General features: G+C 43.3%; 2 protein-coding genes and 1 pseudogene across 6 annotated transcripts; all 3 read left to right on the top strand.

Moving 5' to 3' along the window:
- Window positions 1–53,912: 53,912 nt before the first annotated feature.
- Window positions 53,913–71,227, top strand: SRGN (serglycin). 2 transcript variants are annotated; one of them, XM_005565677.4, is made up of 3 exons: window positions 53,913–54,046; window positions 62,939–63,077; window positions 70,300–71,227. In XM_005565677.4, exons 1-3 carry the CDS (start codon window positions 53,968–53,970, stop codon window positions 70,541–70,543), a joined length of 462 nt encoding a protein of 153 aa, XP_005565734.1. In that variant the 5' UTR covers window positions 53,913–53,967; the 3' UTR covers window positions 70,544–71,227. The 2 variants fall into 2 exon arrangements, with proteins under 2 accessions (XP_005565734.1, XP_045217050.1); XM_045361115.2 differs by lacking the exon at window positions 62,939–63,077.
- A 6,726-nt stretch (window positions 71,228–77,953) lies between these two features.
- LOC141407626 (histone-lysine N-methyltransferase SETMAR-like) lies at window positions 77,954–82,247 on the top strand (annotated as a pseudogene).
- An 8,415-nt stretch (window positions 82,248–90,662) lies between these two features.
- On the top strand, window positions 90,663–143,384 carry VPS26A (VPS26 retromer complex component A). 4 transcript variants are annotated; one of them, XM_065520987.1, is made up of 10 exons: window positions 90,663–90,770; window positions 97,810–97,879; window positions 97,954–98,103; window positions 125,996–126,071; window positions 127,183–127,339; window positions 128,218–128,382; window positions 132,555–132,661; window positions 136,169–136,237; window positions 138,868–139,010; window positions 141,715–143,384. In XM_065520987.1, the coding sequence occupies exons 3-10, from the start codon at window positions 98,026–98,028 to the stop codon at window positions 141,826–141,828; spliced, it is 909 nt and encodes a 302-aa protein (XP_065377059.1). In that variant the 5' UTR covers window positions 90,663–90,770; window positions 97,810–97,879; window positions 97,954–98,025; the 3' UTR covers window positions 141,829–143,384. The 4 variants fall into 4 exon arrangements, with proteins under 4 accessions (XP_065377059.1, XP_045217047.1, XP_045217048.1 ...); XM_045361112.2 differs by lacking the exon at window positions 97,810–97,879; XM_045361113.2 differs by lacking the exons at window positions 97,810–97,879; window positions 97,954–98,103.
- The last annotated feature ends 795 nt before the right edge of the window (window positions 143,385–144,179 follow it).

Raw genomic sequence — 144,179 nt, 5'->3', positions numbered from 1 at the left:
AGGCTGAACATGGCGGCTCACGCCTGTAATCCCAGCACTTTGGGAGGCCGAGGCAGGAGGATTGCTTGAGACCAGGAGTTCGAGACCAACGTGGGCAACATAGGGAGACTCCTGTCTCTACAAATAAAAATCAAGAAAAATTTATTGGAGGCCACAATGTCTATTACTATTTTAAAATTATTTTTTATTATTAGGCTTTGAAAAAAAGTCTAGGATGGGAAAACAAAATTCAAGAAAGCAACCAGGAACTATGTGTCAAGGAGAAATCTCAAAGAAAGTATAGCTTTCTTTAAGCCTCACCCATATAACTCATAATCCAACCAGGGTCTTTTTTTTTTTTTTTTTTTTTGAGATAGAGTCTCGCCCTGTCACCCAGACTGGAATGCAGTGGCATGATCTTGGCTCACTGCAACCTCTGCCTCCCACGTTCAAACAATTCTCCTGTCTCAGCCTCTGGAGTAGCTGGGACTGCAGGTGCCTGCAATCACGCCTGGCTAATTTTTGTACTTTTAGTACAGACAGGGATTTCACTGTGTTGGCCAGGCTAGTCGAGAACTCCCGACCTCAGGTGATCCTCCAGCCTTGGCCTCCCAAAGTGCTGGGATTACAGGCAAAAGCCATCTCGCCTGGCCCCAACCAGACTCTTTAAGCCAGTAACCTCTTTCTCAGGAAGGTCATGACCCCATATTAATTTTTCATCTACAGGAAGTGACAAGAGGGCTTTATGCATGTGCTGTGTAAAAATGGGGTTCAAAATGTAGTTAATAGAAACAGACCTGAGAATGTGCTAGATGATTATGAGTCGCCAAATCCGACATGACCTGCAGCAGCCACGTACCAACTCTATCAGTACAGAGCTCTGTCTTCACACTTCCTTCTGAGTTATCTCACCCACTTTTTCTCCACTGGTTATCTTAATCATTTTGCCTTTCCTGTTACCACTCTAAGTCAGGTTTTGTTATCAGAAGAACTCATCACCCTTTAGCTATCTATACTTTTGTGTGGATGATTTTTATGCTTTAAATTTACCCAAAATCTATTGCTTGGACACTAAGAAAATGGAACAAACATGCAAGAAATGTTAACAATGAAAACAGAATAATTTCCAATCTGCTCCACTGATTGTGCAAAACTGTAGGATGACTTTATGTCAAAATCATTGCCCTTTTAGACTCAAGAGTTTTGAACTCTGCTTCCAAAGAGTTAATCCTTCATCCGTGTTTTCTGTGCGCGGAGCCCATAAAATCTAATTACATTCCACTTATATATAAGGAGAAATGACTCCCAAATTCGTCTGGAAAAGTAGCTTTTTTTGTTGTTGTTGTTTTGAGACAGAGTCTTGCTCTGCTGCCGAGGCTAGAGTGCAGTGGTGTGATCTTGGCTCACTGCAGCCTCTACCTCCCAGGTTCAAGCGATTCTCCTGCTTTGGCTGAGTAGCTGGGACTACAGGTGTGCACCACTGCATCTATCTAATTTTTAAATTTTTAGTAGAGATGGGATTTCACCATGTTGGCCAGGCTGGTCTCAAACCCCTGACCTCAAGTGATCTAACTGCCTTGGCCTCCCAAAGTGCTGGGATTATAGGCATGAGCCACTGAGCCCGGCCAAGTTTTGTTCACTGAGGATGTGGCAGTGTCCCAAGTTGTAAAAAGTTAATTCCATAGGCTTGCTTCTTGCCTTCCTAGTTCAAAAATCATATATATCTTATCGTAGGAATACACTAAGGTGTGGATACTAAATATAGAAAGTATGTTTGGGATGATCTGACTTGAAATATGGTTGTTATAAATGGAAATCACTTTGTGTTACATTGGGGTGCATAGAGAACTAGGCCGAACTCTCAGAGCAGCTGATAAGGTGCTAGAGAAGCGGGGTGCGGTGGCTCACGCCTGTAGCCCCAGCACACTAGGAGGCCGAGGCAGGTGGATCACTTAAGATCAGGAGTTCGAGACCAGCCTTGCCAACATGGTGAAACCCCATCTCTATTAAAAACACAAAAATTAGCCAGGCGTGGTTGTGGGCACCTGTAATCCCAGCTACTCGGGAGGCTGAGGCAGGAAAATTGCTTGAACCTGGGAGGCAGAGGTTTCAGTGAGCCGAGATTGTGCCACTGTACTTCAGCCTGGGTGACAGAGCAAGACTCCGTCTCAAAAAAAAAAAAAAAAAAAAAGAAAGTGCAAGAGGCCAAGATGCTACTAAGCTGACACAGACAGAAAACAAATAGGTCTCAGCTATGAGCTCCAAATTTAAGTATTGATTGCTAATTAATCTGCTTCTCACATGGGCAACTCTGTGTTCCCGGGTAAGCAGCAGGGATTTGTTTGTATCATTCAATTATTTAATGATACTTACAAATTTAACTTAATAGGGCAGGGTGCGGTGGCTCATGCCTGTAATCCCAGCACTTTGAGAGGCCAAGGTGAGTGGATCACAAGGTCAGGGGTTCCAGACCAGCCCGACTAACATGGTGAAACCACGTCTCTACTAAAAATACAAAAATTAGCTGGGCGTGGTGGCGGTTGCCTGTAGTCTCAGCTACTCAGGATGCTGAGGCAGGAGAATTGCTTGAACCCGGGAGGCGGAGGTTGCAGTGAGCTGAGATAGCACCACTGACTCCAGCCTGGGTGACAGAGCGAGACTCCATCTTAAAAAAAAAAAAAAAAAAAAAAAAAAAAGGCCGGGCGAGGTGGCTCAAGCCTGTAATCCCAGCACCTTGGGAGGCCGAGACGGGCGGATCACAAAGTCAGGAGATCAAGACCATCCTGGCTAACACGGTGAAACCCTGTCTCTACTAAAAAATACAAAAAACTAGCTGGGTGTGGTGGTGGGCGCCTGTAGTCCCAGCTACTGGGGAGGCTGAGGCAGGAGAATGGCATAAACCCAGGAGGCGGAGCTTGCAGTGAGCTGAGATCCGGCCACTGAACTCCAGCCTGGGTGACAGTGAGACTCCGTCTCAAAAAAAAAAAAAAAAACCCCAAAAAAACCAAATTTAACTTCATAATAATATATAATGATATGCTGAACAATGGGGATAAGTTTACTTAACATCATAATTTTAATATAGATTGTATCCACATTCAATGTAAGGCATTATTTCTTAGAGTCAAGTCCCAAGACTATGTGCATCAGAAACATTTAGTGATACCTATTAAAATGCAGATTCCTAGGCTCTGGCCCAGACCTAATCAGAAACTCTGGGGAGTGACGTCCAGGAATCTATGCTTTAGCAGAACCCCATGTGATATTTATGTACATTAAGGTGCTAGAACTGCATGCTTCTGGAGTTAAGGAAACTCAAGCTACAGAGTATTGGAAAAGCTTTTACAGGGAGAAGCATCTGAACCAGAAAGTTATTCCCAAAGGGAACCCAGCCGGGGACAGAGGGACACAATAAATGTCCCCAGCTGCCTTAGGAGCCTAGGAGCTGCAACCCTCTCCTTCCCTGGAGCTCCCTGTACTGGGAGGAGAATTCTGTGTGCATCCCAACTGGGGGCTGAGCCTGGTAACCACAGCACTGGGTCTCTCAGGGACCTAAGGGGAGGTCTCTGAGATGAAAGGTAGGCTCTCTCTATGACCTTTAAGAATATTCTAGATTGCTTCAAGGAAGGTGAGAAAAGAAAAAGAGAGATTGTTTGACTAGGATTACAGGCTGGGCAGGAGTCATTCCTGGGGCATTTGAATGGAATTACCCAAATGGTTGTCCCAGGGCTGTGGTAATTAACTATTTCCTCAGCAATCTAGAGCTAGGACCATCTCTCAGGAACTCTGCAAGTCTGGAGTAGAGCAAATACTCCAGGATTCCCCCACTTTTGTTACCGGACCAAACTGAGGGTCGGGCTGCTATTTCTCATGGCCCAGTAATAAGACCCAGATGAACTGGGGAGGAAGAGAGTTTTTATTTCTGCAACCAGTGACAGGGAGAAGGTGGAGAAATTATCGCCAGACCAACTCAAAACTACAAAGTTTTCCAGAGCTTATATACCTTCTAAGCTATCTGTCTACGTGTAAGTGTGCATTCATCTGAAGACTTAAGTGATTAATTTCTTTTAATCTGTAACTAAGGTGAGTCCTGAAGACCTTCCTCTGGAGCCTCAGTAAATTTATTTAGTCTAAATGAGTCCAGGTGCTGGAGTGATTAACTTTATCTTGTCTCCTGCTAAATCACAGAGGTTTAGGGAGTTCCTTCAGACCCCCAGGAGACTTGTTTGTGGACATCTGGGGATTTCCTTCAGATCCAAAATAAAACTTGTTTAATCCTAAATGGGTCCTGTTAAGAATTCCTTCATTATTTTGTCATGCTTTAAGGCCCAGGAAAGGCCTAGGCAAAACTCTTTTTGGGCTTTTGTTACATCCCAGCCTTTGTCTAAGAAAACCGGCTTCTAATATTCACCTTAACCAGTCAGTCAGCACTGAAAAAGTTGTTATGGAGGCCTGCGTGAGTGAGGCCTGGCCTGCCACACTTTAACACCCCAAGAAGGGTTATGTTCCGGTGATGTCCGGTTAAAATAAAAGCTGAGGCCGGGCGCGGTGGCTCAAGCCTGTAATCCCAGCACTTTGGGAGGCCGAGACGGGCGGATCACTAGGTCAAGAGATCGAGACCATCCTGGCGAACACGGTGAAACCCCGTCTCTACTAAAAAATACAAAAAACGAGCTGGGCGAGGTGGCGGGCGCCTGTAGTCCCAGCTACTCGGGAGGCTGAGGCAGGAGAATGGCGTAAACCCGGGAGGCGGAGCTTGCAGTGAGCTGAGATCCGGCCACTGCACTCCAGCCCGGGCGACAGAGCGAGACTCCGTCTCAAAAAAAAAAAAATTAAAAAAAAGAATAAATAAATAAAAGCTGAATGCCTGCTTATAGAGAAGCAATCTTTCCTCCTATAGCACACAGAGCATGCCTTCCCCGAAGAAATCCGCATCTGCCAGAAGGGGACATATTGTATCTAAAACCGACCGTTAGTGCTATCTTCCTTTGTTTTTTGTTGTTCGTTTGGTTTTCTTTTGAGACAGAGTTTCACTCAACCACCCAGGCTGGAGTGCAATGCCTGGATCTTGCCTCACTGCAACCTGTGCTTCCTGGGTTCAAGTGATTCTCATGCCTCAACTTCCTGAGTAGCTGGAATTGCAAATGCGTGCCATCATGCCTGGCTAAGTTTTGTATTTTTAGTAGAGACAGGGTTTTGCCATATTGGCCAGGCTAGTCTCAAACTCCTAACTTCAAGTAATCTGCCTGCCTTGGCCTCCCAAAGTTCTGGGATTACAGGCGTGAGCCACCAAGCCCAGCCAGTGCTATCTTCCTTTGAAGGGGATGAGAGTCACATGCCAGGTGGATGAGAGCTTGGAACTTGGTGAATGAGAAAAATGCAGTTCCCTCCTCATATCTCTGCAGCCAGGCAGCCCAATTTATTAATATATGCACATACAGTGCATACAACACATAGTGGACTTAGCCATTGACTGGAGGTCCAGGGACCTCCTTGCTGCTGTCCTAATGCTAACTTTCCAGTCCTCACAATTCCCGACCTCTTGGTAGGATGGCATTTAACTGACTGACTGCTTCCTCCTTTTTTTTTTTCTTTCTTTTGAGACAGAGTTTCGCTCTTGTTGCCCAGATCTCCGCTCACTGCAACCTCCACCTCCTGGGTTCAAGCAATTCTTCTGCCTCAGTCTCCCAAGTAGCTAGAATTATAGGCACCTGCCACCATGCTTGGCTAATTTTTTTGCATTTTTAGTAGAGACAGGGTTTCACCATGTTGGCCAGGCTGGTTTTGAACTCCTGACTTCAAGTGATCCACTTGCTTTGGCCTCCCAAAATGCTAGGGTTACAGGCGCGAGCCACTGCACCTGGCTGACTGTTTCCTCCTTGAAGCTCCTTCCTCCTTTTCTGTCTACAACACTGCACTTTTCTATTCTTCTGTCTTACCAGCCTTTCCTTATGTTTCCTGTAACGGCCTTTTCAATCTATCACTTGCCTATAATGATCCTTAGGATTGTGATGTAGGCTTCTAATCTCTCCAGGCACTGTTCATTCTTTTTTTCTTCTTTTTCTTTTGAGACAGGGTATCACTCTGTCATCTAGGCTGGAGTGCAGTGGTGCGAACTTGGCTCACTGTAGCTTTGACCTCCCAGGCTTAAGCGATTTTCCCACCTCAGCTTCCAGAATAGCTGAGACTACAGGTGCATGCCACAATGCTTGGCTAATTTTGTTCACTTTTTTTCTTTTTTTTTTGAGACGGAGTCTCGCTCTATCGCCCAGGCTGGAGTGCAGTGGCACAATCTCGGCTCACAGCAAACTCTGCCTCCCAGGTTCATGCAATTCTCCTGCCTCAGCTTCCCGAGTAGCTGGGACTACAGGTGCCTGCCACCATGCCTGGCTAATTTTTTGTATTTTTAGTAGAGACGGGGTTTCACCGTGTTAGCCAGGATGGTCTCAATCTCTTGACCTTGTGATCCACCCGCCTCGGCCTCCCCAAGTGCTGGGATTACAGACATGAGCTCCCTCGCCTGACCTCATACTTAAGACATATTACTTACCATCTATATCTAATTCTTCATCTTAAAAAAATTGTTTTAGAGATGGGAGTCTCACTATATTACCCTGGATTCCAATCCCAGCTACTTGGGATCCTGGGGAGGGAGGATTGCTGGGCTCAAGCAATCCTCCCTCCCCAGGATCCCAAGTAGCTGGGATTATATTTTCAAGCCATTGTGACTGGCTTTTATTTTTATTTTTTTCATTAGTTCTTCTGTTTAGCTTACTTATCCTTAAATTAGAATTTATTGAATACTACTGTCTCTCTCTCTCTCACACACATGCACACATACATATACTTTAATTCATTTCCTTTTTAAAGTTATTTTATTATAAATAAGTATATATATACTTAATTTTTAAATTTATTGTTATTATTATTCTGAGTTGGAGTCTCACTCTGTCACCCAGACTGGAGTGCAATGGCACGATCTCAGCTCACTGCAACCTCCGCACCACAGGTTCAAGCGATTCTCCTGCCTCAGCCTCCCAAGTAGCTGGGACTACAGGTGCGTGCCACCACACCTGGCTAATTTTTTGTATTTTTAGTAGAGACAGTGTTTCACTGTGTTAGCCAGGATGGTCTTGATCTCCTCACCTCGTGATCCACCCACCTCAGCCTCCCAAAGTGCTGAGATTACAGGTGTGAGCCACTGCACCTGACCAAGATCCATCTCTTAAAAAAAATAATAATAAATTTAAGAAACACCCCAAATTTGGCTGGGTGTGGTGGCTCACACCTGTAATCCCAGCACTTTGGGAGGCCGAGGAGGGTGGATCACCTGAGGTCAGGAGTTCGAGACCAGCCTGGCCAACATGGTGAAACCTCATCTCTACTAAAAATACAAAAATTAGCCAGGCATGGTGGCATGCGCCTATAATCCCAGCTACTTAGGAGGCTGAGGCAGGAGAAACACTTGAACCCAGGACCGGGAGATTGCAGTGAGCAGAGATTGCGCCATCACGCTCCAGCCTGGGGGATAAGATCAAGACTCTGTCTCAAAAAAAAAAAAAAAAAAAAGGAAAAAAAAAAGAAAACACTCCAATTTTAAAATAATAGTTGCAAGGAGTTTAAAATGAAAGTGCCAGTCCCAGTCCCTAGTACTATCATTCCCTACTCATTCCCTAGTACTATCGTTCCCAACTCATTCCCCTCCACCCCTCCCATGAGAAAATCTGTTTAACGGTCTTTTGGTGGTTACCTCGACATGTTGTAATAACATTCACATCACTATTTCTTGATTTAGCAATTTAAAACATCTGTTGATTTCTTCAATGATAGCAAATGATTTAATTCACTTACAACACCCCACTTCCCCTCCTCACTTCTTTCAATATATCTCCCAATATAGTTTAACACCTTTTTGTTAAACCATATATGTAATATATATACATATATCTACTTGCATATGTATAATACATATAGTAAATTTGTAGATATAGGTATGTGTTGTTCTATTTCTTGACTACCCACTAAGATAAGGATACTAGTGCCCCTACCCTTCAAACTTCCCTTTCTTCATCAACCTCACCAATCCTCTCTATTCTCATGTATACATTGTCAGGGGTAAGCATACATTCTATTACATAGTCATAATTGTTAGTGTATCTCTTAGCCGGGCATTGTGGTGGGCACCTGTAATCCCAGCTACTCGGGACGCTGAGGCAGGAGAATCGTGTGAACCTGGGAGGTGGATGTTGCAGTGAGCCGAGATCATGCCGCTGCACTCCAGCCTGGGCGACTGAGTGAGACTCCTTCTCAAGGAAAAAAAAAAAAAAAAATTATTACAATATCTCTGTCTTTAGGGAGATCCTGAAGGTTAGTAATCAATCAACAAATATTATCTACATTATAACTACATATATATATATATATGTTGCCCACTGCAGAATCAAGTAAAATATATGTCATCATTATTGTTGTTATTGTTGTTGTTTTGAGACAGAGTCTCTCTCTGTTGCCCAGGCTGAAGTGCAAGTGAGGTGGTCATGGCTCACTGTAGCCTCAACCTCCCAGGCTCAAGTGATCTTCCCACCTCAGTCTCAGTCTCCAAGATAGCTGAGACTATAGGCCTGCACCACCACACCCGGCTAATTTATTTTTATTTTCTAGAGATAAAGGTCTCCCTATGTTGCACAGGCTGGACTCCAACTCCGGGGCTCAGGCAATCCTCCCACCTTGGCCTCCCAAAGTGCTGGGATTACAGGCATGAGTCACTGTGCCCAGCCTGAAATATACTTTGATTATATATATTCCGTTCCTGCACAGATTTGTATTCTTCCTGGAGTTCCTAACTTTGCTCTTTTTCCCTTCAGTATTTGCCCTTAATATCTTCAGACTGTCAAACTCACCATCATCATAACCAACTCTACAGAGTTATTTTCTCTCCCAAAGACCTCCCTCCAGGAGCTCCCCTTCCTACTCCAGTCCAGGCTGATTGTTCTCTGACTGCCGCTCAGCTACCACCTTGAGACGTGCAGGTGGAGTTGAGGTACTTCTTTAAGAAGATGAGCTGGGGCTGGGCGAGGTGGCTCATGCCTGTAATCCCAGAACTTCGGGAGGCCGAGGTGGGCATATCACTTGAGGTCAGGAGTTCCAGACCAGCCTGGCCAACATTTGTATCTATAAAAATACAAAAATTAGCGGGGCATGGTGGCAGGTACCTGTAGTCCCTGTTACTTGGGAGGCTGAGGCACAAGAATCGCTTGAACCTGGGAGGTGGAGTTTGCAGTGAGGTGAGATCACACCAGCCTGGGTGACAGAACGAGACTCTGTCTCAAAAAAAAAAAAAAAAAAAAAAAAAAAATGAGCTGGGAGGTGAGGTGCATAGTTTGGAAAGGAGGCGAGCCCTCTTGGATCTGCGAGCCAGCAGGCTCACCCAAAATGAGTCTTGTGTGTCAACACTGAGGAATGAAGTTCACCTGGCAGAGCTGGGCTGAAGGAAGAGACAGGTGCAGTTACAATACGCAGAGGAAGCATGGCATGTTTTGTGGGGGAAGAGATGGAAAGAAGACTTGGGTTAGTTTTAGCACCAAAGGCTCAGAGAGAAAAAAGAGGAGATCAAACCTGGCTGAAGACACTGAAAGAAGTACTGATCAAGACGCGAGGCCTGGCTTGGTGCGGTGGCTGACACCTGTCATCCCAGCATTTTGAGAGACTGAGGCAGGAGGATCATTTGAGCATAGAAGTTCAAGACCAGCCTGGGCAACATAGGGAGACCCTCATCTCGGCAAAAAAAAAAAAAAAAAAAATTAATAAATTAGCCAGATATGTTGGCACATGCCTGTGGACCCAGCTACTCAGGAGGTTGAAGTGGGAGGATTGCTTGAGCCTGGGAGATTGCACTATGAGGCTGGAGAGTAGATTGGGGCCAGACAGAGCAGCCCATGAAGGACCTGAATTCCAGGTGAGGCGTGTGGGCTTGTCCTGCAGGCAGGCATGTGGAGTCACTGGCTATGCTTTAACAGAGGTGTGTTATGAACCAACTGGTGAAATACTGGATGTTTTAGTTTTCCATTTGCTGTAACAAATTACCACAAACTTGGTGGTTAAAACTACATGAATTTATTATTTTACAGTTCTGTAGGTCTGTCTCCTCTTACCCTCCTCCTTATTCTCAATAGACTTATGGCAAATTTCAGCAAGTTGATGAGAAAAATAGAGGGAAAATAAAGATATAAACATAACATGGAGCCAGTAGAGACTAATACAGAAAGTACGTCCTTACTTTAGTGGGTCACAGGATTGGCTCTGAGCTTCCTAGCACCCAATGAGATAAAAGAAACTGAATTAGTTACATAATGTAACACTGTTGTCCATGAAATAAAACAAGCGAATATCTCAGGAGAAATACACCTGGGCAGCATTCTTTTTTTCCTTCTTACTTCCTTCTTGACCTCGTGATTCATTCTGCTGAAGGGAAGACCATTTGTGGGAAAGTGTTTCTGAATGTGATGGGAGTCCTGGCCCTTGGTAGAGGCCCACCCCTCCCTGTCTTCAGCTGATCTGTTAGTAATAGAGAAGATCTAGTTCCTGGTCCAGAGAACTAATCTTGCAATAGGGCTGTGTTTTTGAAACCAAAAGCGTCATACAGATAACAAAGGAGATGTGTCTCACTGTGGTTAGGCTATTTTGTAGCAACACTTGTTTCCTCTCTTTTGCAATTTCAGGTTCCGTCTGACTTGATCTAAACAAGAATGTGCAAGTCCAGTGCTCAGGCTGATATAACCACTGTCTGGGCCCTGAGTTGATTTGAATTTCCACTTCCAGTCTGTGGTGCAACGTATGTAACATAGCAATCAGTAAGGCTTTATCCAGCACTTTCTTTGTGCAAGGCCCCTGTCCCAGGCCCTCCCTGGGAACCCTGCTTCCAGCTGGCAGTAATGGGGGTCAAGAAGGAGGGGCAGGTAACCCTGGTTTTGAGAACTCAGGAGGGAGCTTGCAAACTCAGGAAGCTAGAGAGGCCTGGAAACTTCATGGTGGAGGTAGGACTTGAAGGATGAGTGGGATAGGAAGGAGAAGAGGCTGCACATGATGACAAGGACTCCAGCTGGCACGGTCCAGTGGTGTTCAGACACCAGAAGAGCCTGACTTGCTTGGAGTGGAGGGGAGGAGGGAGGGAGGGTGTGGACGTCAGGATGTCCTGGAGCCCAAGGCTGCTACAGCTGCTCCCTGCTCCCCACATCAGCTACCTGACATGGGAGTCGGGGAAGTCCTTGCTCCTCCTGTTGCCCCCCCTCAGGGGATCCTTGGGAAGAATCCAATATGAGACTCTTTTTTTTTTTTTTTTTTTTTTTTTTTTGTGAGACGGAGTCTCGCCCTGTTACCCAGGCTGGAGTGCAATGGCACGGTCTTGGCTCACTGCAACCTCTGCCTCCTGAGTTCAAGTGATTCTCCTGCCTCAGCCTCCTGAGTAGCTGGGATTACAGGCATGAGCCACCTCGCCCGCCTAATTTTTGTATTTTTAGTAGAGATGGGATTTCATCATGTTGGCCAGGCTGGTCTCGAACTCCTGACCTCAAGTGTTCCACCCACCTTGGCCTCCCAAAGTGCTGGGATTCCAAGTGTGAGCCAATGTGCCCAGCCCAACATGGGACTCTTTGAAACAATTTGCTACTTACGGATTTATGAACTTTTAAATATATATCATCTGGCCAGGTGTGGTGGTTCACATGTGTAATCCCAGCACTTTTGGAGCTAAGACGGGAGGATCACTTGAGCCCAGGAGTTCAGGCTCAGCCTGGGCAATAGCTGCTAAGTATGGTGAAATGACATCTCTGCAAAAAATACAAAAATTAGACAGGTGTGGTAGTGCATGCCTGTAGACCCAGCTTCTCAAGAGGCTAAGATAGGAGGATCGCTTAAGCCTGGGAGGCAGAGGTTGCAGTGAGCCACAATTGTACCACTGCACTCCATCCTGGGTGACAGCGAGACTCTGCCTCAAAAAAAAAATCATCTCTAAGTGAGTGTGGCTCGTGGTCAACATTCACATTTCTGTCCAATGGAAATTACTAGATCCCAGCTGCTGGCTTTGTAGAAAACCTGCAGGTCAGCATTGCATTCCAGGTTTGCTGGTAGAACTAGACCATGACCTTCACTTGGGATCATGTCAAGATTCTAAAACTGGTTGCAGAAATATTTCTTTTTCCATCCATTGAAGAAAATAACTCTACTGTGGTTATCTTTATTTTGGCATCTTGGGAGAAACTTAAGGAAGAATGTTGACCCAAAATGTGCTGGTATCTGAAACATTTGGTTACTCTTCAAACCACTAGACCACATGTCCGCGATAGATGGTGCGGCCACTGAGGAGGAGGCTGGGGGCAAGGGGAACAGAGGGTGGGCCTGGAGGGCCGCCATCTGTGAGGACAAGAGCAGGACTCTTGCATCTGTGAATTGTTTAATCTCATCTCTCTATTCTGCATATAAGGGGATGGAGACTCAAGAATTTAAAATTTACCCAAGGTCACAGAGCTAGAAAGTGGCAGGAGTCTGGCTTCAAAATTCAGATGACTGCAAAGCCCAGTTCCCCCTCAGCCAGTTCACCTTCCTTAGAGAACAACCAAACCCACACCCAAAGGTGAACACAAGCTGAATCACCAGGACTCAGCAGCAGCAGAGGCTTCCTGGGTCCTTTCCCTAGAGATTCAGGTTAGTGACTCTAGGGCCCAGGCACCTGGAGTTTCCACCCTCTCCCCTCTCCCCAGGTGATTCGCAGGACCAGCCAGATCCTGGGACCACCTTGTAAAGAGCCTTCACTCTAGGTCCCTAGAGACCTAGATGGAGCTTCACTCTTGTTGCCCAAGCTGGAGTGCACTGGTGTGATCTTGGCTCACTGCACCCTCCGTGTCCCAGGTTCAAGTGTCTCCGTGTCCCATGCCTCAGCCTCTCAAACAATTGGGATTACAGGTGCCCAGCACTACACCTGGCTACTTTTGTATTTTTAGTAGAGACGAGGCTTCTCCATGTTCGTCGGACTGCTCTCAAACTCCTGACCTCAGGTGATCCACCTGCCTCAGCCTTCCAAAATGCTGGGATTACAGGCATGAGCCCTAGCACTCGGCCTGGGATAAAGGATTTCTCCTGGGAGCCTCTCTCTGAGTGGCAGGGTGGAGTCTCGGGCCAATGGTAGAGTCAGATGGGGAAGAGCAAACAAGAGGAAGTTGTGTCCTTTCTGTGGAAACTTCTTTGAGAACTGAGTAGACGGCAGCATGTGTCACTCTCGTAGGTGCAAGAAGCTGTGGAAACTGCTGCTTGCTGACTTCAGCTCCCCCACACCCTCCGCCCTCCAGCTGCTGATGTCAACAAAGAACCTTAAGGCCAGGCACGGTGGTTCATGCCTGTAATCCCAGCACTTTGGGAGGCTGAGGCGGGCAGATCACTTGAGGTCAGGAGTTTGAGACCAGCCTGGCCAACATGGCGAAACCCCGTCTCTACTAAAAATACAAAAATCAGCCAGACATGGTGGCACACGCCTATAATTCCAGCTGCTTGGAAGGCTGAGGCAGGAGAATTGCTTGAACCTGGGAGATGGGGGTTGCAGTGAGCCGACATCGTGCCACTGCACTCAGCCTGGCGACACAACAAGACCCTGTCTCAAAAAAGAAAAAAAAAAAAAAAGAATTTTAGCTGCCCTCCAGGGCTGGGGACAGTGAAGGGACCTGATTGAGTCCTGAGCAGGGGGCTTCAAATACAAGCTGTGCCTCGAAGCAACTGTGATCCCTTGAGTAAGACACCCTGCCCCTCCCCGGTCCACAGGCTCCTGTACTGAAAAAAATGAAGGAGCTGGAAGCAGTCTTCAGCGCATAAATCTGTACCCGCCGCAGGGGTCCTGAACGTTTTGTGGGGGGGGGCAGACCCCTTTGAAAATCTAATAAAATGATCAATCCTCTCCTGGAGAGAAGATGCAGACATCCAAATTTTGGCTGACAATTTCAGGGAAATGAATGGATTTCCCCAAGCTCATTCAGGAAGCTCTGGGGGTCACTGGCGTATGTTAAGCACTGCTGGTCTGTCCAGAAGCCTCTATGACTGCACCTTTCCGTGCTGCAGCCTCTCGTCACATGAGGCCCTGAGCATGTGCAGTGCGGCAGGTGTGCACTGAGAGGTGCTATAGACATGAAGTGCACACTGGATTTTGAAGACTTAATAGGAAAGAAGAACATAAAATATCTCATGACTAATTTTTATACTAATTATATATTAAAAGATAAGTTGGGGCTGGGTACAGTGGCTCATGCCTGTAATCTCAGCACTTTGGGAGGCTGAGGTGGGCGGATCGCGAGGTCAAGAGTTCAACACCAGCCTGACCAACATGGTGAAACCCTTTCTCTACTAAAAATACAAAAATTAGCTGGGCATGGTGGCACGCGCCTGTAATCCCAACTACTCAGAAGGCTGAGGCAGGAGAATAGCTTGAACCTGGGAGGCAGAGGTTGCAGTGAGCCGAGATCACACCACTGCACTCCAGCCTGGGTGACAGAGAGAGACTTAGTCTCAAAAAAAAAAAAAAAAAAGAAAAAGATAAGTTGGATATTTGAGGTCAAATAAAATATTACTAAAATTAATTTCACCTGTTTCTCTTTACCTTTTAAAAGTGTGGCTAGAACATTTGAAATGCAGTATGTGACTGGCATTATGTAGGGACTGGACCCTGCTGCTCTGTGGTGACACCCTGGAGGCGTGGCCTCACTGCCGGACCTCTCAAGTCAGTGTAGGCCCTTCATGGAAAGCCCAGCACTTCCTCTTTCTGGAAGATGTAGTTATGAGAATGGGCAGGGAAATCTTCACCAGAACAAGCTGTAAATTGTGTTTTCCCGACAAGATCGCAAGCTCTAGCCAGGCACAGTGGCACGTGCCTAAAGTCTCAGCTGCTGGGAAGGTTGAGGCAGGAGGATTATTTGAGCCCAGCAGTCTGAGTCTGCAGTGAGCCATGACTGTGCCACTACAATCATGCATCTCAATAGAGCAAGACCCTTCATTAAAAAAAAAAAAAAAAAGCCTGGGTGCGGTGGCTCATGCCTGTAATCCCAGCATTTTGGAAGGCCGAAGTGGGCGGATCACAAGGTCAAGATATCGAGACCATCCTGGCCAACATGGTGAAACCCTGTCTCTACTAAAAATACAAAAATTAGCTGGACCTGGTGGTGCGTGCCTGTAGTCCCAGCTACTTGGGAGGCTGAGGCCGGAGGATCACTTGAACTCGGGAGGTGGAGGTTGCAGTGAGCTGAGATCGCAACACTGCACTCCAGCGTGGTGACAGAGCAAGACTGTGTTTCAAAAAAAAAAAAAAAAGAAAAAAGGTTGAAAGCTCCTAGCCAGATATAGTGGTGCACACCTCTAATCCCAGCTACTTGGGAGGCTGAGGCCAGAGGATCGCTTGAGTCTAGGAGTTGGAGTCTAGCCTGGGGAACATAACAAGACCCCCATCTCTTAAAAAAAATTGGGGGTGGGGGCGCCAGGCGCAGTGGCTCATGCCTGTAATCCTAGCACTTTGGGAGGCTGAGGTGGGTGGATCATGAGGTCGAGAGATCGAGACCATATTGGCTAACACAGTGAAACCCCGTATCTACTAAAAATAAAATAAAAAATAAATTAGCTGGGTGTGGTGCCACGTGCCTGTAGTCCCAGCTACTCGGGAGGCTGAGGCAGGGGAATCACTTGAACCTGGGAAGCAGAGGTTGTAGTGAGCTGAGATCACATTACTGCACTCCTACCTGGGCTACAGAGTGAGACGCCGTCTCAAAAAAAAAGGCACTTTTCGGGCAAAGACATATGTAATGTGTAAGGCTTCTGGGTCCTCTCCAGGGATAGGCACCCAGCAGATGGAGTGAGCCATCTTTGGCCACTTATGGGCCTGGAGCTCCAGGTAACATTGCTGTATTATTTTCCTGGGGCTGAGCCAACAAAGTGCCACAAACTGGGTGGCTTACAGTGACATCCCTCACAGTTCTGGAGGCGAGAAGTCTGAAATCAAATTGCTGGCAGGGCCAAGCTGCTGCTGCAGGCTCTGGGGGAGGCACGTCCTTCCCTCCTCCTGGCTTCTTGTGTTGCCGGCAATCTTTGGTGCTCCTCGGCTTGCGGAAGCACTGCACTCATCTTGGGCCCTGCGGTCACATGGTGTCCTCCCTCTGTCTCACATCCTCTTCCTTCTGTGTTCAAATTTCCCTCTTGCTAACAGGTCATCAGCTATTGGATTAGGGCCCATCCTCATCCATTATTATCTCATTTTAACTTGATGACATCTGCAAATAGCCTATTTCCGAATAAGGTCACATTCTGAGGTTCCAGTACACATGAATTTTGGGAGGGACAGTGTTCAATCCAGTATGATTGATGAGTATATTTTGTGAGAAAGATATTTCCAAAGAGTCTGGGTAGAGCTTAGGTAATTTCTCCAGAATCTTCTAACCCCAAATAGGGACAGAACAGAGTGCTTATGTGTGCCAGGCAATGGTCTCAATGCCAGGGACACGATGATGGGCATGAACAGTCTTTGCCCCCATGGAGCTCACATCCTAGTGATGGAGGCGGACAATCAATACATGGACATCTGTCAGTACGTAATATGATGTTGGGTTGCGTCAGCAGAGTAGGGGCATGGAGAGGAACACGCCGGTAGAGGTGGTGGGTTTTTTTCGATAGGAAAGAACGGCAGGGAAGACCACTGTCACCTGTGAGGTGACATTGAATCGCAGAAGTATCTGGGTTAGTGATTCAGTGACGAGAAAAAGCGCCAAGCCCCTGAGGCAGGAATATGATTGGTAAGTTCAAAGCACAAGGAAAGGTACAGACGATGTATCTCACCCACCACGGCCTGGGCTGGGAGCTGGGTATCGGGCCCCTAGGCCCAGAGCTGCTGGTCTGGAGTGGGGAAGTTGGTGGTGAGGAGCTTTCTCCGGCTTCTGGTCAAGGGTTTCACTTCCATCAGCTGCGCTTCCTCCATTGTTCAGCTGGGGTGGAGGCCGGTTACCCCTGGCTCTGGCTAGAGCAGTCCAATGCCATTGTCATTGTCTTTTCCAGACAATAAGAACAGAATTTGGTCTTTTCTTTGCTGCTGGCTTTAAACCTCAAGGTCCTAAAGCCCCTTCTCTCACTTCTTTGTTTACCTCAGGATGTGCCTGAGGCTTTTCACTCTGCCTCCGCTTTCACCACTGCCTGGTGGCTGGTGCGTGGGCTTCTTACCTGGCTCCCTCCTTCACCTCCTGCAAATCTTCCTTCTTGGATGAGCACCCCGACCACCTTACTGAAGGAGCATACACTCCTCTCCCAGTTGCCTCTGTACCTTGCTCCTATCCCCCATGGCATGCTGTAGAATTTCCTTAGGCATTATGTGTTGTTCGGGGTCTCTGTCACCCTCACTGCCATCTACTAGATTGTAAGTTCCATGAGGGCAAAGATGGGTACCTTTTGTTCATGGATATAGCCCAAGCACCTAGAGCAATGCCTGCCACAAAGTAGGTACTGAGAAAGTATCTGTGGACTGAAATGAATAAACAAGTGAATGGGTTGTGCGGTAGAATCCTCAGTGGCTGAACTGGAAGAGCTCGGCACAGGAATTCCCCTGAGCTGCCCCTACGAAAGAGCTGAGATGCAGAGAACAGAAAGGAATTCTTTAGCAAGTCGAGTGGGAGGTGAACTGGACACAGAGCTTGCCCTCAGGAAATGCGCATGAATTGGGGGTGGAGTGGGCAGTGCCACCTCCTTGCACAACTCCAGGCGGTGTCATTTTCATTGAACACAGTAACGGTGGTGTTCCTGGAGTGCTGCCTGGCCTGGGGTTGAGGGAGTTGACGAGAGACTGTGGCTGGACCACGGCATGGGGCTCAGAAGACAGAGTGCAGGTGTGACAGCTCGAAGAGCCAAACCCAAGAAAGAACATCACCAGCCCCAGGCCAGGAGGGGTGTGGGTGGAGGAGGGGCGCCATGGTCAACACAGAGATCCAAAACACACACTCCCAGCACCATCTCTGGTGCTCTCTGTGCCCAGCACAAGGCCTGGCCAAGCCAGTAGGTGAAGTCACCCAAGGTGCCCGGTAGATGAAGTCTTTTGTTGTTGTTTTGTTTTGAGACAGGGTCTTGCTCTGCCCCCCAGGGTGGAGTGCAGCGATGCAAACAGGGCTCACTGAAGCCTCGATCTCCCAGGCTTGAGCGATCCTCCCACCTCAGCCTCCCGAGTCTCTGGAACAACAGCCATGGGCCACTACGCCCAGCTAATTTTTAAATATTTTTTTATAGAGACAGGATTTCACCATCTTGCCCACGCTGGTCTTGAACTCCTGGGCTCAAGCAATTCTCCCACCTCAGCCTCCCAAATCTCTGGGATTACAGGCATGAGCCACTGTGCTGGGCCTAGGAGGTGAAGTCTTGATAAGGGGCTATGATGCTCTGGCTTGGGAGCAGAGCTGAGGTTTGCTCTAGCACCCGGCCCTGTTGTCCAGTGGGGCTCGCTCCTCTTGACTCTGTTCCGCTTGCCACTGGCTCTTCACTTTGCTGCCTGGTAGAATCTAAAATCCCCTGGGGAATTTTAGAAAACATGGGATGTGGGTGGGGGCACATCCTCGGGGATTTCCATTCAGGTGGTGAGGAGCGAGACTGGGCATCCCTCACCATGTGATACTTGTGTTAGCCAGGCTTGAGAATCCCTGCTCTAGAAGCTGTCCTGGTGATGTGGAAGGACCCAGGTAAAAGATTCATAACCCTGTAGTGTTATCCACACAACTGGTGGATTTGGTCGCTTGGTGGGTATCAGTTCAATGACCTCCACCATGGAGGATGTAGCAAGGGGATTTTATGACTTGTAACAAGTCCCAAAGCTGCACCTCCCTGAGCTGGGGACTGGGTCAGGTTTTACAAGCATAGGGTAATGATCCGACTGGATCCTGCCATGGGTTGATGCCAAAGATCGAGCCGATTAGATCCTGGATCCCGCCATGCAGTGCCTGCTTCTTTTTTTTTTTCTTTTTGAGAGGGAGTCTCACTCTGTCACCCAGGTTGGAACGCAGTGGCATGATCTCAGCTCACTGCAACTTCTACCCACCAAGCTCAAGCGATTCTTTTTTCCTTTTTGAGACGGAGCCTCACTTTGTCACCCAGGCTGGAGTGCAGTGGAGTGATCTTAGCTCCCTGCAAGCTCCTCCTCCTGGGTTCACGCCATTCTCCTGCCTCAGCCTCCCGAGTAGCTGGGGCTACAGGCGCCCGCCACCATGCCTGGCTAATTTTTTGTATTTTTAGTAGAGACGGGGTTTCACTGTGTTAGCCAGGATGGTCTTGATCCCCTGACCTCGTGATCTGCCCACCTCGGCCTCCCAAAGTGCTGGGATTACAGGCGTGAGCCACCACACCCAGCCTCAAGTGATTCTTGTGCTTCAGGTAGCTGGGATTACAGACATGCACCACCACGCCTGGCTACTTTTTGTATTTTCAGTAGAGACAGGGTTTCGTCATGTGAGACAAGCTGGTCTCGAACTCCTGTCCTCATGTGATCCGCCCACATCAGCCTCCTGAAGTCCTGGGATTACAGGCGTGAGCCACCGTGCCCGGCCCCATGTCTGATTCTTCATTCAGCCCCACTTGGGTTCCCCTGTGGCTGCTTGGTTCCTCTGGGTATACTCAGGTTATGTGACCCGAGGGTCCAAGGCAACTGGGAAACAACTCACATCTTTGTTACATAACAGCTGAACCAGACTGATCTGATGCAGTTACAGTGGCTCCACAGAGAGCATTCAGAGGAATTGATGAACTCGAATGGGAATAAATGACACCTTAATTTTCATGAACCTCCAGCTGAAATTGAGTGTTTTCTTCCGTTATGAATGTAAATGTCAAACCACAGCAGTATCAACAGTACCTGTGAGTTTGTCACCCATAGAAATCAGATCTTTTCATGTCATTTTACGGTTGTTGTGGGTATCTTGAAATATCATTTAAGCTCATCTGCACTTAAAAAGTAAGGTGATTATTAGATTTCTCCTAGATTTTGTTATTCAATGCATTAATGAAGATGAACATATATCACAATTTTTACAATATTTTGGCTACTGGCATTCAACATAATTGTTTCAATAGGAATCGTATGTGCCTTAGATTTTTTTGTTTGTTTGTTTTGCTTTGTTTTTTGAGATGGAGTCTCGCTGTCGCCCAGGCTGGAGAGCAGTGCCGCTATCTCTGCTCACTGCAAGCTCCCAGGTTCACGCCATTCTCCTGCCTCAGCCTCCCGATAGCTGGGACTACAGGTGCCCACCACCATGCCGGCTAATTGTTTGTATTTTTAGTAGAGACAGGGTTTCACCGTGTTAGCCAGGATGGTCTCAATCTCCTGATCTCATGATCCGCCTGCCTCGGCCTCCCAAAGTGCTGGGATTACAGGCGTGAGCCACCACGCCCAGCCGTCTTAGATGTATTTTAAGACAGCATTCTGAGAAGGGGGTCTGTAGGCTTCCCAGATGGCCAAAGGGAACCCTGAGCAAAGCAAAGATCTTCAGAAGGTAAAGAACATTCAGTGGAGGCTCCTTGTGGTCCTCAGAGGAGGTAGATTGGTGTGTAGTGGACACAGTAACTCCCTCTCTCTTCCTGTGTGGCCTGCAGGCAAAGGTCATGCTGCTCATGGTGGGGCTGACTCACCTCCCTTTGGGGTGAGAGCACCCCTCACTCACTCGTTTCTCATTTTTTGGCAGAAGTGCCCCTTGGCCTCCCATGGCAGCCCTGGGGGAGGGCAATGGGGCTTTTTTCCACCCTTGTTAACCCAGTGGGGAGGGGGCAACCCAAACAGTGAGGGAATGAGAAGAGCTTGGACTGGAGGAGAGCAGTCGTTCCCTGAGCCTTGACAGGTAGATGCTGACTGCCAGCTCCTTGCTGCCCCTCACAATCCCTTCCTGCCCTGATTGTTAGTATTCCTGCCAGAGGAAGGACCTGGGAGACCCACTGATGCCTGCTGGTGCTCCTTTAAAGCCCTTTTGCAGCTCAGCAAACACTTGGCCCCTGCGGACACCCCTGTGATCCAAGCCTGACCCAGGCACAGTCTCCACCCTCAGGGAGCTCACAGTCTGGCCAACGGATCTGAGCCAAGAACTCAGAGTAGGAAGAGGTTTGCAGCTGGGGCCTGGTACAGGTGTGTAGAGCAAACCAGAAACAAATGGGTTAATTTCCGATGATACTTCTACTCTCACAGGAACCCTGGGTTGTCTGGTGCATGGCTGAGCTGAGTCTTAAAGGCTAGTCTTAGTTGCCCAGCCCACAGCAGTGCCCTTTGGATCCACCTGCCCCTGTGGGTGGGCACACACGCTGTGTGGGGCATGCACTACAGGGACCAGTTGGCGAGAGGTGGTGGTGTCACCACAGGGGAACTTGACCTCCTGGCCCAGCAGCCTAAAACAGAGGTTGATTAGAGCAAAAAGAATAATAGTTGGCCGGGCGCAGTGGCTCAAGCTTGTAATCCCAGCACTTTGGGAGGCCGAGACGGGCGGATCACGAGGTCAGGAGATTGAGACCATCCTGGCTAACACGGTGAAACCCCGTCTCTACTAAAAAATACAAAAAACTAGCCGGGTGAGGTGGTGGGCGCCCGTAGTCCCAGCTACTCGGGAGGCTGAGGCAGGAGAATGGCGTAAACCTGGGAGGCGGAGCTTGCAGTGAGCTGAGATCCGGCCACTGCACTCCAGCCTGGGTGACAGAGCGAGACTCCGTCTCAAAAAAAAAAAAAAAAAGGAATAATAGTTGTGGGTGGCTGGAGCCCTGGGCGTCTGAGGAGATGTCTGAGCTACCAGTGAGGGATGCCTGCAGTAAACGACAGACCCAGGAAGTGGGCTGCCGTGCTGCTCGGAGCCACAGAACAGGGCCCTTAGACTGGATCTTTTTCCCTTGGAGTCCGGGAACTCTTTTAGCCCTCTGGTGAAAGCTGCAGAGCCATCTCCCCAGGAAAATGCACATGTGTCATCCAAATTCTGTACCCCTTTGTAGAGGTTCTCTTCCCCATGTTTGGAGGAGGAAGAGGCAAAGTTAGAGAGGTGGACGAATTTCCCACGATTGATGGTTTAGCAGCAGGGGGCAGCAGAGCCAGGACCTCAGGTCCCTGGCAGGTTTAGTGTGCCACGCTTTCCCTTCCCCTCATTGTCTCCCTGGAGAGGAGGAAGTGGGATGGGGCCGGGGGGAGCCTGCATGCACTTCAACAGTTCCACACCATGCCGGGGAAAACTAACTGGTAGATAAATAAACACGGGACAGCGCAAGTACAAAAGGCGGCAGAGGCCTTGGGTCCATCCCAGATCTCATCCTCTCCCTGACTTATTGATTCCAGTGCAAAAGACCAGCAGCTCTTCTCCCTGAGGCCTAACCTGTGACCTCCTCCTCCTGGGGAAGGTAGAAAGACTTGTCTTCTGGCCTCTACTCTAAGACTTCCCTTTTCAAGCAATGGAAGCATTCAGAATTTCAACAAGAACCAACCAGTGACCCTACAGTGCCTGTCCTCGCTGAAATCTGAAAGAAAAGTGGTCAGAGTCATCTGTGCCCAGGCTTCCTGGAAATGATGTCTTCTCAGCGCGAGTCGAGCAGCCAGGACACACTCTTCTCCCCAACTCCTCTTGGCTTTAGAGGAGAGACTGCTGGTGACAAAAGGAACCTACTGGAAATAAGTGGAGGATCACCCACAATCTCCCAGCTGCCTCCACCTACAGATAAGGAGGAAAGGGTGGGGAACGTGCTTCTAGTGAGCTGTATCCGAGCCCGGACTCAGGGCTGATCCCCATCCCCAAAGGGCTCAGAAGTGATTCAGGCTGGAGGCATCCTAGGTTGAGGTTCAAGAGAGATATGCCCAGGAGCCCTGAATTTTCTGAGTTGATATTCATTTCATATGTGTGATTACCCTTTTGTTGTTGGGTCTTGGTTACTGATTTGAAAAAATTTGTCATTATTAAGGGTCTAGGGCACAGTCCTGGGGTGCCTGGTGTGGGCAGGAGTTAGTGGCTTCCTTGCGAGTATATAGCTTTGAGAGTTCTGTCCCCAGCCTTCCCTCTTGGGACTACACTGGTTTCTGTTGATATCACTTCACTATGGACTTCACTATCAGTCTTCTCTTTTCTGTTTTCCTTCTTACCCAACTTTAGCAACCACCAAAGGGATGCCAACTCCTCATACCTGCCTCCAACCAGTTTTTATTTCATGGCCAAATTTTACTAATTTGGAGCAAACACACAGACTGAGTATTGAAGAGTTTGTTCTTTTAAGTTTTCTTAAGTCATTAAGAAATACTCCCCAGCCAGGCATGGTGGCTAATACTTGTAATCCTAGCACTTTGGGAGGCTGAGGCAGGAGGATCGCTTGAGCCCAGGAGTTTGAGACCAGCCCAGGCAACCTGTCAAAAACTCATCTCTACCAAAAAAAAAAAAAAAAAGAAAAAAAAAATTAGCTGGGCGTGGTGGTGCATACCTGCAGTCTCAGCTATTTAGGGAGGCTGAGGTGGGAGGATCACTTGAGTCCTGGGACCGTGATTGTGCCCCTGCACTCACTCCAGCGTGGGGAACAGAATGAGACCCTGTCTCAAAAAAATAAAAAAATAAAGAAACCCCACCTTGGCCGGGCGCAGTGGCTCACGCTTGTAATCCCAGCACTTTGGGAGGCTGAGGCAGGCGGATCACAAGTTCAAGAGTTTGAGACCAGCCTGGCCAACATAGTGAAACCCCACTCTACTAAAAAAAATAAATAAATAATAGCCGGGCATGGTGGTTCACACCTGTAAACATAGCACTTTGGGAGGCCAGGGTAGGTGGATCACCTGGGGTCAGGAGTTCAAGACCAGCCTGGTCAACATGGCGAAACCCCATCTCTACTAAAACATACAAAAATTAGCTGGGCATGGTGGCAGGCACCTGTAATCCCGGCTACTCAGAAGGCTGAGGCAGGAGAATCACTTGAACCTGGGAGGCAGAGGTTATAGTGAGCCAAGATTGTGCTACTGCACTCCAGCCTGGATGACAGAGCAAGACATCTCAAAACAAAACAAACAAAAAAAAAGCCCCATTTTGATCTTCTTTGCACAATTCATTTGCCTTATCTGAGGAGTATGCTAAATAAAGGTAAATTTCAGCTGCATCCCTGCCAAGAGGAGCAAGAATTTCCTGAGTCTTGGGTTATATTTGGGGACTCCTTTTGTACATAATTCTCCTGGTTTATAAGTGCCTCTGAAATAAAAAATAAAGATGAAGTGTGAGCTGCCACCACCTATTTTCTTTTTATTATTACTATTATCATTATTATTATGTTTGAGACAGGGTCTCACTCTGTCACCCATGTTGGAGTACAGTGGCATGACCATAGCTCACTGCAGCCTGGAATTCCTAGGCTCAAGTGATCTTCCCGCGTTGGCCTTCCAAAGTGTTGGCATTACAAGTGTGAGCCACTGGGCCCAGCCTCATGGCCTCTTTTTTTTTTTTTTTTTTTTTTTGTGTGAGACAGAGTCTCTTGTTGCCCAGGCTGGAGTGCAATGGTGCGATCTCGGCTCACTGCAACCTCCGCCTCCTGGTTTCAAGCGATTCTCCCGCCTCAACCTCCCAAGTAGCAGAGATTACAGGCACCTGCCACTACGTCCAGCTAACTTTTTTGTATTTTAGTAGAGACAGGGCTTCACCATGTTGGTCAAACTGGTCTCGAACTCCTGACCTCAGGTGATCCACCCACCTCAGTCTCCCAAAGTGCTGGGATTACAGGCGTGAGCGACCGTGCCCAGCCCCATGGCCTTTTTTGAATACCCAAGAAAGCTCAGGGATAATAATCCACTATGCCTCTTGAAATTGCCACAGAAAGAAAATGGAAAGCTACTTTTAAAAATAAAAAGGCTCGGGCCGGGCTCGGTGTCTCATGCCTGTAATCTTAGCATTTTTGGAGTCCGAGGCGGGCGGATCACAAGATCAGGAGATTGAGACCATTTTGGCTAACACGGTGAAACCCCGTCTCTACTAAAAATACAAAAAATTAGCCAGGTGTGGTGGCAGGTGCCTGTAGTCCCAGCTGCTCGGGAGGCTGAGGCAGGAGAATCACTTGAACCCAAGAGGTGGAGGTTGTGGTGAGCCGAGGTTGCACCATTGCACTCCAGCCTGGGCGACAAAGAACGAGACTCCATCTCAAAATAAATATATAAATAAATAAAAATAAAAAGTCTCAAGCCTGTAATTGCAACATTTTGGGAGGCTGAGGTGGGCAGACTGCTTGAGCCAGGAGTTTGAGACCAGTCTGGGCAACATCGTGAGACCCTGTCTCTAGAAAAAATTAAATTAAAATATTAGCCACTTGTCTTGGTGGCATGTGTCTGCAGTCCCAGCTTCTTGGGAGGCTGAGGTGGGAGGATCTCTTGAGCTCAGGAGGTCCAGGGTGCAGTGAAGTGCGATCGCACCACTGCACTCCAGCCTGGGCAACATAGCAAGATCCTGCCTCAAAAAAAAAAAAAAGAGGAAAAAAGAAAAAGAAAAGGCTGTGTGGGTTGGCATGCACTTGAAATCCCAGCTAATTGGGAGGATGTAGAAAAGAGCCTGGGCAACATCATGAGACCCTGTCTCAAAAAAAAAAAAAAAAGACATATTTTAAAACTTCAATAATCTTTAAAAATATGACTTTTATTTTAAGATTCTTGGATAATACAGTGGAAAAGTTCAGTTATCCCCATCTTTTGTTTTGTTTTGGTTTTTTTGGAGAATGGGGTCTCAATATGTTGTTTTGAACTCCTGGGCTCAAGCTATCCTCCAGCCCTCTCTTTAATACAAATAAGCAACTCATCCTTAATGAAGTTCACTTGAAGACAAGACATCTTCCCTTCTCTCCCCTCCCCTCCCCTCCCCTCCCTTCTGCTCCCCTCCCTTCCCTTCCTTTTTTGAGATGGAGTCTCACTCTGTTGCCCAGGCTAGAGTGCAGTGGCATGATCTCGGCTCACTGCAACCTCCGCCTCCCAGGTTCAAGTAATTCTTCTACCTCAGCCTCTTGAGTAGCTGGGATTACAGGCGCCCGCCACAACGCCTGACTAATTTTTATATTTTTAGTAGAGACCGGGTTTCACCATGTTGACCAGGCTGGTTTCAAACTCCTGACCTCAGGTGATCCGCTCGCCTCGGCCTCCCAAAGTGCTGGGATTACAGGCATGAGCCACCACGCCCGGCCTACAAGGCATCTTTCAAAAGCAAACATGTTATTCCTAACATACCTTCTGAAGATTAAACATGGGAAGGACACTACTGATGTGTGGTTGGCTTTGCATGACTCACTGAGTAGGAGGAATTTTTAAAATATCTTCTGTCATAACTCTCAAGAATGTGTTAAAGCCAACCCAGGAAATTTCTTAGGAATAGAGATCAACTTGACCGTTACAGTATTTCTCGGACTTGCGGCTGATGACAAGGCACAGCAGCTTGGGAATTACACAATCTCCGCTCTTATGCATTTCTTAATCGTTCACTGGATACAGTTGCATGAATACTTTCTGTTCCTCTTCGCGTTCAGTAAAAATAGCAAAATAGAAGCGTCTATGGGGTTAGGAGAGGAAAAACACTCTAGCAGCAAATTCTGTTCCATTCGACCCAGTGTACACGATAGTGATCAGAGGACGTCTCTGGAGAGCGCGTTTTCCTTTTGACCTTGTGTACTTCCTGTACTTCTCTGCCTCTGCTGGGCATGCTGCCCAGACAGGGCTCTGGGTCCTCAGCAGCACCGAGGCAGCAGAAGCACCAGGTATCTGGTGCCTACTACACACCAGCAACTTCTGCAGGTCACTGCTGATCCCCACCAGGTCTGAGGGGCAACTGCTCCTGCATTTCACAGATGATTGAAGGCGGTTCCCCAAGGAAGCTGCCCTGGGCAGGTGGTTACATGTGGCAGAGCAGGTGTGATGGCCCCAGGACTGTCTGGCTCCAGAACCTGTCCTTTCTCAACCCTACCACCCCACTTTACGACTTTACCTCCACTTGTTTTTCTTGGCCAAAAACTTTTAGCACTACAGGATAAAGAAGGCCTAGCTTTAAGGTGCTCACAGTCTAGTGAAGGAGAAAAGATGAGTATTTAAAAAGCATTTTCTTCTCTGTGCAATGAGGAGCCTGGCATTCAGGGATTCTAACTGGAGCATCAAACCAGATTAGCTCAATGCAGGATGTTGGAACAGAGCACTGTGGTCATTCTGCTTACTGTCAGAGTTTGTATATGGGTAGCGGGGCATGGGGAGGAGGAGGGAAACAGTGAAAGTTGGAGGGACCAGGATTCATACCCCAGAGTGACGGGTAAGGTGTAGACAGCATAACAGCAACCTCAATAGCTTGTATTGATTTTGGAACTGCCAGAGCCAGGTTTGAAGTGCTTTCTAGGTTTTGATGCTTTGAATCCACCCTGTAAACCTTAAAGTAGGTACTGTTACTCTGTCCATTTCCACGTGAATAATAGAGACAGAGGGAGGTTAGGGAAATTGCCCAGGCCCCCTAGCTAGTAAGTGGAGAGTACTTGAACCGGGGCAGGCTCCAAGCCCAAGTTCTTGATCACAATACAAAGCAGAGGATAAGTTGGCAAATACTCTCATAGATTTCGCTGTCATGCTTGTCAAATTTGTAATTATTTGCTTACTGCCTGTTTTCCTCTCTAACCTATGTCTCCAAGAGGGCAGGAACTATGTCTGTCTGGCTCTCAGAGGTAATTTCAGCACCTAGACTAGTAACTGGCACATAGAAGGGTCTCAAAAGTTTTGAAGAATGGATGAAATGCATTGAGGGAAACAGAGGATTCCTTTCCATGAGCAGCCCCCACCCTCTGAGTCCACCATTCAATAGCTGATGAGTATGAGCAAACACTTCTCTCCCTCCCTCGCCATCAGCAAAGTGGGATTGATAACAGAAGTGAAGCTCTAGAACATGGTCTGGAAGTTCCTAAAAAGTTAAAAAATAGAGTTGCCATAGGACTCAGCAACTCCACTCCTGGATGTTTACCCAGGAGAATTGAGAATACAGTTATGTCCACACAAAAACTTGTGCAAGGACGTTCATAGTAGCATTATCCATGATAGCCAAGAAATGGAAACAACGCAAACGCCCATCCACAGGTGAGTGCGTAAACAAAACCAAGGAGATCCATACAAGCACATATTTGGTCATAAAAAGGAGCGAAGTGCTGATACACGCAACAACATGGGTAAACCTCAAAAACGTTATGCTAAGTAAAGAAGCTGGTCACAAAAAGCCACAAAGTGTGTGGTTCCATTTACATGAAATGCTCAGAACAGACACGTCCACAGAGGCAGAAAGTTGATTAGTGGTTGACAGGAGCTGGGTGGAGGGAGAAATGGGGAGTGAAAGGGTACAGTGTATCTTTTTGGAATGATGAGAATGTTCTGGAATTAGATAGTGATGATGGTTATGAATATACTAAAAACCAGTTAGTTGGAGACAGAACTAGGTTGAATCCTGGCTGCCCCCTGCCTTGGTGTATGAGCTGGGGCAAGTTGCTCCATTTTGGGATCCTCAGTTTCTTCATCTGTAGGAAGGAGACCCTGATCCATTTTGATACCCGTCACCCTATTCACTCCTTCTCCTAGGTCCTTGGTAACAAGCCTGGGAGGAAAGAATGTCCCCTGTTGCACTGGATTGCACTGAGGGCAGTGGCTGCCCCTGACTGCTCTGGATTAGACAGGACACTTTTCCTTTATGTTGCAGCCTCCTGCCTTGCAGTCTTAATTCAAAGGGTAGGAGGTTTATCCTGGAATATTGTTTATTTTGTCCCCCAAATTCCTCAAGTGATTCCAGCATGCACCCAAGTTTGTGAACCACTAACTTAGCTAACATGCACCTGAATCACAGGAAGGCATTTGTTTGTTAAAACATCAATTGTTTGTTCCACCTCCAGAGTTTCTGGCTCTGCACACCTGGGCAGGGTGGAGCCTGGACATCTGCATTTCTAACAAGTTCCCAGGTGATACTCATGATGCTGTTCTGGCCCACAATGAGCCCAGACTAGAGCCATGGAGATCAGCCTCAGCTGGACCGTAGACTCACCTGGACGGTAGCCTCACCTGGACGGTAGACTCATCTGGACGGTAGACTCACCTGGACAGTAGCCTCACCTGGACAGTAGACTCACCTGAGAGCTCTTGCAAATACACAGGTTGCACCAATTAAATCAGAATCTTTGAGGCAAGACCAGGCCTCAGGACTTCCCCCTCAACATTGCATTATGAAAATATTCAGCTGGGCATGGTGACTCACGCCTGTCATCTCAGCACTTTGGGAGGCTGAGGCAGGCGGATCATCTGAGGTCAGGAGTTCAAGATCAGCCTGGCCAAAAAGGGGAAACCCCATCTGTACTAAAAATACAAAAATTAGCCAGGTGTGGTGGCGTGTGCCTGTAATCCCAGCTACTCGGGAGGCTGAGGCAGGAGAATCGCTTGAACCTGGGAGGTAGAGGTTGCAGTGAGCCGACATTGCGCCACTGCACTCCAGCCTGGGTGACAGAGTGAGATCCTGTCTCAGAAAATAAATAAATAAATAAATAAATAAAATAAAATAAAATAAAATAAAATGTTTAAACACACAGCAAAATGGAAATAATTCTACAGTGAGCAGCTGTATATCTACCACCTAGATTCGATCTTGGACATGTGACTATGCTTTGTCACACATCAGTCCAAACACCCATTCCCCTAACATCAGGATTTCTTAAAGCCTGAATTCTCCAATATTCAGCCGAGTTTGAGAACCAAGAGCTAGAGTTTCTGGGCTCCTCCTCTGTAAAGCTCTTTCTGGCTACAATCTGGGGTTCTCTGCAGATGCCCTCACCATCCCTAAGGGTTTGTTGAGCAAGAATACATGCATTTATTGAGCACCTACTGAGTACCATGAGGCTCTGCTTTCTTTGAGCTGAGTCTAGTGGTAGATTTCCTCTTCTGAAACGTTTTAAAGCCAGGAAAATTCAGACTAAGGACCCCGTGTATTCAGTATGAGGCCCTCTGCTGGTGGGGAGGATCTCGCTGTGCCACCACCACCAAGACCTGACGATCTGGAGGTGACCATCCGGAGGTGACTTGTCCTGGACCTCCTATCTAACAAAAGACTGGGAAGAAATGAAGCTTCTGGAGAGGGCTCCATATTCCCTGATTCCAGGGTACCCCCCAAGCTGTCATTGTGGGTTCTGTATCCTGCCCTAAGAGCTCAAGGCTTTATAGGGTCAAGCAAACTGCTCTTCAGAGTACACTGTGACTGTATGTGATAAATGCTCTGCCAAATCAACCATGGTTTGCAAAGCACTGGACATACACTTTGGAGGGGAAAATAATACAGGGCTCTGCTGTGTGGAAGCTTCCAGAAGAGAGAACCTGACCAAGAACCATCCCTTCCTCCCCACACCATGAGTGTACAGCTGGCCCTGTGGGACCTTGGAGTATAGAGGAAGAGGGAGCACCCACAGACATGCATAAGTTTGCTCTAGGCTGCCCGAGTTTCCAGCTGGGCACCTTTGTTTTTTCTTCCACTTCAGCTTCTGGCAGCTGGGGTTGGGGTATGGGGACCAGAGAGCTGCATTTTATGTAGGAGACGGTCTTGGTGGGGTGGAGTAAATGAATGTGTGTTCTTGTTTTTATTTCTAGGGAAACAGTGGAAAAGTTGCTAAATGTGGAAACCCAAGCTGTGGTTCTCTTTCTGGGGTTTCTTTTTCATGCTCTGTTTGGAGTGGCAAGTGGAGAGGAGAAAGTTTCAGAGAGAAGCCAACCCATGCAGTAATTCCCCCATGGACACAGGCTGAACTTGCAATCCCAGCGGGCAGGAGGCAGGTTTGGGATTTCCCGGCTGGTCAGTAGGGTTAGAGGGTTCATTCCGAAATAAAGGGGGGTTTTCCCTCCATCGCCAATGAGATCAGAAGAGCTACCGTTTGGAAATACAACCTTGTGTGGAGGTAGTTTCAGCTCTGCTGTGACTAAAGTTTGGGAGTGGGGACTTTCTCAAACACTTTTCTTCAGTCATTTTGAAAACGTCTAAATCTTCTGGGTCCCTCAGACTGGAATTTGCTTTGCTGGGGCTTTTGGTGTGACTCATTTCATATGTCTTCCAAGGTGTCTTCACTTCTTAACAAAAATGATTTGCTGGTTTCTGGCCTTAAGCTCTGTGAGGACCATGGCTGCCTGGTGACCGACTAGGCCTCCAGTGACCTCAGCACAGGACCTGGACAGACTGTGTTCTCCACAGACATGGCTCGGTCCACAAACACTGCAGTTTCCCACAACACCGACCAACCAAACAAAAAACCCAAATCGTGCCAGTCCAGTAATGGGGAATGGTTTTGTCATTTTAGCACATGAACCAGAATGACAGGAGCCAGGATAGAACAGCATGTAGCTTTTCCAAAAAAAGCTAATAAGGAAGATTAGGCAGGAAGATATAAAAATATAAATGGTAGAAAAATACAATCTCTAAGCATGTTGTGATTGCTACTACTCTAAAACATGATGTAGTTAAAAACGGGCCAGGCACGGTGGCTCACGCCTATAATCTTAGTGCTTTGGGAGGCTGAGACAGGAAGATTGCTTGAGCTTAGGAGTTGGAGGTTACAGTGAGCTATGATTGAGCCACTGCACTCCAGCCTGGGTGACAGAGTGAGACCCTATATCTAAAAAGCCAAAACAAACAAACAAACAAACAAAACTGGCCAGGTGCAGTGGCTCATGTCTGTAATCCCAGCACTTTGGGAGGCCGAGGCAGGCAGATCACCTGAGGTCAAGAGTTCAAGACCAGCCTGACCAACATGGTGAAACCCTGCCTCTACTAAAAAAGTGTAAAAATTATCTGGGCATGGTGGCACGCACCTGTAATCCCAGCTACCCAGGAGGCTGAGGCAGGAGAATCGATTGAGGGAGCTATCCGGGAGGCAGAGGTTGCAGTAAGCTGAGACACACGCCATTGCACTCCAGCCTGAGTGAGAAGATCAAAACTCTGTCTAAAAAAAAAAAAAACAAAAAAACAACAAAAAAAAAACCTGGAAGGCAAAGGCAAATGGAAATGATTGTGTTAGTGAGATTACGGGCAGTGACCGTTAAAGGTTTTTCTTAAATTCTGTTACGCCATTATTGCAATATAAAAACCAAACCTTTGTGGCTATGCTTCATGGTGGACACAGCCAGGGCTTGAGTAGCAGAAGTCCTGTGGTGTCCTGGCTAGATGACACTACTTGAGGAGTGGGTTCATTTTTTTCATGAATCTCCCCTGCCGGCCTCACACCTAGTAGGGCCACACCTAGCACATAGTAGGTGCTTAGTAAATACTCATTGAATTAGTGGTTCAGTGGGCAGATTATGCCAAATGGTTACCTCTTTTTGGAGGTACCCAGAGGCATTCTTTTTGGTGAGGGGGCACAAACGATTATTACTGTACTTGAGAGGTGCTTAGGGGGACAAGGTTTCTGTCATTGCTCAGGCTGTAGTGCAGTGGCGTGAACATGACTCACTGCAGCCTCAACCTCCTGGGCTCAAGCAATCCTTCCACCTCATCCTCCCAAGAAGCTGGGACTATGGGTGTGCACCACCATACCCAGCTAATTTTTAAAGATTTTTGTAGTGACGGAGTCTCTCCATGTTGCCCAGGCTGATCTTGAACTCCTGGGCTTACGCAATCCTTCCACCTTGGTATCCCAAAGTACAGGGATTATAGGCATGAGCCACCTTGCCAGGCCTCCAGAGGCATTTTGATTGGCAGAGAAGACTTCTTGGGAAAAGAAGTCATATCTGACCTGAAAACCACCATCCAAAGGAAAATAAGTTTTGTCAACTCTCATCTTGATTGCATGTAAGTTGGTTCTCTTCAATTAAAGTGATTTAGTAAATGTATAATCAAATTACTTATTTATCTGTTTATTTAAACTCCTAAGCTTTTCCACATGTAAATAAAGTCACAAAAGAGGAGGAAATACCCCTTGTTAGATGTGGGACCTCATTCTCAGTCCAGAGTCCAAAGGAGGTGATGAAGCCTTGCTCTCAGGGAGGAGCGGCTGCCTAACTCATGTCTCCTTGTGACCCAGGACCCAGAATCCGTCACCACAGGTTGGCCTCCCTCTTGCTCCCAATGCAGGCATCTGTGCAGGTGAACAGCAAGGTATTTGCTGCCATCTCTCCCTTCCTGGGTCCACAACTAGGCCAGCCTCACCAGCGCCTTTGTCAGGACGTGGGTGGACTTGGCTTGGCAGGGAGGAGCAGGTGGGATGTTTTTTGGCTTGGTTTGATATTTGCTAACTGGTAAAGGTCTTGCTCCAAATATTCCATCACCAACCACCTCTGTGTCTGAATTCCCTGTTAGTCACTCTTTGAGAGCAGAGTTTTGAAGATCCCTGCTCAGGTACAGATCTAGAAAGGGGGCCATTCTGAGCCATTTCTTTAAGGGAAAAAGAGCTGCAAGGTGACTCCACTCTGGCGAAAATGAACCACCATGTCGGGCTGGAAGAAATTGTGTCTGGGAGCTATTCATGATGTGCCCCTAGCCAGGAAGGCTCAGACCAAATTCTGTCTTTTATACACTGCTAGCTGGTTGCTCAACTTGCAAGACCCTGAGAGAATGGAATGCAATACAGAGAATGGTTGGCTCCTTACCCATCATTTCCCGCGCAGGGCACCAATCCCTCTATGCGTAATACTCTCTTTCTTTTTTTCTCCTTTTTTTTTGGGACGGAGTCTCACTGTTGCCCAGGTTGGAGTGCAGTGGCACAATCTTGGCTCACTGCAACCTCCGCTACCCAGGTTCAAGCGATTCTCCAGTCTCAGCCTCCCATGTAGCTGGGACTATAGGCGTGTGCCACGAGGCCCGGCTAATTTTTATATTTTTAGTAGAGACGGGATTTCACCACGTTGACTAGGCTGGCCTCGATCTCTTGACCTCAGGTGATCCGCCCACCTCGGCCTTTCAAAGTGTTGGGATGAGCCACCATGCACGACCCACATGATATTCTTTTTCAATTTTCCCAACAACTATGTGAGGTAGAAATATCCCTACTTCATAGGACCAAAAATGGAGGCTCAGAGATAAGCGACTTGCCTAGTGTCATGCAGCTAAATATAGTTATGCTGATTAACAGCTAGTACCATTGAGTGCTGCAGGCCAAGGCACTACAAACGATTCATGTTTCAACTCACTTGATCCTCATTACATGCTTGTGGAATCCCCGTTTTAACAGATGTGGAAACTGGAGTACAGGGAGGTTGAACAGGCTCTCCGAGGCATTCAGCTGGCAGATGTCATATGTCAGCCTGCTCTTCGCCGCCCTGCTGCATGCAGTCAGTCAGGAGCCATCTGCGTCTGAGCCACAAAAAGAGCCTGCTGTGTGCCAGGCACATGCAGTTACCCTGGAGATCTTACAGCCCTGGCCTGCTGGAGGTTACATGCTGGCGTCCTCGCACAGGACCGGTCAGAGATGGCCAAGGGTAGCAAAAGGGTTGGGACATCTAGGGGACATTGGGTCCAGGCAGTGAGGGGCCTTGCTTCCTGTCTCCCCTGCCTGGGAAGGGCAATCAGTGGTGACCCTGACCTCTTCCTGTGTGGCTAACCTGAGGCAATGATTATCCTCTCTAGGGGACTGAAGCAAGCGGTCAGGTGTCTTGAGGACCCACTTATCTCTGGACTTGGACATCTATGGGGTCTTGTCTCACACACCCACTGTGGGGCCTTCCCTGTCTCTGCTTTACACGCATATTGCAGAAGAAGAGATGCTGTTGAAGGACTCTATCCGAGAAGCCCCTCCCAGTGAGATTTGTGGCCAGGATTAAGAGGCCTTAAATGGACATTTCCACGAGGAAGAAATTGTGCATGCTTAGATGTCTGTCTCTGGAGGGTTTGGGGGGGTCAAGACACCATCAAATTTGTGTTTCACAAATTGGTGGTGACAGGGTTGATGGGGTCTGGACTCTGTCTGCTATGGGGTCAGCCCTCCTGGAGTCCACCTCAGCCTGAGTGCTGGAAGCCTGCCCTGGATTGGACAGGACCCCTGCGTTTCTCCCCCGGCACTCACCTTCCACCGATCAAATTATATCCTCAGCTTCCTCAGGAATACAATCTTCAGAGGACCGTGGAGAGGATTAAACAGTTATTACTGTACATGCGAAGTGCTTACATCAGTGCCTGCTCATATTTTACATGTGATTATTATTATAATCCCACCTGGCCTGGTCAACATAAAGAAACCTGGGGTCTGTTCTGCCTCCCTACCCCACTTTAATTTTTTTGTTTTTTGTTTTTTTTTTTTTTTTGAGACGGAGTCTCACTCTGTTGTCCAGGCTGAGTGCAGTGGCCGGATCTCAGCTCACTGCAAGCTCCGCCTCCCGGGTTCATGCCATTCTCCTGCCTCAGCCTCCTGAGTAGCTGAGACTACAGGTGCCCACCACCGGGCCCGGTTAATTTTTTGTATTTTTAGTAGAGACGGGGTTTCACCATGTTAGCCAGGATGGTCTCGATCTCCTGACCTTGTGATCCACCCACCTCGACCTCCTAAAGTGCTGGGATTACAGGCATGAGCCACCACACCCGGCCCCTACCCCACTTTATTTTTAAAATAGAGACAGGGTCTCCCTCCCTATGTTACCCAGGCTGGTCTTGAACGCCTGGCCTCAAGCAATCTTCCAGTCTCGGCTTCCCAAAGTTCTGGGATAACAGGCATGAGCCACTGTGCCCGGCCAGCTCCTTCCCTTTTTCTGCCAGGTTTGAGCCCTTCTCCCTGGTGGGACCCAGAAGGCCAGTCTGGCAGAGCTGTGTGAGAACCAGGTAAGCTCTCACATCCACCCTTCCTGGCATGTAGTAAGCCCCTCCTCGCCTCTTTAAAGAAGACCAAAGAAAGTGGGTTTACGATTTCTCAGGAAGGTTTTACTTCTGTTGTTTTTCCTTCCCGACTTCCCAATTGTCTATTGTACCCGCAAACTCCCTATCCTTCGGTTCCAGATCTAGTGTGTCTCCTGCAGCTTCTGTCTAAATGAAGGATTGCCCTTTTGGTCCCTATCCCAGCCCTTCCCCTCTGGGAAATGATGTATGCCTTCCAGAACTTCTAACTTTACCACACCCTGATGGTGAGCGGGGCACTGACTGTGTGGCTGGCATTGTTCATAATTACCACGCTCCAGGTCTTCACACAGATGGGCTTGTTTGATTCTCACTGTGTTCCTATGAGGATGGTGCAATTATGATCTCTATTTCTTTAAAAAATAGAGATAGGGTCTAGCTATGTTGCCCAGGCTGGTCTCTAACTCCTGAGCTCAAGCGATTCTCCCCGCCTCAGACTCTCAAAGTATTGAGATAACAGGCATGAGCCACCGTGCCTGGCCTATCATCCCCATTTAAAAGACAGAAAATCTGAGGCACAAGGAGGTTAAACAACTTGCCTGAGATCCCAGTTAGAAAGCGGTAAGTTTGAACCCAAGTAGTGTGACTCTAAGCCCCAGCTCCGAACCACATCATTTTATTGCCATCGTAACTCTAATGTTTAGTATCTATTGGATACTCAAAGGTCTTGGCGTGTCCTAAATTTAAATAAATAAATAAGTAAATAAGAATCCATAGGAATTGCGAAAAGAAGCATGATCTTTGTTCTACAAAAGTTGTTTGTTCTTTTTTTTTTTCAGTCGAAAGATACTTTACTGCAAAATTGGGGATTTCAAATTCCTCCTGGTTATATTCTGCTGGTGTTTAACCTCCTTCTAAATAAGGCATCCTTTCTGAGTCTCACTGAACTGTCTTGTACTAAAAAATAGAACTATTGTTTCTTGCTTCATCGCCTGTGGAGCTGGAAAAGTGCCGACCAGCACGTTCTCTCGCACGACTGAAAACGCTCTCCCGGTGTCTCACATCTCTCAGCCCATTCTTCTCCAAAGCCAGAGGACCTGGCTCCTTTCCACTGGGCGGCTTTCCTGTTCGCAGCCCTGACAAAAGTGCCCAGAGTTCTCCCGCCTCTCTCCTTCCACTGGGTATGCACTGGGCCGTGAGGGTGGCACTGAGGGTGCACACAGGGTCCAAAGCAAGCCATGTGGCTCGGGGTCCTCCATCTCTGCTCAGAATTTTGTTTTAGCTTACTTTGTTATTTTTATATTCCAGAACACTTAAAAAAGAAATGAAGGTGTAAAGAAGTTGGTGGGAGGGGTGCAGGTGGAAAATGTTAGCCTTAATCTTTCCTCCCCTGACGTTTTCATACAGGTTGGAGTTGACTTGGAACCTGAGGGCATAAGTGCCCGGCACTGCGAGGGTATGGCAGGGACTCCATTCTTGATCTTGGCCTTGAGGTTCTCACAGTCTGAGCTTGTGAGTATCAAGAACAGCTCTGGGCTGGGCACAGTGGCTCACACCTGTAATTCCAGCACTTTGGGAGGCTGAGGTGGGCGAATCACCTGAGGTCAGGAGTTTGAGACTAGCCTGGCCGATATGGCGAAACCCCATCTCTATTAAAAAATACAAAATATAGCCAGGTGTGGTAGCAGGCACCTGTAGTCTCAGCTACTCGGGAGGCTGAGGCAGAAGAATCACTTGAACCCGGGAGGCGGAGATTGCAGTGAGCCGAGATTGCGCCACTGCAATTCGGTCTAGGCAACAAAGCGAGACTCCGTCTCAGGAAAAAAAGAAAAAAAAAAAAAAAGAAAGGAAGCCAGGCATGGTGGCTCACATCTGTAATCCCAACATTTTGGGAGGCTGAGGCAGGAGGATCAATTGAGGCTAGGAGTTTGAGACCACCCTGGGCAACATAGTGAGACCCCATCTCTACAAAAGATTTAAAAAAATTAGCTGGGTGTGGTGGCACATGCCTCTAGTCACAGCTACTCGGGAGGCTGAGATGGGAGAATCGCTTGAGTCTGGGAGGTCAAGGCTGCAGTGAGCTGAGATCACGCCACTGCACTCCAGCCTGGATTACAGAGTAAGACCCTGTCTCTAATAAATAAATAAATAAATAAATAAATAAATAAATAAATAAAAGAGAGGAAGGGGGTTATGGCATACTGTAGGGTGTGGGGGGAGGTTGCAGGATTAGGTGGGTCGCCAGGGTTGGCCTCTTTAAGAAGGTGAGATTTCAGCTTCTCGAAGCTGAGGGATTTAACCATGTAAGTATCTGGGAGTGGAGCATTTCAGTTGGAGGGAATAGCTAGAGCCTAAAAGAAACAAAATCCAACACAAACATCAGGAAGGGGTCACCCAAGAGATAAGGAGTCTGAGAACGGGCCAAGGGAAGGGAAGAAGGAGGGTTTCATGCCTATGCTAATTGCATTGTGGCTGCTCTGAGGGTGGGGTCATTTACCCAACCCGGGGACCACCCTCTGCCCAAACTCTTAGGCTAATGGAAATCAGACCAATGTGGTGGTGGAAAGGCTCTTTCATAACTAGTACACGGCCTTCAGTAAGCCACATGCTCCTTGGGCCTCTGGCCTCATCTATAAAAGGAAACAACTGAAAACTGGGTGCTTGCAGGCCCCTGAGTGCGCCTTGTAATAATAGCACTGTTATAAATAAGATGGAAACTGCATCATCTTGCTAGGGTGAATAAGTTAATTATTCTTATGATTGAGACTTTTAAAAATCAAAAGCAAAACCATCTGATTTGTGTGGTTTCTGAGGAAAAGAAAGGCAGGAAAGAAAGATGAAGTGAGGCTGGGCGGGGTGCTGACACCTGTAATCCCAGCACTTTGGGAGGCGGAGGGCGGCGGATCACTTGAACTCAGGTGTTCAAGATCAGCCTGGGCAGCATAGTGGGACCCTGTCTCTAAAATAAATAAATAAATGAATAAGCTGGGTGTGATGATGCGCGCCTGTAGTCCCAGTTACTTGGGAGGCTGAGGTGGAGGATCACTTGGGCTTGGGAGATTGAGGCTGCAGTGAGCTGTGATCATTCCACTGCATTCCAGCCTAGGCAATAGAGTGAGACCCTGTCTCAAAAAAAAAAAAAAAAAAAGAGGCACAAGTTTTCCTTTTGCCACCATTTAACCATCTTCACTTTGTGGGAACTAGAACTGTGCTGGGGTGGTGGGGGGGTGGGGGGTTGGGGGACCCTCTCAACTGCTGTGCTGGGTGGGAGGTGGGGGTGGGGTGGTAGGTGGAGGGTTGGGGGGACCCTCTCAGCTGCTGTGCTGGGGTGGTGGGTGGGTAGGGGGACCCTCTCAGCTGCTGTGCTGGGGTGGTGGGTGGGGATGGGGGGACCCTCTCAGCTGCTGTGCTGGGGTGGTGGGTGGGGTTAGAGTGGTGGGTGGGGGGACCCTCTCAGTTACTGTGCTGGGGTGGTGGGTGGGGGTGGGGTGGGGGGTGGGGGGTGGGAGGACCCTCAGTTGCTGTGCTGGGATGGCGGGTGGGGATGGGGTGGTGGGTGAGGGTTGGGGTGGTGGGTGGGGGTGGGGGGCCCTCTCAGCTGCTCCCTGGCAGTAGTTCCTTAGCTGAGGTTCAGAACATTTGCAAGCAACCAACCGTCTGTCTGTTGGGAAGGTTTGGAAAGTATTATGCAAATTGTGAAAAAAACGGTCTTTGACAACTTAGGAAAGAATAAAACCCGGCAGACTGTCCTAGCCTTCAGGCTGCTGGGGTCAGAAGTACAAAGTCATGTTCTCGTAATCTACTAAGTTGCTAAAAGGAGGGATTTGAGAGCATCACGTTGGCAGATACGGGGTTCGGCCCAAACTCTGGGATTTAGGGCCCTGTGATTTCAGGAAGGGCTTTCCCTGCTCACGACAGACAGGAGTGTTTGTTTTTTAAGTGCCAGGGCAGAGGTGGGACGGGCTTGCTGGGGAAACTGGACTGATAAAGAAAATCCTCCTAGAAAGCTACGTTCAACAAACGAGAGCTCACAGGAATGTCGGAACAAGTAAGAGTCAGGATCTCAAGTCAGGTTGCCAGAAGTCAAATCCCTGTATTCGAACCTTTCTGTGTCTTAATTTTCTCATTTGTATTGTAGGTATAAAAAAGATGCCTATTGCCCAGGGCAGTTATGGTGATCACATGAATTAATACACATGAAGTCCTCAGCGTGGTACCTGGAAAATTATAGTGAAACCCACGAGTGGTGCTTTGTCTTTGGGTTACATGGGTTCTTCCAAATGATGTCTGAATGCTTTTCATTGAGGACTGTCTATTTATGGGATACTTTTTGGTGCAGATACACTTTCAGGTCATGAATCTCTCTTCTTTTCTAACCAAGGTTTTCTTTTATTTTGGCTGGGTGTGGTGGCTCACACCTGTAATCCCAGCACTTTGGGAGGCTGAGGCAGGAGGATCGCTTGAGCTCAGGAGTTCAAGACCAGCCTGGGCAACATGGCGAGACCTTGTCTTTGCAAAAAAAGAAAAATTAGCTGGGTGTAGTGATGTGTGCCTGTAGTCCCAACTATTCAGGAGGCTGAGGTAGGAGGATTGCTTGAGGCCAAGACTGAGGCTGGAGACTGAGGCTGGAGGATCACTTGAGTCCAGGAGTTCAAGGCTGCATGAGCTATGATTGGCGTCACTACATTCCAGTCTGGGTGACGAAGCAAGATCCTATCTCAAAAAAAAAAAAAGAAATTTCCTTAATTTTAAAAAAAGTTACCATTTTCTTTTTGGAATACATATATAATATATAATATTATATATACATACATACATATATATATATATATAGAGAGAGAGAGAGAGAGAGAGACAGAACCTCACTCTGTTGTCTAGGCTGGAGTGCTATGGCATGATCTCGGCTCACTGCAACTTCTGCCTCCCAGGTTCAAGCAATTCTCCTGCCTCAGCCTCCTTGAGTAGGTGGGATTACAGGTGTGTGCCATCATGCCTGGCTAATTTTTGTATTTTTAGTACAGATGGGGTTTCACCATGTTGGCGAGGCTGGTCTTGAACTCCTGACCTCAAGTGATCCACCCACCTCCGCTTCCCAAAGTGCTGGGATTACAGGCATGAGCCATGATGCCCAGTCAAAAAATACATATTTAAAAAGAACCAGATAGAACATTTATAATTCAAAATACAATATTTGAAATGAAAGATTCACTGATTGGGCTTACTATCAGCTTGGTGGCAGAAGAAGAAAGAGTGAATGACAAAAGTTACCATTTTCTAAGCCAACACTGTCCAACAGAATATAATGCAAACCACAAACATAATTTCAAGTTTTTAGTAGCTATATTTTAAAAAGTAAAAGAAGACAGGTGAAATTAATTTTAATAATATGTCTTAATCCAGTATATCCAAAATATTATTTTTTCAATGTGTAATCAATGTAAACATTATTAATGAGACTTTACATGCTTGTTTCCTTACTATGTCAAATCCAATGTATATTTCACAAATACAGCATATCTCAGTTTGGGCCAGCGGCATGTCAAGTTTTTAACAGCCACATGGGGCTACCATGTAGGACAGTGCAGTTCTAAGGAACAAGAGGATGGGTCTTGGCAGTGAGCTTGGGTGGGCGAATCAGGCTGGGCACAGACTCCCCCTAATCACGCTATGATGACGGGCCTCTGAGATGGGGGGTCTTCTAGTCACACAGAACAAGGAGGATCCCTGGCCATGTGCCATGGCTCACACCTATAATCTCAGCACTTTGGGAGGCCGAGGCAGGCAAGTCACTTGAGGTCAGGAGTTCAAGACCAGTCTGGGCAACATGGAGAAACCCTGTCTCTACCAAAAATACAAAAAATCAGCTGGGTGTTGTGGCACTCACCTGTGGTCTCAGTTACTCAAGAGACTGAGATGGGAGGATTGCTTGAGCCCAGGCGGCAGAGGCTGCCGTGAGCTGAGATCATGCCACTGCACTATAGTGTGGGTGACAGAGTGAGACTCCATCTCAAAAAAAAAAAAAGAACAAGGAGGATCCCAATGCAAGCCCCACATTCCAAGATTGTGGTTTTGAACTGAGATATATTGAGCAAGCTCTTGCTTGCCCCAACGGTCTTTTCCTCCCTCTCTACTAACCGCACCCCTTATCTCAACCTGACTTGAGGATGAAATACTAAGAAGATCATCAGTCTTTCAATGATTATTATCCTCTATTAAGATGCAAATGCAAATGTTGGACAAAATTTCAGTTAAGAGGAATAAGTTCAAAAGATCTATTGTACAACATGGTGGCTATAGTTAATTTTTTTTTTTTTTTTTTTAGACAGTGGCTAGAGTGCAATGGCACGATCACAGCTCACTGCAGTCTCAAACTCCTGGGCTCAATCGATCCTCTAGCCTCAGCCTCCCCAGTAGCTGAGACTACAGACATGTACCACCATGCCCAGCCTTGACTATACTTAATAACACTGTATTGTATTCTTTTTGGTGGTTGTTGTTGAGATGGAATCTCACTCTGTCTCCCAGACTGGAGCGCAGTGACGCAATCTCAGCTCACTGCAGCCTCTATCTCCGGGGTTCAAGTGATTCTCCTGCCTCAACCTCCTGAGTAGCTGGGATTACAGGAGCACACCACCACACCCAGCTAATTTTTGTATTTTTAGTAGAGCCGGGGTTTCACCATGTTGGCCAGGCTGGTCTCGAACTTCTGACCTCAAGTGATCAACCTGCCTTGGCCTCCCAAAGTGCTGGGATTACAGGCGTGAGCCACTGCCCCCGGCCCAATGTATTGTATTCTTGAGAATCACTGAGAGTAGATTTTAAGTGTTCTCACCACAGAAAACACTAAGTATGTGAAGTAATGCATGCTAATTAGTTCAATTTAGGGATTCACAATGTATTCCAGAACATTATGTTGTACACAATAAATATATACAATTTTTATTTGTCAATTAACATAACAAATAAAAAAGATGCAAATATTGGGGAGAATATCTTCATTGAGTATCAGCTGAGACTAAGGTAGTTGAGGTAGAGATTAGGACAGGAAACAGAACATGTTTTTGGGTTCTGTCTGGAAACTCTGAGGAGTGACCTTGCTTAAAAGCCAGCATTGGTAGGATGGCCCTCAATGGAGTCTTTAGGGTCCCGGCCTTTATCCTAACACTTTATCCTAATGGGAACCTTATTAACCATAGCAGTAGCTATGTGAGCAAGAGCAGACTTCAAAATGCTGGGCACCTTGGGGCCATATATATATATATATATATATATATATATTTTTTTTTTTTTTTTTTTTTTTTTTTTTTTCCTGAGACAGAGTCTCACTCTGATGCCCAGGCTGGAGTGCCATGGCCAGTCTCGGCTCACTGCAACCTCTGCCTTCCCAGTTCAAGCAATTCTCCTGTCTCAGCCTCCTGAGCAGCTGGGATTACAGGCATCTGCCACCACGCCCAGCTAATTTTTGTATTTTCAGTAGAGACAGGGTTTCACCATATTTTATCAGGCTGGTCTTGAACTCCTGACCTCAAGCAATCCACCTGCCTTGGCCTCCCAAAGTGCTGGGATTACAGGTGTGCGCCACCGTGCCTGGTCGGGTCCATCTTTTTCTAGATGAATTAGTCTGTATCTGAAAACTACGTTAGGAGTCCTGTGAAGGAAAATTTGCAAATTTGTCCTGCCCATCCATTCCCACCCATCCAGAAGGAGAGACTACTCCCTTCTCCCTAGGGAAGTGCCCTTTGACCCTATTCAAGGAGACAGCTGGTCTTTGAGGTAGGATGTACCTTGGGGAAGGCTGACTTAACTTTGAGAACAGAGTCTCTTCTCTTCATCCTTCCCTCCCTCCATTCAGTCACGCTCCAGTGAATCTGCACATCTTCCCTGCACAGCTTTCTTGAAGGAGGTCTCATATCCCTATTTCTAAGTTCTTGGGAAAAGTGAAAGGAACCTCACTTTCACCTCCATAAGCTAAGACTATTATTACCACCATAGATGCTCTAAAATCTGAAAAGAAACACTACTCTTTTTTTTTTTTTTTTTTTTTTGAGACAGTCTCTGTCGCCTAGCCTGGAGTGCAGTGGCGCAATCACAGCTGACTGCAGCCTCGACCTCCCAGGCTCAAGTGATCTTCCCACCTCAGCCTCCCAAGTAACTGGGACTATAAGCACGCACCACCATATATGGCTAATTTATTTCTATTTTCATTATTTATTTATTTTTATTTATTTATTTTTTTTGAGATGAAGTCTTGCTCTATAGCCCCGGATAGAGTGTAGTGGCGCTACCTTGGCTCACTGCAACCTCTGCCTCCTAGGTTCAAGCGATTCTCCCACCTCAGCCTCCTGAGTAGCTGGAATTACAGGTGCGTGCCACTGCACCTGGCTAATTTTTTGTATATTTTAATAGAGACGGGGTTTCACCATGTCGGCCAGGCTGGTCTTGAACTCCTGACCTCAGGTGATCCAGCCGCCTCGGCCTCCCAAAGTGCTAGGATTACAGGCGTGAGCCACCATGCCCGGCCTATTTTTATTATTTATTTATGATTAGAGACAGGGTCTTGCCATGATGCCTAGGCCGGTCTTGAATTCCTGAGCTCAAGCGATCCGCCCCCCTTGGCCTCCTAAAGTGCTGGGATTACAGGCGTGAGCCACCACGCCCGGCCAGAAATACTGTTTTTTTGAGACAAGGTCTCACTCTGTCACCCAGGCTGGAGTGCAGTGGCGTGATCATGGCTCACTGCAGCCTAGACTTCCCTGGCTCAGGTGGTCCTCTCACCTCAGCCTCCTGTGTAGCTGGGACTACAGGAACATATCACCATGCCTGGCTAATTTTTGTATTTTTTTGTAAAGGTGGTATGTTTCACCATGTTGTTCAGGCTGGTCTCAAACTCCTGGACTCAAGCAATCTTCCCACCTCGACCTCCCAAACTGCTGGGTTACAGACATAAGCCACCGCACCTGGTGTGGAAATAATCGTTTGTGGTGACACTTGGATTATCTACTTAACCCACAAATGTTCTTGCCATTCAACCTTCATGATTACTGTATTACTCTCATTCAACCTGTAATATTCCTAACTATATTGTCTTGAGTTTTCAGGCAGTCCTGAGTGCTAATCTTCGACCCAATTTCTTTAGACTCATTGTACTCCAAAGGAGATTATCTAAAGTATATCCTCCATTAACAGATTTTTAAAGTTAAACTCTTGTTTTGTTTTTTGAGAAGGAGTCTTCCTCTGTTGCCCAGGCTGGAGTGCGGTGGCACAATCTAGGCTCACTGCAACCTCTGCCTCCCGGGTTCAAACGATTCTCCTGCCTCAGCCTCCCAAGTAGCTGGGATTACAGGCTTGCACCACCATGCCTGGATAATTTTGTGTGTGTGTGTGTGTGTGTGTGTTTTCAGTAGAGACAGGGTTTCACCATGTTGGTCAGGCTGATCTTGAACTCCTGACCTCAGGTGATCCACCCACCTTGGCCTCTCAAAGTGCTGGGATTATAGGTGTAAGCCACCGCACCCAGCCTAAAGTAAAACTTTTGTAAACAACCAAAATATTTTTATTGAGCCTTTTTTCTTGATTATTAATATGATACATAATTTTTTCTAGAAAATTTAGAGTTGTCTGGAAAAGATGAAGAGGAAACATTTGTGATCCTACTGTCCAGAAAACACCACTGTTAATTTTTTGGTCAATGGGTATTTGAACCGATTACATTCTAGAGCAGCGGCTGGGCGCAGCAGCTCACGCCTGTAATCCCAGCACTTTGGGAGGCCGAGGCGGATGGATCACAAGGTCAGGAGGTCGAGACCATCCTGATTAACACAGTGAAACCCGGTCTGTACTAAAAATACAAAAAGTAGCCAGGTGTGGTGACAGGCACCTGTAGTCCCAGCCCTTTGGGAGGCCAAGGCAGGTGGATACTTGAGGTCAGGAGTTTGAGACCAGCCTGGACAACACAGCGAAACCCTGTCTCTACAAAAAATACAAAAATTAGCTCAGTGTGGTGGCGAGTGCCTGTAATCCCAGCTACTTGGTAGGCTGAGACAGGAGAATGGCTTGAGCTCAGGAGGTTGAGGCTGCAGTGAGCCATGATCCAATCACTGCACTCCAACCTGGGTGACAGAGCCAGACCCTGTCTTAAAAAAAAAAAAAAAAAAAAAGTTAAAATTCATCATGGGAAAAATTTTTTACCATCTCAATGAAGCTTCTAAATAGCATTTCACTAAGTGATGCTGTTTATATTTTAAATTTCTAACCAAAGCCAAAAAAAAAAAAAAAAAAAAAAAAAAAGCCTAGAGTCTGGCAAAAGATAAGAACCAACTAAAGTGTAGTAACTTAATTGGTAAATGTGGTCAGCCTCTGGGAACTGAAACGAAGAGGCCGTTGAGGATCCAGTTGATGTTCTGTGATTACAAATTAAGGGGCAAGAACTTCCTTCTTCCTTAGTGACCCAAAACCTTAAGTATAATGCAGGTATGGAGTATAATGGTGTGTGTTTGGAAGAGAAGGAAGTAGGGGTGATGTTGGAAATACTGTCACTGAATTTGGGAACTTGGATAGGTTGCTTATTTTTGGAGGGAGCTCAGCATCTTATGGTGGTGGAATGGATGGATGGGTTATAGGATTGGCAGGAATGAACAGCCAGGTGAGTTCTGGGGACATTGGTGGGGCTATGTAGTGCTGCAGGATAGGGTATAAAATGAGAGCAATGAAGGAAGCTGAGGGGGATCCAGTGTGCCAGGGAGTGGTGTGTGCTACTTCGAGTTGCACGCTCAAAGTCATCATGATGGAAGACATGATAGTCATCATCTCTGCATGGTAGGTGACAAAGGATTTGTCCTTTCTTTTTTTTTAATTTTTTTTGAGACAGAGTCTTGCTGTGTTGCCCAGGCTGGAGTGCAATGGCACAATCTCAGCTCACTGCAACCTCTGCCTCCTAGGTTTAAGTGATTCTCCTGCCTCAGCCTCCTAAGTAGCTGGAATTACAGGCGCACGTCAGCACACTCAGCTAATTTTTGTATTTTTAGTAGAGACAGGGTTTCACCATGTTGGTCAGGCTGGTCACGAACTCCTGATCTCATGATCTGCCCACCTCTGCCTTCCAAAGTGTCAGGATCACAGGCGTGAGCCACTGAACCCGGACTTGTCCTTTCTTTTAAGTCCCCCCGTGCAATTCTTCACCTGCTGACTTTTCCATAGTAAGCATTAATTAATTAGTTAATTATTTTTGAGACAGGGTCTCACTGTGTGGTCCAGCCTGGAGTGCAGTGTCACAGTCGTGGCTCACTGCAGACTTGAACTCCTGCCCTAAAGTGGTCCTCCTGCCTTGGCATCAGGTGCTGTGCCTGGCCTATTAATATATATATATATATTTTTTTTTCTGAGACGGAGTCTCATTCTGTCACCCAGGCTGGGGTGCAGTGGTGCCATCTTGGCTCACTGCAACCTCCACCTCCCAGGTTCAAGCGATTCTCCTGCCTCAGTAGCTGGGACTTCAGGTGCCTGCCACCAAAACCCGGCTATTTTTTTGTATTTTTAGTAGAGATGGGGTTTCACCATGTTGCTCAGCCTGGTTTCGAACTCCTGACCTCGTGATCTGTACACCTCGGCCTCCCAAAGTGCTGGGATTACAAGTGTGACCCACTGCTCCCAGCCCTAATTTTTTAATTAGAAAAGATAATTAACTAAAGATAGACAAAAATAATTTTAGAATAGCATCGATAGATGGTGTGTCTTGGGAGAAAGGTAAGATTTAAGAAGTCAAACAGGCTGGGTGCAGTGGCTCAGACCTGTAATCCCAGGACTTTGGGAGGCCAAGGTGGGCGGATCACGAGGTCAGGAGATCTAGACCATCCTGGCTAACACGGTGAAACCCTGTCTCTACTAAAAATACAAAAAATTATCTGGGCATGGTGGTGGGCACCTGTAGTCCCAGCTACTCAGGAGGCTGAGGCAGGAGAATGGCATGAACTCGGGAGGTGGAGCTTGCAGTGAGCTGAGATCGCACCACTGCCCTCCAACCTGGGCGACAGAGCGAGACTCTGACTCAAAAAAAAAAAAAAAAAAAAGAAGAAGTCAAATAAAGACCTCTTTTCTTGATTCCTATTCAAAGCATCCTGCTCCCTTTAACCCACATGCCTACTCCTGTGCCCTTTCTGAAATATCCTGAGAGATTTGTTTCCACTATTTGTAATATCCTATAGTTTTTTGTAAGCCCTATAGTTTTAGAATTGAAATTCTGTGTCCTATTAGACTCAGAGTAGCATTTTGAGAAGTCCTTTAATGCCTTTCTTTTCTAAAAATAGGATATTTTGGCTGGACAAAGTGGCTTATACCTGTAATCCTAGCACTTTGAGAGGCCAAGGCCCAAGTTCAAGACCAGCCCGGGCAACATAGTGAGACCCCATCTCTACAAAACATTAAAAAACTAGCTGGGTGTGGTGGTGCATGCCTGTAGTCTCGGCTACTCAGGAGGCTGAGGAGGGAGGATTACTTGAGCCCAGGAGGTCAAGGCTGCAGTAAGCCATGATTGCATTGCTGCATTCTAGCCTGATAACAAAGTTGAGACTCTGTCTCAAAAAAAAGAGAAAAAAAATTTTAAAGTACAGTTTTAGAATGGGCACAGTGGCTCATGCCTGTAATCCCAGCACTTTGGGAGGCTGAGGTAGGCAGATCACTTGAGGCCAAGAATTCAAGACCAGCCTGGCCAATGTGGCAAAACCCTGTCTCTACTTAAAATAGAAAAATTAGCTGGGTGTGGTGGCACATGACCATAATCCCAGCTACTCAGGAGGCTGAGGCAGGAGGATCACTTGAACCCAGAAGGTGGAGGTTGCAGGGAGCCATGATAGGGCCACTGTGCTCCAACCTGGGTGACAGAGCAAGACTCTGTCTCCAAAACAAAACAGACACAAAAACAATACAATAACCCCAAATTCCTCAACTTTTAGGTATCTAGGGAGGTTTCTGGACTAGGACTCTGAAGACTTTTAAGAAGGGGGACAATCTTGCTCTTGGGAAACTTTTTTTTTTTTTTTTTTTTAGACAGAGTCTGCCTCTGTCGCCCATGCTGGAGTACAGTGGCACAAGCTCAGCTCACTGCAACTTCTGCCTGGCAGGTTCAAGGGATTCTCCTGCCTCAGCCTCCTGAGTAGCTGGGGTTACAGGTGCATGCTGCCACACCTGGCTAATTTTTTATATTTTTGGTAGAGAAGGGGTTTCACCATGTTGGCCAGGCTGGTCTCGAACTCTTGACCTCAAGTCATCTGTCTGCCTCAGCCTCCCAAAATGCTGGGATTACAGACGTGAGCCACCACACCAGGCCATGGGAAACTAACATTAATAGATGTGTAGCTAAGTGATGAGAAGGGAGGAGTTGGAGAAGGAGTTACATGGTCCTGCCAGGGATGCCTTTGAGCCTATGCCCTCTCCCAGGGCACCCCTCCATTGTTACTCAGTAAGGAGACCAAGGACACAATGAGAGCTGCTCCCTTGGGATGAGAAGCATCAAGATAATTTCCTGCGTGGCATGTGCCTGTAGTCCCAGCTACCTGGGTGGCCGAGGCAGGAGAATTGCTTGAGCCTTGGCATTTGATTGCGGCCTGAGCAACATAGCAAGACTTTGTCTTAAGAAAAAAGAACGACAATTTTTTTTTTGTCTTGGCCATAGTCTCCCTGTCGCCTAAATGATTGAGGGTGGGAATGGAAGTAGAATCAAAATAATAGGAAACTCAAAGTTGCCTGAGATCCATGAAAAAATGAGTCACTTTTAAAAAAATATGCCTTTTTTTCTGTAACATCTTTTTAAAAATCAGATGTTTTCTCATTTATATGGACTCTAAATAAAATGAAGATATCTTTTTTAAATGATAATTTTTTAGAAGTTTTATGGAAAACAAATTTTTTTGAGAGAGGTCTGGCTTTGTCACTCAGGCTACAGTACAGTGGCATGATCTGACTCACTGCGACCTCCACCTCTCTGGCTCAAGCGAGCCTCCCAACTCAGCCTCCCAAGTAACTGGGACTACAAGCATAAGCCACCATGCCCAGATGATTTGGGTGTTTTTCATAGAGTTGGGGTCTTGCCATGTTGCCCAGGCTGATTTCAAACTCCTGAGCTCAAGTGATCTGCAAACCTTGGCCTCCCAAAATGCTGGGATTACGAATGTGGGCAACTGTGCTGGCTTATTATGAAAATTCTCAAAAATATATTAAAGTAGGGAGGATAGTAGAATGAACCTTCATTTACTCATTGCTCAACTTCAGCAGTTATCAAACCACCACTATACCCTTCCCATCCCCCTCAAACTGGATTATTTAGAAGCAAATCCTAGTCATTTTATCATGCTAAACAGCAATGTTTAGCATGTACCTCTACAAGAAAATAACAAAAAGGACTTTTGATTATTTACAAATCTTAATCTTGTTTCCCTTTCATTCCTCATCTATCCGGGGGCACGGATTAGGAAGCTTGAGTTCTAACCCTGGTTTGCCACTTGCTTACAGTGTGAGCAGGGGCAAATCATTTAACCTTTCCGGACTTGGCATTTTTCTCACCTGAGTGAGGGAACTAGATGATTTGCAAGGTCCCTTCTAGTTCTAGAAATCAAAAATTCATGCAAGGGCCATCCTTGCATGAAACATACAGATTTGGTGCAGTATCTATTTACTGGTTTTTGGTTGTTTTTTTTTTTTTTTTTTTTTTTGGTGCAGTGCCCAGTTCAGAGTCAAGACCCTCTCAATGAAGAGGCAAGCAAAAGGCCTAGAGGCTGCTAGTGGCGGAATCTTTAACCTGGAGCTTTAAAAAAGAAATAAGCCTTGGAGCTGCCCTTCTGTGCAGTTTCATGCTGCCTTCAGTATCTCTTCTCATAACCTCAATTTATCTTTTTTTTTTTCTTTTTTTGAGATGGAGTCTTGCTCTGTTGCCCAGGCTGGAGTGCAGTGGCACGATCTCTGCTTACTGCAAACTCTGCCGCCCAGTTTCAAGCGATTCTCCTGCCTCAGCCTCCTGAATAGCTGGTATTAGAGGTGCCTGCCACCATGTCCAGATAATGTTTTTGTATTTTTAGTAGAGACAGGGTTTCACCATGTTGTCCAGGCTAGTCTCAAACTCCTGACCTTAGGTGATCCACCTGCCTTGTCCTCCCAAAGTGCTCGTGTGAGCCACCCCGCCCTGCCGGTGACCTGTTACTTTATTAAATAACAGGAATTGATTTCTGTCATGTTCCAGGTGACTGTGAAGGAATAAGAATACTCATTTTATGGCCAAATCAACTGTGTGTGAAGTAAAGTAGGTGCATTTCAGGTTGCCTGGTAAAAGAAGGATTAAGTCTGATATAGGGTTTGTCTTTTAAAATTGTGGAAAACATGCATATCGTAGATTGAATTTTAGGGAAAGATATGGGTCCTATTGGGTTAATAGTGGAATCTTTGGGTAAGATCGTGCCCAGCCCTGAGGACTGTTGCCAACGCTTCCCTCACTGCGTATGCCATGTGCTCCTGAGGACATCCTCTTGTTGGCTTCCCACACCATCATTACAACTGGAACAAGAGACGCATAAAGAGTGAGTGGCCCAGCGTGGCTCAGCTGGTAAGTGACGGACATGGGCTTGGACCCAGGACTTCCAGCTGCTGCAGCATGTGTCCTGCTCCCCTACAGCTTGAAGTAGGGCTAGGGAAATGAAACTGGAGGACTTCTTGGAAAAAGAAACTTGATTATCAGCGTAGTGGTACGCTACGCTGAATGCTTATGAAGAGCAAATGCTTATGAATACTGCACCTGTGCTTTAAAAGTCACCATGAGCTGGGCATTGTGGCTCACGTCTGTAATCCCAGCACTTTGGAAGGCTGAGACAGGTGGATCATTTGAGGTCAGGAGTTCGAGGTCAGCTTGGCCAACCTGAAAAAAAACCCATCTCTACAACAACAACAAAAAAGAAAGAAAGAAAGAAAGAAAGAAAGAAAGAAAGAAAGAAAGAAAGAAAAGAAAGAAGGAAAGAAGGAAAGAAGGAAAGAAAGAAAGAAAGAAAGAAAGAAAGAAAGAAAGAAAGAAAGAAAGAAAGAAAGAAAGAAAGGAAGGAAAGAAAGAAAATTAGCCAAACCTGCTTGCTTGAACCCAGGAGGTGGAGGTCCAGCCTAAGCGACAGAGAGAGAGAGAGAGGGAAAAAAAATAAAAAACAAACACCACCACCACCATGACCCAGAGAAAGAAAGAAAGAAAGAAAGAAAGAAAGAAAGAAAGAAAGAAAGAAAGAAAGAAAACAAAAAAAAAAATGAAGTTCCCAAATGGAAAAAGCCCCTAAAATTACCATTTTAAAGCACAAGCCCTAATCAGCTCTGGGGATTTGTAGGAAACTCATCAAAGTTATTGATGGGAACTATTGTTTTGGTGCCAGGGTTTTCAATTGGGAGTTAGATTAAAAAGGACCAAAGATGACAGCTGATATTTCAAACTGAAACCAACGTTCCTCAGTGGAAAGCTTTCCCGGACAGTGCATTTTGGGGTTGGTTGCTGTACTTGGAGATACCCCTGGGTTGGAGGACACACTTCTGGCTGATTTGAGGGGCTTCTGAAGAGAACCAAAATGTGCACTCTTTGTGTTCTTGCACCGTGACTATTAGTCTGTGAGACTCTGTCCTTAGCAGGAAATGGTAAAGGAATCAGCAGGAAGCCTAAAACAAGGGAAGGGAAACTCCTCCCTCCTATCAAAGGCCAGGCAAGGGCGAGGATGAGAATAGAGAGTGGGGCATGTGCATTAAGCCGTCTGGGGTAGTGGTAGGGATAGACATGTTGAAATGGAGAGTGTTCGAATCTTGAAAGGAAGTAAGGAAAATGTATACGCCACAAGGGCAAGGATGTATGATAGGCTTGTATTTATTGTATAACTTTATTTTATTATATTATTTTTATTTTTTTGAAATGGAATCTCTTTCTGTCACCCAGGCTGGAGTGCAATGGCACGATCTCAACTCACTGCAACCTCTGCCTCCCAGGTTCAAGTAATTCTCCTACCCCTGCCTCCCGAGTAGCTGGGACTACAGGCGCCCGCCACCACGCCTGGCTAATTTTTTGTATTTTTAGTAGAGACAGGGTTTCACCGTGTTAGCCAGGATGGTCTTGATCTCCTGACCTCGTGATCCACCTGCCTCGGCCTCCCAAAGTGCTGGGATTACAGGCGTGGACCACAGCACCTGACCTTTATTGTATAACTTTAATATAGAGCCTTAGTCCTCCAGAAATCTGCATGATGCCCAGGGAAAATGCTGTTCCTTTATCTACATGAGGCAGAGGTTTGTGTTGTTTGCTGAGGTCCAGCAGCTCGCTGTGAGTACAATCTCTCCCTCGTTCCTGATTTCTGGCTTATTCAAGCCCAGAGGACCCAAAACTCAAGTTGAAAGTTTTGACTAGGAGAACAGATAAAAGTAGAAATGGAATCCAATCATAAGAAATGCTCAGTGTGAAGGAGAGAGGAATGCAAAATAATTTTTCTGTTTTACCATGGTCTTTGTAACTGAAAATCGTACGTTCTTGAGATAGAGAGCCGATGATCCAATGCAAGAAACTGAATTTAAGAAGAAACTGTTCATCTGAAATCCGACAACTCATTCTTGAAGGTTAGAGCTCAGCTTTGAAGTTTCACTTCATGAGCTTGGCTCAGTGAGATATGCTACTCCCCAGTGAAAAATAAAATGAAGATAATGTTTTATGTTGAAAGTGCTCGGTGATGAAAAGGCAGCACCTAGCTCCCTTATCTCATCAAAAATGCAGCAGATTCTCAATATTAGCAATCTCGTGTTTAGATTGTTACCTGAGGTGAAACCCTGTCTCTACTAAAAATACCTAAGGAAAGGAAAAACAAACTGTCCCAAATGCTGATTCTACTGTTTCAGTAGGGAAAAAAAATTTCTGGCAGGCAAGTGGCAAACAACAAAACTTTTGAAAAAGCAGGCCTGGGGGGAGTCCAGTACAGTTTCATAATGGGTATGAATAGTTATTTTACTGTGTTTCCCCCCCCGCCAACTTTCTTTCTGGGTTTTGATGTGGATCTCTTTCTATTTGTTCAGGAAATTGTGACGTGTGTTCTGGGCAGGGTTTGAGGTTTTGGAACCTTTTCTAAAAGGGACAGAGAGCACCCTGCTACATTTCCTAATCAAGAAGTTGGCGTGCAGCCGGGAGAGCTGGAGTGAGTTGGTCATGATGCAGAAGCTACTCAAATGCAGTCGGCTCGTCCTGGCTCTTGCCCTCATCCTGGTTCTGGAATCCTCAGTTCAAGGTAAGACTCAGGAGTCTTGTTCCCCAGCCATCTTCTCTGTAAGCCCCATAGTCCATACAAGTCATTAGATTCATTTTAAGGCATAGAATGTATAATAAATATTATGGGAAAGGAGGCAAAGAAGAAGGATTTGGGGTCGCCGAACCCTTTAATATAAGTTCAGTTAAGTTTGGTACCAAGAAAAATTAAACTCGGCGGCCTGTGCATTCTTGTAAACTCTTACAATGATTGAAATGTGCTATTTTGGGATGAAAATGTGAGGTTTATACATTTTAAAAAGCTCAAGGAATCCAGAAAATGACTCCTGTGTGTGTTGCATGGAGGAGATGGCACCTTTGAGTGTTTGGGGGTTTCTGCCTACCCCTCAGTGTCTACATCAGCCCCAAGTTCTAGTGCGCTGTGACGGTGTCATCGTTATTTTAATACTGGGAGATGTTATATTCCAATTGGGGTGAATCTGACTGTGTGTATTTTTTTTCTTCTTTTTTTTTTTAAAGATAAATTTGGTTCTTACTGAAAACTCAATTATGGTTAGACATAGCTAATGTAAACCCTCTCAGATTTTAGAGAGAAGGCCAAATAATTTGGTATTTATACTGTTGCTCAGAGAAACATCATATTCGGAAATATCTTCCTACGTTTATCTATCATTTAGTGTTGTTTAGTCAGACTCTGAAACAACTTAAAACCTCTAATGACTGAGACAATGAAAATGATAGGCTTGTAAGAAAAATACCATTTGTTCTTCTTTGGTAAATAAGGAATCATGTCTAAATAAGACAGAGATCATGGCTCGATAGAGAGATGGCTGAGCTTATAGTCGAAAAACATTAGGTTAGGCCAAATGGTAAGGGAAATGTTGAGTCACAATGACACACATTTTCTAGATTTGTTTCGTCAAAGCGACTTTTGGTTGTCATGATCTTGCTTCCGGTGGAGATGAAATCTTACAGATGATCGCAGAGACATTCATTTTATGTTAGAAATTTATAAAATAATTTTCTTCTAGTTATGCTAATACTGAAAAAAGAGGAAGTAATGTTTCTGGAACTTTATTAATCAATGTATTTTAAAAATATAAAACGTTGTCAGTTTTAGGGAACAGGCTTCCCTGGGATATTTTGGGGAATATCTTCAGCTTGATGAAGTAATTCCCAAATAACCATGTGGTCTGACAAGATCGAGAGTAATGAGTTCCATACTTTAGTACAGTCTTGAGTGGCTAGATGGTGCTGAGCGTACCCTAACCAGAGATACGTAAGTCTTTATGTTTTCAAAATTTCCCAGAAACGTGAATTTCCCACTAAGATTCATTAAGGAAAACTAGAATGAAAACAAAAACTTTCCTTGCACAGTATTTATTAGAAAGAAATGAAGAAGACCGGGCGTGATGGCTCACACCTGTAATCCCAGCACTTTGGGAGGCCAAGGCAGGCGGATCATGAGGTCAGGAGTTCGAAACCACCCTGGCCAACATAGTGAAACCCCATCTCTACTAAAATTACAAAAAAAATTAGCCTGGTGTGGTGGCACGCACCTGTCATCCCAGCTACTTAGGAGGCTGAGGCTCAATTGCTTGAACCTGGGAGGCAGAGGTTGCAGTGAGCTGAGATCACACCACTGTACTCCAGCCCGGGTGACAGTGCAAGACTCTGTCAGAAAGAAAGAAAGAGAGGAAGAGAGAAAGAGAGAGAAAGGAAAGAAAGAAAGGGAAAGAAAGAAAGAAAATAATTCATTATGAAATTGTATAGAATACTAGCATTTATACCATGACCTCATAGGTTTAGCTCTTTGTTAGAAAAGGAAACCATAGAAAGAGACAAGGGAGAAACTGACAAACTAGGGTGTTTCTGAAAAAAGGCTCTTGGTATCGGGCTCAAGGGCCTGTGCCCACATGTGAGCGTGCAGGGAAATAGATGTCCCTGACTGGCTGCACGTGTGAGTGACTGCAGCACGAGGCTGTGATGTGAAGAGTCGTGACACCATTTCCTCATACCTCCACGCAATGCCAGATATTATTCGACAACATTCTTCCTGTCTTGTAAAAAGTGTTTATCTAGCCCCTTGGTTTAGCTGATCAAATCAGCTAGGCTTTTGGCTTGCTTTTACTGAGCATATTCAAAACCATTTCAGGTTACTATAATGGTTTGCTCAGGTTGCCATAACAAAGTACCACGGACTGAGTAGCTTAAACAACAGAAGTTTATTTCCTCACAGTTCTGAAAATGGGAGTCCAAGATCAAGGTGCTGGCCGGGTCGGTCGCATTCTGAGGACTCTCTCCTTGGCTTATAGATGGCACCTTCTCCCTTGTCTGCACATGGTCTTTCCTCCATGCATCCGTGTCTTAATACCGTCTTCTTAGAAGGTTACCAGACATTGGATCAAGGCCACCCTAATGGCCTCATCTTAACTAACTGTATCTGCAGTGACCCTATTTCTGAACAATTTCACATTGTGGGATTCTGTGGGTTAGAACTTCAACATATGAATTTGATGGTGGTATATTTTTACTATTAGTCAAACCCAAGTAAAGATGTGGCGTAAGATTGTGTCTACCGAGCACAAAGAAATGGAAATTTGGGGATGTGTGGGTAACGCTGGAGAGCACAGATGACTAATCTATCTCCAGGTGATTTGATGAGGCCTGTGAATCCTACACTCTTATTGCCTCTCTTTTCCTATATACCCATAAAGAAAAAAAAATGGAATATCCATGAACAGGTGCAGCCAAGGGGGCCAGGCCCCCATGTGTCCACTGTATACTGTCTCCTAGCTCACAGGAACGATATTGATCCACTCATTGTGCTGCTGTTTGTAAAGTGATTTCACATCCATTCTCTGGTAATTATCAACACATTCCCTGTGAGGAGGAATTAGCATTAGTTATAGAGGAGAAAACTGGATCTGACATTTCTCATCTCATTTGCTCTATACAGCAACCTCTTGCAAAAAATTTGTGAGTCATGCCCAAGACCCATTACAACTAATTAACAACTGAACTGGTCGTCTAATTTCAAGGTCAGAATTAACTTTCTACTGCAGCTCATGGATTAGAGGTTTTCTTTATTTAAACAAACAAACAAACAAACAAACAAAACATCCTTTGACTGTAGCCCTTGCTATAATATTTCCCACTGAACTGAGGGAGAAATTGAAAGTAAACTTAGGAGCTTTTTATAGCTTGTCAAACCGTGCAAGAGTTGGGGAAGCTTATCCGTCCTGTGGAATTGATAGACCAGGAGGAAGTCACTCCGGCTTAGATAATGCTACCATTCTGAATGAATCAAATGGTCTTCTTTTCCCCTTCATGGTAGTTGCTGCTTAAGTTTCTCTAACATGCCTGCAGTAAGTTTCCATTAAGAATAGGAAATTAGGCCCGGTGCAATGGCTCACGTCTATAGTCTTAGCACTTTGGGAGAACGAGGAAGGTGGATTACTTGAGGTCAGGAGTTAAAGACCAGCCTGGCCAACATGGTGAAACCCCCGTCTCTACTAAAAATACAAAAATTAGCTGGACATGGTGGTATGCACCTGTAATCCCAGCTACTCAAGAGGCTGAGGCAGGAGAACCACTTGAACCTGGGAGGTGGAGGTTGCAGTGAGCCAAGATCATGTCACTGCACTCCAGCCTGGGCGATAGACTGAGACTCCGTCTCAAAAAACAAAAAAAAAATTAGTACATTGTGATTGTGTTGGGGGAAAAGTTAGTGCCATAATATAAAAAGGTATGGACTATTGGAGAAAGTTGTTTGCTTTGGTAACATTTACTCATAGAAAGTATGAGGATTCAGGGTGGTGGGGGAGGTGGGCAGTGAGGGATAGGATTCAAATAAAAACCATTCTTTCCCTTGGAATCCACCTCACAATTAACCAACAAATCCCATCAGTGGGCCTTTTAGGAAGATAACATTTCTGTCCATGAGCATACCCACTGTAATCACAAGACATTTATCTCAAGCAAGATAGAGTCAAGATACTCTCACAACCACAGGGGCTGGAACTGCAAATTTTCACATCCTGCCAACGCCCTTGAATAGCTATGTCAAGAATTTAGTGTGTGTAACTTGTTCTTTATTTTAAAGTACATTTAACATCATTGGCCCCGAATTAGATAGACTTTTGGAGTGGGAATCCTTCTACTTTTGATTTATTTATAAAATTTTAAAATAGCTTTGTTGAGATGGTGTTCACATACCATACAATTCACCCATTAAAAATGTTTGATTCAATGATTAGGCCAGGTGTGGTGGCTGATGCTTGTAATTCCAGCACTTTGGGAGGCCAAGGCAGGTGGATCACTTGAGGTCAGGAGTTTGAGACCAGTCTGGCCAACATGGCGAGAACTTGTCTCTACTAAAAATACAAAAATTAACTGGGCGTGGTGGCGTGCACCTGTAATTCCAGCTACTTGCGAGACTGAGGCAGGAGAATCACTTGAACCTGGGAGGCGGAGGTTGCAGTTAGCTGAGATTGCATCACTGCGCTCCAGCCTGGATGATGGAGTAAGACTGTCTCAAAAAAAAAAAAAAAAAAGTGTTCAATTCAGTGTTGTTTAGTATGTTCAGAGTCATGCAGCCATCACTATAATTGCTTTTAGAACATTTTCATCACCCCCAAGAAGAAAGACTTCATTACGATATTTAATTAGCTGAGATTCTGAACTCTGGGGGAATTTTGTATTCTAGAAATATTTTTTACTAATTTGCTACAGTTGCATTTGTCATGCTGGTGAAAAGATTGGTCTTTCACCTGGATACTTTCTCATTAAGCATTATTTTTCTGTTTAGCTTCCTATGTAAGCAATTTTCTCAGCTTGATATTCAGTGTGTCAGTGGCTTGCAGAAGGACTGCCTAGGCCTGCTCTGTCCAGTATGGTAGCCACAAGTCACTTGTGGCTACTGAACACTTGAAATGTGGTGAGGCCAAATTGGGACATGCTGTGAATGCAAAATATACACGATTTGGAAGCCTTAGTAAGAAGAAAAGAATGCAAAATATCCCATTAATAACTTTTATATTGATGATATGTTAAAGGACAATATTTGAATATATTTTTAGGTTAAACAAAATGTATTACAATTAATTTCACCTGTTACTTTTTACTTTTAAAAATATGGCCGCTAGAACATTGAAAACTCTATGTGGTTTGCTTTATGTTTCTATTGGACAGAGCTGGTCTAGACAGCATAAGGTGTGAAGACACCGCCCTCTGCTGGAGAGGATGCTGGATTTTTATTTCACCTACAGGAAGAGACGTATAAGTAGCAATTAGATGCCAAACTAATGCTACCTCAGGAAAGAATCAAAAGGAAAGAAAGAGGGGAACTAGGCCAGGCGTGGAGGCTCACGCCTGTAATCCCAGCACTTTGGGAGGCTGAGGCAAGCGGATCACGAAGTCAGGAGATCGAGACCATCCTGGCTAACTCCGTCTCTACTAAAAATGCAAAAAATTAGCTGGGCATGGTGACACGCGCCTGTAATCCCAGCTACTCGGGAGCCTGAGGCAGAAGAATAGCTTGAACTCAGGTGGCGGAAGTTGCAGTGAGCTGAAATGTGCCACGGCACTCCAGCCTGGGCAACAGAGCCAGACTCTATCTCAAAATAAAAAGAAATAAAAAAAAAAAAAAAAAGAAAGAAAGAAAAAAAAAGAAAGAAAGAAAGTCCATAAATTGAGAATCCTAGAGATACTAAATGGTAGAATAGGAATTTGAATTTAAATTTATAAGATGTTCACTATCAGAGATTATAGGCCATTGTGGTCCTCCTTCTCATGAGAGAAACTAGCAGTGAAGAGCTCTGACTACGTGCTAGGTACTACTCTAAGAACCTAACATTTGTATCTCATTATTAGCTCTATTACTGCTCCATCCTACAGATGAGAAAATTGAGGCACAGGGAGTTTAAGTTGGCCAAGATCACACAGCCAGTAAGGGGCAGACATTGAAAAGTAATTTTGCCTGCCTTATTCCCAGCCTCCAGGCAGTGGCAGAGCTAACTCATTTTGGACAAACAGCTCTCCCAGACCAGACATTGTAAGCTATACTCAGGAATCACAGGAAAGATTATGATAGAATAATATATAGTTACAAAGAAAAGAAAGAAAATCCAATGGGAGAATATTTACTGTTTTCTATATTAAAGTGTTTAATGTTTATGTTTTTAGAGGAATATAGTTTATTATAGCAATTTAGAAAACAAAATGAGAAAAAAAAAACAAAGATTCTGCCACCAGTTATTTTTGTGTATTTCCTTCCATTTCCCCCCCATGTCTGTTTATATAATTGAAACTTTTATTCACACAAAGTGGTATTCTGATTTTCTCAATTATTTTTATTTATTTTTAATTTTGTAAATTTTTTCTTGTGAGACAGTCTGCTCTGTCACCCAGGCTTGGGTGCAGTCGTGCAATCTTGGCTCACTGTGACCTCCCAGGCTTAAGCAATCCTCTTAAGCAGCTGGGACTATAGGTGCATGCTACCACATCCAGCTAATTTTTAAAATCTTTTTTTTTTTTTTTTTTTGGCAGAGATGGGAGTCTACCTATGTTGCCCAGCCTGGTATTGAACTCCTCGGCTCAAGTGATCCTCCCACCTCAGTCTCCCAAAGTGCTGGGACTTCAGGCGTGAGCTATCATACCCAGCCTAATTTTTACTTTTATTTGATTTAAAAAAAAAAAAAAAAAAGGTATTGCCCTACCCGCCTCTCACCCTCTCACTCATTTTTAAGTATAGATTTTTCTACAATGCCACATCATCTTTTCCATAAAAAGTACTTTTGACTGGGCGTGGTGGCTCATGCCTATAATCCCAGCACTTTGGGAGACCGAGGTGGGTGGATCACCTGAGGTCAGAAGTTCGAGACCAGCCTGGCCAACATGATGAAACCGTGTCCCTACTAAAACTACAAAAGTTAGCTGGGTGTGATTGTGGGCACCTGTCATCCCAGCTACTCAGGAGGCTAAGGCAGGAGAATCGCTTGAACCTGGGAGGCAGAGGTTGCAGTGAGCCGAGATTGCACCACTGCACTCGAGCCTGGGTAACAGAGTGAGACTCCATTAAAAAAAAAAAAAAAAAAAAAAAGGACTTTTCTTCATTTGGTTAGTATTCTCTTATGAGTTGATGCCTTGTAATTTATCTGAGTGTTTTCCATTATTTTGTGGTGAGCTTTAAAACCACCCTTCCTGCCTTTCAAGAATCCTAGACATGCCCCTTCTTGCTAGGTAATTATTAGTTGCACTTATTAGAATAAAGTGTATGCTTGGAGTGGGGAGGAGATGAACTTTTTGAAGAACGGTGAAGTATTTCTCGCCACCAGGCCTTTGTCTTTGCTAAATTGAGGAAGGAAGATTTTATTTCATTAGCTAATAAAGAACCTCCTATATAGGCCAGGCACAGCGGCTCACGCCTGTAATCCTTGCACTTTCAGAGGCTGAGGTGGGTGGATTGCCTGAGCTCAGGAGTTCGAGGCCAACTTGGGCAACATGGTGAAACCCCATCTCTACTAAAAATACAAAAAATTAGCTGGGCGTGGTGGTGAGCACCTGTAATCCCAGTTACTTCAGAGGGTGAAGCAGAAAAATTGCTTGAACTCGGGAGGCGGAGGCTGCCATGACCCGAGATTGTGCCACTGCACTCCAGCCTGGGCAACAGAGAAAGACTCTCTCTCAATAAAATAAAACAAAATAAGATAAATAAATAAATAAATAAATAAATAAATAAATCTCCTATATAACCTTATAACATCAGATTTGGAACCTTTTCCGTAGAAATGAAATTCAGAAGAAGCTGAGACTCAGATATTCCAAGCTGCCTGGGCCTCTGTGGATAGAGGAAACTTGTTCTTGTGAAATCTGAGTGCAAAGACACAGGACAAATTGTTATCTACTTTTCATTCCTAAGGATCCTGTATGGCCCTAAAACACAAGAACTAGAATTCTGTAATACCACGGGTACCACACAGTGTGTTCCTTCCCCTTTCTGAACCTGATTTGACTCATCTCTATGAAAAGATGTGGGCTTTGGGGTCAGATGTGGGTTGGAATCCTGGATTCTTTACTTAGAGCCTGTGTGGCTGCAATTTTCTTTTGTGTAAAATTGAGATAATAGTACAAAAGTAACAACAGTTAATATTATCAAGTGTTTACTGTGTGCCTGGCACTGTGTTAAATTCTTTACGTTTATTTTCTCGTTTAATTTTTGTGATAGATTTATGGCACTATTAGTATCTTCATATTACAGTAAGGGTTCAGAGAAGTTAAGGTTTCATAACGAGTCAGCAGAGCTGGGACTTCCCTCCAGGCAGCTGATTCCAAGGCCTATTTTAACTTTAAACTCTGCTACTTTTTGGAATGTAGTAAGAAGGACGATTTATATAAAACACTGGCACGTAGTAGGTGCTGCTGTTATATGAATGGGCGTAAAATCTGTCTACATTTTGCCTTTTACCAAATTTAGAATCTATTTAGTTAAAACCTTCTTAGGGCAGGCTGGGTGCAGTGGCTCATGCCTGTAATCTCAGCACTCTGGGAGGCCAAGGCAGGAGGATTGCTTGAGCCCAGGCATTTGAGACCAACCTGGGCACATAGTGAGACCCCATCTCTCCAAACAAAACAAAACAAAACAAAACAAAAACAAAAAACAAAACAAACCAAAACTAGTTAGGCATGGTGGTGTGCCTGTAGCCGCAGTTACTCAGGAGGCTGGGGTGGGAGAATGGCTTGAGCCCAGGAGTTGAAGGTTGCAGTGAGCTATGATCACAGTACTGCACTCCAGCTTGGGCAGCAGAGTGAGACCCTGTCTTGAAAAAAAGCAAAAATAAAAGCTTCTTAGGACAGAGTGATTAGAAGCTGTGTAGTAGATACTTAGTAACAATGTGGGTTCCTTGTTGGGCAGGTTATCCAGCCAGGTACCAATGGGTGCGCTGCAATCCAGACAGTAATTCTGCAAACTGCATTGAAGAAAAAGGACCAATGTTCGACCTACTTCCAAGTGAATCCAACAAGATCCCCCGGCTGAGGACTGACCTTTTTCCGTAAGTGGACTTTTCTCTATTTATTTATTTATTTATTTATTTATTTATTTATTTATTTTTGAGACAGAGTTTCACTTTTCTTGCCCAGGCTGGAGTGCAATGGTGCGATCTCAGCTCACTGCAACCTCCGCCTCCTAGGTTCAAGTGATTCTCCTGCTTCAGCCTCCCGAGCAGCTGGGATTTCAGGCGCCCGCCACCATGCCCAGCTGAATTTTTTTTTTTTTTTGAGATGGAATCTCACTCTGTCGCCCAGGCTGGAGTGCAGTGGCTTATTCTCGGCTCACTGCAAGCTCCACCTCCTGGGTTCACGCCATTCTCCCGCCTCAGCCTCCAGAGTAGCTGGGACTACAGGAACCTGCCACCACTCTCAGCTAATTTTTTTGTATTTTTAGTAGAGATGGGGTTTCACCTTATTAGCCAGGATGGTCTCAATCTCCTGACCTAGTGATCTGCCTGCCTTGACCTCCCAAAATGCTGGGATTACAGGCGTAAGCCACCGCGCCCAGCCTAATTTTTTGTATTTTTAGTGGAGACGGGGTTTCCTCATCTTGGCCAGGCTGGTCTCGAACTCCTGACCTCAGGTGATCCACTCGCCTCGGCCTCCCAAAGTATTGAGATTAGAAGCATGAGCCACCATGCCTGGCCTTTTCTCTAATTTTAAAGTGTCCGTAATTTCACAACCTCTTGGCACAGATGTGGGAGTGTTTTTCTTCAAGCTGTCCAGAGTGTTTTGATTCAAGCTCTTGCTTTGGTAGTTTGGCTCTTACTCTGCAGTACATAGTAAAACTGTACTGTATACACTGGCATATGACATGTGCGAGTATACATGATTCACCTGTTTTTGAAAGTTTTTTTGTGGATGGTAGACAGGAGCATTGAGGGCTTTTCATCAACAGGTATTGAAAATGATTGAACATTGTTTTATTTGTGTAAACAGAACACACTACATATTAAAATCCAATAATTAACTGAATGGATAAGCAAAATGTGATATAAGTATACAAAGGAATATTATTGGGTCATAAAAAGAATGAAGTACTGACACATGCTACAACATAGATAAACCTTGGAAACATTATGCAGAGTGAAGGAAGGCCAGACACAAAAAGCCACATATTGTATGATTCAATTTAGATGAAATGTCCAGAATAGAGGCAAATCCCTAGAGGCAGGAAGCAGATTAGTGGGTTCCAGGGGCTGGGGAAAGGGAGGAATAAGGAGTGACTGCTAATGGGTATGAGGTTTTTTCTTGGAGGAGGTGATTAAAGTGTTCTTCTGCCAGGGGTGGAGGCTCATGCCTGTAATCCCAGCACTTTGGGAGGCCAAGGCGGGAGAATTGTTTGAGCCCAGGAGTTTGAGACCAGCCTGGGCAACATAGTGAGACCCTATCTCTATTTCAAATACATTGTTTATATTAAAAAATGTTCTTCAATTAGATGGTAATTATTTTTAAAAATGGCCAGGTGCAGAGGCTCATGCCTATAATCCCAGCACCTTGGGAGGCTGAGGTGGGAGGATCCCTTGAGCCCAGGAGGTTTGGGACCAGCCTGGGCAATACAGCAAGACCCCGTCTCTACAAAAAATACAAAAATTAGCCAGGCATGGTGATGTGCACTTGTGGTCCCAGCTACTCGGGAGGCTGAGGTGGGAGAATCTCTTGAGCCTAGGTTGAGCCTGCAGTGAACCCTATTTATGCCATTGCACTCCAGCCTGGGCAACACAGTGAGACCCTGTCTCAAAAAAAAAAAAATTAGGGAAAGGAAGAATAATTGGCCATGACTTGTAAAACAAAAATCAAATCTCTTCTTGATCAGATAAAACTTGCTTTAAACTTGCAAAAAAGACCTGATATAAATTCATGAGTAACAAAAATTGAATTATATTAGAAACCATTAATTCAATGAATACTAAAGCTATATAGGATGCAGCAAAATATATATACTAAGAAAAGGATTATCATAAAAGTTTTAATCTCCAGGCTCAAATCTAGAAAATCATTATCCTCAAAGCCAGGTGGTTCATCGTGCTCCAAACCAGGTACATTTCACATCACTTTGGGATCCTGGTGACTTCCTCTTTTTTTTTTTTTTTGAGACAGGATCTTCTCTGTCACCCAGGATGGAGTGCAGTGGTGTGATCATAGCTCACTGCAGCCTCGAACTCCTCAAGTGATCTTCCTGCCTCAGCCTCCCTAGTAGCTGGGACCACAGGCACAGAGCACCATGCCCAGCTAATTAAAAAAAATTTTTTTTTTTTTGTAGAGATGGGGGTCTCTGTATGTTTCCTAGGCTGGTCATGTACTCCTAAGCTCAAGCAGTTCCCACCTCAGCATCCCAAAGTGCTGGAATTACAGGCATGAGCCACCATTCCCAGCGCTGGTGACTTTCTCCATCACTGGTATTCACTGCGTTAGTGATTACATCATTACAGTCTTCAATATGCAACTTTGTACTTTGTAGTCCTACTCCTGCATTCATACTTTAAGGTCTCAGCATTAAGTTTGAATGTAATATTACAGCATCCTCCATTATTTTAAGTCATTGGTTTCAATACTAATTCATTTAAATCTAAAATGTTAGGCTGCAGTGGCTCATGCCTGTAATCCCCCCAGTTTGGGAGACTGAGGTGGGAGGATCACTTGAGGCCAATAATTTGATACCAGCCTGGGCAACACGGCAAGACCCCATCTCTGTTTAAAAATTAGTGGCCAGGCACTATGGCTCACGCCTGTAATCCCAACACTTTGGGAGGCCAAGGCAGATTGCTTGAGGTCAGGAGTTGGAGACCAGCCTGGCCAACATGGCGGAAACCCATTTCTACTAAAAATACAAAAATTAGCTGGGCATGGTGGCACGCCTGTAATCCCAGCTATTAAGAGGCTGAGGCAGGCAGATTGGGAGGCCAAGGCAGGCAGATTGCAGGCAGATTGCTTTGAGACCAGCCTGGGTAACATGGAGAAACCCTGTCTCTACAGAAAAATACAAAAATTAGCCAAACATGGAGAAACTTCGTCTCTACAGAAAAATACAAAAACTAGCCAGGCATGCCTGTGGTCCCAGTGACTCGGGAGGCTGAGGTGGGAGGATTGCTTGATCCTGAGAGGTCAAGGCTGAAGTGAGCCGTGGTGTGGCACTGCACTCCAGCCAGGGTGACAGAGTAAAACCTTGTCTCAAAATAAATAAATACATTTAAAATGAATAAATACGATTAAAACTAAAATTAAAAAATAAAACAAAATGTTAAGAGAATAGCTCAAATTCTCCAAAAGAACGCTTGCACACCGTTCCTCCTCTGCTCAAATCTCTATTTTCCTTCCTCAAAGCCAGTAACTTTGCTTCTCACCCTGACCCTGTGCTTTCCTTCCCGTCATTGCGAAAGAATGGTCCTTGCTTCTGTGCCGATCCCAAGCCCTTTTGCCCTCAGATCCTCCTGTCCTCCCCTGGCCCTGCTCTGTACTAGCTGTGGGGTGGGAGGAGAACTGACCCCTGGGGTCTGCATTTCTCAGGCTCCCAGGGCTGTGGCTGACTTTGGCCGATGGGAGACAAGGAAGAGAGATTGAGAGCTTGGGAGGAAGGGAGAGAGGCATGTTTCTTCTCCTTACTCCCTGCCTTGGGTGGCACCTTGGGCAGGACTGTGTTTCGCCCATAGCCTCAGCTCCCACCAGATGCCTCTAGTCCCTGGGCTCAGGAAATAGACAACCTCCTTCCACTATAGCTGTAGCCCAAAGAGGGCAGTATTTCTTTTCTTTTCTTCTTTCTTTCTTTCTCTTTTCTTTCTTTCTTTCTTTCTTTCTTTCTTTCTTTCTTTCTTTCTTTCTTTCTTTCTTTCTTTCTTTCTTTCTTTCTTTCTTCTTTCTTTCTCTCTCTCTCTTTCTTTCTCTCTTTCTTTCTCTCTTTCTTTCTTTCTTTCTTTCTTTCTTTCTTTCTTTCTTTCTTCTTTCTTTCTTTTCTTTCTTTTCCTTCTTTCCTTCTTTCCTTCTTTCTTTCTTTTTTTCAGAGTCTCACTCTTGTTACCCAGGCTGGAATGCAGTGGTGCGATCTTGGCTCACTGCCACCTCTGCCTCCCAGGTTCAAGCTATTCACCTGCCTCAGCCTCCTGAGTAGCTGGGATTACAGGCGTGCCACTATGCCCAGCTAATTTTGTATTTTTGGTAGAGATGGGATTTTGCCATGTTGACCAGGCTGGTCTTGAACTTCTGACGTCAATTGATCTGCCTGCCTCAGTCTCCCCAAGTGTTGGGATTACAGGCATGAGCCACTGCGCCCAGCCGAGGGAAATATTTTCTTGCTATTGCTAATCTCTGGGTTACCTCGCTATCCCCCATTTGGCTTTACTTCTCCTCCATCACCTGTATGAGGAATTCCCTCTGTGTTAAATATCTGGAGAAGTTTCCTGATTGGACCCTGGCTGTTGCAGCTTCCAAGGCCACCTCTTTTTATGGCCAGTATCCTTTTCCCATGCATCTTCTCCAGGACTTCCATTCTGCAGTTATCTCTCCGAACCCAGTGTCTTCTTCCCATCAGTATCTTAGTATACTTCTTCCCATCAGTATCTCAGTACTTTAGTATCTCCTATGTTCAGGCAACATCTCTCCTTTGACTCTGTGTCCTCTCCAGCAGTTGCCCTTCTCTGCACCTCTTCACAATAACATCTCCTGAAAGGGCCACCCATGCCTGCTCCCTCCTTTCCTCACCACCTCTGCAGCTAGACTTCTGTTCCTACACTCCACCCTGGTTGACAAAGTCACTGATTACTTCTCTATTTTCAGCTTACTTGACCCTTAATTGCCTTCAAAAATGGCTGACTGTGCCATGCATGTAATCCCAGCACTTTGGGAGGCCAAGGCAGGAGGATCACTTGAGCTCAGGAGTTCAAGACGAGCCTGCCTGGGCAACACAGTGAGACCCTATCTACAAAAAATAGAAAAATTAGCCGGGCATGGTGACTCAGGCCTGTGGTCCCAGCTACAAAGGAAGCTGAGGTGGGAGGACGGCTTGAGTTCGGGAGGGTGAGGCTGCAGTGAGCCATGATCATGCCACTGCACTCCAGCCCACACAACAGAAGAAGGCCCTTTCTTTTACAAGAAAAAAAAAAATTGTTGACCCCTCCCTTGAAATGCTTTTGTCTTGGGGCTTACATGCCCTGCCTTATCCTGTTTCTTCCTACTTCTCTGGTTGTGCTTTTTCCTCTGCTCAATATTTAACATGTTGGTGTGACCCTGGCTGTGGCCTGGTCCCCCTTCTCTATCTACATGTTTTCTGTCGATGACCTCCATTGGTTCCAAGGGTTTAACTACCAAATCTGTGTTTCCAGCTCTGACACCCCAGGCTAAAGTAGCCACCTGGTCACTCCCTGTTACATTAGTCAATTTCATTTATCTGTACCACCTACGATTTTCCTGATTCATTTATTCACTGATTGTCTGTCTTCGCCACTAAAATAAAAACTTCTTGAGCAGGAGCTTCATTGGTCTGCCTCTGTTCTATCCCAGGCCCTCAAAACAAGGACCAGATGTTCAACAAATATTTATTGAATGTGTACATGAGTTAAAACTCTAATTGGTTATATGCTGGTGGTTTATTATTTTCATGGAGGAAATGACTTGTAAGCTGTGACACTCAGCTTTTGTCTCTGATCCTTCGTTATCCTATTCTGTCACCGAGGGCTGTCGTCATTGCTCGGACCATTTTGTGCTCTTTGAATTTCTAATCATCACAGTCAACCCAGAAGGCAGCCTTACCTTTCAGCACTCTTCAGCTGAATGAATGCAAGTTGGAGACAGGGTCATTTTTTGATAGGAAATTGAATGTTTATATGCTGGTATATATATAAAGCTTAGCTTCTTACAAAGAATTTCTCAAAAGTGAGCTTTGTTGAAGCACTTTTATGGAAATTTTAATTTAGGAAAAAATGTCATCTGTCTGGGCTGACTTAGTTGTTAGTTGTTCGTCCTTTCTTTTTTTTTTGGTGGAGGGTACGGAGTTTTGCTCTCGTAGCCCAGACTGGAGTGCAGTGGCACGATCTCGGCTCACTGCAACCTCCGCCTCCCAGGTTCAAGCGATTCTCCTGCTTCAGCCTCTTAAGTAGCTGGGATTACAGGCATGCACCACCATGCCCGGCTAATTTTTGTATTGTTAGTAGAAACGGGGTGTCACCATGTTGGCCAAGCTGGTCTCAAAACCCTGACCTCAGGTGATCCACCTGCCTCAGTCTCCCAAAGTGCTAGGATTACAGGCGTGAGCCACCGCACCTGGCAGTTTGTCCTCCCTTTAGAGAGAAAGAGGTCTTTTTTTGAGACGGTCTTGCTCTGTTGCCCAGGCTGGAGTGCAATGGCGCGATCTTGGCTCACTGCAACCTCTGCCTCCCTGGTTCAAGCGATTCGGTCACCACAGCCTTCTGAGTAGCTGGGATTACAAGCGTGTGCCACCATGCCTGGTTAATTTTTGTATTTTCAGTACAGACGGGGTTTCACCATGTTAGTCAGGCTGGTTTCGAGCTCCTGACCTCAATTGATCACCTACCTTGGCCTCCCAAAGTGCTTGGATTACAAACATGAGCCACCACACCCGGCCAAGAGGCCTTCTTTTAAAAATGATTTATTGGGCCGGGTGCAGTGGCTCACGCCTGTAATCCCAGGACTTTGGGAGGCTGAGGTGGGTGGTTCACAAGGTCAGGAGTTTAAGACCAGCCTGGCCAATATGGTGAAACCCCATCTCTACTAAAAATACAAAAATTAGCCGGGTGTGGTGGCGCACACCTGTAGTCCCAGCTACTTGGGAGGCTGAGGCAGGAGAATCACTTGAACCTGGGAGGCGGAGGTTGCAGTGAGCCGAGATGGCACCACTGCACTCCAGCCTGGGCAACAGAGCAAGACTCTGTCTCCAAAAATAAAAATTAAAAAAATAAAAATAAAAATGATTTCTTAAGTAAATTTCAAATATAGAATGTATATGCTAGTGATAACAAAATTAACACTGTTTATCTGCAATAGGTAGATGTGGAGTTGATCGGTGCAATAAGTATAGGCAAACACATAGGAACATTTGACCTGTTTTTTTGTTGGTTTTAAAACATTGAATAATTTGGAAGCTTTTAAATCTCTTAATTTAAGCAACTAGATCGCTCTATTTATCTCCTTATCTTTAAAAAAAACTGTTAAAATTATCTTTCCCACATATCAAACTCTACTGTTTTTTTTTCCCATTTTTCTTTCATACTTCAGAAAGACAAGAATCCAGGACTTGAATCGTATCTTCCCACTTTCTGAGGACTATTCTGGATCAGGTTCCGGCTCCGGCTCTGGATCAGGATCTGGGAGTGGCTTCGTAACTGAAATGGAACAAGATTACCAACCAGTAGATGAAAGTGATGCTTTCCATGACAACCTTAGGTCTCTTGACAGGAATCTGCCCTCAGACAGCCAGGACTTGGGTCAACATGGATTAGAAGAGGATTTTATGATATAAAAGAGAATTTTCCCACCTTGACACCAGGCAATGTATTTAGCATATTTTGTGTACCATGGTTAGATGATCAACCTTGGGACAAAGGATTTTATAGACATTTTTAAACATCTGAAAAAGAAGCTTAAGTTTTATCATCCTTTTTTTCCTCATGAATTCTTAAAGGATTATGCTTTAATGCTGTTATCTATCTTATTGTTCTTGAAAATACCTGCATTTTTTGGTATCATATTCAGCCAACATCATTATGAAATTAATTAGATTCCCATGGCCATAAAATGGCTTTAAAGAATATATTTTTTTTTTTAAAAATGGTTTGAGAAGCAAATTGGCAGGTAATATTTCGTACCTAAATTAAGAATCTGACTTGGATTGTGAATTACAGATATGCCCCTTTTCTTATAAAAACAAAACAAAAAAATAGTGAAGCACAGTGAATTTGTAGAGTGGGGGTATTTGACATATTTTACAGTGTGGAGTGTACTATATACTATTACCTTTGAATGTGTTTGCAGAGCTAGTGGACATGTTTATCTACAAGTACAATTGCTGTTACATAACACCCCAAATAACTCCCAAATTAAAGCACAGTTGTGCTCTCAATACCTCATACTGCTTTACCTTTTTTTCCTGGATATCTGCGTATTTTCAAATGTTACTATATATTAAAGCAGAAATATAACCAAAGGTTAAGTTGTCTCGGATCTCTTGTTCTAAACCCAGGAAATAGTTATTTTTGGCCAGACGTTTCTCTAGAAGTCTTATCAACAAAACAACTTTAAACGTATTCTACAGTAAACACAAGTTTTGTAACTAGAATTAAATCATACTAACTAGCAGGTGAAGAAAGCAATGATGCCTTAGCAAGAGGGTTATACCTCTCAAAGCACTTCCTCACCTGAAAGATAGTTCCATCTCTGTTCCCCTTAGTTCTGAAAAGCCTCCTTGCATTGCCGTCATGGATTCTGTGCTACACTGTCCAGATCCCAGCTTCAGAACTGAATACTTACTCAAATTAATCTCTGCTGGTGAGAGCCACCTTGCCCAAGGTCATGCTGTTTGCAGGGCAGCCTGCATCCAGTGACTGGCTGATGTGGGTATATCAAGGCCTGAACTCAGAAGGGTCATACAGATTCAAAACTCCCCACAGGGTCAGCTCAGGTTGTGCTGGGACTACTTTGTAGCTCAATTTCTTCTTTACTCAGTTTTACTTCCTTCCATTCCACTCATAGGTGTCTAACCTGAGAGTGCTCCCTTAGAAATTTTCTGCTGGTTTCCATCTCAGAATTTGCTTCTTGGAGAACACAACTTGTGACAGGTTGTGCCAGGAGGGATAGGAAATGGATGCTGAGATGGGATTTTGGAGCTAGATTGCCTGCTGCCTGGCTGGCAATAAGGACTCCATCCTTGGCCGTAGATGAGCACAGGCACAAGATAGCAGTGCAATTGTTAAAATTTTCACTGGTAATGAACCGAGATGGTGTACCAGTGGAAGGGAGTGCACCAGGGTATGATGTACTAGGAGTCTGAGAAATGTTGGCAAGTAGTAATAATAAAGACAATGGTATTGGTTGGCTATTGCTGTACTTAATTAGTGCTTTTGAAAAAGATAATGAAAGGCTAAGGATGATTAATTAAAGGCTAAATGTAAAAATCATTGTGCCTCCTTGGCAGCATATTAAGAAACTCTCTTCTGTAATAGAAGGACTCAAAAGGCTGAGGACCAGGCCCAGGACTTATGAGAATAGCAGATGGCTGGGCGCGATGGCTCACACCTGCAATCCCAACGCTTTGTGGGGGCTGAGGCGGGTGGATTACCTGAGGTCAGGAGTTTGAGATCAGCGTGGCCAACATGGCAAAACACTGTCTCTACTAAAAATACAAAAATTAGCTGGGCGTGGTGGCAGGCATCTATAATGCCAGCTACTCGGGAGGCTGAAGCAGGAGAATTGCTTGAACCTGGGCGGTTCAAACCTGGGAGGTTGCAGTGAGCCAAGATCATGTCACTGCAATCCAGCCTGGGCGACAGAGGGAGACTCCATCTCAAAAAAAAAAAAAAAAAAAAAAAAAAAAAAAAAAAAAAATTGCAGAATTCCAAGAATATTAAATTGTCAGCTTAGCCCAGTGTGTTATGCAAGCTCAGAGTCCTTACCGGGGAAAAATGGGACCCTGAGAGATGGAGACATCCGGGCTGATACATTCAGGTTTTAAATCCTCAGATTCCTTTGAACCTCTGAATTTAAGAGTCCCGTGCTTTAAGGACTAATGCTGGCCAGGTGTGGTGGCTTATGCTTGTAATCCCAGCACTTTGGGAGGCTGAGGCGGGCAGATCACTTGAGGTCAGGAGTTCAAGATCAGCCTGGCCAACATAGTGAAACCCTGTCTCTACTAAAAATACAAAAATTAGCTGGTTGTGGTGGCGAGCATCTGTAATCCTACTTGGGAGACTGAGGTATGAGAATCACTTGAACCTGGGAGGTGGAATTTGCAATAAGCCGAGATCACAGCACTGCACTCCAGCCTGGGTGACAGAGTGAGACTCTGTCCCAAAAAAAACCAAAAAAACCAACAATCAAAAAACAAAAAAACTAATGCTTTCCTGTTGAAGACAATCAAGAGGTCTCTACCCTTAAAGATAACACGCACCCTCCTTCAAGATCTGTCCCCACCTCCCTTCCTAGACAGCAGATAAATATCAAAGTGAAGTCAGTATAAACCAACAGGGAAGTGTTGGGCTTGCTCAGGAGGAAAGGTAAAATACTCTGAAAGTTCTATAGAATGTAGCTAATGTGGACCTTAAAAGCTGAGAGGGTGTCTATAAGACTTAACTCTAGAAGTCCTTGATCCAGGGATGGCGATAGAACACAAAGTTGGATAAGGGAGTGTTTGGCAATGTGAGTGTGCCCTCCTGGGATACAGGTTTTAATGCCTGGGCAAGAACCCTGGGAGAAGGTGTTGAGACTCTGCTAAAATGGCTCTTAGACACTTGGAGAAAGTGACAGCCCACGCTTAAGTGAAGTGGAAATACTAGAACTGTCATGCCCGGCAGTGGAAAAAGGGGTCAATAGGATTAAGGAAATGCACATGATAGAATCAACTGACTATATAAGCCTTGCAAACCCACCAGATGACTGTTTTGCAGGAAGGCCAAAGCAATAAAGAATAGCCTGGTGAGAGCAATCAGCACCTCTGAGCCATCTGCAGTGGCTTTCCTCTGACGGGCAGGGCTGATGTTGTTACATAACTGGGCTTATTAATAGCAGTGGGAATAATGGGTACCAAAATAATAGAGGCCACGTGGTAGTACTCAACCATCAGAAGCCAAGAGGTGCAGTTGCTTTTTTTTTTTTTGGAAATGGAGTCTTACTCTGTTGCCCAGGCTGGAGTGCAGTGGCACGATCTCAGCTCACTGCAACCTCCGCCTCCCGGGTTCAAGCAATTCTCCTGCCTCAATCTCCTGAGTAGCTGGGACTACAGGCGCACGCTGCCACACCTGGCTAATTTTTTTTTTTTTTGTATTTTAGTAGAGACAGGGTTTCACCATGTTGCCCAGGCTGGTCTCGAACTCCTGAGCTCAGGCAATTTGCCCGCCTTGGACTCCCAAAGTGCTAGGATTACAGGCGTGAGCACCGCACCCAGCCAAGAAGCCAAGAGGTGCAGTTATCTTAATGAGCAACAAGGTCGGAGATGTATCCAGGGGAGCCTGATGGGCACTGAGATAGGAGATGGCATCTCTAGAGGCAATGTAGTTGCACAGCCAGCAAAAGTATTGCTCAATCTATTGTATTAAGCAGGGTTTGCCAGAGAGACAGAACCACTAGGACATATATGTAGACATAGGAGAGAAGATTTATTAGGGCAATTGGTTCATGTGATGGTTGAGGCCATCTGCAAGCTGGAGAACCAAGGAAGCTGGTAGCATAGCTCAGTCCAAGTCCAAAGGCCTTGGACCAGGGATGCAGGGATGTGGCAGATCTTCCCCACTTGGTCTACTAACTCACACGCTAATCTCCTGAGGAAATAACTTCACAAATATACTCAGAAATAATGCTTTACCTGCTATCTAGGTATCCCTTAATCCAGTGAAGTTGACACCTAAAATTAACCACCACATTATTCAACCAGAAAGATCAAGATGGTCAGGAGGCATAGGGCAATTGCCTCAATAAAAAAGCACTATGGTGGCTGGGCACGGTGGCTCATGCCTGTAGTCCCAGCACTTTGGGAGGCTGAGGTGGGCGGATCACAAGATTAGGAGTTCAAGACCAGCCTGACCAACATGGAGAAACCCTGTGTCTACTAAAAATACAAAAATTAGCCAGGTGTGGTGGTGCGTGCCTGTAATCGCAGCTACTCAGGAGGCTGAGGCAGGAGAATCGCTTGAACCCAGGAGGTGGAGGTGCAGTGAGCCGAGATCACGCCATTGCACTCCAGCCTGGGCAACGGAGTGAGACTCTGTCTCAAAAAAAAAAAAAAAAAAAAAAACACACACACAAAACAAACAAACAAAAAAAAACACGATAGCTTTAACCAGTTTTCTTACCTGAGTCAGATTTCAGACCTGGAGCCCACTGGCTAAGACAGAAACTAGTTCCTCTGGAAAATGAACCCCGTGAGACTGCAGCAAGTGTATGTAGTGATGATTCCCCTAATGCTGAGTCAAAGGGATCTATGGGCATTTTCTCAGGTACCATATATGGGGGAAAAGTGGGATATTCAAACATTTCAGGAACAGTCAGTCACAGGATCTGAGTTGATTTTGAAACACAGACCCAAAGCATCACCCAAGACATCACCAGGCCTCCTTTTTAGTGGGGGCACAAGGTGGAATCGTCACCCAGGTCTGGCTCACAGTGGCCATTTCCCCAGTATCTGAATGTATCATTAGAATGGACGTACTTGGTATTTAGTACAACCTCCACACTGGTTTCTCGATCTGTGTGATAGAAGCTATTGTGATGGAAAAGGCCAAGTGGAAACTTCTGAAGCCACCGCTCCCACCATCTACCAATAAATCAAAAACCGTATTTCATCCTAAGGGGCATGTCAGTGATTAGTAGCACCTTTAAAAACAAAAAACGCGGCCAGGCATGGTGGCTCGCGCCTGTAATCCCAGCACTTTGGGAGGCTGAGGCAGGTGGATTACGAGGTCAGGAGTTCAAGACCAGCCTGGTCAGGATGCTGAAACCCCGTCTCTACTAAAAATACAAAAATTAGCCGGGCGCTGTGGCAGGTTCCTGTAATCCTAGCCAGGATGCTGAGGCAGGAGAATCGCTTGAACCTGAGGGATGGAGGTTGCAGTGACCCGAGATCGAGCCACTGCACTCCAGCCTGGGTGACAGAGTGAGACTCTGTCACAAAAAAACAAAAACAAAACAAAACCAAAAACAAAGAACGCAGAAATGCTGGTCCCCAATGCACCTCCATTTAATTCACCAGTCTGGGCCTCACAAAAAGCAAATGGAGAGTGCCAGTGGACTATCACAAATTCAACTGAGTACAGAGGGCCCCCAACTTACAATGATTTGATTTCATGATTCTTTGACTTTATGATAGTGTGAAAGTGATACACATTCAGTAGAAACTAAATTTCAATTTTTGAATTTTGACATTTTCCAGGTTGGTGATACGTAGTGTGATGCGCTCTGGTGGTGCTGGGCAGCAGTAGCGAATATGGTTTTTTGCTTTCAGCATTAAATACATTACATGAGACATTAAAATAGGACATTTATAATAAATAGAGACATTTATTATAAAATAGGCTTTGTATTAGATTATTTTCAACAAGTGTAAGTTAATGTAAGAGTTCTGAGCATACTTAAAGTAGGCTAGGCTAAACTATGATATTTGATACGTTAGGTGTATTTAATGTGTTTTTCACTTAAGATATTTTCAGCCGGGTGTGGTGGCTCACGCCTGTAATCCCGGCACTTTGGGAGGCCAAGGCGGGTGAATCACCTGAGGTCAGGAGTTCGAGACCAGCCTGGCCAACATGAAACCTTGTCTCTAATAAAAATAGGAAAACTAGCTGGGCGTGGTGGTGCACACCTGTAATTCCAGCTACTCTGGAGGCTGAGACAGGAGAATCACTTGAACCCAGGAGGCGGAGGTTGCAGTGAGCCGAGATTGTGCCACTGCCCTCCAGCCTCGGTGACAGAGACTCAGTCTCAAAAATAAATAAATAAATAAATATGTTCAATTTATGATGGGTTTATTGGGATGTAACCCCACTGTAAGTTGAGGTGCATCTGTAGTAGCTCTATTACAGCAGTGTCTCCAGGTGGAACACTTTTGCTAGAGCAGAGTTACATAGCTTTAGATACCTAATAGTCATTTATTTGACAAACGCTTTCTTTTATATCACTACCAAAAAAATAGGATAAGGCTGGGCACAGTGGCTCATGCCTATACTTCTAGCACTTTAGGAGGCTGAGGTGGGAGAATCACTTGAGCCCAGGAGTTCGAGACCAGCCTGGGAAATATAGTGAGACCTCATCTCTCCATTTTTAAAAAGAGGATCAGAGGCCAGGCACAGTGATTCATGCCTGTAATCCTAGCATTGGGAGGCCGAGGTGGATGGATGGCTTGAGCTCAAGAGTTCAAGACCAACCTAGGTAACATGGTGAAACTCTGTCTCCACAAAAAATACAAAAATTAGCCAGTTGTTGTGGCATGCGCCTGTAGTCCCAGCTACTCAGGCAGCTGAGGTGGGAGGTTGGCTTGAGCCTGGGAGGTAGAGGTTGCAGTGACCTGAGATTGCGCCACTGCACTCCAGCCTGGGCAACAGAGCCAGACCCTGTCAAGAGAAAAAAAAAAGAGGATCAGAAAGAGTTTACGTTCTCTTGGAACAGACAACAGTATACATTTACAGCCTATTCCCAGGATTATTTTAACTCTCCCTCTCTGTCATAGTACCATCTAAAGAGACCTGAACTGGCTGGACTTCTCACAGAAAATCACAGTGGTCACTGACCAGACCCGCATGTCATTGCCACTGATGTACCAACATTTATTCCTGGACTCACATCTATGGCTGTATGAGGGCTTCCTAATGACCAACTGCCAGGGTAGGAATAAACTCCAGCTTGGTTCACACATGGATTGGTCTGGTATACGGGAGCAAGCCAAAAGTGGATGTCAGCTACACTATAGTGCCACTCAGGAGTGGACTTGAAAAGCAGCTTTGAGGGGAAGTCCTCCCAGTGGGCAGGAGCGTTGGGTGGTGCTCCTGGCCATCCACTCTGTGTGGAGAGAGAAGTAGCCTGAGGTTGGAAGATACTCATTTTCATGGACTGTGGTGACTGTTTTGCCCAGTTGATCGGGGCCTAAAACAGAAAGATTGGAAGATTGAGCACTAAGAAGCTTAGGGTAAAGGCATGTGGATGGACCAATGAGAGAAGACAAAGTGTGAAGATGTACGTATCAAATGTGAATGCCCACCAGAAAACATCCATCATAGAAGAGGCACTAAACAGCCAGGTGGACAAAATGACTTGGACAGATGTCAGAGACGTCAGTCAGCCTCTGTCATGGGCCACCCTAAAACTAGCACAATCAGCTTAGGAAGGAGTGGCCACAGTGGCAGTGATGGAGGCCACACACGGGCTCCCACCGACCAAGACTGATCCAGCTACTGATGTTGCCAAATGTCCAGTATGCTAGCAACAGAGCTCATCGCTGAGCCACTGATATGGCACTATCCCTGAAGGAGACCTTGGTGGCTAGTTGACTACATAAGGTCCCTTCCATCCTGGAAGGGCCAGAGATTTGTTTGAACAGTGATAGACATGTATTTCAGGTATGTGTTTGCCTTTCCTGCTCAGGGGATCTCTAACACGAAAATCTAAGGGCTTACAGAGTATGATTGATTTATCAACAGGGTTTTGCATATAACATCACATGACAGCATAACAGCAGGAGATGCAGCAGTGGGCACGCAACACAGGCTCCACTGGTTTTATCACCCACCACATCACTTCAGTGCCCTCAACATGACAGAATGATGGAAGGGCCTGTTGAGGGCACAGCTGAGGCAACGCTTGGCTATGATACACTGAGGTTGGCATCACAACCTTCAGGATGCAGTTTAAATGCTAGATCAGTAACTTTGATATGGTGCTGCGTCCTTAATAGGTAGAATACATAGGTCCAGGAACCAAGGAGTGGAAGTACAAAAGGACTCAACATCAAAACTATGTGGGGTGTTTAGCTGGACACAATGGCTCATGTCTGCAATCCCAGTTACTTGGGAGGCTGAGGTGGGAGGATTGCTTGAGGCCAGGAGTTCAAGAGCAGCCTGGGCAACATAAAAGACCTGTCCCCTTATCTAACATAACAAAACAAAACACTACTTGTGGAATTTATTCTTCCTATTACCGCAACCCTGAGTTTTGCATATTTAGATGTTGTGGTTCCCTGTAGGAAATGTTTCGACCAGGGGACATGGTAAGAATCATATTGAACTTTAAGCTATGGCATTTTAAGCTCTTTGTAGCAAGGGATGAATGGTCAAGAAGTCACCATCTTGGCAAGGGCTATGAACCTAATTATCAAGAGGCAGGGCCGTTGCTACACAGTGGGAACAGGGAGGACTACGCTCGCTTGACACCCAAGTGATCCACTGAGGCTTCTCTTGGTACTTAGGAGAAGTACTAATGGTTTAATGGTAAATGGATAAATACAGCAGCCAGGCCTGAGAAGAACCTGCCAACTAGGGGCTCAGATCCTCATGGCTGAAGGTCTGGGTCAATCCTCCAACTATGCCATCTAGACTAGCAGAGGTGTTAGCCAAGGGTGAGAGAAATCTAGAATTGATAGTAGAGGAGGCATTTCATGAGTATCCATTGTAGTCTTGATACCAGCTGCAGTGGCAGTGGCTGTAGTTCATTCCATTGACCTTTCGCCAGGAATGGAGCCCTGCAGTATCCTGAAGGAGCTGTTCCCAGAATTTATATGAAGCAGAAAGATCTAAGTGGCATAAGGGGCAAACTGTTACAAATGCTGTGCTGTGTTACTGAGATTCTCCCTTTGGGACTGGAAGATCTATTCCCTCAGCCACAGGAAAGGTTGGCTGATGGCTGCAAGTTCTTAGATGCAGACAGCCAGCTCATCCAAGGTCATGCTCCCTTCTCATGGACAGCTCACAAAGACTCATCTATGTGTGGGTATAGAGTCTCAGAGCTCATGCTCCACTTGGAACAACTCGGAAGAAACATCCCAACTTCAGAACTCTCTGTGTGGTCAGCTGACGCCTTGTGATTGTACTGCAGCTCAATTTATTCCTCTCTAATTCTGTTTCCTTCTCGTTCTGCACAGGTGTTGATCCTAAGGCAACTCCATCATTAACTTCCTCCACGCTATTCATCATCTCAGAGTTTGCTTCTCGTAGAACACAACTCATAGGAATATGTTCATAGCATTTTACTTTTGGTGACAGTTGTAAATTATACCCTGATCTTTCTGTTAATAAATCTGAGATTATTTAATAGGAACTTAGTTAGTTTTATGCCCAATGGGGTATTACTGTCAAGAGGCCTATTTTTGGCTTCCATATGATATAGCAGAGAAAACAAGGCACGTTTTAGAAAATATACCTGTTGCTTTGTATCACTAGTTAAGTGCTAGGTTTTACACCTTTAAAGGAGAGGTAGGTAGTCTAGGTTTTGTTTAAAACATGACATTTTTGTTAAAAAAGATCTTAAACTTGCCACAAAGGAACTGTAGAGTATTTCTCTTTTGTAGAAAGACTTTGAGTTTTAGCCTTGCAAAGTCCTGACTTAAATACCAGTTTTACTCTTTATTAGCTGTATAACTTTAGAACAACTAGCCTAATTTAGCTAAGTCTGTCTAGGGAGAGCAGTATAGGAAGGGGTTAATTGTGTGGACTCCAGAGCCAGATCATCTGGATTGAAAATTCCGTCGCTTACCAACTAGGTAAGCTTAGATGAGTTATCTAACCTCTCTATACCTCAGTTTCCTCCTCTTTAAGGTGAGGATAATGATAGTACCTACTTTGTAGGTTTGTTAAGAAGATTAAATGAATTAATACACGTAAAGTGCTAGAGACAATACCATTGAGCAAGTGATCAATAAACATGAGCAATTATCACTACCTGTACTATAGGTTAACAATACTTGCCCAAGGGGTTGTGGTGAAGATTAAATGAGGCAATGTATATGATATAGTTAGCTAAGTGTTTGGCACATAGTAAGCCCCTAAAAAATTGTAATCATGAAAATGTATGTTGATTGACAGAGCCCAAAAGGTAAAAGAGTAAGAATTTAAAAACCTATACGACTTAAAAAAATTTAAGAGTAAGAATTTTAAAAACTACACAAAACTAAACAAGCTATTTCATAATATTATTTTAAAGATTACATCTATGTGTTAGGTGATGGGAATACAGAGGGAAACAAGGGCACACCAGATGGTATTTGTCCTTGAGCTTAATCTAACAGGGTTTGAATGAGAGTGAATGTAATATGTTAGCCTTGCCTGGTACTAAGGAAGGTATTACGTGAGTGCAATAGTAATTGTGGTTTTTGCATTGTTGGAATTTGCCGTTTGATACTGGAATGCATTCTTAAATAAATGTGCTTACGTTATATATCATTTTAATGGGCATTTCTCGCTTTATGTTTTTGTGCTGATGACTTATTACTTGCTGTTTATTTTATGTTTATTTTAGACTATGGAAATGATGTTAAGACAAAAAGCAAATTCAAGCTATTTTCTTATTCGAGTTCAAAACAGGTCTTAAAGCAGCGGAGACAACTCGCAATATCAACAACACGTTTGGTGCAGGAACTGCTAACAAATGTGCAGTGCAGCGGTGGTTAAGACGTTTTGCAAAAAGATGAGAGCCTTGAAGATAAGGAGCGTAGTGGCCGGCCATCGGAATTTGACAAAGACCAATTGAGAGCAATCATTGAAGCTGATCCTCTTACAACTACACAAGAAGTTGCCGAAGAACTCCACATTGACCATTCTACAGGTCATTCAGCAGTTGAAGCAAATTGGAAAGGTGAAAAAGCCCGATAAGTGGGTGCCTCATGAGCTGAGCGAGAATAAAAATCATCGTCGTTTTGAAGTGTCATCTTCCCTACTCTACACAACAACCACCAATTATTTCTTGATCTGATTGTGACGTGCGACAAAAAGTGGATTTTATGCGACAACCAGCAATTACCAACTCAGTGGTTGGACCAAGAAGCAGCTCCAAATTACTTCCCAAAGCCAAACTTGCACCAAAAAAAGGTCATGGTCATTGCTGCCAGTCTGATCCACTATAGCTTTCTGAATCCTGGCGAAACCATTACATTTGAGAAGTATGCTCAGCAAATCGATGAGATGCACCGAAAACTGCAACTCCTGCAGCCAGCATTGGTCAACAGAAAGGCCAAATTCTGCTCCATGAGAATGCCTGACTGCAGGTCGTAGAACCAATACTTCAAAAGTTGAATGAATTGGACTACGAAGTTTTGCCTCATCCTCCATATTCACCTGACCTTTTGCCAACTGACTACCACTCCTTCAAGCATCTCGGCAATGTTTTGCAGGGAAAACGCTTCCACAACCAGTAGAATGCAGAAAATGCTTTCCAAGAGGTCGTCGAATCCAAAAGCATGGATTTTTACGCTACAGGAATACAAACTTATTTCCCATTGGCAAAAATGTATTGATTGTAATGGTTCCTATTTTGATTAATAAAGATGATAATAAATTATACTAATTAGATAATTAATAAAGTTATAATGATTTAAAATTCATGGTCCAGGCCCAGTGCAGTGGCTCACGCCTGTAATCCCAGCACTTTGGGAGGCCAAGGGAGGAGGATCACTTGAGGTCAGGAGTTTGAGACCAGTGTAGCCAACATAGTGAAACCCCATCTCTACTGAAAATACAAAAAATAAGCTGGGGTCGGTGGTGGGCACCTGTAATCCCAGCTACTTGGGAGGCAGAGGCAGGAGAATCATTTGAATCCGGGAGGTGGAGGTTGCAGTGAGCCAAGATCATGCCACTGCACTCCAGCCTGGGTAACGGAGGGAGGCTCCACCTAAAAAAAATAAAATAAAATAAAATAAAATTCACAGTCCAAAACTGCAATTACTTTTGCACCAACCTAGATAGATGGATAAATATTATCAGCCACATAGAAGAAACAGTATATAAACTGTATAGTTTTTTTTTTTTTTCTTTTGAGATATGGTCTGGCTCTGTTACCCAGGCTGGAGTACAGTGGTATGATCTCAGCTCACAGTAGCTTCCAACTTCTGGGCTCAAGCGATCCTCCCACCTCAGCCTCGCAAGTAGCTGGGACCACAGGTGCATGCCACCAAGCCCAGCTGTTTTTTCTTTTGTATTTTTGGTAAAGACAGGGTCTTGTTGTATTGCCCAGGCTAGGTTTTTTGTTTGTTTGTTTGTGAGGAACAAAGTCTTGCTCTGTCACCCAGTCTGGAGTGCAGTGGTGCAATCAAAGCTCACTGCAACTTCCACCTCCCAGGCTTAAGCAGCCTTGAGCTCCTGGCCTCAAGTGATCCTCCTGCCTCAGCCTCCCAAGTCACTAGGACTACAGGCATGTGCCACCACACCTGGCTAATACATACATACATACACACACACACACACACACATACACACACACACACACACACACACACACACACACACACACACACACACATATATATATTTTTTTGAGACAGGCTGTCATCATGTCGCCCAGGCTAGCCTCAAACTCCTGGCCTCAAGCGATCCTCCCACTTTGGCCTCCCAAAGTGCTAGTATTACAGGTGTGGGCCATCATTCCTGGCCTTGTGTAGGTTTTCAAATTCTTACTCTTTTACCTTTTGGTTCTATTTTTCAATCAACTATTTACCATAATTACAGAGTTTTTTGGGGGTTTGTGAGCAAAGGGTTAAAAACTTCTTCCAATTTGTACTTTTGAGCAATAGTCTAATTCGTAGCCAATTTTCCTATCTGATATTATACAATCGACAAAAACCTGCTGAGGACCAAGCCACCAGGGATTAACAGTTAAGACTGCTCACAATTTAGTGGATAAAACACAAATAACTATAATACATTTTACATTATAGATGTTTTTTCAAATCTATAATAATGATAAAATGCTAAGATAGCAAAGAGATGGGAATGGCTGATTTTGCAGAAGCTTTTTGTCTCCATTCCCTCAGCATGTTGTCTGCCTTACCAGTTGGGTCACTGTTGAAAATATTAATACAATTGATCTTTCAGAACCCTATTTGTCTTCCTAGGTTTATATGTACCAAACCAGGGTTTTTCAGCTTTGGTATTATTGACTTTTTTTTTTTTTTTTTTAGAGCTAGAGACTCACTATGTTGCCCAGGCTGGCCCCAAGCTCCTAGACTGAAGTGGTTCTCCTGCCTCAGCCTGCTGAGTATCTGGGACTGCAAGTGCACACCACTGCACCTGGCTATTGACATTTCTGACAGGGTATGTCTTTGTTCTAGGGAGGCTATTCTGTGGATTATAGGAAGCTTACAGCCTTTCTGATCTCTACTCATTACTTGCCTAGTAGCACTTTCCCCCCTAGAACTCAACAATCAAAAAGGTCTCCAGGCTGGGCACAGTGGCTCTTGCCTGTAATCCCAGCACTCTGGGAGGCTGAGGTGGGCAGATCACTTGAGGTCAGGAGTTCAAGATGGGCCTGGCAACACGGTGAAACCCCATCTCTACTAAAAATGCAAAAATTAGCCGGGCGTGGTGCTGGGTGCTTGTAGTCACAGCTATTCAGGAGGCTGAGGCAGGAGAATCACTTGAACCCAGGAGGCAGATGTTGCAGTGAGCCAAGATTGTGCCATTGCACTTCAGCCTGGGGGACAAGAGTTCGTCTCAAACACACACACACACACACACACACACACACACACACACACCCCTTAGTGGCAATAAATATTAATAAATAATGAACATTTCAAAATTTTATAGTTTCTTTGGATCAGAAATTTGAGAGAGGATTACCTTGGTGGTTCTGTCAAGGAGATTTTCATGAAATTGCAGTCAATTTGTCAGCTGAGGCCGCAGTCATCTGAAGAGTTAACAAGTGCAAGAGGATCAGCTTCCAAGATGGCTCACTCACATGGCTGGCAAGTTAGTTCTGGCTATTTCCAGGCGACCTCAGTTTCTCACTATGTGGACCTCTCCATTGGACTTCTTTCAAAGTGAGTGACCCAAGAGAGAGCAAGTCAGAAGCAGCCATGAAAGTCACGCACATCACTTCCATCTTATTCTGTTGGTCACACAGACCAGCGTTGACAGCATTTGAGAAGGGACTACAAAGGAGTGTAAATACTGGAAGGCAAGGATCATTGGGGAATATCTTAGAAGTTGGCTACTATAATACAGTCATTTAAAAAAAAACATATTGGAGAAATTATTTAGAAAGGAGAACAAAGAGACAACTAGATGGAAAATAGAAAAGAAGAGATAAGAAAATGACATAATCAGTTCAGGAAGTCCAGTATGTGACTAATAGAAGACCCAGGATGAAAGAAGAGAGGAAAAGATGGGAAGAAATTATCAGAGAAATTTAGCAAGGTTTCAAGATATCAAGTTATTGTAGAAAAGTCACACACAAACACATGCACAAGCAATGAACAATTAGAAAATAATTTTTTTAAATAAAATTTTAAATTTGGTATAGAGATGGGGTCTTGCCATGTTGCCCAGGCTGGTCTTGAACTCCTGGGGTCAGGCAATCCTCCTGCCTTGGCCTCCCAAAGTGCTGGGATTACAGGTGTGAGCCACCACACCTGGCCAGAAAATAAAAAAAAGTTTAATACCATTTACAATAGTGTCCAAAAATAGATGCTTAGAAAAAAATTTATCAAAAGATGTAAAAGGCACTGAAAACTACAAAACATTGCCAAAAGAAATTAAAGCTATTTTCTCTACTTATTTAGAAAAATAGAGAAATACACCATATTCATGGATTGCAAGGCCCAATATTGTTAAGATGCCAATTTTCCCCAAATTGAGGTGTAGGTTCAACTCATTTCCAATCAGCAGATTTTGTTTTTGGAGAATTGGATTAACAATTTATAAATGTATGTTGGAATACAAGAATTTAGAATAGCCAATGCATTCTTGAAAAATAACAAGTTGGAATAATTACAGCACTTTACTTCAAGATTTACTATAAAGCTATTGTATTGAAGACAGTGTAGTATTGCATAAAGATAGACAAACAGATCAGTGGAAAAGACTAGAAATTTCACAAATACGCTCACAATTATACAGTCAATAGATTTTTGACAAAAACACCAAAGATATATATATAATATATATATATAATATATATATATATATATATAAAATTTTTTTTTTTTGAGACAGAGTCTTACTCTGTTGCCCAAGCTGGAGTACAATGGCCCGATCTTGGCTTACTGTAACCCCTGCCTCCTGGGCTCAAATGATTCTTCTGCCTCAGCTTCCCAAGTAGCTGGGATTACAGGCATGCGCCACCACGCCCAGCTAATTTTTGTTTTTAGTAGAGACAGGGTTGCACCATACTGGCCAGGCTGGTCTCAAACTCCTCACCTCAGGTGACCCACCTGCCTCAGCTTCCCAAAGTGCTGGGATTACAGACGTGAGCCACCGCACCAACATCAAAGATAATTTAAGATGGAAAGGAAAGTGTTTGCAACAAATGGTGCTGGAACCATGTAGACACAAATAAGCTCTCAAATCTTACCCCATACTATTTGCAAATTTTAGTTTGAGATGGATCTCATTTTACACCTAAATGTAAAAGTCCAGATTCTCAAGTCATCAACAGACGTTGTTAGGAAAGTAAATAAGCACACAGGGTGGGAGAAAATATTTTCAATTACTATATTTGATACAGGACTTATATTCAAAATATTTAATAAACTATAACTCAATAATGAGAAAATAAACATCTTAACTAAAAATTGGCAGTCTTGACAGGCACTTCCCAAAGGGAGGTATATGTGAATGATCCATATGCACATGAAAAAGTGTTCAGAATCATTAATCATCAGGGAAAAGCAAATTAAAACCACAGTGAGAAAACCACACACTCATAAGAATGACTAATGTTAAAAACACTGACAACCCTAAATGTTAGCAAGGATGTAGAAACAATATTTCACACACTCGTGATGGGAGGATAAAATGGCACAACCAGTTTAAAAAGTGATGTGGCATTTTCTTGTAAAATTAAATATACACCTAGCTAACCCAGCAATTCTACTTTGGTTAGGTTCACAAAAAAAGGTGTGTACATAGCAGCACTTTATTCACAATAGAAAAAAAGGGAAAAAAAGATGTCCACTGACAGGAAAAAAGGTATTTTGTGGTCTCTTCACACAATGGAATACTACAATAAGCAATGAAATGGAACAAACTGCTGATGCATACAACAACATAAACAAGTATCAAAATCATTTTGCTTAGGGAATGAAACAAGACACAAAAGAACAGTTGTGGTATGATTCCGTTATTATTTCGCTACAGAACACCAGCTAACCAATATCAAAAAAATCAGAACAGTGGTTGCATCTAGGAGATGGGATTGATTGAGAGAGGATGTGAGAAAGTTTTCTGGGGTTGATGGCAGTCATCTATATCTTGATGAAGGTGTGGGTTAAACAAACATACGCTCTTTTTTTTTTTTTTAAGAGTCAGGGCCTAACTCTGCAGCCCAAACTGGAGTGCAGTGGCACCATTGTGGCTCAGTATAGCCTGGAACTCCTGGACTCAAGCAATTCTCCTGCTTCCGCCTCATGAGCGGCTGTGACTACAGGCATGACCCACCACCTGGCTAATTCTTAAATTTTTTATAGAGACAAGGGTCTTGCTCCATTATCCAGGCTGGAGTGCAATGACGCGACCATTGCAGCCTCAAACTCCTGGCCTCATGCAATCCTCCTGCATTGGCTTCCCAAAGTGCTGAGATTATAGACATGAGCCACTGTGCCCTGCGACACCATGCACAATCTAAATGTATGCATTTGTCAAAACTGATCAACCTGCACACTTAAGACTAACATATGTCACTGTATGTACATTATATCCATTATATCTCAATTTAAAAAGAAAAGAGGAATAGTGAGATAAAACAGTAAGTGTTGGTACATTTAAGAAAAAAACCTGTATATTGTGAAAAAAAAGTATGGCTTTTATAATTGTAATTTTTTTAAAAAAGAATATTTACCATGATTACAGCTGCACTTGCTGAAGTTTTTAAGCAAAATCTATTCTATCTGCTCTGGGACATTAAAGGAAAAAAGTTTTTCTATACTTCACTGGCATGCTTTAAATTGTATTTTCTTTTTAAATTAAATTAATTTGTTATTTATTTTTTGAGACATGGTCTCGCTCTGTTGCTCAGGCTGGAGTGCATGGTGCAATCTCGGCTCACTGCAAACTCTGCCTCCCTGGCTCAAGTTATCCTCCTACCTCAGCCTCCTGAGTAGCTTGTACAATAGGCACATGCCACCACACCCAGCTAATTTTTGTGCTTTTGTAAGAGACCAGGTCTCACCATGTTGCCCAGGCTGGTCTCAAACTCCTGGGCTCAAGTGATCCACCCACCTTGGCCTCTCAATGTGTTGGGATTACAGGTGTGAGCCACTGCGCCCAGCCTAAATTGTATTTTCTTTCTTTATCCCTTTTGTGTATTTGTATTTTATTCTCTTCCCTTAACTTTGCCAGTGAACTCTGCAAACAGTTGCTCCCTGACACTCTCACAGTTATTAATGTGAATTTTTAGTCTTTGTGAATTTGAATAAATGACTTTTTCTCTTAACTGGTTTCTTATAGATAAAAGCTCAGATTATCTTACCATCTAATACTTTCTGACTTAAACTCGGTACTTTTGTTGATGAAAGTCAATCCCTATAAGTTAGTCACATTTTCTTCACACCCTCCCACCTTTTTTTTTTTTTTCTTTTGGCAGAGGGCAAATATAGAGATGCCACAGTTCTCAGCTGGTGAAACACTGTACTGCTCACAATCTAACTCTAACATTCTGGCTTGCTGAATAGATTGATAGGTAGGCAGACAGGTAAATAACCAGTTCAACAAATCTGTTACTCCTTGTATTTATTATGATAGCACAATTATTTATTGGGTTTTGATCAGTAGAATAAATAATTAGTACAAATTGGTCTCTAGTGTGACTTTCTTTGCCACATCTTATTTATACTTGGCTTCACTAGCATTTATTTGCCTGTGTGACATTTTCATCTATTCTTTTGCTATGTTGATATTTAAGTCCCAGAAAAGAGTAGGTAGGAACCAGAGTAGCTCTCAAGGTGACAGGCAAATCTTCTAAGTGAAAAAAAAACAATTTTTCACTTTTATTAATTAAAGATTTGCATTGTTTTTGCTGTTTTATTTTCACAGTTCAAATAGACAGCGATATCAGTGTTACTATAGTTATTTATTTTTTGAGACGGAGTCTCGCTCTGTCACCAGGCTGGAGTGCAGTAGCAGGATCTCGGCAAACTCCGCCTCCCAGGTTTAAGTGATCCTCCTGCCTCAGCCTACCGAGTAGCTGGGATTACAGACGTGCACCACCATGCCCAGCTGCTTTTTGTATTTTTAGTAGAGACGGGGTTTCGCCATGTTGGCCAGGCTGGTCTCAAACTCCTGACTTCAAGTGATCCGCCCGCCTCGGCCTCCCAAAGTGCTGGAATTACAGGCTTTGAGCCACCACGCCTGGCCCAAATATGTGCATTTAAAGCTACAAATTTTCCTTTTACACAGTGTCAGGGGCATTCCACAAATTTGATGTTGTATTATTTTTATTTCAAATTATTTTTATTTTTATTATTTTTTTATTTTTGAGACAGAGTCTTGCTCTGTCGCTCAGGCTGGAGTGCAGTGGCTCTATCGCGGGTCACTGCAACCTCCGCTTCCCGGGTTCAAGAGATACTCGTGCCTGACCTCAGGTGATCCGCCTGCCTTGGCCTCCCAAAGTGTTGGGATTACAAGTGTGAGCCTCCGTGCTCGGCCTCAACTTATTTTTAAATTTCCATTGATCTCTTCTTTGACCTAGAGATTTGGAATTATGTTGCTTGATTTCCAATATTTCCGGAATTTTCTGGCTTTTTTAGGTTGATTTCTAGTTTTAGTTCTATTGCGGTTACAGATGATACTCTGATTTCAATTCTCTCAAATTTGAGACTCACACTGAGGATTAAGTATAAAAAAATTTTTTTTGAGACCTGTTTTATGGCCTTGCCTCACAAACTTGATTTTGTTAAGGTGGGGTAATTATAGTGCGTTCAGTGATGGATTTTTCTTCTGCTTTGGTTATGCATAGAGTGCACTGTGGCCCTTCAAATCCCACACGGTACTTTCCTCATCTGGAGGTCCTACAGGTTTACACCAGGGAGGAGGATCCAGTTCAGGCCAGCGTAGTCTTCAGTTGCACCGTGGGACTTTTGGGGGAACAGCTTTGCCCTCTCAGAACGGCTGGGCGGAACGGTGGGTTTGTGAGCCCTCCAGGCTCAGGGTGGGTCGCTCAGGGGCCATCTGGGGACTTTGGGAAGCAATGAAAGTTGTATCCTAGGATTTTTTCTATTGGTCTTCTCTTCAGAGGCGAGAAAGCCAAGTTAAGAAAACCCAGACTCAGATGGAGGCGGAGCGGGGCTGCGTTCCGGCAAGGGGGCAGAACGCCTCGCCCTGGACGAAGAGAGCACATCTCTTACCAGGCCTAAGGAAGCAGGGGCTCCCATCTGCCTTGGCACCCCAGGGACCCAGCCAAGGAGAGTGCCTCCAGAATAACCCTTCCTCTCCTCCTTCCTTCCCAGCCGCTCAAACTTTCACAGGAACTGGGTGTGGCAAAGAGGCAAGACACGGAACAGCTAGTCCGCTCACCAAAGACAGGGCAAGGAGGAGCCCGCGAACCTGCGTCTGCCCGGGCCCCGCCCACTCGACGTCATTTTTCCCGCCCCTCCCCGCCCCCCGAAGGGTGGAGCCTAAGGCCCCGCCTCCAAGCGGCCTCTCCCCGCAGTCGGGCGGCCAGCAGGGCGGGGCGTGAGGCCGGGAGAGGGACGGGTGCGGGGGGAAGGGGAGAGGAAGGGAGTGGTCACGTGTGGCGGGCGGCCCGAGGTCACGTGACGGGGCGCCGGAGCTGAGGGAGCCGGGGCTGGGAGTTCTCCTGAGGGAAGAGGAGAGGAGTGGAGTGGAGGAGACGCGGCGGCGGCGCTGACAATGGTGAGTGCGCGGCGGCCCGGGCGCTCGCCTCCCGCCCTCGCCCCGGAGCGCGCGGCTGGCTGGCCAACCGCGGGTCGGGCGTCGCCGGAGGAGGGGACTGGCGAGCAGGGCGGGGAGCGGGGTTAGGCCTGTCGGGCCACCCCTGGGTCTGGGAAAAGCGGGCGGCGCCACCTCTTCCCGGTCTCGGCAAGGCCCGAGCACCTACGGGCGGCGGCGGCGTGCTTTCCTGGCCATGTCGGAGCCTCTGCCCGCGTTCTTCGACCGCCTGTGGGTGGCTCTGCCTGGGGACTCGGACCCCGCCTCTGCGGGGGCTCGTCGCCGCCTCCCCTTCTTAGGTAGCCAGTGCCTGTTCTCCTCCCGGGCAGCCTCTCTTCCATCCTGATGGGGTGACCCGGGAGCCCCCCAGCTCCGGACTCTGCGGGGGACTTGGGCACTCAGTGTGTCACGAACTTGATAAACTGATATTTTAAAACCTGACTATGGTGACATTCTTTGATTTCATGACCCCAGTTGAGGCTTTTTGTTGACACTTGGAAAATAGAGAAAAATAAAAGGACGTTGGAATGGGGGACGTCTTTAACTCCAGAGACGCCCATCTGGTGCCCGCCGTTTTAAGCATTGGCTCTCATTTCCGTCCCCTATCTGTTTCTCTGAACTTAACGCTCTGGGTTGTTGAAACGGCCTGGGAAGCAGAGGAGGGAGAGGAATCAGTGCTCTCACCACAGTCCGTGGAAGCACTATCCTGGGCATAATGGTATTTAGTTGGGTGTCGGCAGTCTCCTCTAGGTTAGATCTCATTTTACCCATTTTCTGGTAGTCAATTCGCTTCATTTAGCGCCTACTGTATGCTGTCCTAATACTACCTGCTTTTCCCAAAGCTCACTGATTCAATAGACTGCTTGAGACTTTTGGCTAAAAGGCCAAGCCAGGAATATATTTTAAAAGCTACTTTGAATAAATAACTTTTAAAATCAGTAATGGTGTTGCTTTCATTAAAAAAAAAGAATCCAGACATTCATGTTCATTCTTAGAGCTTTTTTTCTTTCATTCAACAAATAGCTCAGGTGTGCCCAGGGGACTCGAGTAAAGTGGAAACAGCGCCTGCTCTCGTAACTTACAATGTAGGGAGAGATAAACATTTATTTGTGTAAATTATTTGTTTAACGTGGAAATTAGAATTGTGACAGTTACTAAGAAGGAAGTATTGGGGGACCTTGCCTAGTCAGGGAGTTAGGTCAGGCCTCTTTAAATGAATATCATTTGAAAAGAAAACTTAAAAAGTCCTCCTATTTTTTGCTTACATTTGTAATTATTACTTTTAATACGCTTTTTTGAATTATGTTCATGAGCAGTTTATTTTTATTTTCAAGTTACTCCTCAAACTAAATTGTAAAACTTTAAAACATTGAAATGGGCACAGATGAATATATGTATGAAAATTTGCTGTTTCATTGCTTGTGTATGGGCTAAGTAAATGAATTGAGAGTCAGCCTTCCACTTCAGAAATGCAATGAGTTGCATTTCTTTACATCCAGTGGACTTGATGAAATTCCTTCAGTGAGGACTAAAAAGTTGCCTTTTTATGTATCTACGTGTATTTTTGCTAATTGGTAATGCTCAATATTGGGTTTACAAATTATATGAAAAATCTTAAATTAACCTAAAGTCAGTGATAGGAGGTTTAGACCAAGATTAGAAAACTGTAAAAACAATTGCTAGCATGTTTTTATAGTCACATATATTGCAGTCCAGTTATTTAAAAGCTCCTTAAGAGTTTTAACTTGCATATTCATAGTTAATCCTGAAAATTGCAATATTCCAAACACGCCCTTGAAGATATCTTTACCAAAAGAAGTGAGTAGTAGTTCTGCACTTATCTCACCGGGTGCGGTGGCTCACGCCTGTAATCCCAGCACTTTGGGAGGCCGAGGTGGGCGGATCACTTGAAGTTGGGAGTTTTGAGACCAGCCTAACCAACATGGCAAAACCCTATCTTGGCTAAAAATACAAAAAAAAAAAAAAAAAAAAAAAAAAAAAAAATTGGCTAGGTGTGGTAGCGCATACCTGTAGTCCCAGCTACTCGGGAAGCGGAAGTTGCCTGACCAACATGGTGAAACCCCGTCTCTACTAAAAGTAAAAAAAGTAGGCGTGGTGGTGCGCGCCTGTAATCCCAGCTACTCAGGAGGCTGAGGCAGGAGAATCACTTGAACCCGGGAGGCGGAGGTTGCAGTGATCCGAGATCGCGCCACTGTCCTCTCACTCTGCCTGGCGACAGAGTGAGACTCCGTCTCAAAAAAAAAAAAAAAAAAAAAAATCAAAATTGAATTGCCATCTACATCATATCCTAACCCTCAACAAATTTCATTCTCTTTCCTTCTAGTCTTTACCAGTTGACAGTTCTGTATTTTACTTCCTCTTTAACATATCAAAAGTATTAGAATTTGATTTACAATAATTAGAAAAATAATTTAATTTCATTACCCTTTATTTCAAATGACAGAAGTTGTCTTGGAAAAAACTTTGAAAGCAATAATTTGGGTAGAGATCTTTCTCTTTCAACTCTTTCTAAAAGACAAGCTTTTTTCCTCAGTTATTTTTTCTTTTTGTTCTCTACCTGTAAAATGTAAGATATCCACAATTTTCTGGAGGTGTTTTTTAGTAAGACTAGTTCTTTTATTATTATTATTTTTGAGATGGAGTCTCCCTCTGTCGCCCAGGCTGGAGTGCAGTGGCGTGATCTTGGCTCACTGCAACTTCCACCTCCGGAGTAGCTGGAACTACAGGAATGGGCCACCACACCCGGCCATTTTTTTTTTTTTTTTTTTGTATTTTTAGTGGAGATGGGTTTTGCCATGTTGGCAAGGCTGGTCTCAAACTCCCGACCTCAAGTGATCTGCCCGCCTTGGCCTCCCAAAGTGTTGGGATTACAGGCGTGAGCCACTGTGCTCGGCCAACTAGTTCATTTTTGATGTGCTGAATGTTAACCCAATGCTGTATTCTCATGGAATAACTTGTTAAAGTGCAGTAATTTATTATTCAACCTATTACTTTTTTGCATATGCTATACTAGGCTTTTTTAAAATGCCTTTTGATTGCTTCCAACTTTAGTGTTTTGATTGTATTGAAAAATATCTTTTTTTTTTTTTTTTTTTTTTTGAGACAAGCTCTTGCTCTGCTGCCCAGTCAGGAGTGGCTTACTGCAGCCTCCACCTCCTGGGTTCAGCCTCCCAAGTAGCTGGGACTGCAGGAACACACCACTACGCTGGGCTAATTTAAAAAATTTTTGTAGATATGGGGGGTCTAGCTATATTGACCAGGCTGGTCTCGAACTTCTGGGCTTGAGTGATCCTCCTGCTTCAGTCTCCCAAAGTGCTAGGATTACAGGTGTGAGCCACTGTGTCCGGCTACTTTTTTTTTAATTGTGAAATATTTCTTGCATTCAGAAAATAATAGAGGATAACACATAGTTTGTCACATATTTTTAATGGTTAGGAATTTAAAAATTTAAAGAATGGTGTCAAAACATTGTTTATCATTACATTGTTAGTTAATCGTGAAATTTTATAAAATGAACTTGGTTTATACTATTTTAATTAGTGGCAATTTTAGTTCTATTAACATTTTTTTAACTTTAGTGATTTTATTTTATTTTTTCCAGACAGAGTCTCCCTCTGCCGCCCAGGCTGGAGTGCAGTGGCACGATCTCGGCTCACTGCAACTTCTGCCTCCTGGGTTCAAGCGATTCTTCTGCCCCAGCCTCCCGAGTAGCTGGAACTACAAGTGCATGCCAACATGTTCAGCAAATTTTTTCTATTTTTATTAGAGATGGGGTTTCACCATGTTAGTCAGGATGGTCTTGATCTCCTGACCTCGTGATCTGCCTGCCTCGGCCTCCCAAAGTGCTGGGATTATGGGCGTGAGTCACCATGCCTGGCGATTTGATCTTTTAATGTCAGCTTTCAAATCCCAAGTGGAACTCTATGCGTGTTAAGTATATGCATGTGGAAAAATGTTACAATATTTCCTTTTCTCTGTAAAACAATTTTTATAGTTTTCAAATTGTATTTTTCTTTTAAGTAGCTCTGGGAAGTGTCAGAAGGAATGAGAAAATTAATTTTAAGGCCAAGCAAGGTGGCTCATGACTGTAATCCCAGCACTTTGGGAGGCTGAGGTGGGTGGATCACTTGAGCCCAGGAGTTTGTGCCTGGCCTGGGCCATGTGGCAGAAACCCTGTCTCTACAAAAAATATGAAAACGAGCCAGGTTTGGTGGTGAGCACCTGTAGTCCCAGCTACTTGGGAGGCTGAGGTGGGAGGCTTGCTTGAGCCCAGGAGGCGGAGGTTGCAGTCACCTGAGATCATACCACTGCATTCCAGTCTGGGTTACAGAGTGAGACTCTGTCTCAAAAAAAAAAAAATAATAAAGAAAATTAATTTTAATTTCTCCGTCGCTGTTTTATAACTCAAATGAGTTAATGTGGATGTCATATGGAAGGAGAGCTCATTCTTACTGCTCTCTCTGCCAATTAGCATTATCCTTCAATATAACCAATTTTGTTTTCCATCTAAAATAGACTGCTACTTGAAGATGTTGTCTTCTACCCTTTCGTGATTGCTCCTCCCACACAACCCCTCTACCCTGCTAGCTTAGCACATATTTGATTACTACTTGATTTTGAGCTGCTATACATTCTCATTTCTGTAGCCCTTAGGAGAAAATGTACTACAGTATTTCAAAATTTACCATTTTGAGGAAGTTTTTGGAGTATGGAAGCTACCTTGGAATGGACAGTGTGTGTGACCTATCACTGATGCTTTCCATTCTCTTTTTTTCTAAATTAGTTCAGAATAGTTTTCTGATTAAAATTAGTTTTCTGGTTAAAGTTTGAGTTTGTTATTTGTAATTTTGCCAGAAAAGATTAAAACATCTTGCCAAAAAGAAAGTTTTTTTTTTTTGAAACGGAGTCTCACTGTCGCCAGGGCTGGAGTGCAGTGGCGTGATCTCAGCTCACTGCAACCTCCGCCTCCTGGGTGGAAGCGATTCTCCTGCCTCAGGAGCACACCACTATGCCCAGTTAATTTTTTGTATTTTTAGTAGAGACGGGGTTTCACCATGTTGGCCAGGCTGCTCTCGAACTCCTGACCTCGTGATTTGCCCGCCTTGGCCTCCCAAAGTGCTGGGATTACAGGCGTGAGCCACTGTGCCCGGCCTAAAAAGAAAATTTGCTGCATATGTCAAAAGTACTAATCTGGTAATTCTTTTAGTTGGTTTCTTAAAATTATCCCTTTTGTTAATACAGGATTTAGGAAAACATCATCTCATTTGAGTATAGTATTACCTTGTGCCCTACATAGCCACGAAGTAAGCTAACTTAAAGCAAAGTAATGACTCTCCTAAGTGGGGACAGAACTGAGGTTTAATATAAATTCCATCGACATAGTTTGCTACTGTACCAATGCTAATTTTCTCAGAAAGGCTAGTGTTATCAACTGTTCCAGATTTCAGTTAATTTCTCTTGTATATTTATTTTCTGTTATTAGAATGGTATGTGTTTGTTCAAAATTAACATTCAGCAGGTATTTTAATGCCTTCTGCTAAATGCCATACGCTGCCTTACATGAGCCTCATGGAGTTTACAGTTCAGTAGGAGAGTCAGGTACTAAATAAATAAGCCTTGTGAAACCGAAATTTGGAGAATCCAGTTTTGATTAGGAAGTCAAGGAAGGTCTCATGGATAGTGAGTCAAACTGAAACTCAAAGGGTGAATTAGGTTAAGAATACTTTGCTTGGCTCTAAGACAAGAAGAACACTAGCAAATTGGAACTGTTGAAGAAAGAACTCTGAATGTTGGAGGCTGAGTGGCTGGAGAGAAGAATAGTGTCAGATATATGTAGACCACATTAGAGAATACATTGTGTGTGTGTTTGTGTTTAAAATAACAATACGATCTCGGCTCACCGCAACCTCCACCTCTCGAGTTCAGGCGATTCTCCTGCCTCAGCCTCCCCAGTAGCTGGGATTACAGGCATGCGCCACCACACCCGGCTAATTTTGTACTTTTAGTAGAGATGGGGTTTCTCCATGTTGGTCAGGCTGGTCTTGAACCCCTACCTCAGGTGATCCACCTGCCTTGGCCTCCCCAAGTGCTGGGATTACAGGCGTGAGCCACCACCCCCGGCCAATTACAGGAAAATTTTCTTGCTTAAAAATGAATTATGGGACTTTTTCGTGTTTTACATTTAGGGTTTGACGTTTGAAAAATTGGCATACACATAACTTCAGAATTTTATCAATTATAAAAATGAGGCACACCTGTATTAGGTAAGAAACTAATTATAAATCAAAAGGGTTGTTGTAGTTCAGTGTTTTATTATTTTCAGCTGTTGACATCTAAAAAATAACATTAGGAAAATTGCAAAAAAAAATAACAATTGAAGTAAAATAACTATGGAAAAGTACACGAATAGGTGTATAGCTTGATTAATTTTCACCAAGTGAAATGCCTCTGTATCAAATGCTCAGATTAAAAAAACAGCCAGAACATTACTAGCAGCCAGAAGCTCCCTTTGTGCTTTCAGTCACTGCCTAACTTGTAATACCGTAATATACCTTACATGTTTTTTACTTACTATGTGAGTGGAGTTATACATACATTTTGTGTATTCCTTTTGTGTCTGACCTCTTTCAGTCAACATTATGTGTATGTGATTCATTCTTGTGTGTAGTTGTATCTTTTCTAATTCTATTGCTGTTTGGTGTTCCCATTTATATGAATATATACTAAAATGTGTGTATCCATTCTTCTGTTGATTGATATTTGGATGTTTCTATTTGGGGGTATTATGAATAACACTTATGAATGTTCTTTTTTTTTTTTGAGACAAATTCTTGCTCTGTTGCCCAGGCTAGAGTGCAGTGGTGCCATCTTGGCTCACTGCAACCTCTGCCTCCCGGATCCAAGTGATTCTCCTGCCTCAGCCTCCCGAGTAGCTCGGACTGCAGGCATGCACCACCATGCCCGACTAATTTTTGTATTACAGACGGGGTTTCACCACGTTGGGCAGGCTTGTCCCGAACTCCTGACCTCAAGTGATCTGCCGTAGGTCATAGGTAATTAAATTCAAATTATAAAATGTAGTGTCTGACTAAACATGATAATTATGACCATTTTCATTTTATTTCAGAGTTTTCTTGGAGGCTTTTTTGGTCCAATTTGTGAGATCGATATTGTTCTTAATGATGGGGAAACCAGGAAAATGGCAGAAATGAAAACTGAAGATGGCAAAGTAGAAAAACACTATCTCTTCTATGATGGAGAATCTGTTTCAGGAAAGGTAAATCTTTTGTTTGACAAAACTATCTAATTGTAAGATATCAGAATTAGTTACCAAAGTGGTTTGTGCTGTTTCTTAAATTTGAATAATTTTGTGAGGGAGAGAGATTTTTTTTTTCCCAAAGGTCAGCTAAAATATTTGATTGATTAGAACATAATCTTTCCTGCAAAGGAACGATTCTTACCCTGGAAGGCTTTCAAGGGAAGAGCCTCTAAATTTCATGCAGAATTTTCTGTTTAAGTCTCCTGTGCGGTTCATGAAAAAAGAATTTTTTTTTCTGTTTGTGATTATGTGCTTCTGTCTAGTTTCAGACAGTTTCTCCAGATCAGAGCTGTAATTTGCCCAAAGTTTGTTTTTCCTTTAACATTAAGTTAGAGATTGAGAGTAAGTTAGAGATTGAGAGTAATTCTCTGGTATAAGTTTCTAAAGGTTTTTTCACATTCTTTGTAACTCTCTGTACTGCTACTGTTGTGTCTGTTGATCTTATTTCTAGCTACTCTGTAGAGAACTTCAGTACTTTTGGGATGTGTCTATGCATGGTCAGATATGTTTATGACGCCTTCTATAAGGTTTCACTTTTTTCTCTTTTTCTTTATCCAGTAATGTATACAGTTTTTTGTTTGGGGTTTTTTGTTTGTTTTTTTTTTTTGTTGTTGTTGTTGTTGTTTTTGAAATAGAGTCTCACTCTGTTGCTCAAGCTGGAGTGCAGTGGTGTGATCATGGCTTACTGCAGCCTTGTACTCCTGGACTCAGGTGATTCTCCCACCTCATCCTCTGTGGTAACTGGGAGTATAGGCACACACCACCACCTCAGCTAATTTTTGTATTTTTTTTGTAGAGATGGGGTTTCTCCATGTTGCCCAGGTTGGTCTTGAGCTTCTGGGCTCAAGCAACCCACCCACCTAGGCCTACAAAAGTGCTGGGATTACAGGTTTGAGCCACCACAGCTGGCTGATTATTCTTATATTTTAGGGAATATGATCAATACTTATTAGTGGTCAGTGATAGTGGAGAATGGTAATATTATAGACAAAAGCAAGCCACAAAACATTTGAAATAATTTTTAAAATAGAAAATACTAGGATTTTTCTCCCCTGCTTGTTCAGTTAATATATTCATGTGGTAGGCAGTTTTGGAAATAAAATATATATAGTCTCTTCATATAGAAATAATTCACTGTTAAAATTTGGGTATGTTTCCTCTAATATTTATGTATATGTAATATATTAAGCATACCTTTATTGTTTGATATTTAAGCAGTTTCTGTTTTTCAGATGGCTTTCTTCATATCTTTGGTAATATGGACATCTGTATATATAAATTTTTCTCTAAATTTCTGTAGGACAAGATTATTTCCTTAGAATAGATTCTTGAAAGTGAGCTGCTAGGCCACAATTCATGAAATATCTGAAGGATCTTAATACACATTAATTTGGAAAATGAATTTGCATTAAATTACATGTCCACCTATGGGTCTTTTTCACCCAAGGCAGCACTGAATATGATCACTTTGTAATCTTTGCTATTTTGATAGGCAGAAACAATCTTATTATTTTAATTTGCATTTCTTTGGTTACTAGAGAAATTGAACTTAGATTTACCAGCCATTTGAGGTTATTTTTTTTTTTTGGACTGCATTGTCTCTTCTGGTCCTTTGCCAGATTACCTATTGGGGTCTTAGTGTTGAATCTGAAGTGAATATTTTGGTTTTCAACTTTACTTAACTTGTATTCTTCCTTTTAAAAGATGGGAAAAGAAAAAGGCCAAGTGCAGTGGCTCACACCTTTAATCCCAGCACTTTGGGAGGCCAAGGAGGGAGGATTGTTTGAGCCCAGGAATTTGAGACCAGCCTGGGCAACATGGGGAGACCCTGTATCTGTCAAAAAAAAAACAAAAAAACAAAAAACGGAGAAAAAGAGAGGCCTAAAGAAGAGCAGACAATCATCAAAAGGATGGAGCACGTCAAATGAAAGAAGAGTAAAAGTAGTAGTGTTTGGCCTATTGAAATGACTTGTTAATGGGCTGGGGGTATAGTAATACCAATCTAGATTTCTTTCTAGGGAGAGACAACCTAATATCTCAGATATTTCTTTTATAGATATGACATGTAACTATCTCTCCTGCTAATTTGTAAGCTCCTTAAGATCAGGGGATCAGAGTGTGCTTCTGTAGTCTCCATAACATACATGATGGTGTTGATTACATAATAGGCTTTCACTAAACATTTATTTGGTTTATTTACTGTTTTTAAGTCTTGTAGAGAATAGCCTCAGTCTAGTTTAAAGTAATCTTATGTCACCTGGACCAGTTGAAGTTCATGGCTGATGTTTATGGGATAAAGGAAAGGGGGGATGTTTAAGGTAAAAATAAAGCTACTCCAGTGTGTTTTTTAAAAAGAATAGTTGGTGTTCAAATTACATTTTGATCCTGGGTATGGTGGCTAATGCCTGTAATCCCAGCTCTTTGGGAGGCTGAGGAGGGAGGATCGTTTGAGCCCAAGAGTTCAAGACCAGATTGGGCAATGTAGCAAGATCCCGTCTCTAACACTAAGTAAGTAATTTTTTCAAAAATTACATTTTAGAGGCCGGGTAAGGTGGCTCACACCTGTAATCCCAGCACTTTGGGAGGCCAGGGCGGGCAAATCACTTGAGGTCAGGAGTTCAAGACCAGCCTAGCCAACATGATGAAACCCTGTCTCTACTAAAAATACAAAAATTAGTCCAGTGTGGTGGCACACGCCTATAATCCCATCCACTCTGGAGTCTGAGGCAGGAGAATTGCTTGAACTTGGGAGGCAGAGGCTGCAGTGAGCTAAGATCGTGCCACTGCACTCCACCCTGGTTGACAGAGCAAGACCCTGTCTCCAAAAAAAAATAAATAAAAATAAAAATTACATTTTGGAATTGCTAGAAATCATACGTAGACCTGATCAACTATATATAGCATTTTTTAAAATGATAAGATCTCTTATAGGTAAGTATTTTCAGTTCAAAAGTTACTGTATCTTGAATCTGATTGTTCATTGGTCTGAGATTTTTTTCATTTTAAATGTTTTCATTGAAAAACAAAACACATGTAGAAAACCATCACAACAAAAATAAATTATTATAAGGCATATTTTCTTATAATCATCATCCAAGTCAAGAAGTAGTACTTTGCCAGCTACCCCATGTGTCCTGTCTCCATCACACTCCCATCCCCTCAAAAGTAACCACTGTACTGACTTTTATAGTAGCACTTTCTTGTGTTTCTTGTTTAGTCTTGCTCATTTAAGAAAAATTTGATATGGTTTTAAAATCTCTCTTAGTCCCAGGTTCCCTCTTTATACCTTTCTTTAACTTATAATATCTGTTGAAGAACACTTTGATCATTTGAATTGTAGAGTTCTCTATGTTTGTGTATTCCTGGTACAGTTACTACCTTTAAGTTGGCAGGTAGGTCCAGAGGCTTGAATCAGACTCAAGTTTGCTTCTGCTTTGATCAAAATCTTTGAAGATCTTTGATTCTTCGTCTTGCTGTGTCACCTGCTTCAGCCTCCTGAGTAGCTGGGATTACAGGCATGCGCCACCACACCCAGCTAATTTTTGTATTTTTATTTTTAGTAGAGAGGGGATTTTACTATGTTGGGTCAGGCTGGTCTCGAACTCCTGACCTCGTGATCCACCTGCCTCGGCCTCCCAAAGTGCTGGGATTACAGGTGTGAGCCACCGCACCCAGCTTGTCTTTTTTCTTTTTTGCAACTGTTGATACTCAGTACCTAAGTTGATTTAACTCACTGGGAGTTGCAGAATGGTGATACTTTAAATTCTGTCATTTTGTTTTTGCTTATTAGATGCAATACATTTATAAAGAGATGTTATCTATCTCTTGTGACCTAGTGGTACAGCTCATATAGAAAAAAGAATGCTTGACCTTTTTCCTTTTTTGGCTATTTATTTATTTAGAGATGGAGCCTCACTCTGTTGCCCAGGCTGGAGTGCAGTGGTGTGATCTCAGTTCACTGCAACCTCCATCTGCCGGATTCAAGTGATTCTCCTGCCTCAGCCTCCCAAGTAGCTGGGATTACAGGCATATGCCACCATGCCCAGCTAATTTTTGTATTTTTAGTAGAGACAGTGTTTCACCATGTTCGTCAGGCTGGTCTTGAACTCCTGACCTTGGTATCCGCTCGCCTCAGCTCCCCAAAGTGCTGGGATTACAGGTGTGAGCCACCGCACCCGGCCTTTGACCTGTTTTAAAAAATAATAACTTGATTCCTTATCCTGCAAAGGTGTAAACTATTAGTTATATTTCTCAGTAACATTTATAAACTCATGATTTAAACATACTTGATGTTTATAAATATTGCCCTATTGAAGCTCCAGTTGTACAATCCTGTGTAACAAATTACCACAAACTTAGCAGCCTAAAATAACAAATTTATGTCTTAGGATTTTTGTGAGTTAGAAGTCCAGGTATGGGTTAGATGGGTCCTGTGCTCAGGGACTTACCAGGTTAAAATCAATCCAAGGTTGCAGTCTCGTCTGAAGTTCAGGATTCTCTTCCAGGCTTACTGGTTTTTGGCAGAAATTTCCTTGTAGTGCTATTACTGATACCCTTGTTTCTTGTGCAGTTGGCTGTCTGCTCCTAGAGGTTGCCCTCAGATCTTTACTGAGTGGCCCCTTTCTCTCAGTTTGCGTTATCTTCAAGGCCAGGAGGAGAACATCGCTCTGACATTCATCTTCTTTTAAAGAGCTTACCTGGTTTGATCAGTTCCAGCTAGGATAATCTCCCTTTTAATGAACTAAAAAAATCAACTGATTAGTAACCTCATCACAGGAGTGGTATCCTGTCACATTCACTGGACTCACCCACACTCAAGAGGATTATACAGATGTGCACACCATGGGATAGTAATATTGAGGGCTATCTTAGAATTCTGCCTACCACATTTGTATTGACTCTTATGTCTTTTGGACTTGGAGGCCCTAGGATTTTTCTTTTTTTTAAGCCGTATTGGGATACACACACACACACACACACACACACACACACACACACACACCCCATAAAAATTCACCTATTTTAAGTGTGCTTAAAATTTTTAGTAAATTTAGAGTTGTACAACCATCACCACTAATTCCAGAACATTTTCATTACTCCAGAAATTTTTTAAAATGCTGTACCATTAGCAGTCATTCTCCATTTCCCCTCCTTCCAGTCTCTGACAACCACTGATCTCTGTTTCTATGAATTTGCCTATTCTGGACATTTCATATAAATGGAATTATATAATATGTGGTCTTTTCCTGTTTTGTTTCTTTCACTTAGTATAATGTATTTGAGATTCATCAATACTGTAGCATTTGTTGTTAGTATATCATTGATGAATAGTATTCCATTTTATGGCTATACCACATTCTTGTTTATGCATTCACCAGTTGGTGGGTATTTGGGATGTTTGTATTTTTTTGCTGTTGTGACTAATGCTGATGTGAACATTTGTGTAGCAGTTTTGTGTGGACCTATGTTTTCCTTTCTCTTGAGCATGTTCCTACGAGTGGAATTGCTGTCTTATGTTAAATATGTTTAAGTTTTTAATAAACTGCCAAAAACCCTGGGAGTTTTTGGTGGCTTTCTTGCTAACTGGTATGACAAGATGTTTAAGGGTCTTTTACGTTTCTGCTTCATACTTGCACTCAGCCATATGTTTCAAGGCCATAGTTGGCATGCAAAGATGGCTCATTGCTACTGTGTTGGACATTATTTCTAGGCTGCTCAGTGGATAGATGGGGAGGGTTTTTAAAATATAGATTTAATAAATACATGTATTTTTATTTGTGTAGATTATTTAAGATAAAATACCTCAGGAATCATATTGTCATTTCTAATTCAATTTGAGAATTAGAAATTTTTACTTAACCTCTTATGTTACATGTGTATCTCCTTTCTTCTGCATCAAAAATACTGATTTTCAGAGTCAAAGGGGAAGATGTAATTAACATATCGCATAATTTACTCATTGTCTTTACGCCACATTATATACATAATAGTCTCAGAATAATGATACTAATATTACCACTACCAATATGATTATGAAGTTAGTTAAAAAAAATTAGCATTTGCTATTTCTATTTTACTCACATTTCTTAAATGTACCATAGTAAGTACATTGTCAGAGTGTATAGTAATTATATACTTTATGTGCTTCCTTTCAGCCCTCACTTAGTCTTGGTTTTATAAATAACTCTTCATATAATGTGCACCACCAGTCCTTATATCTTTGTCTCTTTATTTGTTTCACTGTCTGAAGCTTATTGTCTAGTTACTAGAGTGTAATAGATTCCTCAGGAAATGCTCATGTGAACAATAAGGCCTAAGTTTTTGCATATTGGTAATGGCTTTTTTGTGTCCTTTGTACTTGAAAGTTAGTTTTTCTGAATAATCTTGGCTTACATTTTCTTGAGTATTTTATTTATTTTGTATTTATTTATTGTTTTTGAGACAGAGTCTTGCTCTGTCGCCCAGGCTGGAGTGTGGTGGCGTCATCTCAGCTCACTGCAACCTCCGCCTCCTGGGTTCAGGCGATTCTCCTGCTTCAGCCTCCCGAGTGGCTGGGACTACAGGTGCCCACCACCATGCCTGGCTCATTTTTTTATTTTTAGTAGAGATGGGGTTTCACTATATTGACCAGGCTGGTCTCAAACTCCTGACCTTGTGATCCACCTGCCTTGGCCTGCCAAAGTGCTGGGATTACAGATGTGATCCACCGTGCCTGGCCTTCTTGAGTTAAATCTATTGTTACTCCATTGTCTTCTGGCATAGGGTATTGTTGACAGTTTTTTCATTTGAGGAAAGTTTTCTTGAATTACAGCCGTTATTAATTAGTATTTATTCCATTCCTTTGCTTTGGTTTTCTTAATATCAATATTGTTGAGTCTTGTTTGAGTGTGGTTTTTTGCTCTTGTATTCCTTCTGCTTAGCCTTTATTTCTAAAATGATTTTTTCTTCTAATTCTTTTCTGATTTTTCTCACCCTAGCCTAAGATTTTCTTTCATGTATTGTATCATTTTCTTAATATTGTATAGCCTGTTTTGAAATAAATTACAGTTTTGATCTGTCTTGTCTGTAGAAATGCCATTCTGTTCCTTCTCTTTTTTCCTTAAAATAATTTTTTATGGGATTTGACCTTGATATATTTATGTTGCTAATTTTTATGTGAAATTAGTTTTCCCCCCAAAAAATTTTTTTTGAGATAAGATCTTGCTCTGTTGCCCAGGCTGGAATGCAGTGGCATGACCACGCTCACTGCAGTCTTGACCTCCAAGGCCAAGCGATCCTCCCACCTCAGCCTTCCAAGTAAGTAGCTGGGACCACAGGCATGTGCTACCATGCCTAGCTAATTAAAAAATACATATTTTTGTAGAGACAGGGTCTTGCTATGTTGCCCAGGCTGGTCTCAAACTCCTGAGCTCAAGTGATCCTCCCATCCTGGCCACCCAAAGTGCTGAGATGTGAGCAACTGCACCCAACCTTCTGAACTTTTCTTTTCGTGAGGGGTGTCTCTCTCTGTCACCCATGTTGGAGTGCTGTGGCGTGATTTCAGCTCACTGCAACCTCCGTCTCCCAGGCTAAAGTGATCTTCCCACCTCTGCCTCCTGAGCAGCTGGGGCCACAGGGGCACACTACCACACCCAACTATTTATTTATTTATTTATTTTGGTATTTTGGGGTATATATGGGGTTTCACCATGTTGCCCAGCCTAGTTTCGAGCTCCTGAGCTCAGGCGATCCACCTGTCTCAGCCTCCCAAAGTGCTGGCATTACAGGTGTGAACCGCTGTGCCTGGCCCTTCCTGAACTTTTGATGGTTTGGTTTAGGATAGTTTTTCTAACCAGCTATCCTAGACAGGAGGCCTGGCTGGTCAGTTTTCAGTGTTCTTACATTATTGGATTGTGCGAAACCCCTTCCAGCTTTAGCTCTTATTCTCAGATTGACACCATGCTTTCCAGTGAATATATATGAGTGGTTTGGGGGTTCTTAGGTCCATCAGACACTCCGTTGCTTTCTTGGATTCCTCTCACACAACATTAGTATCATGCAGGTTTTGTGGATATTAACCTGGTTTGTCCCTACGCATTATGTTTTGGGATTGTGGGAATACTTTATCTTTTTCTGTGGTAAATTAGATCCTTAGATTTTTTTTGGTTTTGCTGTCTAGTTGGTCCATCTGTTTTTATGTGAGGATCTGGAGAGATTCAAAGCTATGTTGCCATCTTCCCAGAAATTGATCTGAGATTTTAAAAGGCCGTGTGTAACCATTCTGGCAGTTTAGCAGTATGTATCAAAATCTTCAAAAGTGGATATCATTTATAGTAGCCAGAATAGGCTGGATTATTACTATGTAATAGACAACCCCAAAACTCAGTGACTTAAAAACAACAGTGGCAGTGGCTTCTTTCTTGCCCAGGCAATATGTTCCTTGTGAGTTAGCTGAGGGCCTTGTTCTGTGTCGTGCTCAGTGATGGAGCAGCCACTCTGGAACATCACACTCATCATGGCTGAGGGAGAGAAATCTCTGCAGAGTCTCTCACAAGCCATTAAAATGCCCTGTCCTAGAAGTAACAAAGAACATTTTTGATCAAATTTATTGTCTCTAGAAGCAGTCTCATTCGTACATCACCCAACCACAAGAAGGTAGGGTGCATCATACCATGCGCTCAGAATGTATACAGCTGGAAATATTTGAGCAGTGCCTATATTAATATTATTTTGATCCGCAAATTCTTCTGATCAGATTTTATCCTAAAATAATCAACTTTGTTCATTGCACTGTTTATATTATTCACAAATTGAAAGCCACTTAAACGTCCAGACATTAAAAAACCTAATTATGGTAATAACCATTAAGTGCCTAGGTCCATTATTAATGTGATGATATAGACCTGTATTCATTCACATGAAAAGAGGTTTGCTATAATAACAATATTTATTGAGTACTCACCATGACCCAGGTATTCCTTCTTAAATTCTTCACAATGATTCCTTTTTTTTTTTTTTTTTTGAGACGGAGTCTTGCTCTGTTGCCAGCCTGGAGTGCAGTGGCGCAATCTCCGCTCACTGCAGCCTCTTCCTCTCGGGTTCAGGTGATTCTCCTGCCTCAGCCTCCTGAGTAGCTGGGACTACAGGCGCATGCCACCACACCCGGCTAATTTTTTGTATTTTTAGTGGAGACCGGGTTTCACTGTGTTGGCCAGGATGTTCTCGATCTCTTGACCTCATGATCTGCCCACCTTGGCCTCCCAAAATGCTAGGATTACAGGCGTGAGCCATCGTGCCAGGCCTTTTTTTTTTTTTTTTGAAGTAGGGTCTCACTGTGTTGCCCAGGCTGAGTGCAATGTCATGATTATGGCTCACCGCAGCCTCATCCCCCTGGGGGCCCAAGTAATTCTCCCACCTCAGCCTCCCAAGTAGCTGGGACCACAGACATGTGAACCACCCTGCCTGGCTAATTTTTATCTATTTATTTATTTATTTTAGAGATAGGGTCTTGCTGTGTTGCCCAGTCTGGTCTCGAACTCCTGGACTCAAGTGATTCCCCAACCTTGACCTCCCAAAGTGCTGGGATTATAGGCGTGAGCCACTGTGCCTGGCTGAGGATTATTTTAAAGATTATCTTGTGTTCAGTAAAATTCGGATAACTAAAGAAAATGAGGCCGGGCGCGGTGGCTCACGCCTGTAATCCCAGCACTTTGGGAGGCCGAGGTGGGTGGATCACGAGGTCAGGACATCAAGACCATCCTAGCTAACACGGTGAAACCCCATCTCTACCGAAAATACAAAAAATTAGCCGGGCATGGTGGTGGGCACCTGTAGTCCCAACTACTCGGGAGGCTGAGGCAGGAGAATGGTGTGAACCCGGGAGGCGGAGCTTGCAGTGAGTCGAGATCGCGCCACTGCACTTCAGCCTGGGCGACAGAGCGAGACGCCGTCTCAAAAAAAAGAAAGAAAATGAAAAAAGGGGTATGGATTTGTAGTAATAACCTCAAAAAGACTACCTTGAGAATGAGCTTGAGGCTTTTAAACCTAAGAAAGACATTTTAAACCTCATATTTAGAATAAGATGAATAAGAAAATAATATGCTCATTTGGCACACTTACTTTAATATAACAAGTGCAAAAGAAAGCTTCCCTCCCATCCAAAAAAAAAAAAAAAAAGATTTAAATTGGGAAAGGTAGGATCATTAAAAATTAAAACAGAATGAAAGCCTTGTTATGGTTAAGGAGATTAAAAATAAACTAACTAGTTTTCAGACATCCTGGTGACCATACCAGACAAATGCTGTGCGATAATACTGAAAGAATTTTGCAAAACTGGTCACCAAATCTCTGCTAGGAGTCCTTTAGTAATTGTGGAAAATGGGAGAGGTTCTAGAATATAAGAAAAGCCCTTATTTATAAAATGGGGCAGAAAGTTTGTTTCAGGTAAACTTAATATTGATTCCTGACATATCTCTAGATTATTAAATAGATGATCAATGAACATACTGAAAAGAAAGCTTGAAGGAAAGAGAAGAGGAAACAACGGGTTGTATACAACCGAGCATGTGTCACTAAGAACAAATCTTGCCACACCAATCTAGGATTTTTGAAATGTCCTAGTATATAAAAAGATCACTGGGCTGGCATTGGAAGATCTAGCCTTAATTTTACTGCTGTCTTGGTAGGTAGCTCTGGACAGTCATTTAATTTCCTGGATTTCACCTGTAAGTTTAGGAGGTTGGACTGGATCATTGGTTTCCAAACTTGGCTTTGCACTGTAGGATGCTCTGCATGAAAATCCTTCATATATTAGAGATTATGTTGGATCTTGGGGGTCTGACATCTCGCCCACAGCAAGAATAAATTCCTTTTGTAATATTCCTAAGGTGAGCTTCTGTATGCCTACTTTTCGGAGTGTGGGGATTCTGCTGTTCTGTTAACACTATCCACTGTGCTTTTTAGAGATACGTAAAATAAATCTAATCTCTTTCTAAATAAGAGTTCTCTTTAAACATCTTCCACATCACTGTCTTGTTTATCCTAAGTCTTCTCTAAGCTAAATATGCTATTTCCTTTAGTTATTGTTCAAGAAACCTTGGTTTTGAGTCTTTATCACCCAGATTGCTTTCTTTTATTTTTCAAATTAAATTTAATTTTTTTGAGACAGGGTCTTGCTGTGTCACCCAGACTGGAGTGTAGTGACGTGATCATGGCTCATTGTAGCCTTGACCTCACGAGCTCAGGCAATCCTCTCACCTCAGCCTTCCAAGTAGCTCAGACAACAGGCAAACACCACCATGCTCAGCTAATATTTTATTTTTATAGAGTTGGGGTCTCCCCATGTTTCCCAGGTTAATCTCAAACTTCTGGGCTCAAGTGATCCTCCTGCCTCTGCCTTCCAAAGTGCTGGAATGACAGGTGTGAGTCACTGTGTCCAGCCTCAGATTCTTACATAACCAAATAGAAAACTGGTTTGCATTATCTGTATCTAGCAGTTCCACTCCTAGGTACATATTCAAGAGAAATGCAAACACCTGAGCATCAAAAGACACACATAAGAAGTTTGTAGCAGCACTGCTCATAGTAGCCCAAACTGAAAATAACCTAAACATCCCACAGAAGTGGAATAGATAGATTGCGGTATATTTATACAATCAAATCTATTCACCAGTGAGAAGGAACAAAACTATCATTTCACACAACCTGGATGAATCTTACAATCTGAGTGAAAGGAGCCAGATATTAGAGATGCATGACATACCGAATTACTCCATTTATATGAAGTAAGTTCAAAAACGGACAAAACAAATCAGTCATGATAGCAGCCAGGGTAGAGCTTACCTTTGGGGGAGGGAGGACTAATGCTTTGGAAGGGTCACAAGGAAGGCTCCTGTAGTGCTGGTGCTGTTCTGTTTCTTGATCTGGGTTGTAGGCACATGGGTGACTTCATTTTGTAAAATTCATTGAACTATATACTTAACAACTCATGTACTCTTTTTTTATATTTCAATAAAAGGTTTATTCACATGATAAGAGGATACATCACATAGCACTTTTAAGAATTAGTGGGTTGGCCGGGTACAGTGGCTCACGCCTGTAATCTCAGCACTTTGGAAGGCCAAGGTGGGTGGATCACGAGGTCAGAAGTTCGAGACCAGTCTGGCCAACATGGTGAAACCCCGTCTCTACTAAAAATACAAAAAGTAGTTGGGCACGGTGGCGCAGGCCTGTAGTCCCAGCTACTCGGGAGGCTGAGGCAGGAGAACTGCTTGAACCTGGGAGGCGGAAGTTGCAGTGAGCCGAGATCACACCACCACGCTCCAACCTGGGTGTCAGAGTGAGACTCCATCTCAAACAAACAAATAATTAGTGGGTTGAAGCTGGCATGGTGGCTCTTGTCTGTAATCCCAGCACTTTGGTAGGTGAGGTGGGAGGATTGCTTGAGCCTAGGAAACCAGCCTGGGCAACAAAGTGAGACCCTGTCAGGCCAGATGCAGCGGTTCATGCTTGTAATCCCAGCACTTTGGGAAGCGGAGGTGGGCAGATCACTTGAGGTCAGGAGTTCGAGACCAGCCTGGCCAACATGATGACACCCCGTCTCTACTAAAAATACAAAAATTAGCTAGGCGTGGTGGCGTGCGCCTATAGTCCTAGCTATTCGGGAGGCTGAAACAGGAGAATCACTTGAACCCGGGAGGCAGAGGTTGCAGTGAGCCGAGATGGCATGCCATTGTACTCCAGCCTGGGCGTCAGAGTGAGACTCCATCTCAAACAAACAAACAAAGTGAGACCCTGTCTCAAAAAAACCCCAAAAAACCAAAACCAAAAAAAAGCACACACACAAAAAAAAACCAAAAAGAATTAGTGGGTTATAAAATAAAAATATCAGAATACTAGTTCCAAAAAGATGATTAAATCACCACTTAAAGAAGAATAACAGGAGGCCAGGCACGGTGGCTCACCCTGTAATCCCAGCACTTTGGGAGGCCGAGGCAGGCAGATCACGAGGTCAGGAGATCGAGACCATCCTGGCTAACATGGTGAAACCCCATCTCTACTAAAAATACAAAAAATTAGCCAGGCGTGGTGACGGGCGCCTGTAGGCCCTGCTACTCGGGAGGCTGAGGCAGGAGAATGGTGTGAACCTGGGAGGCGGAGCTTGCAGTGAGCCGAGATTGCGCCACTGCACTCCAGCCTGGGCAACAGAGCTAGACTCCATCTCAAAAAAAAAAGGAGACTAATAGGAGATAAAAAGATTGAAAAGCTAATCAGAAACTACAAGATGGATGATCAGGTACAAAAAGCTCTGGCAAACAGGAAGTATATAGGGCAAATGTTTCTCTCAGAGATTTGAATTTGGGGAAACAAAAGCCAGGTGGCAATAGAAAGAAACGTAGGAATGAGTTAAGACAGAGAATATGAAGCCAAAGTAACTTAAGCTTTTAGTAAACAGAAGCTATGAGTTAGGAAAAGATCTGCAAAGTAGAGAGTGAGAAAGTAAAGGGAGGAAGAACAAGAAGAAAAGGAAAGAAAGCCAAGTCATTAAAAAAAAAAATACTTTTAGGAGCAATTCTAGATTTTCAGAAACATTGAGCAGAAAGTAGAGTTCTATGTACTTCCTTCTTCCTCACCCTAGCCCCACGTGGATTCACTGTTACTAATCTTGCATTAGTGTGATACATTTGTTAAAATTGTTGAACCATGATTACCTTATTATTAACTAAAGTCCATAGTTTACATTAGGGTTTACTCTGTTGTACATTCTCTGGGTTTTGATAAATGCATAATGTCATGTATCCATCATTGTGATATCATATAGAATAGTCTAACCACCCTAAAAATTCCCTGTGTTTCATTCACCTAGTCATGCCGCTCTGGCACCTGCACTACCACCGCCATCCACTGTCTCTGGCAACTACTGATCTTTTCTTTTTTTTTTTTTTTTTTTTTTTTTGAGATGGAGTCTCGCTCTGTCGCCCAGGCTGGAGTGCAGTGGCCAGATCTCAGCTCCCTGCAAGCTCCGCCTCCCGGGTTCCCGCCATTCTCCTGCCTCAGCCTCCCGAGTAGCTGGGACTACAGGCGCCCGCCACCTCGCCCGGCTAGTTTTTTGTATTTTTTTGTAGAGACGGGGTTTCACCGTGTTCGCCAGGATGGTCTCGATCTCCCGACCTCGTGATCCGCCCGTCTCGGCCTCCCAAAGTGCTGGGATTACAGGCTTGAGCCACCGCGCCTGGCCTGATCTTTTCACTGTCTTTATAATTTTGTCTTTTCTAGAATGTCATGTAGTTGGAATCATATAGAATGTAGCCTTTTTGGTTTGGTTTATTTCATTTAGCAATATTCTTTTAAAGTTTCTCCATATATCTTTGTGACTTGATTGCTCATTTAATTTTAGTGCCAAATCATATTCCATTGTATGGATGTACCAAAGTTTGCTTATCCATTTACCTACTATCTTGGTTGGTTCCAAGTTTTGCTCATTTTTCTATCTAGTTGACTCTTTTTCTCTTACTGATGTGTAGGATTTTTTGTATATTCTTGATAAAGGTCTTTTATATATCTAGTATGGAGTCATTTGTCTATATATGTATTGTAAATATCTTTTACTTTCTGGTTTGACTTTGTAGTCTCTTCATGGTATCATGATAAACAGTCCTTAATTTTAATAACAGTAGGTATTTAATGTTTCATTTTTGTTTATGCTTTTCATATCTAGTTTAAAAAATCTTTGCCTACCCCTTGGACACAAAAATATTCTCCTGTTTTTTTTTTTTCTCCTATAAATGTTAATTAATTAATTTATTTATTTATTTTTGAGACGGAGTTTTGCTCTTATTGCTCAGGCTGGAGGGCAGTGGCACAGTCTCGGCTCACTGCAACTTCCACCTGCCGGGTTCAAGCTTTTCTCCTGCCTCAGCCTCCTGAGTAGCTGAGATTACAGGCACCCACCACCACACCCGGCTAATTTTTATATTTTTAGTAGAAACAGGGTTTCACCATATTGACCAGGCTGCTCACGAACTCATTACCTCAGCTGATCCACCCATCTCGGCTTCCCAAAGTTCAGGGATTACAGGCATGAGCCACCACACCTGGCCTAAATTTTATTTTTATACTTCACATTTAGATCCTTGTTTTGCTTGGAATTGGTTTTCAGTTTGTCTGTGGTGGTGACATAGGAGTCAAGTTTATTTTTCTTCTTCTGTATGGATACTAATGAACCCAGGATGTATACTAAAAAAGCCATCCTTTTCCACTGCACTGTCATACCACCTTTGTCATAAATCAGTCTGTGGTGTGAGATAGGTCAAATTTATTTTTCTTCTGTATGGATAGCTAATGAACCCAGGACGTATATTGAAGAAGCCATCCTTTCTCCTGCTGCACTGTAATATACCACCTTTGTCATAAATCAGAGATTGTGTGAACCTGTTCAGAACTTTGTTCTGTTCTGTTGGCCTATTTGTGGCGTGTACTTTTTTCTTTTCTTTTTTTTAATAGCCTCATTGAATTATAATTCACATGCCATAAAATTCACCTATTAGAGTGTATAGTTAGTGATTTTTACTATATTTGCAGAGTTGAGCAACCATTATCAAAACGTAATTCCAGAACATTTTCACTACCCCAAAAAGAAATCCCATACTACTAGCAGTCACTACCTGAGAACCACTAATTTACAAATCTCCTTTCTTTCTTTCTGAATTTGTTGATTCTGGACATTTCATATAAATGGTATGTACTGTGTGACCTTTTGTGTCTGGCTCCTTTTACTTACCATAATGTGTTCAAGGTTCATCATGTCGTAGTATGTACACATACTTCATTCTTTTCTATTTTTATTCATTCATTTTCATTCTTTTTTATTTTTATTCATTCATTTTTTCATTCATTCATTTGAGATGGAGTCTCGCTCTGTCTCCCAGGCTGGAGTGCAGTGGTGCAATATGGGCTCACTGCAGCCTCTGCCTCCTGGGTTCAATCAATTCTCTTGCCTCAGCCTTCGGAGTAGCTGGGATTACAGGCATCTGCCACCGTGCCCAGCTAATTTTTGTATTTTTAGTAGAGACGGGGTTTCACCATGTTGACGAGGCTGGTCTCAAACTCCTGACCTTGTGATGTGCCTGCCTTGGCCTCCCAAAGTGCTGGGATTACATGCGTGAGCCATTGTGCCTGGTCAACACTTCATTCTTTTTTAAAAAAATTGTGGTCAAATATATATTACATAAAATTTTCCTTGTAACAGTTTTAAAGTATATAATTCAGTGGAATTAATTCCATTGATAATGTTTTGCAACGATAGCTACTATATTTCCAAAATTTTTTCATCACCTCAAAATAGAAACTTTGTACCCATTAGCAGTAGCTCCCCATCTTCCAGCCCCTGGTAACCTCTAATCTACTGTCCGTTTCTATGAATTTGCCTATTTTAGGTATTTTGTATAAGTAGTCATATAACATTTGTCCTTTTGTGCCTGACTTATTTCATTTAGCATGTTTTCAGGGTTCATCCATGTTATGGGATGTATGAGAACATCATTTTTGTTTGTTTGTTTTTGGTGCCAGATAATATTCTAATATATACGTGTGGTATAAGGATATACCACATTTTGTTTATCTACTCATCAGTTGAGGACATTTGGGTTGCTACAGTTTGACCATTATGAGTAATACTGCTATGAACATTCGTGTACAGGTTTTTATGTGAACATATGTTTTAACTTCTGTTTGATCTTAGGAGTAGAATTGCTGGGTCATATGTTAACTTGCTGTTTAATTTTTAGAAGAACCGCCAAATTTTTCCAAAGTAGTTGTACCCTTTCACATTGCCTCCAGCAATATGAGGGTTTTGGTTTTTCCATGTTCTTGGCAACACTTAGTAATGTGTCTATTTTTTATTATAGTCATTTTAGTGGATATAAAGTGGTATCTCATTGTGATTTGCAGTTCCCCAAGGAGTAATCATATTGAACATCTTTTCGTGTGCTTATTGCCATATGTCTGTGTTTTTTGGAGAAAAGTCTATTCAAAGTTTGACTATTTTTTAAATTGGGTTATTTGTCTTTTTATGGTTGAGTTGTAAGAGTTCTTTATATATTCTGGGTACAAGTCCAGATAAGTGTTTTGCAAATATTTTCTGCCATTCTGAGTTGTCTTTTCACTTTCTTGGTGTCTTTTGCAGTACAAAAGTTTTAAATTTTGATGAAGTCCAATTTATCTATTTTTTTTTCCTTTTGTTGCTTGTACTTTTGGCATTATTTCTGAGAAATCATTGTCTAATCCAAAGGTCATGAAGGTTTGCACCCATGTTCCCTTCTAAGAGTTTTTTAATTGTAGCTTTTACATGTAGTTATTTTATCCAAATGAGTTAATATTTGTGTATGGCATGAGGCAGCAGTTCAGCTTATTCTTTTGCATGTCATTATCCAGTTGTTGCAGCAGTATTTGCTGAAAAGAATATTCCTTCCCCATTGAACTGTCTTGGCATCTCTGTGACTCTTTTTGTTTTGTTTTGTTTTAACAGAGTCTTGCTCTGTTGCCAGGCTGGAGTGCAGTGGCACGATCTCTGCTCACTGAAACCTCCACCTCCTGGGTTCAAGTGATTCTTCTACCTCAGCCCTCCCAAGTAGCTGGGACTACAGTGCATGCCACCATGCCCAGCTAATTTTTGTATTTTTAGTAGAGATGAGGTTTCAACATGTTGGCCAGGATGGTCTCGATCTCTTGAAGCATTCCTTAAGACAACTGGAAATATTTAAATTATCACAAAATAAATAGGGAAAAATTTTGTTTTTGTTTTTAAGACAGTGTCTTGCCCTGTCGCCCAGGCTAGAGTACAGTGGCATGATCATGGTATGCTGCAGCCTCAGTCTCTTGGGCTCAAGCAATCCTCCCACCTCAGCCTCCTGAGTAGCTAGGACCACAGGCACATACATGCCACCACACTTAGTTAATTAAAAACACTTTTTTTTTTTTTTTTTGTAGAGATGAAGTCTCACCATGTTGCCCAGGCTGGTTTCAAATTCTTGGGCTCAAGTAATCCTCCTGCCTTGGCCTCCTAAAGTGTTGGGATTACTGATGTGAGCCACCATACCCAGCTGGGAACTTTTTAAACGTGATTTACTCAAGTCCTTTTTGTCTTTACTTAGAATATTTACTGCTTTGGTTCATGTCAAGTGATAAATCATCCTTAACCTATTTATGCCTAGTGTTCCATTATTGGAATGTTAAGCTTGTGGGAGTTATTTATATCCTACTGCTCAAGGTCATCACCAAGGTCTGATTTTTCACACATAAAAATTTGCAACCTCCAGCATAAATGGGTTAAGTCTAGCGTGGATCACGAGGTCAGGAGATCAAGATCATCCTGGCTAACACGGTAAAACCCCGTCTCTTCTAAAAATACAAAAAACTAGCCGGGCGTGGTGGTGGGTGCCTGTAGTCGCAGCTACTCAGGAGGCTGAGGCAGGAGAATGGCATGAACCCGGGAGGCAGAGCTTGCGGTGAGCCGAGATGGCACCACTGCGCTCCAGCCTGGGCGATGGAGTGAGACTCTGTTTCAAAAAAAAAAAATATACACACACACACACACACACACACACACACACACACATATACATATATATACACATATACACATATATGTATATATAAATATATATACACACATACATATATACATATATATACAAGCTATATATGTATATAGCTTACCTTATCTCTATAGCTTCTGAGTAATTTTGAGAGTCTTTTTGACTATGTTTAAGTATTGAGGTATAGTTGTTTTTTTGGAATTGTGAGCATTTTTACTAGCGATTTATCTGGGGATTTTTTTTGAGAGGGGTTCATAAGTTACAATTCCTTAACCAGGACATTTTTTAAAAGGCAAAAAACCCTCAAAATATTAAAATTCTTGTTTGTTTACAGTTTTGTTTTTAAGTTTTGATCTTGACTTGCAATCCAAATTTATAATGATGTACAAAAAGTAAAATTCACTTTGAAGAGAGGACTTTTCTCCTTTAATTTATACAGTTTTGGCCGGGCACAGTGGCTCACGCCTGTAATCCCAGCAGTTTGGGAGGCCAAGGCAGGCGGATCACTTGAGGTCAAGACCAGCCTGGCCAACATGGTGAGACCCCTATCTCTACTAAAAATACAAAAATTAGCTAGGTGTGGTGGTGGACACCAGTAGTCCCAGCTACTGGAGAGGTTGAGGCAGGGGAATCGCTTGAACCTGGGAGGCAGAGTTTGTAGTGAGCCGAGATCGCGCCACTGCATGCATTCCAGCCCGGGCAACAGAGTGAGACTTCGTCTCAAAAAACAAAAACAAAAACAATTTATACAGTTTCCAGACGGCAGCTTTAAGAAGGAATGGTTTTGTTCTTTTTTTAACCCTTTTTTGAGAGAGAGTCTTGCTCGGTTACCCAGGCTGTAGTGTACAATCTCGGCTCACTGCAACCTCCACCTTCTGGGCTCAAGTGATCCTCCCACCTCAGCTTCCTGAGTAGCTTGGACCACAGGCACGTGCCACCATGCCCAGCTAATTTTTATATTTTTTTGTAGAGACAGGGTTTTGCCATTGTGCCCTGGCTGGTCTCGAACTGCTGGACTCAAGAGATTCACATGTCTGGGCCTCCCAAAGTGCTGGGATTACAGGCATGAGCCACCGTGCCCAGCCCCTGTATTGTGTTTTCATATGAAAACTTTGTCAAACTGTTTAGGTATTGCTGAGAATATTTTTCTATAAATATGAAATAGGTTCTGTCACAACAGGCAGAGAACCTCTTACCTTATCTATTTAAGGTAAAGAGATATTTAGTAATTAAGATAGTTGTTAATTATCCCAAAGTGAGATATTATTTTAGAAGTCAATTTTTACTGTTCTCTGCTTTCATTTATAAGACCTTTTTATTTGTTTTTTAGAAATTGAATCTGTGGTAAATAAACTGGCTTGAGGTGCTACTACTATTGACAAGCCACTTACAGTGAACTCTGCATCTATTCCCTGTTGCAAAAGTGAACACAGGTGTATGTTTAGTCCAAAATTATAGTAGTTCATAGTTTAGTTCTTTAAGCAAGGAATATTTTTGTAGCATCTTTCATCAGTATGCATATGGACTATGACAGCAGTTGCAAACTAATCTTGGATTTCCACTGGCAGCAGTTGGAAACTAATTTTGGATAATCACAATATCCAGCAACAATAATATACACATAATTTGGTGTCTGATTTAAAATGAATGTATAAATGGTGTGTAGTACATTGATAGTATATGTTTGTCTTAAACAGTGTAGAATAATATAATTCCTTAAATAAATTTTGAAGATAGCATTATTTGAGACATCTCTAGAATATTGTATACTGAGGCATGAGCTTTGAGACTCGTTTGTTGGAGCAGAGAGTATGTTTTGTATGTAGATTTTTTTTTTTACATTCAGTTTAAACATATATATAGTCTCAAGTATCTGCACACAAATTACTCATTAATAGCAAAGGGAAGAATAACAACTTTAAATTAGAGAAACTTGGTAGATTACCTTAACCAAGTGACCAAAATTAACATCATCAGTATTGGGACAAACTGGCATCGTGTGCTTCCTAATATGATGCATTGAAATAGATACAACTACACTTTTGTGGCCTTCTTTCCAAAAGTGTATAAACTGAGTCTAACTGTGATGACCATCAGACACACCAAATTGAGGTACAGTGTATAAACTGTCCTGTATTTTTAAATCAGGGTGAAGAAAGGTGATGATTGAGGAATGTTCTAGATTAAAAAGGATACCTTTTAAAGAGATATGTAATCCTGGACAGGAGAGGAAAAGACTATAAAGTACATTATTGGAGCACATTTTTAAAAAATTCTTTTTTGGCTGGGTGCGGTGGCTCACGCCTGTAATCCCAGCACTTTGGGAGGCTGAGGCAGGTGGATCATGAGGTCAGCAGATTGAGACCATCCTGGCTAACACGGTGAAACCCTGTCTCTCCTAAAAATACAAAAAATTAGCCGGGCGTGGTGGTGGGCGCCTGTGGTCCCAGCTACTCGGGAGGCTGAGGCAGGAGAATGGCGTGAACCCGGGAGGCGGAGCTTGCAGTGAGCCGAGGTCACGCCACTGCGCTCCAGCCTGGGTGACAGAGCGAGACTCCGTCTCAAAAAAAAAAATAATAATTCTTTTTTAAGATGGTGTCTCCTGTCGCCCAGCATGGAGCATAGTGGTGTAATAATGGCTCGCTGCAGCTGTGATCTACTGAGCTCAATTGATCCTCACACCTCAGCCTCCCAAAGTGCTAGGATTACAGGCATGAGCCACTGTGCCTGACCCTATTGGAACAATTGATAGAATTTGAATATAGACCATGGAATGTTAACTTTCTTGGTTTTTGTTGTTGTTGTTGTTTTTTGTTTTGAGATGGAGTCTCCCTGTGTCACCCAGGTGGAGTGCAGTGGCATGATCTCAACTGCAACCTCTGCCTCCCGAGTTGAAGCGATTCTCTAGCCTCAGCTTCCTGAGTAGCTGGAACAGGTGCGTGCCACCACGCCCTGCTAATTTTTGTATGTTGGCCAGGCTGGTCTCTAACTCCTGACCTCAAGTGATCCACCCGCCTTGGCCTCCCAAAGTGCTGGGATTACAGGCGTGAGCCACCGCGCCCGGCAGAGACTGTTTTCTTAGGAAATACATGTGAAATGTTTAGGGGTAATGGAGCATCATATCTCCAACTTACTCTTTGTTGTGGAAAAAAGTATATATATGCTTGCCCATGTCTATATAGAGGGAAGATGATAAAGCAGATGGGGCAGAATATAAAACTTGTGTTGAATCTGGGTAAAGGTTATGTGGGATTTCCTTGTGCTATTCTTGCAAGTTTTTTGCAAGTTTTTGAATTATAAGAAGTTAGAAAAGTATAACTGAATTGGTGTTAAGACTCTTGACATAGGCCGGGCGCAGTGGCTCAAACCTGTAATCCCAGCACTTTGGGAGGCCGAGGTGGGCGGATCACGAGGTCAGGAGATCGAGACCATTCTGGCTAACATGGTGAAACCCCGTCTCTGCTAAAAATATGAAAAATTAGCTGGGCATGGGGGCGGGCACCTGTAGTCCCAGCTACTCTGGAGGGCTGAGGCAGGAGAATGGCGTGAACCCGGGAGGCAGAGTTTGCAGTGAGCCAAGATCGCACCACTGCACTCCAGCCTGGGTGACAGAGTGAGACTCCGTCTCAAAAAAACAGAACAAAACAAAACAAAAAAACAAAAAATTAGCTGGGCATGGTGGCTGGTGCCTGTAATCCCAGCTACTCTGGAGGCTGCAGCAGGTCAATCACTTGAACCGAGGAGGCAAAGATTGCAGTGAGCCGAGATCGCACCAGTGCGCTCCAGCCTGGGCGACAGGGCGAGACTCCGTCTCCAAAAAAAAAAAAAAAAAAAAAAAAAAAGATTCTTGACCCAGCTCACCAGCATAGTTGGTTAACTTTTCTGTGCGTCCTTGCACAATAGCTTTTAAACCAAAATGCTTAATAATTCCTTCAAATTCTGGGATTCTTCAGATTGCAGAAGAGCCTACAATAGGCTTGAAAGCACCTGTGTTTTAACATCAATGGGAGATCAAGGAAAATTTCAGAATTTGCAGTTCAGTGGGAAGATTGAACAACTTTGCATTTCTACTTTTTTTTTTTTTTGAGACGGAGTCTCGCTCTGCCACCCAGGCTGAAGTGCAATGGCCGGATCTCAGCTCACTGCAAGCTCCGCCTCCCGGGTTCACGCCATTCTCCTGCCTCAGCCTCCCAAGTAGCTGGGACTACAGGCACCCGCCACCACGCCCGGCTAGTTTTTTGTATTTTGTAGTAGAGACGGGTTTTCACCGTGTTAGCCAGGATGGTCTCGATCTCCTGACCTCGTGATCCGCCCGTCTCGGCCTCCCAAAGTGCTGGGATTACAGGCTTGAGCCACCGTGCCCGGCCATTTCTACTTTAATAGTGTGGTTTCATGATGGTTTTTGAAGAACTGTAAATTTAAAAAATATCAGATAAAGCCATGTTCAAATAAAGTCCTTCTTAAAAACTGCTGCCATATAGATTATTTTCAAAAGTACAATTTTTTCCTATATGCTTTATTGGTACAGATTAGAGGATAGTTCAAATTACTGCTTGGCTTTTGAAATAGCTGAGATTATGCTTGTTTTATTATTTGTGGTTCAAATATAAAATTTTTAATGTTAAGCCTGTTTAAGTACTACTTTTCTTTCTTAAATATTTTTCTGACTTTAATAGTATTTTTTGTCTTTTTTTGTTTTAAAGAAGCCTGGGCAACATAGTAAGTATAAAAAAAATTAGCCAGGCATGGTGGCATGTGCCTGTAGTTTAAGCTATTTGGGAGGCTGAGATGGGAGAATGACTTGAGTCTGGGAGATTGAGGCTGCAGTGAGTGATGATGGTGCCACTGCACAAGACCTGCCTACAAAAAATAAAACAAAACAAAAACTTAAAAACCAGAGAAGAAAACAGTTACCCATAATCAATATTCATTCCAGAAGTAACTGCTGTTAAGGGTATTTTCTTGGGCTGGGCGCAGTGGCTCACACCTGTAATCCCAGCACTTTGGGAGGCTGAGGCAGGCGGATCACGAGGTCAGGAGATTGAGACCATCCTGGCTAACATGGTGAAACCCCGTCTCTACTAAAAATACAAAAAATTAGCCGGGCATTGTGGCTGGCGCCTGTAGTCCCAGCTGCTCGGGAGGCTGAGGCAGGAGAACGGCATGAACCCGGGAAGCGGAGAGGCGGAGCTTGCAGTAAGCCGAGATTGCACCACCACACTCCAGCCTGGGCGACGGAGCGAGACTCCGTATCAAAAAAACAAACAAAAAAAAACAACAAAAAAAACTATTTTCTTCTGTAGTTTGAAAAATATGATCGGCATATACTTGTATACAATTTAACCATGCTTTGTTCACATAACACATCATGCACATCTTCCCACGTCATTAAAAATTCTTTATCATTATTGTTTTTAAACTTTTAATAATATTCCATCATATGGTGTATCACAGTTTGCTTTTTTCTGAGTTATTTTGAAGGCAAGTAACTAACTTATATTGGTTATAAGATAGGGAAGATACAGAAGATGAATATTTTAATCTATGCAGTTTACAGACAGAAGTAATTGGACCTCTTTTTCTTGGTCCTTGATTTCTGTTATCTTTTGAGAAACATTAAGAAAAGCTTTTAAAAGTTACATTACCAGCATTCGTTACAGTAAAGAATAAACGGCTGGGCACGGTGGCTCATACCTGTAATCCCAGCACTTTGGGAGGCTGAGGCGGGCGGATCACGAGGTCAGGAGTTCGAGACCATCCTGGCTAACACGGTGAAACCCCGTCTCTACTAAAAATACAAAAAATTACCCATGTGTGGTGGCGGGCACCTGTAGTCCCAGCTACTCGGGAGGCTGAGGCAGGAGAATGGTGTGAACCTGGAAGGTGGAGCTTGCAGCGAGCCGAGATTGTGCCACTGCACACCAGCCTGGGCGACAGAGTGATACTCCGTCTCAAAATAATAATAGTAATAATTATAATTCCTAACCTTAAAAGCAGTGCCTTTTGTCCTGAGTCTGCTACCCACCATAAAAACAGAATGCCTAAAGATTTAAATTCAAGTATGATTCATCTTATATACTTTCCCGCCCCCCACCCCAGAAAGGACTCTGTTGCTTAAGCTGGAGTACAGTGGCACAATCTTAGCTTACTGCAGCCTCAACCTCTTGGGCTCAAATAAATAAACCTGGAAGTATGCTTTTTTGTATGAAAAAGGATCCTACCTGATTCTTAAATGTTGTGTTTTTTTTTTTTTCTTTTGGGAGATAGAGTCTTGCTCTGTTGCCCAGGCTGGAGTGCAGTGGCTCACTGCAACCTCCGCCTCCCGGGTTCAAGTGATTCTCCTGCCTCAGCCTCACAAGTAGCTGGGATTACAGGCATGTGCCACCATGCCCAGCTAATTTTTGTATTTTTAGTAGAGATGGGGTTTCACCCCAGGCTGGTCTGGAACTCCTGACCTCAAGTGATCCACTGTCCTTGGCCTCCCAAAGTGCTAAGATTACAGGCATGAGCCACAGTGCCTGGCCTTTTTTTTTCTTTTTTTGTTTGAGACAAGGTCTTGCCCTATTGTCCAGGCTGGAGTGCAGTGGTGCAATCTTAGCTCATTGCACCTTTGACCTCCTAGGGTCAAGCGCTCCTCCTGCCACAACCTCCCTAGTAGCTGGGACTACAGGCACACGTGCCCCAATGCCCAGCTAATTTTTTTTTTTTTTCAATTTTTAGTAGAGATGGAGTCTCGCTATATTGTCCAAGCTCATCTCGAACTCCTGACCTTAGGCAGTCTTCCTGCCTCTGCCTCCCAAAGTGCTGAAATTATAGGCATGAGCCACCACACCTAGCTTGGAATTTTATTTCTAACATATACAGTTTACAGATATCTTTCTCAAATTGAAAAGTTATAAATTTGACTGGGTATGGTCGCTTGAAACAGGATTGCTTGAGGCCAGGTGTTCGAGACCAGCCTGGGCAATATCTTGAGACTCCACCTGATTCTCTACTTTTTCTTTGCTTTTTCTGATTTCTCTCTTCTTTGAGGGTAAGATTATATTATCAGACTACATACACTTTTCAGTAGTAGCCAGCACAGGGCTGGGTACATTCAATGAGCAAGTGAATACATGAATATACAAAATACAACCAGAACCTTAGAGAATGAGAACCAGGTAGGACTGTAAACACATGCAGAGAAGCACCCATCATAGGGGCAGGCTGGCTTCAAGTCTAGACCCTGGTCATCTCACAGTGAACTAATGGTACTTAAATGGAGTCCTGACTCCCACGCCAAGCAATGTGAAGTTGTATCCTTGACTGTCTCAGGTAATATTTATAGAAGAAGAGTGTTATCAAGAAAGACAATTGAGAAACAACCTATATGACCATATAGGGGATTTAGCAGGTAAATGGTGGTATAGCCAATTTACCATTCTCTCCAAGAATGGTGGAGAATTCTTTGTAGATCTGGCCGGGCGTGGTGGTTCATGCCTGTAATCCCAGCACTTTGGGAGGCCGAGGTGGGTGGGTCACCTGAGGTCAGGAGTTTGACACCAGCCTAACCAACATAATGAAACCCTATCTCTACTAAAAATACAAAGTAGCTGGGCGTGGTGGCACATGCCTGTAATCCCAGCTACTTGGGAGGCTGAGGCAGGAGAATCGCTTGAACTTGGGATATGGAGGTTGCGGTGAGCCAAGATGGTGCCACTGCACTCTAGCCTGGGCAACAAGAGCAAAACTGTCTAAAACAAACAAACAAAAAGAATTCTGGGTAGATCTTAAAGATGAGTTTGTGGCCAGCACAGTGGCACATGGCTATAAGCCCAGCACTTTGGGAGTCCAACGTGGCAGAACTGCTTGAGGCCAGGAATTTGAGACCAGCGTGGGCAATATAGTGAGAACTCATCTTTTTTTTTTTTTTTTTTTTTTTGAGACGGAGTCTCGCTCTGCCGCCCAGGCTGGAGTGCAGTGGCATGATCTCAGCTCACTGCAAGCTCCGCCTCCCGGGTTTACGCCATTCTCCTGCCTCAGCCTCCCGAGTAGCTGGGACTACAGGCGCCCGCCACCTTGCCCGGCTAGTTTTTTGTATTTTTTAGTAGAGACGGGGTTTCACCGGGTTAGCCAGGATGGTCTCGATCTCCTGACCTTGTGATCCGCCCGTCTCGGCCTCCGAAAGTGCTGGGATTACAGGCTTGAGCCACCGTGCCCGGCCAAAAAATATTTTTTTAATTAGCCTGCATAGTTATGCATCCCTAGAGTCCCAGCTGTTTGGAGGCTGAGGCAGGAGGATCACTTAACCCTAGGGATTCAAAGCTGTAGTGAGCAATAATCATGCCGCTGTCCTCCAGCCTGGGTGACAGAGTGAGACTCTATCTCTTAAAATGTGTGTGTGTGTATATTTAAGATTTCCACTTGGCAGATATATGAGTTTAGGGATTTTGAGATCATATACTTTACTCCAAAAGTATGTAAGATAATGGCCAGGTGCAGTAGCTCATGCCTGTACTTCTAGCACTTTGGGAGGCTGAGGAAGGAGGATCATTTGAGCCCAAGAGGTTGAGGCTGCAGTAAGCTAAGATTGTGCCACTGCACTCCAGCTTAAGCAACAGAGTCCTTTCTGGGGTAGGGGGTGGGAAAGTATATAAGATGAATCATACTTGAATTTAAATCTTTAGGCATTCTGTTTTTATGGTGGGTAGCAGACTCAGGACAAAAGGCACTGCTTTTAAGGTTAGGAATTATAATAATATATTGGTTACAGAAAACTGGAAGTGATACATCAGTTACAATAAGTATGAAGCTATGATTTGACCCACAAATTTCTGAGCATTGTCCATAATATAGTCCTAGTTGTGTGGATGTTAGTCTTGCTTGATTTAAATGTCCTGGAATTGCATCTGTTTTTAGGTCAGTTCTTGAAATTAGTAATTACCTCACATTAATATGCTTTTATTAGTCATAGAATTATTTGATCAGAAAATAAGTATGAATAGTTGAAGGCTGTTCCTTTCTTTGAGTCTTTTTATAGTTCTCCAGCTATTAAGGATTCCTTCTTAACAAAGCAGACTTTGTGTTGATGTAAGTAAGAGGTTCACCCGTGATTGTGTATAAATAAATTACACCTTCTCTGGTGGTATAACATCATCCTGATTTAGGTATGTGGTGGTGTCTCGAACTTCATAAATGAATACCTGAAGTATTTATATATTGCATTCATCTGAAAGGAAGCTACTAGTAGGCCCACTCAAAGGATTGTTAACATCTCTTATAATTTCATGTTTTGGCAGGTAAACCTAGCCTTTAAGCAACCTGGAAAGAGGCTAGAGCACCAAGGAATTAGAATTGAATTTGTAGGTCAAATTGGTGAGTTTTAAAATAGTATTACTTCTTTTTCTGTGATAACTGAATTTGAAGAGGGTTGGATTTTGCACGGAAATAATTGAATTACAGCTTAGCTTTGTAGAAGGAAGGAATTGATTTTGCATAATAAAAGAGAGGACTTACTTTATAACTATATTAAATTGTGTTTCTTTGACTTGTATGAAATAATTTTATCATTTCATGATATATATGAAACTACCGGCCTTGAAAAATAATTCAAGTAAATTAGTTGACCTGCTGAAATTTTCGTCTGCCTACATTTTTCACCATTCTTATAATTAGCAGCCTCACCTTCATTCTTCATCTTCTAATTACCCATGCCATTTGTCTTCCTGATCTAGTGTGTGCCTGTAGCCAGACTCACCTGTGTCAACACAAAATTCCATGTCAGAAGGAAAGGTGTAGTTTCTTCTTGACTTAGATCAACTTATGTACATTTCCATACATTATTTCAGATACATGCTTTATTTAGTAGGGAGTTAAACTGTATATACATCTTTCTATACTGCAGATTCACAAGAGAAAGGAAAATATGTCTTTATAATACTGTCTACATAACTAGGCTTCAAATTTAGCTAAGTTTCACTGTACATTTTTAAAGTTTCAGAATTGGAATGGGTAGATATTTGTTTATATATCTATTCTGACTGAGAGTGTATTTGTATGTCTATTCTGACCGAAAGGCAAGTTGTAGTAATTGATAGTTGGTTTTAGTCTTTTTGTGTTTTGTAATTTTATGAAAGCAATATATTTGCCTAACTAAAGCAAAACAGAATTTTTGCCTTGTCTGGGGGAAGTTCAAATAATTGCTGGTAATGTGTCAAATGGCTTCATATTGGGAGAGCCCCAACTACATCAAAGGAATGAACTCATTTTTAATAGAAATTTTCATTGTGCTATGCCACTTGACACAATCTTTTATGCCTACATGAAGTATAATTATAAAAAGGATAATGGAATTCAGAGCATAGGTCTAGTTTATTGGAGATAAACTCAATAATTCTTTTGGTAAAAATTGCGTTTGAAGTAGACATTTGGGTCTTATTGAAATGGATATTAAATAATTGGTCTTTCTGCCTTTTAAAATTTTTAGAGCTTTTCAATGACAAGAGTAATACTCATGAATTTGTAAACCTAGTGAAAGAACTAGCCTTACCTGGAGAACTGACTCAGAGCAGAAGTTATGATTTTGAATTTATGCAAGTTGAAAAGCCATATGAATCTTACATCGGTGCCAATGTCCGCTTGAGGTATGAATGTGTATTATAAACTGTAAACAGAATCAAAACCAGAAAGTAGTAACTACTGTTGATACCTTATTTGAACCTCTAATTATAGTACTAGATTGGAAGATTTAAGATTTTTTAAAATTCCGTCACATACTTTGGCTAATGCTGATTTGAGGTAATAGAGCGTTCTAACATTATAGAATTAGACAACATTGCTATGAGACATTTCAGTTATACACTTCCCTGGTATGCATTGTCCCTTATGTACTTCATTTGTCATGTAAACTGAATTACCTTCTAAAACCACTAGTTTCCCAGAAAATCTCATTTAGTATATGGTTCAGAAGTAATCTGGAGTACCAGAGAGGCTCTGATACATCTAAAATGACACAAGTAGTGGATGGCAGAACAGGAGTAGGAACCTAGTTTTCTAACCTCTCAATTCAGTGTCCTTTCCCTTCACTGAGTCTGTATGCAGGAAGCCAGGGATGCCTCAGAGTCCAGGGCATTTGAGGATATTAATCTGAATGCATCAGGTCCGAGATCCTGCTTTCTCTGTTTAATTCGGCATTATCTATCTGGAACTGGGTTTGACAACCCAAATTTCAAATAGCAGTTCCTTAAAGAAGTGATCTGGAGAGGTTTCCTCAAGTAGGCTTGATTACAGCCCTGCAAACTCATCTGTAAAGTATTTACACTATTCTTAAAATTGAACTTTGTATTTTTTTTTATGTCGGGGGCATTAAAGAAAATTGGAACTCCTTTGTGAAGTAGTGAAGTAAGTTGATCCCAAAGGAGGTCCAGCAAGGAGAAGGCTTAGTTGCGGTTAATGTTTGCTAATTTAAAACATGAAAATTTATTATAGGTGATTTAACTCATCCTCTCTTTTAACTTTGTAGGTATTTTCTTAAAGTGACAATAGTGAGAAGACTGACAGATTTGGTAAAAGAATATGATCTTATTGTTCACCAGCTTGCCACCTATCCTGATGTTAACAACTCTATTAAGATGGAAGTGGGCATTGAAGATTGTCTACATATAGAATTTGAATATAATAAATCAAAGTAAGAACCTTTCACAGATAAGTTGTTCAGGGAAAATTCAAAAATTAACTTTTCAAGTCTTTGTCAATTGGTCAAAGTAAGGATAGAATTGACTGATGTTAACAGATCAACGGGATCTCTGAGCTAAAATAAATTTTAGGAGTTTGGTCTGGCTTCCACCCAGTAAAGGTGTCTTTTATGTTCTATTGCTGATGAATCTCTGCTTGGCCACTTTGTGTAGAGGATGTCACCATCTCAGAAGGCAGCCAATCCTTCTGAGGATACAGTTTATCTTACTGACTTGACATTACCCCATCCTGGCCATCTCTTTTCACATATTTTCACCTTTACCACTTATATCACTGTTAATGTCCCCTTGTATATCATTCCATGGGGGGAGGGGGAAGGTATATATGTTTATATATGTTGTATTTTTGCAAAACTGGCTCATACTTTGTGTTTAATGCCTTTTTAAACTTTATTATGGGAAATTTCAAGCATATACTAAAATATTTGAACAGTATACTGAGTAATATAATGAATCCTCATGTACCCATTGCCCAGCTCCAACAGTTATCAGTACATAATCTGGTTTATCTGTATTCAGCTCTCATACTCCCCATAGGTTATAGTGAAGCAGATTCCAGACATTTAATTCAACCCATAAAATTTTATATCATTTTATCAAATTATATATCTGGAATATGCTTCACTATAACCTATGGGAAGTTGTATTATTTTATACATGGACTAAGATGTTCTCAGAAACATTACTTATATGAACAAAAGATTGCCATTTAAATGCCCACTGGTATTATAACAGTTAAATAAATTATGGTCCAACCATACTGTGGAATGCTAAAGAAGGGTTAAAAAGATTGAGGCCAGGTGCAGTGGCTCGTGCCTGTAATCCCAGCACTTTGGGAGGCCAAGGTGGGCGGATCGTCTGAGGTCAAGAGTTTGAGACCAGCCTGGCCAACATGGAGAAACCCCGTCTCTACTGAAAATACAAAAAGTAGATGGGTGTCGTGGCGCACACCTATAATCCCAGCTACTCGGGAGGCTGAGGGAGGAGAATTGCTTGAACCTGTGAGGCAGAGGTTGCAGTGTGCTGAGATCGCGTGACTACACTCCAGCCTGGGTGACAGAGCGAGACTCCATCTCAAAAAAAAAAAAAAAAAAAGGTTGAGACATGTATTTAGTTCTCCAGAAGCATGTCCATGATATTATTAAGTGAAAAAGTTAGCCATAAAAACCGTGTGTGTAGTACTATTTCATTTCTGTAAAATACTCATGTATTTTGATATAAATAGAAAAGAGTCTGCAATGATATTCTGTTGTTAACAGTGGTTATCTGTAAAGGATGAAATTATGTATTGACTTTGCTTATCTCTTATTTAAATGTTATATGACAAGCTTGTTTTCTGTGTCTATTCAGAAAAAAAGTTTAAAAAAGTTATATATCATTCTAAATATAACAAAACTTTAATATCTAAAAATATTAGTAATTTCTTAATATCTTCATACACCCAGGCAGTATTCACATTTCCCTAATTGGCTCACAGATATCTTTCTTTTTTCACATGCTTTGTTCAAATCAATATCAAAACAAGGGCCACACATTGCGTTTGGTTGTTTGAGCCTTAAATTTTTTAATTTATAGGTTTCCCTTCTGTTTTTTCTTTTTTTATTAAAGTTTGTTTAAGAAATGGATGTACCCTGTATTATCCCCCTCCTACCCCAGTCTTTTGTTACATTATTTTTATTGGTTGTCACTCCCAGGTTTATATCACTGAAAATGTAATACATATGGCCTTCAGAATCTTAAAATTATATTGTTGATGAAATTATCAAATAGTTTAGGACCTGAAACTTACCACTGAAGCTTCCCTTCAGACTGACATAATTTTCACACACACACACACACACACACACACACACACACAGAGTTTGTTTGTTTGTTTGAGTTTCGCTCTGTCACCCAGGCTGGACTGCAATGGTGTGATCTCAATTCACTGCATCCGCTGCCTCCTGGTTCCAAGGGATTCTCCTGCCTCAGCCTCCTGAGTAGCTGGGATTACAGGTGCCCGCCACCATGCCCGGCTAATTTTTGTATTTTTAGTAGAGACGGGGTTTTACCACGTTCGTCAGGCTAGTCTCAAACTCCTGACCTCGTGATCCACCCGCCTCGGCCTCCCAAAGTGCTGGGATTATAGGCGTGAGCCACTGCGCCCAGCATATTTTTATTTATTTACTTTTTTTAGAGTCGGAATCTCTGTCGTCCAGTTTAGAGTGCAGTGGTACGATCTCAGCTCACTGCAACCTCTACCTCCTGAGTTCAAGCGATTCTCCTGCCTCAGCCTCCCGAGTAGCTGGGATGACAGGCATGTGCCACCACGCCTGGCTAATTTTTGTAGTTTTAGTAGAGATGGGGTTTCACCATGTTGGCCAGGCTGGTTTTGAACTCCTGACCTCAGGTGATCTGCCCACCTTGGCCTCCCAAAGTACTGGGATTACAGGCGTGCCCGGCCTGACATAATTATATTAGTCAACTCTTCAGATATGATTTTGAGAGCCAAACCTGGGAGGAGGCTAAAAAGTCCTCTGGATATTATAGGGATTCCTAAGTTTATTACCACATCGTTACAAGGTATGTGGGAGCGACCTTTGGGTATTAGATATAACAACAGCAGACTCAACCCATGTAGGTAGTCTCTTTTACTTTGTCTTTGTGGGCAGATGATTTATGTTAGCTGCACTCTTGTAGAACTTGAGTAATAATGACACCAAACTGTGTCTTTTAATGTTGAAAATATCTTCATATGCCAAATATTTCAAGCATTTTTGTGTGTGTGTGTGTTTTGAGAAAGAGTCTGGCTCTGTCACCCAGGCTGGAGTTTAGTGGCATAATCATGGGACACTGCAGCCTCAATCTCCCAGGCTCAAATTATCATCTCACCTCAGCTCCTGGGTACCTTGGATCACAGGCATGTGCCACTAATTTTGCACCACCCAGCTAATTTTAGAAGAGATTACATCTCACCATGTTGCCTAGACTGGTCTCAAACTCCTGGGTTCAAGCAATCTTGTTGCTTTGGGCCTCCCAAAGTGCTGGGATTACAGGTATGAGCCACTGAGCCCAGCCGGAACAGTTACCCAGGGTAATTATTCTCTCTGAGGTAGTCAAGTAAAAGTTTGATTCCTTATTTGCATAGTGAAACGATGAGTACTTTTTTGAAAAAAAGAACACTAAACAATATGAATAATCAAAATGGTTTTTTTTTTTTTTCTGGTGAGCCAAAGTTTTATTTATTCATTTGAAGTATTCTTTGATGACATACTGGCCTGAGATTCCTTGCCATAGTTCTTAACTACTGCACAATTGCAGCCGACCACTTTATGGGGTTTCCCCCGTCTGTCAGTTTTATAGGGGCTTACACATTCCCCAGTTTCTTGTCATCAACTGGGGTTCAGCACAAAGGGCCTCCACCAACTTAACATACATGGGCTCATCACAATTAGATGCAAGCACGCAAAGATGAGCTTTGTGCCTGTCTAAGGCTTTGGCAGCTTTGCAAACTCCACATGCTAGGCCATCATGGATGAGGGTGGTCTTCAGCACCTCTTGTAAAGCAGTAGTAACGCCCATTATACATATACTCCAGCAGCAATGCCTTCCTCAGCCATGGCAGTGAGTGAAGCTGAATCTTGAATGCACCCAAGCCGCCACCTCCGTGCAACTCAGCAGCGGCCAGGAAAGAGCTCAAAATAGTACTTTTTTTTTTTTTTTTTGAGATGGAGTCTCACTCCGTCACCCAAGCTGGAGTGCAGTGGTGCGATTAGGCTCACTGCAGCCTTCACCTCCTGGGTTCAAGCAGTCCTCCTGCCTCAGTCTCCCAAGTAGCAGGTATCACAAGCATGTGCCACCATGCCCAGCTAATTTTTGTATTTTTAGTAGAGACAGGGTTTCACCATGTTGGCCAGGATGGTCTTGAACTCCTGACCTCAAGCGATCCGCCCACCCCGGCCTTCCAAAGTGCTAGGATTACAAGCATGAGCCACTGTGCCGAGCCTCAAAATGGTATCCTTAAATAATTATACTAAAGATGTCTATCAAAATCTTTTAGGACATAGTTCACTCTTTTTGCTTGTTTTTAAACTGATATTTAGTGAGATACGTTCTTCCCCAATAGGTATCATTTAAAGGATGTGATTGTTGGAAAAATTTACTTCTTATTAGTAAGAATAAAAATACAACATATGGAGTTACAGCTGATCAAAAAAGAGATCACAGGAATTGGTAAGTTGAAAAGAGTATGTAAATTAAAATTATTTTAGTTGACATTTTTAAAATCTTAAAGTATTGTTTAAACATAATTAATTTGATATCCACATTGCGTACTAATTTTGCTAGTTAATATTACTGACAGTAAATTATTTAATGCTTTTTTTAAAATTAATTTTTGATTGTCCGGAATTTATTTTTTATAAAAAGTAAATTTTTTAATAGGTAATAAATTCACATGGTTCAAAAATAAAATGTAAAAGAGTATACAGTAAAAAGTATCTTATTTCTGTACTCTAGCTACTCATAGGTAATATGTTTATTATAAGTTTAAAAATCCTCAGTGGAGCAGGTCAAAACTCCTGTGCTGATCAGTAGTGGGATTGTGCCTGTGAATAACCACTGCACTTCAGCCTGGGCAACAGAGTGAGACCATTCCAAAAAAGAACAAAAACCAAAACTTTCCAATTAGTTATTATGTATACAGGCAAACACCTATGTATAACACAAACCCCTTTTTACTTAAATGGTGGTGTATAATGAATACTTTGCTCTGCCACTTAGTAGTGCATCTTAGAGAACTTTCCATACTAATGTGTAGAATACTTTATCTTTTTAATAGTTTTCCGTTTTATTGATACACTAGAATTGAACCAGTCTGCTGTTTGTGGACATACAGGTTGTTTCCAGTCTTTTGCTATTGCAAATAATGTCATTTTGCACGTGTGCAGACATGTGTGCAAGATAAAATCTTAGAAGTGGAATTCACAGGTTAAACAGTATATTTATTTATAATTCTTCCACCCTTTTGTGGCAAACAGGGTCTCACTATGTTGCCAAGGCTGGTCTCGAACTCCTAGGCTCAAACTGTCCTACCTCTGCCTCCCAAAGTGTTAAATGATTACAGGCATAAGCCATTGCACCTGGCCATTTATAATTTTGATGCATGTTATCAGTAAGTCTTCTTTAGGGATTATACCACTTTGCATTGCTATCAGTAGTGAATGTAGGAGAGTGCCTCTTTTCCCCCATATTCTCCTGAGCACAATGCTGTAAAAACTTTTAGCCAGTTTGATGGGTATGGGGGAGATACTACTCCATTGTAGTTTTGGGATTTTTCTTAAGGTTTCTTTTTCCCCCACTGCTTTATTGAGATATAGTTGGCAAATAAAAATTTTCAGGCCGGGCGCGGTGGCTCAAGCCTGTAATCCCAGCACTTTGGGAGGCCGAGACGGGTGGATCACGAGGTCAGGAGATCGAGACCATCCTGGCGAACACCGTGAAACCCCGTCTCTACTAAAAAATACAAAAAACTAGCCGGGCAAGGTGGCGGGCGCCTGTAGTCCCAGCTACTCGGGAGGCTGAGGCAGGAGAATGGCGTAAACCTGGGAGGCGGAGCTTGCAGTGAGCTGAGATCTGGCCACTGCACTCCAGCCCGGGCTACAGAGCGAGACTCCGCCTCAAAAAAAAAAAAAAAAAAATTTTTTTCAATATTCAAGGTGTATGATGGAATGTTTACATTATGAAATGATTATCACAGTCAAGCTAATTAATATATTCCATTGTAGTTTTAATTTTCAGTTTTCTTATTAAAGATGAACATCTCTTCATATGAATAAAAACAATTTTTATTTTCTGTAAGCCATTCATATTCTTTGCCCCATTATCTATTGGATTATTATATTCTTTTCCTTACTTATTTGTAGAAACTATGTATTAGAGAAATCAATCCCCCTCCACCCTTCTTTTTGAGACAGGGTCTCACACTGTCGCCCAGGCTGGAGTGCAATGGTACAGTTATAGCTCACTGCAGCCTTGAACTCCTGGACTTGAGCAGTCCTCCAACCTCAGCGTTGTGGGTAGCTGGGACTACAGGCGCATGCCACCACACCCAGCTAATTTTTTATTTTTTGTAGAGACAGGGTGTCACTATGTTGCCCAGGCTGGTTTCAGACTCCTGGACTCAGCGATCCTGCCTCAGCATCCCAAATTGCTGGGTTTACAGGTGTGAGCCATTGTGCCCTGAATTCCTTTTTCTAATATTAAGGGTAGCAAAAATTTCCCTTGCTTGTCTTGTTTGTGGTGGTTTATGCCATGTAGAAGTTATTGATGTTTATGTAGTCAGATTTATCAGTTTTTCATTTTATGGCCTCGGGGTTTTATGCCATGGTTAGAAAGGTCTTTTTCACATTGAAGTTCTAAAAATAATTTTCTGTGCTTGATTCTACTGAAGTAATACATTGTGGTTTAGGGATTTTGTTTCATTTTTAAAATTTTAATTCATTTGAAATGTGTTATGATATAAGAAGTGAGGTATGTATCACCTTTACGTTTTTCCAGATGGCTGACCAGTTGTCCCGATAGCATTTATTGGTTCATCCCTGCTTTTTAATTTTAATATATAAACTTACTTTGTCCTCTAACATTGTTGGTTTTTTTGCTGAAAATAATTTTAGGCCGGGCGCGGTGGCTCAAGCCTGTAATCCCAGTACTTTGGGAGGCCGAGACGGGTGGATCACTAGGTCAGAAGATCGAGACCATCCTGGCTAACACGGTGAAACCCCGTCTCTACTAAAAAATACAAAAAACTAGCCGGGCGAGGTGGCGGGCGCCTGTAGTCCCAGCTACTCAGGAGGCTGAGGCAGGAGAATGGCCCGAACCCGGGAGGCGGAGCTTGCAGTGAACTGAGATCCGGCCACTGCACTCCAGCCTGGGCGACAGAGCGAGACTCCGTCTCAAAAAAAAAAAAAAAAAAAAAAAAAAAAAAAAATAATTTTAGGCAACACTTTATAAGAATTTATAGTCAGTATTCATAATTTAAAACATCTGTGATTTATTAATATTATTTTATTTTAAAATAAAATTCTTACCCAAGGCATGATCTCAAGAGGTCCTGAGAACATGTACCCCCATATGTGATTTCTTAATCTCCATGTTTCTACTTGCTCGTAAATTTAGTGATTTTAAAATCACTTCAAATTCTCCTTTGTTGTTTAAAAAGAAATTGTTGGCCAGGTGCAGTTGCTCACCTGTAATCCCACTACTTTGGGAGGCTGAGGCGGGCAGATCACCTGAACCCAAAGAATTCAAGACCAGCCTGGGCATCATGGTGAAACCCCATCTCTATCCCAAAAAATGCAAAAATTAGCCGGGCATGATAGTGCACGCCTGTAGTCCCAGCTACTCAGGAGGCTTAGGTGGGAGGATTGCTTGAGTTCAGGAGTTTGAGACCAGCCTGGGCAATATATTGAGAACCCATCTCTACAAAAATTGAAAAAAAAAACAGGCATGATGGTACACACCTGTAATCTCAGCTACTTGGGAGGCTGAGGCAGAAGGATTGCTTAAGCCCAGGAAGTTGAGGCTGCGGCGAGCCATGATTGCACCACTGCACTCTAGCTTGGGTGACAGAGCGAGACACCATCTCTAAAAAGAATAATGTAGTGGAAAAATAAGAAGACATAAGGCTAGTAATTATATTCTGGAATATTTAAATTAATATTATTTACATTATTGCACTAGGACCCAGTACCACAACAGAAACAGAAACAATCGCCAAATATGAAATAATGGATGGTGCACCAGTAAAAGGTAACATACTTTTCAGTTACTACTTTTGTGTAGTGCAAACAGCAGTGTTCATGGCAGTTTTGTTTGTGTTTGTTTAGTGTGAAAGTATCTTTGAATTCTTAAACCATTCTTATAATGATAGCTTTTAAGGTCATCTTTGTATAGCTTCAAAGAAGACTGTAATTATACTTCCTAGTCTGAAATAAGGTTTGATTTTTCAGTTTCAATTTAGGATTTAGTAGAGATAGTTATATGTATCTATTCTCTAGTTTTGAATTTGTAATATTTTCATTGTCTTCTATTATACAATAGTTGATCTTTGTAAATCTTTTTTTCTCCTGCTGACCACAAAATGGAATGTGGCTGACCTTTAATTCCTGTGGGTTTTTGAAGTCATTATAGCCCTCAAGAAAATAAGCAGTTCCATTACTAGATAATCTTCAGTATCTGAGACAATGAAGCCAGTATTTATCATTTTAAATTTATGTCTGGGTTTTCTTCACTGTTTATACTTACATCACAAAGTCAGTACCATTTATTAAGTGCCAAGTGTAGACGAGGCAATGTAGTGTCAGGTGCTCTAAAACTCTTTGAGCTAGGTGGTTGGGTCCCTTATATGTGTACTCTTGTATTATGCAACATTACTTTGTAAAATTCCAGCAGCCACCAGTTTTTATGTAAAATGGTGAGTTTTATATCTTTCAGCAAATTGGTGTGCATGAGAAAATTATTACGTAAAAAATATTCAGGCCAGGTGCGGTGGCTCATGCCTGTAATCCCAACACTTTGGGAGGCTGAGGTGGGCGGATCGCTTGAGGTCAGGAGTTCAAGACCAGCCTGGCCAACGTGGCAAAACCCCGTCTCTACCAAAAATACAAAAATTAGCTGGGTGTGGTGGTACATGCCTGTCATCCCAGCCACTTGGGAGGCTGAGGTAGAAGAATCGCTTGAACCGGGAGGTGGAGGTTGCAGTGAGCTGAGATCATGGGAGACAGAGTGACACACCATCTCAAAAAAAAAAAAATTCAAGGGCTGGGCACGGTAATCCCACTACTTTGGGAGGCCAAGGTGGGTGTATTGCTTGAGCCCAGGAGTTGGAGACCAGTCTGGGCAACATGGCAAAACCCCATTTCTATAAAAAATACAAAAATTAGCCAGGCATGGTGGCACGCACCTGTGGTCCCAGCTACTTGGGAGGCTGAGGTGGGAAGTTCACTTGAGCCCAGGAGGCAAGGTTGCAGTGAGCCAATATGGCACCACTGCCATCTTGACAGAGGGAGATCCTGCCTCAAAAAAAAAAAAAAAAAAAGAAAAAGCTGGGTGTGGTGGCTCACTCCTGTAATCCCAGCACTTTGGGAGGGCAAGGTGGGTGGATCACCTGAGGTCCGGAGTTTGAGACCGGTGAGCCTGGCCAACATGGTGAAACCCCATCTCTACTAAAAATACAAAAAGGCCGGGCACGGTGGCTCACACCTGTAATCCCAGCACTTTGGGAGGCTGAGGCGGGCGGATCACGAGGTCAGGAGATCAAGACCATCCTGGCTAACATGATGAAACCCCGTCTCTACTAAAAAAAAAATACAAAAAATTAGCCGGGCGTGGTGGCGGGCACCTGTGGTCCCAGCTACTTGGGAGGCTGAGGCAGGAGAATGGCGTGAACCTGGGGGGTGGAGCTTGCAGTGAGCCAAGATGGCGCCACTGCACTCCAGCCTGGGTGACAGAGCGAGACTCCGTCTCAAAAAAAAAAAAAAAAAAAAAAAAAAATTAGGCATGGTGGCAGGCGCCTGTAATCCCAGCTACTCGGGAGGCTGAGGCAGGAGAATTGGATGAACCCAGAAGGTGGAGGTTGCACTGAGCCGAGATTGCGCCATTGCACTCCAGCCTGGGCGACAGCAAGACTCCCATCTCAAAAAAAAAAAAAAGGAATATGCAAATAATTACCCTTAGGAAAACAGAAGCAATGAGAATCTGAGTAACAGTCTTTTTGGTAATAAAAGGATGTCATCATTCTGTCCGTTTTTAGCTTTGAATGTATGAGTAACAAGCATTCAAGAATTTATACACATGATTAGAAATTATGGTAAACTTCATGAAAGAAGATAACAAAACAACTTATAGAGCACTTATCTGTTGGCACTGTTTGAGTTCTTTAGGTATATTAACCCATATAGTCCTTACACATTCCTTGTGAATACTATTGTTATTCCCCATTTCACAGATGAAGAATTTAAACAATGAGTAAGTGATTTGTCCAAGATCACACAACCAATGAGTGGTTGAGATTTGAAGCCAGGTATTCTGACTCTAGAACAGTAGTTCTTGTCTACGGGAAACTTCACCCCAAAATGAATGTGTGATGTTGTCTGGAGATATTTTTTGGCTGTTACATTTGGAGAGTACTACTGGTATCTAGTGGGTAGAGGCCAGGGTTGCTGCTAAACATCCTACAAAGGATAGGACCCTCCCCACAACAAAGAATTATTCAGCCCAAAATATCAGTACTGCTGAGGATGAGAAACCCTGGTCTTTGTTATTTTTGCATCTTGTGAGGATGTGAAGCATTATTGTCACCTCTATAGTGCTTAGTCCTACCTGTTATGTGACTATATTTAATCATCTTTAGAATTAAGTGGAAATTCCTTCTCTTTCAGGTGAATCCATTCCAATAAGACTATTTTTAGCAGGATATGATCCAACTCCAACAATGAGAGATGTGAACAAAAAATTTTCAGTAAGGTACTTTTTGAATTTAGTGCTTGTTGATGAGGAAGACCGGAGGTACTTCAAACAGCAGGTATGGTGTCACTTAGGCTGGTATTATGTTCTGCGGCAGATCTAAAAATACCTTGAAAGCGCTCTTCTAAGCTTAATTGTACTGAGCGAGTGGGAGTTTCTAAGTAAATGAAAACACTGTGGGTATGACAGATAAAGAAGTAGAGGAGAATAGAATCCTATGATAGATCCCTCCCCAATCATTCTTCAGTACTCCAGAATGAGCTATAATTTTTCAGGGCTTTTAGTTTTCTCTTACAAGTTCTTTTGTTTTTGTTTTTTAATAAAAACAGTATCTGCTGCTTATTTAGAAAAAAAATAAGGCAATAAGGAACAAAGAATGAAGTAAAGGTCAGCAGAATTTCCACCACCATTGAGACTAATGTATGTGCGTTTAGATCATATTATGGATATTGCTTTTTCTTCTTACTGTTTTTAATTTTTTTGTAGAGATGGAGTCTCACTATGTTGCCCAAGCTGGTCTTGAACTCTTGGGCTTAAGCAATCCTCCTGCCTTGGCCTTCCAAAATGCTGGGATTATAGGCATGAGCCACCGTGCCCAGCTGTATTCTTTAATTTGCATTTTTACTCAGTAGTGTCTTGAATATCTTTCTCTTATCAACAAATATACATCATTATTATTATTACTATTTTTATTTTTTGAGATGGGGATCTTCCAAGCAATCCTCCAATCACAGCCTCCTGAGTAGCTGGGAGGTACAGGCATGTACCACTGTGCCCTGGTGATTTACTCCTTTTTAAACAATTCTATTATAAATGTCCATGAGATGACTGAATTCTAATAATTTTTCTTTTCTTTTTTTTTTTTTTTTTTTTTTTTTTGCGACAGAGCCTCGCTCTGTTGCCCAGGCTGGAGTGCAGTGGTGTGATCTCAGCTCACTGCAACCTCCACCTTCCAGGTTCAAGCGATTCTCGTACTTCAGCCTCCCAAGTAGCTGGGATTAGAGGTGTGTGCCACTACACCAGTCTAATTTTTGTATTTTCCTTTTTGTAGAGACAGGGTTTTGCCATGTTGGCCAGACTGGTCTCAAACTCCTGGCCTAAAGTGATCCACCTGCCTTGGCCTCCCAAAGTGCTGGGACAATAGGCATGAGCCACCATGCCCAGCCTCTAATACTTTTTTTCTTTTTTTTCTTTTTTTTTTTGGAGATGGAGTCTTGCTCTGTTGCCCAGGCTGGAGTGCAGTGGTGTGATCTCGGCTCACTGCAACCTTCACCTCCCAGGTTCAAGCAATTCTCCTGCCTCAGCCTCCTGAGTAGCTGGGATTACAGACATGCACCACCATGCCCGGCTAATTTTTCTATTTTTAGTAGAGACGGGGTATCACCATGTTGACCAGGCTGGTCTTGAATTCCTGACCTCACGTGATCTGCCCACCTCAGCCTCCCAGAATGCTGGGATTACAGGCATGAGCCACTGCGCCTGGCCACCTCAGATACTTTTTTTAATATAAAGTGTTCATTACAAACTTGTTCTCATTTGAAAATCAATTAGAAGTTTTTGGTGAATTCTGAATGAAGATAGTAATTAGAATGGTCTTTTGTATTCTGAATCAGATTAATAAATACATAGTTGAATGTCAGTTGAGAGTTCAAAGCTAAGTTAGAAATTATTCTCTGCTAAGTACTGTGAAAAATACAAAAACTACCTTTTATAAACGTGATCTGTCCTCCATGTTCTCACATTGTAGATGTCTGGGGAAAAGAAAAATAATATAAACAGAATACTTAAATAATAGTTTGACAGTAATTTAGAAGAGTGAAAACCTATTCCAGTATTGCCATCCTAATGCTGTATAATTAAACATAGGTAATTTATAACTTCAAAATAAATTACATGATTTTTACAATTTCAAAATCAATTTCATATCATGGCCCTATTGGAGGTAGTGTGTTATTTCCCATGTGCACTCATTTGGATGTTTAAATTCTGATGTTGGGGGGAAAAAACAAACCAACCCAGCCTATAATGACTTAATGAAGCAGATAATTTTAGGAATTTAGAAGAGGGAAGTTCTCAGGATGGATTGGTTAGGGTAAGAGTTAGGTAGAGAAATAGAGATTTGAAGAGTGGGGAAGATGTAGGGCGAGTTTATTTGGATTGCATTGAAGGCTGAGAGTAACTCAGTTTGGCTGATGGGGGAAGAGGGTCTAGGGAGGGAAGAGAGCAATGTTGGTAAATTGGATAAAGGTTATAGAGGGGCATGAATACCTGTTTGGAGATTTATCCTGGAGGCACTGAGAACTACTAAAGGGCAATCCAAGCAATGTGCTACAGGATTAACCTGGTAGTGATAATGAAGGATTAGATAGAAAGGGCTCTGCCTCTCTTGCCTCTGAGGAAGCTGTTTTAATATCTAGTGACAAGAACTTGAACTTCGATGAGGGCAGTGGAACAGAAACCAAAGGATGGATTTGGGGAATTCTTTAAAGTAACAATAGGACTTCTTGCCATACTGGATTGGTGGTGGTGGAATGCATGGGTGCTGGTGATAGGAGCACTGGAGGTAGAAGGGGCAGTCAAATTAGAGCTGGAAGAAAGGGGATCAGTTAGAAAAGAGGAGGGCTTTTGTAGGGAAGAATTTAATTTTATTATGGTTAAAATTGAAGTGGCAATTATGATTTCCATGGTGAAAATTTAAGGCATCATAGAGATAAGGCATCATATCACACATTATTTGTTAATATCTTGCATTTGTTTACTAGGAGATAATTTTATGGAGAAAAGCTCCTGAAAAACTGAGGAAACAGAGAACAAACTTTCACCAGCGATTTGAATCTCCAGAATCACAGGCATCTGCTGAACAGCCTGAAATGTGAACTGAACAGGAGAAAAAAAGCAAAAAACTCCTGTAACTCTTGAGATTAAGTTCAGCAGGTTAAAGATGGTTGCAGCCAGAGGGGGCGGAAAAAGGCCAAAACTTCATATATATTAGTCTTCCTTTATCTTACAGTGCTGCATTTATGATATAATGAAATGTTCTTTTCATGTATATACATTTTTAAAAGTGCTTTCTTTGAAACACTGGAACTTTCTTAAGCTGCCTTTTTTTTTTTTTAAACTTCCTACTTTGATGATAAGCACTCAGATATGCATCAGCGTAAACATGAAAATTTTTCATGTGAGTAGGCTGGTATTTGTAATTTTGCTTTCTTTCTGCATAATGTTGATTTTAAATCCTTCTCTCTTTTCAGGCTAATGATTACCTCTTATTCTCTACATGCAAAGAATTAAATATTTTGTGTTCAAATAAAATCAGAAAACCTGAGTGGCCCCTTGTGTCCTGCAAAGATTTAAAACATGGCATCTCAATATTTTTGAGAACAACATTTGTTTTTACATATGTGTTTGAGAAAAGCATATGGAGTGCTTCACCGCAGGCACTTCTGAGTACCATTCCATGGTTTCCAGAATTTTATCCTCTTTGAGGTCTTCTGTGCTATGAATATTAGATTTCTTTCCCCAAGGGATTATGTGGCAGATCATTATGGCCTTTTTTTTGGCCATATTAAGTAACAGTTTTGCTATTTTCCAGTAGTACTGCTGTGTGTTTTCTGCAATGTGGAGTTGACTTAGGTTGGCATTTTAGATTTGTTAAACTGTTTTTTCCATAAATACTTTGAAACATATTTATATATTTCAATTTAAGGAATCTTTTTGCCATGTGTATGCAAATACCATTTTCTTCATAAATTCATTCTCTCTTCAGGGGAAAATTTTGGGATGGGGGACTGAGGAGGACCTGTGAAGCATGTAGTTATCTAGATCTGGGTAATTTCACTTTGGCTAAACTCACATTCAAACTTCATCCCGTCTCTTAATTTTTTAACACTAAATTCAAGTCATTTGTTTCTCTAAAAAAGAAGATTGCAGTCATCCATTCATGTGCATGGGGTCTGATCGCAAATACACTAAATGTGGAGTGTAGGAACCAAAATGAAACATGCTGTATGGAAACTACTTTCACTTACGGTTCATTGGTTTTTGTACCAATATTTTTTAATGCACTTCAGTGCAAGTCTTGTCAGTTAACCTTACTTTATGAGTAAGCTAAATAACCCAAATTACATTTCTTTAAACCTGTTTTACTGCTATGGCACTTTGATAAAATGGTCAGTAACCAGCTTTACTGGCAAAAGGGTCCATGTACCATGTGCTGGAGCATCTGTTCTACATGTGGATATCTATGAATGGTAATGTTTTCCTTCATGTAAGTGCCTATTCAGAGTTTCAAAATTTTAAAATGCCAAATATTTTCATGGTCATTTGCATGTAGTAATGTAGAAAATATTCAAAGAGATTTTGAAAACCAGTTGTATTTAACCAGCCTCAAATTGTGCAACCATGATGTATAATAAAGAATTTGAAACAGAAACTGAGTTTGCTGTTTGAATCATTAAAATAGCTCTATTCTCAAATCTCATTGTTAGATTTATTGTTAAGGATAGGATTGTTCAATAGTTTAGGAAGCTGTAATTGTGATAATGAATTTTTATAAATATTACTGGTTTCAATTTTAAATAGCTATGTAATGATTTTAATAGGCTGGCTTAAAACTGTCATATACAGGATGCCTATCCATTTTGCTCAAGACTTTTTGTAGCATAACCAATTTGAAAAATAAAAATTCAAATTTAGTATTTGGTGATTTCAGTCAAAAGTCAGCCAGTTAATTAGATGTCATAAACTGAAAAAGAAATTTGTGTCTTTAGTGAAGAGTTACAATGTCTAATCCACTGGTTCACATCCCTGGCTGCATATTAGAATCACCTTAGAAACTTTTAAAAATAACCAGGCCCGGGTCCTACTCTGACCAATGAAACAAGAATCTCAGAGACTGGGCCATAAGCATTCAAAACAAAACAACCTCAAAAAACTACCTGTAATCCCAGCCACTTCAGGAGTCTGAGGCGAAAGGATCACCTGAAGCCAGGAATTCGAGACCAGCCTGGCCAAAACAGTGAGACCCTATCTCTACAAAAAAATTAAAAATGAGCTGGGCATGGTAGTATGCACCTGTATTCCCAGCTAGCTACCCAGGAAGCTGAGACAGGAAGATCCCTTTGAGAGGTGAAGCCAGCTGAACTTCTGGGTCGTGTGGGGACTTGGAGAACTTTTCTGTCTTACAAGAGGATTGTAGAATGCACCAATCAACACTCTGTAGCTAGGA

The sequence above is a fragment of the Macaca fascicularis genome, chromosome 9, assembly GCF_037993035.2.
Source record: "Macaca fascicularis isolate 582-1 chromosome 9, T2T-MFA8v1.1".
Lineage (NCBI taxonomy): Eukaryota > Metazoa > Chordata > Mammalia > Primates > Cercopithecidae > Macaca > Macaca fascicularis.
This window is presented reverse-complemented; position numbering and strand designations above follow the sequence as displayed.

Coding starts and splice junctions, on each gene's coding strand:
- SRGN (XM_005565677.4), top strand. CDS start 53,968: ATGATGCAGAAGCTACTCAAATGCAGTCGGCTCGTCCTGGCTCTTGCC. Junction 54,047..62,938: donor TCTGGAATCCTCAGTTCAAG/GTAAGACTCAGG, acceptor CTTGTTGGGCAG/GTTATCCAGCCAGGTACCAA. Junction 63,078..70,299: donor CTGAGGACTGACCTTTTTCC/GTAAGTGGACTT, acceptor TTCATACTTCAG/AAAGACAAGAATCCAGGACT.
- VPS26A (XM_045361112.2), top strand. Junction 98,104..125,995: donor GAGAATCTGTTTCAGGAAAG/GTAAATCTTTTG, acceptor ATGTTTTGGCAG/GTAAACCTAGCCTTTAAGCA. Junction 128,383..132,554: donor TTTGAATATAATAAATCAAA/GTAAGAACCTTT, acceptor CTTCCCCAATAG/GTATCATTTAAAGGATGTGA.